The following is a 144,179-nucleotide window of genomic DNA, read 5'->3' as shown; positions in this document are numbered from 1 at the left end:
TTCTATCCCTTTCTTTCTATTCAACAATAATACTACACTTAGTGGTTGCTTGATTAGGTGCAGGAGATACCTAATAAAATAGTCAATAGTGTTTTATGTGTATTGCATGGAGCAATATATGAGGTTGTTGTTGGAAGATGGCGGTATTGTCAATGACCTCGATGACCTTTGTGAGCACATGAAACCACATGTCACACTGCATCCGCGTGCAGGCATTAACCTCAGTGTGCCTTCATCCCAATACTGCTTCAGTCTGAATCTATATTACTGATAGGCTCCAGGTTGGAATGAACTCTCTACTTCTCTCCACCACATTAAATAAAATGTCCAAAACACCTTCAGAAGAGTCAAGTTCAAGTTTATTGTCATCTGACTGCACATATATACAACCAAATGAAATAAAGTTCCTCCAGACCACGGTTCATTCACTCAACATATATCACACACAGCCCATAACCCAAAATATTATACTATGAATAAGTTAAAATGCATGCAGTAAAGCACAGCACAGGTAAACAGTATAGTAAACAGTTTCCTGTCCTCATAAGGAGACCTCGGTGCTGGCAGGGTCTTCATTAATTTTACAGCCTGAGAGAAGAAGCTGTTACCCAGTTTGGCAGACCTAGTCCTGATGCTCCCGTACCTCCTTCCTGATGGTAGATTGTCAAAGAGATTGTGGGACGGGCGGTAGGGATCCCCAGCAATGCTTTGCGCACTTTGTCTTCAATGTTCCTGGTAAATGTCACAAATAGGAAGGGAGGGAGACCCCAGTGATCCACTCAGTGGTTTTTACTGTCCTTTGTAGGCTTTTGAAGTCTGATGCCTTGCGGCTTCCATACCACACAATGATGTAGCCAGACAGGACACTCCCACAGAAAGTTGTTAGAATGGGCCATGGAGCCTTGCGCACTTCAACCTCTTCAGAAAGTGTAGATGATGCTGTGCCTTCTTGACTAGCGAGCAGATGCTGTTGGGCCAGGTTAGATCATCCATTAAGTGACACCAAGGAACTTTTCTCTTTACTCTCTCTTCAGCAGATCTATTGCCTTCCTGATGTCCACAATCAGCTCTTTTGTCTTGTCCCCATTGAGATTCCAGTTTTGTGCTCGCACATTTTGACAAGCCTCTCTACCTCCTCTCTATATGCCAACTGTTCATTGTTGCTGATGAGGCCAACTACTGTAGTACCATCAGCGAACTTGATGATGTGGTTTGATCTGAATCTGGCAGTCCATTCGCGAGTCAGCAACGCGAACAGCAGTGGACTGTGCACAGCCCTGGGGGGGGGGGGGCGCCAGTGCTCAGCATTTTGGAGCTTAAGATGTTGCTGCCAACTCAGACTGACTGGGGTTTTTCCATCAAGAAGTCCAAGACCAGTTACAGAGAGGAGTGTTGAGTCCCAGTGAGAGCAGTTTACCGACCAGCCTCTGAGAGGTGATCGTGTTAAATGCCGAGCTGAAGTCGACGAACAACATTTTGACATACGAGGCATTGTTTTCAAGGTGGGACAGAACAGAGTGGAGGGCCGAGGCTCTGGCGTCATCAGTGGATCGTCTGAGTGGTAGGCAAGCTGGAAAGAGTCCAGTCTAGCTGTAGGATCGGATTTTATACAAGCCGCTGAAGCACTTCATGATAGGTGAAGTCAGTGCCACTGTGGCCTGTTACCATTGCACTCCTGGGCACCAGAGTGATGGTGGATGCCTTGGAACCTGAAGGGACAGTGGACTGTTTCAAAGGGATATTACAGTTGTTCATTAAGACCTCTGTTAGCTGGGCTACGCAGTCCCTCAGCACCTGATCAGGTACGTTGTCCGGCTCTGTAGCTTTCTGTGAGGTTTACCTCGCCGCGGCCATGGCCTGACAGGGTGCCTGTTTCTCAGGAAGAGGGGGGGCTTTCCTCCAGGTCAGATCATTAATTGGTCAAATCATGCAGAGAAAGCACTCAGAGTATCAGGAAGGGAGGCATCACTGATGGTGGTGCGCAGGGCAGACTTGTAATCAGTTGTGGTTGGTCTACCTTGTAACACGTGCTATGTGTCCCTGGTATCACAAGGATGCGTATGGATTTTCTGCATGTATTCACGCTTTACCTTCTTGTTGGCATGGGAGAGTGAGGCTCTTGCTGACGTTGGAGTCACCCAGGCCCCGCCCCCCCCCCCCCGCCAATCTGAAGGCAGCTTCCCGATCCCTAAGTAGTGCACGGATCTCTGCAGACAGCCATGATTTCTGGTTTGTCCTGGCAGTGTAGTGCTTAATCATTTAACGTCCTCAATGATGCACTTTCCCATTAGCTAGTCACCAATCCCACATTTACATCTGGGTTGTCATAACGTTCGTTGGTAGCCACCTTCCTGAAAATGCTCCAGTCTCTGCTGTTGAAGCAGTCCTGCAGCACTAAGGTGGCACCTTCTGGTTAGGTCTTTACCTCCCTATGAACTGGTTTGACTCACTTAACCAGCGGTCTCTATGCAGGGATTAGCAAAATGGATATGTGTTTGAATAGCCGAGGGGATAGCCTTGTAAGACCCATGAATGTTGGTGTAAACCAGATCTAATATATTCTATCCTCTGGTTGTGAAGTTGACTTTCTGGTAAAACACTGGCAGGACTGTTTTTAAGTTGGCATGATTGGAGTCACCAGCAACAATGAAGACACCATTGGGGTGAGTGACTTCGAGACTGCAGATTGTGCTGTGGAGCTCCTGTAGCACTTCCCCAGCACTAGCGGGGTGGGAGGGGAGGATGTAAACCGCAATAATCACAATGGCAATGAACTCCCTCGGTAAGTAGAAGGGGCTGCACTTCACCATTAAAGAAAAAATTGGGTTACCTTCGCCTGCTGTGGTCTGCAATGGGGTCCAGCAAATATCCAAAACTTCCTATTTGTTCCACAAATGGTTAATTGCAAAAATAGAAGACACCGCCTGCTTTGGATGTGCAACTATGCCTTAGTCAGTACCAACTTGTCTCAACTGGCACAACCTGATCATGCTGTTGGCTGCGTGCACTGGTACTGTGGAAGCAGAAATCATGATTATAAAGTCACAGCAGGATATCAGTAATGCACACCAGTTCAAATGCACATAGATTAATAGAGTGCACTTTCGAATGCTATCCCATTTTTTGAAGCCAATGTCTTTCTTTTAACATTTTGTCTGTAAATCTGAACAAAATCATTAAAAAGCAATTCATCTGTGAGGTGCTGCAAGGAAATAGCTTTGGTTGCATATTATTTTTCACTGCTTTATGACACTACAATTGCTTGGCACTATTGATACTCATAGGAGGTACCTTTAGGACAGCTTGTTCGATGTCAAACCTCAAGAATGTTGTCTATGGAACTAGTGGAACAGAAAAATTACTTTTTACTTAGGACATAACATATGCCTTCACAGTGTCTCATTCACTGGGTTATTTTTCTGAACAACATTAAGAAGAGGCAGGAGACAGTAAGTTCCACCATAATTTCTATGCATTGTCACTTCAGTAATAAGCTTTATAGCTGCTGTTCCTTTCAAAAGATCTTGGGTTCATAACCTTTTTTTTTTGCCAGCTTTCCCATTTCCCTGTGCTTTTGTGTGCTGATGCATCGTGCCGGGCTTGCCTAGCCTTTCTGAACAGACATCTCACTCGGCAACACTGATCAAACCGTCCACAGTGGGAAGAAGAACTCGGAGCATCTATCAACGGGAAACAAATTACCCTGCGATGCAAAGCTATCAGACCAGTGTGATTTCCATTATCCAGAAATGGCTGTGAATAAAAAGAAAAAAACGGGCTTCAGCAGTGCCATTCAACAGGGATGTTTTGTATTGTTTCAGACTGCTAACATCACCAGAGTTTACTTTATTGGATTATAGCGTTTCCACATAGATTCAGTAAACGCTGTAAAAGAGCTGAATTTTAGAAATCATTGTTTGACATTCTTTACGATATATTTTACTTTATTAAATAATTTCTTCAACTATTCAATATATTTTATGGTCAGTACTCACCTGCACTTCTTTAAGAGACAGAGAGAAAAAATGTAAGACCAGTAATGAACTATCATATTTCACTCAGGTCTGTCAGTGACTTTTGAGTAAGTCTGACTAGACACACTCCAGCAGTTTGATTAGTTGGAATTAGGAGAACAATTTCTGACAAGGACCCAATGTGTATTACTTCAGCTGGCAGCTTTGCACCATATTAAGAACAGTATTTCACATTTATAATAGATTTCTTTTGCATATTGTCACACCAAGAGGCTTGTCAAATGTAATAAGTGTCACAGGATTTATCGTTAAATTGAGTCCTTGCCTGCTCGTTCAAGTAGACACAAAAGATACTATGGCATTAATTTTAAAAAGAACAAGGGAGAAACTGATTTTATTTCTACCATTTACACCAATAATGCTGCCTTTCAGGTGCTTTGGGATGCATCAGAGATGCCAATCTTGTTGCCTTTCAAGTGCCTTGGACGGATCCATGCCTCAGAACCATTAAGGGCAGTGATAGTCCAATAATCTGTGGACTTTATGCCAAATGTGAGACGTTGAACTTCAAATACTCTTTCTTTTTTATCAAAGATTGTGAAGGCACATTGAAGGCAGTGGAGAATTCCATCATAGGTGTCTGCCTTCATCGAGAGATGTGGGTAGTTGCTCACAGTTTCCGAGATTTTGCTATGAATCGTAATTAGTTGACAGCAGTGCTGTGCAACGAGGCAGGTGGGTAGAACATCTTTGCCTTGCAGATATTGAATGCAAATTTCATACTCAAAGAATGACTTAGAGCTTAGCTTCAGAATTCATGCAAACACAGGCATTATTTCTATACTGTGGCTTGACCACTGAGGTCCAGTAACCTTAGTTCCAGGGTGTAATCATGGCAGGTTGTACAGTTCTAAAGATTAAAACCACTCCCACGGGAAATCTGAAGAAGGTCAGAGACAATATTTTGACGAGAAAGATTGACAAATGGGTTGGGATTATGATGCAATCTTGTTAGATATTGGTTTTCACTAAGCTTGCTGCTGTTGAAGGTCTATCTAGTAGCTTGCATGGTGCACTCATTCAACAGACGTAAAATAGAGAGGAATATCTGTGAGCTGACAAATTCGAAGAGGGTGTCCCATAGTCATTCCTGACTGATGGAGTCAAAAGTTTAGTAAGTTTGGAAAAACACCACTTACTGGTGCTGCTTACTGCATTATTTCTCAATTTGTTGTGCAGCGAAAATCATGCCCTCCCTGTCCCTAGATGGACAGAGCCACACTGCAATTCACGAAGCAGCTCTCAGGCCACTGAGAGGAGATGGTTGAGGACCAGTAACCTTCTCTGTGGCCTACAGTAGGGAAATCACTCTGTAGATCCCACAGATCATTGTCTACCTCCTTGATAATCATTGCAATTATATCTAGGCGGTATCCTGATTTAGGTCTACAGCGGATGCAATCTCACTGTCTCACCACTCAGCCTTGGATACCTACATCAGGCTGGTGTTTATGAACTGCAGCCCTGAGTTCAATACAATCATACTCTCAGTTCAAAACCTGGGCCTCTGTACCTCCCTCTGCAACTGGATCTTTGACTTCCTTACCGAGAGACTATGAGGATAGACTATGAGAAATAACATCTCATCTCATCATAACATCTCCTGACTGACAATCAACACTGGCACACCTCAAGGAGGTGGTGCTTAACCCATGGCCCTACTCTTTCTACACCCACAATTGTGTGGCTAGACACAGCTGAAATGCTGTGTGTATAAATTTGCCAATGGCACAACCATTGTTGGCAGAATTTCAGATGGTGACAAGGAAGCATACAGGAGCGAGAAAGGTCAGCTAGTTGAGTAGTGTTCTCAGCCATAGCTTTGCACTCAACACCATTAAGACCAAGGAATTGATTGTGAACTTCAGGAAGGGGCGGTTGAGGGATCTAAATCTTATTGAGGGATCAGAAGTGGAAAGTGTAGGCAGTTTCAAATTCTTGGGTGTCAGCAATTCTGAGGATCTATCATGGGCCCAACATATTGATGAAATTTCAGAAAATGCACAACAGCAGCAATATATTATTAGGAGTTTGAGGAGAACTGGTATGTCACCAATGACACTCACAAATTTCTACAGATGTTCCATAGACAGCATTCTAACTGATTAGATCACCATCTGGTGTGGAGGGGCCACTGCACAGGATTGGAAAAAGCTGCAGAAAGTTGCGAACGCAGCCAGCTTCATTATGGGCACCAGCCTCCCCAGCATCGCGGACACTTTCAGAAGGTAACGCCTCAAAAAGGTGGCACCCAGCATTAACGACACTCCTCACCTAGGACATGTCCTCTTCTCATTGCTACCATCAAGGAGGAAGCAGAGGAGACTGGAGACACACACGCAATCTTTCAGGAACAGCCTTTTCCCACCTCCATCAGATTTCTGAATGGACAATGAACCCATTAAATACACACAAAATGATGGAGGAACTCAGCAAGTCAGGCAGCATCTATGGAAAAGAGTAAACAGTTGACTTTAGCCAAAACCCTTCTTCAGGACTCATGCACACTACCTCAGTATTTTTCCCTCCCCTTTTGCTTTACTGATTTAACAATATACCTATCGTATTTTATGGTTTTTGTTATTATGTATTGCAATGTACGGCTGCTGCAAAGCAACAAATTTCATGACATATGCTGTGACTTTAAACCTGATTCTGATTTTGACGTAGGGCCAGATTAAAGACTGGAAAGAGTTGTATTCTTTCCTCCCTTTTATTTTTATATGCTTGTTTGTTCTCCTCATGGCCACATGGGTTTCCTCCGGGTGCTCTGGTTTCCAAACAGTCCAAAGAATAACGGGCTGTTAAGTAGGTCATGTGACGTAATTGGCTGGCCCAGGTTCTTTGGGGTGGAAAGGGCTGTTATCACTCTTTATCTCTAAATAAATTTTAGAAATAAACTAGCTTATTCTTGATGCTCATAGTCATAGTCATACTTTATTAATCACGGGGGAAATTGGTTTTCGTTACAGTTGCTCCATAAATAATAAATAGTAATAGAACCATAAATAGTTAAATAGTAATATGTAAATTATGCCAGTAAATTATGAAATAAGTCCAGGACCAGCCTATTGGCTCAGGGTGTCTGACCCTCTAAGGGAGGAGTTGTAAAGTTTGATGGCCACAGGCAGGAATGACTTCCTATGACGCTCTGTGCTGCATCTCAGTGGAATGAGTCTCTGGCTGAATGTACTCCTGTGAAACTCACTACATGAAGATGGTATACCTAGTCTGGTTTTCCCCTTCAGAAGGAGGACCAACCACCTCGTCACTGAACATAACTGCAAAAACTGCGTCTGCTGAAAGAGAAACAGTTAACAATTCAGGTCTGATACCCTTCATCTGAATGCTTTGTCACATCATGTGCCTTGATCAGGGCAATTCTGATGACAAGACTCAGACCTGAAACAGTAACTGTTCCTCTTTCCGCAGATGTTGCTGAGTGTTTCCATTACCTTGTGTTTTTATTTCGGATTTGGAGCGGCTGCTATTTTGCTTATCTCATGTTGTTTAAATTGATCATCTCTTATCCAATGCTTTTCACTCAGTGCAGCAAAGCTGATGTCAAAGCTTCAGAATTCTACACCACTGATAGCAAATGTCTGTTGCTTTTCCAATTGTCCATGATATTTCAGGTCCCGAATTTCATTTTATGAAGTGGAATTTACCTGTGCATGGATTAATGTGAGGTAGTCATTAGACACCATCTACCACTGGTATTTCATAGATGCTTTAATGCAGAGACAAAGGGAACCAATTTTTTAAATATCAAAATAAACTTTATTCATGATAAAAATTACTTACAATAATATACTGTGGAATACCTTTTCATTCTTACATTCATAGCCAATGCTTTAGGTAGTGTTCTACTGCAGGGGCCCCCAACCTTTTTTGCACCACGGACCAGTTTAATATTGACAATATTCTTGCGGACCGGCCGACCGGGGGGCGGGGGGGGTGTTCAAGTAGGGTTAAACTCACCTCAACATTAGGGTTGCCAATTTTCTAACTCCCAAATAAGGGACAAAAGTAACAGTCAAATCCTGGGACACTTTACCCCAGGAAAGACTACCATGACCATGAAGCCTTGCGCAGGTGCCTGTGTGCACATGTGACGTGCCCATGCGCGTGCGTGCCGATTTTTTTCCCCACAAATCGGTTTTGCCTTCATCTTCCCAACTATACTGTACATACATTATTTCTACTTTATATAGGCTGTGTATTTATCATATCATTCCTGCTTTTACTATATGTTAGTGTTATTTATTTTTGGTTTTATGTGTTATTTGGTATGATTTGTTAGGTTATTTTTTGGGTCTGGGAACACTCAAAACTTATTCTCATATAAATTAACGGTAATTGCTTCTTTGCTTTACGCCATTTCAGCACGAAAGGTTTCATAGGAACGCTTTACCTTAGCGAGGGAAATACGGGACAAGGGCAGTCCCGTATGGGACAAACCAATTTAGCCCAATATACGGGATGTCCCGGCAAATACGGGACAGTTGGCAACCCTATGTTCAAGTTCAACAGTGCGTGACGGAATGAGGAAAGGTGCAGCTGACTCATATCGTTTCCTCACGGCCCGGCAGCACATGCTTTGTGGCCCGGTACCAGTCCGCGGCCCGGTGGTTGGGGACCGCTGTTCTACTGGATATCCGTAGTAGCAGAACTCTCAATGGATATGATTAAATATTCTCGATTCAGCCTGACACAGCTAAAAAGCACAACTGCTTCCAAGGTCAGTACAGTTAACAAAGTTGTCTTAATGCGTTTAAACGAACTATCGCTGCTTAAAACTGATGGAAACAATATTGAGTATGGACGGATGTATCTGCATAGGATTCCATGCAGGAAGCATGGCTGCAGATCAGGAATACAAGTGAGTTTAAGGAAACGGGGTTTTAAACTCCCTATACCGACTATCTTGCTGGCGAACATGCAGTCTCTGGTGAATAAAATCAATAAAATCAAGGGACAGCCAGTGGATGTAGTGTACCTGGACTTCCAGAAAGCCTTTGATAAAGTCCCACATAGGAGATTAGTGGGCAAAATTAGGGCACATGGTGTTGGGGGCAGAGTACTGACATGGATTGAAAATTGGCGGCTGACAGAAAACAAAGAGTAGTGATTAACAGGTCCCTTTCGGAGTGGCAGGCGGTGACCAGTGGGGTACAACAGGGTACAGTGCTGGGACCTCAGCTGTTCACAATATATATTAATGATTTAGATGAGGAAATTAAAAGTAACATTAACAAATTTGCGGATGACACAAAGCTGGGTGGCAGTGTGAAATGTGAGGAGGATGTTATGAGAATGCAAGGTGACTTGGACAGGCTGGGTGAGTGGGCAGATGTATGGCAGATGCAGTTTAATGTGGATAAATGTGAGGTTATCCACTTTGGTGGTAAGAACAGGAAGGCAGATTATTGTCTAAATGGAGTCAAGTTAGGAAAAGGGGAAGTACAACGAGATCTAGGTGTTCTTCTACATCAGTCATTGAAAGCAAGCATGCAAGTACAGCAGGCAGTGAAGAAAGCTAATGGCATGCTGGTCATCATAACAAGGGAATTGAATATAAGAGCAAGGAGGTCCTTCTGCAGCTGTACAGGGCCCTAGTGAGACCACACCTGGAGTACTGTGTGCAGTTTTGGTCTCCAAATTTGAGGAAGAACATTTTTGCTATTGAGGGAGTGCAGTATAGGTTCACAAGGTTAATTCCTGGGATGGCAGGACTGTCATATGTCGAAAGATTGGAGCGACTGGGCTTGTATACTCTGGAATTTAGAAGGCTGAGAGGGGATCTTATTGAAACATATAAGATTATTAAGGGATTGGACACGCTGGAGGCAGGAAGCATGTTCCCGCTGATGGGTGAGTCCAGAACCAGAGGCCACAGTTTAAGAATAAGGGGTAGGCCATTTAGAACGGAGTTGAGGAAAAACTTTTTCACCTAGAGAGTGGTGGATATATGGAATGCTCTGCCCAGTAGGCTGTGGAGGCCAGGTCTCTGGATGCTTTCAAGAAAGAGATGGATAGAGCTCTTAAAGATAGTGGAATCAAAGGTTATGGGGATAAGGCAGGGAATGGATACTGATTGTGGATGATCAGCCATGATCACAGTGAATGGTGGTGCTGGCTTGAAGGGCCGAATGGCCTACTCCTGTACCTATTGTCTATTGTCTATCTCAGAGCCAAGGTGCTGAATCAGAGGGACATTAGGACCGCATGTGTCCTTTGCGTCACGGAATCCTGGTTAACCCCTTCCGTACTGGATGCAGTGATTCAGATCAACTATACACTATCAGGATAGATCTATAGAGTCTCTCAAAAGCAGAGGTGGGGGAGTATGCCTCATGATCAACTCTTCTATGTGCACAAATATATCAGTGCTGTCCCAATTCTGCTCACCAGACCTGGAATATCTAGCAGTTAAGTGCTGTCCTTTTTACCTACCGCAAGAGGTCTCTGGGATCATTTTGGTAGCAGTATACAGTCTACCTCAGGCCAATGTCAATCAGGCTTTAGATGATCTGAGCAATGGGATCAACATGCATGAAACAGCGCACCCTAACGCCTTCACCATCGTCTTGGAGGATTTTAACCAGGCCAGTCTGAAAAAAAATCACTAAGCGATTACCATCAACAGATCACTTGCAATACCAGAGGAAACAACACACTAGACCATTGTTACACCACCATCAAGAATACCTACTGTGTTATTCCACACCCTCAATTTGGGAAGTCTGATCACCTGGCTGTTCTTCTACTCCCCGAGTATAGACAGAGACTGAAGACTGCATCATCAGTAGTGAAGACCAAGAAGGTATGGACAAGGGAAGCACAGAGGCACCTACAGGACTGCTTTGAATCGGTGGACTGGACTGTATTCAGACCTGGATGAGTATGCTGTAGTTGTTACCAACTTCATTAAGACCTGCGTGGATGAGTGTATGCCCACAAAGACTTACTGTACATTCCCAAACCAAAACCCATGGATAAACCAGGAAGAACGTCATCTGATGAAGGCTAGATCTGTGGCATTCAAGTCTGGCGACCCAGGCCTGTACCACAAAACCAGGTATGATTTGTGGAGGCTATTTCAAGGGCGAAGAGACTATTTCGAATGAGGCTGGAGGCAACATCGGATGTACAACAACTCTGGCAGGGTTTGCAAGACATTACTTCCTACAAAGCGAAACCCAATAGCATGAATGGTAACGATGCTTCAGTACCAGATGAACTCAACGCCTTCTATGCCCGCTTTGAAAAGGAGAATATAACTTCAGCTGTGAAGATCCCTGCTGCACCCGATGACCCTGTGATTCTGTCTCAGAGGCCGATGTTAGGCCGTCTTAAAAGACCGTGATTCCTCGCAAGGCGGAAGGTCCCGATGGAGTACCTCCAGGCTCTGAAAATCTGTGCCACCCAACCTGCGGGAATATTCAAGGACATTTTCAACCTCCTCCTGCTGTAGGCGGAAGTTCACACTTGCTTCAAAATGGAAACAATTATGCCAGTGCCTAAGAAAGGTAATGTGAGCTGCCTTAATGACTATCGCCCGGTAGCACTCACATCTACAGTGACAAAATGCCTTGAGAGGTTAGTCATGACTAGACTGAACTCCTACCTCAGCAAGGACCTGGATCCATTGCAATTTGCCTCTCACCACAGTAGGTCAACGGCAGATGCAATATCAATGGCTCTTCACATGGCTTTAGACCACCTGGACGACACAAACACCTATGTCAGGATAACAGGATAGCCCACTGCTCTATTCTCTATATACGCATGGCTGTGTGGCTAGGCACAGCTCAAATACCATCTATAAATTTGCTAACAATACCACCATTGTTGATAGAACCTCAGGTGGTGACAAGAGGGCGTACAGCAATGAGATATACCAACTAGTGGAGTGGTGCTGCAGCAACAACCTGGCACTCAACATCAGTCAGACGAAAGAGCTGATTGTGGTCTGCCAGAAGGGTAAGACAAAGGATCACATACCAATCCTCGTAGAGGGATCAGAAGTGGAGCGAGTGAGCAGCTTCAAGTTCCTGGGTGTCAAGATCTTTGAGGATCTAACCTGGTCCCAACATATCGATGTAGTTATAAACAAGGCAAGACAGTGGCTATACTTTATTAGGAGTTTGAAGAGACTTGGCAAGTGGCTATAGAAGTTTTGAACACTCAAAAACTTCTATAGTTGTACTGTGGAGAGCATTCTGACAGGCTGTATCACTGTCTGGTATGGAGGGGCTACTGCACAGGACCGGAAGAAGCTGCAGAGGGTTGTAAATCTAATCAGCTCCAACTTGGACACTAGCCTACAAAGTACCTAGGACATCTTCAGGGAGTGGTGTCTCAGAAAGGCAACGTCTAGTATTAAGGACCTCCAGCACCCAGGGCATGCCTTTTTCTCACTGTTGCCATCAGGTAGGAGGTACAGAAGCCTGAAGGCACACACTCAGCGATTCAGGAACAGGTTCTTCCCCTCTGCCATCTGATTCCTAAATGGACATTGAACCCTTAGACTCTACCTCACTTTTTAAATATATATTATTTGTTTTCTGCACGATTTTTAATCTATTCAATATGCATATACTGTAATTGAATAACTAATTTATTTATTATTTTATTTTTTCTTCTATATTATGTATTGCATTGAACTCTGCTGCTCAGTTAATAAATTTCACTACACATGCCGGTGATAATAAACCTGATTCCGATTCTGATATTACATTCCGTAACACCAATTGCACTCTTGCCACTCGCGTGGCCCCTGGGGTGGTACACCACCGTAATAATCGAGAGGCATCCTCACCCAACGCATTCCCACCCTGTCTGGTAGCAGAAGGACCCAAGACTGCGGCCCTTCCACACCACGCCCTTGCAGTGACTGCACCAAGTTTCAGTGCGTCCCTCGGCACGTACTCCTGCAGCCTGGAGTGCGCCTTTCGGCAGCGTTCCTCCAGCTGGCAGACTAACAAGTTTCGGGCGGACCAACGGGCACCTTTCACTGAGCTGATGATCTTCCAGCAGGACTTGATGTCTGCCTCTGTGTGTGTGTCCCTGGGAGCTGTCATGTGGGGGTGTGGCTGATGTGTCAGTCGAAAGTTGCTTCCGCCATGTAGGCCGTAGATTGGTCCACTTGATTTTTTTTTGGCGTGTGCGTGCGTGCGTGTGCGATGTTGGCGGGACAATGTCTTTTTCATGCCTTCACAAGGTGCGGAGTGAGAGGGAGACTGTGTGGCACGCCACTCCCCACACAGACATTTCGCAGTATTTTTCCTTTTATTTTACAAGGTCGAGTTGCGATCTCGACACTCCACCCGGCACGGATGGAAAGCGTACTCGGGAGCAGCCCCGACTGGGTTCGAACCCGGGAACCTCCGTTCCGGAGTCCGATGCTGATGTCACTGCGCCACCAGCCGGCCTGGATTGGTCCATTTGAAATCTGTAGCTGCTGTTTCCCATTGGCTGGCATGTGCACCACAGCAAGTGTTTCCGCTCTGTGTGCCTTGGGGAGTGTAAGTAATACGTGCAAGAGGTTTGCTCGCTCTCTTTCCCTTTGTCTCCAGGCCACGGTACAGAGAACCATTGGGAAGGTACTCGCTGTGCACAATTTTAGCTAAGTACCTGTTCATTGAATATTTAGTTCTGTAGTTTGTGTAATTTGGGGGGCCTTACTGTAAGTGTTTGGCTGAATTTGTAAATAAATGACTAATATGTTTGTTCATAGTCAGTGTTTTCTGTCTGACTTACCAAACCTGTGAATCTGCTTCCACAATACAGGAACAAACTGGTATGGTTGGAGAGCAGGCCTTGCAGCATGGGTATCAATGCCAATGTATAGGTGGGTAGAGATGCCAGTGTCCAGTACCCTTTTCTCTTGCACACTCACATCCGTGTGTGGCAGAGCTCTAATGACCACAGCCAATTGATTCCACTCATACCGTCTTTGTACTCGGGTGGATCCAAATTACATGGCCACTTACAAAGGCTATCTAAAAAATGAATGCAGAGGATTGACTGTCATTTTGATACAAATGCTATCTTCTCTGAAATTAATTGCATTAATAGTGAGGCTTATTCAAAGTCAATACAGCAGATTGATTTAAGATTTATTACCGTTTCCATTCTTTGAAAGGGAGTTGGGTGTGACCCTTACATGACAACTGGAGAACCTCTTTGCTTATGAACTGATGGAAAGATGAATAATACTTTTCTTCAGGCTCAATAATATTATGCCATTGTACAGGAACTCTCAAAATGGCTCAAAGCATTTTAGACCATAGTTGTCTTTTGTAACAGTGCAATGTACGTGCTCTGGTCTCTGTTAATTAAAACTTATCCATTATTTAATTTCCCCTATATCTTTTTTCTTATCACCTTGCTTTTATTTTTATGCCATTTTGCATTTTACACTTTCAAGATTCTGAGCTAAGAAATTAGAATAATGATGTGCCTGTTATTTGGCTCTAGTAACATTCATTATACTGTTGCGGGAGTTCTGTTTGATGTTCTGGCATACTATTGTGAGCGAGAAATAATGGCTTTGTCTGGGAGTTTAATTTCCTTTCTGAAGCCATTGATGTAGGTCTCCTAGCAGTGAGTGCTTCCTGCCCTCCGTTGCTGCTCTTTGATGGGAGGAACAGTTGCCAACCTAATTATTAATAGTCTTCCTTGCTGCTTGGATGGTAAGGAGATGGATTTAGAATGTGCCCCACTTCAATAGTCCAATGGTTCCAGTTAATATCAGAGAAGGTATACAATATACAACCTGGAATTCTTACTCTCCATAGGCGTCCACAAAACAGGAGAAAACCCCCAAAAGAATGAATGACAGGTAAACACGAGAACCCCAAAGACGCCTGTCCCCCTTCCCCCACACAAGCAGCAGCAAAGCATCAACCCTTACCCCCACCTGCCTCAGCAAAAACATCAGACCCCTCCCACTTGGCATGTAAGCAATAGCAAAGACCCCAAAGCTACCATGATTTAGAGTCCATCAAAAACTATTGTTCACCGTCCAAAAGTTATTCACTCCGATGTGTGTCACTCAAAACTCAGGTGTATGCACTATCTCTCAGTCAATCTTCTATCTCCTCCGCCTGAACTAATATGATTCCGTATTAATGCAGTATCATGCTGATGCATTATAATTTCACCAAATGTTTATGTTGCGTGAATACTAACAGGGATTGTATTGCAACTCACAATCAATACAGGTTCGCCTCAAAGTTGTGTGTTTAGTCCATTGCTCTATTTTCTCTGCACTTGTGACTGTGTGGCTAGGCATAGTTAAAATGTTGCCTATAAATTTACTGATGATGCGACTATTGATAAATTCACTAATGCTGCAAGAGTTGTTGGCAGAAACTTGTATGGTGACAAGGAGGTGTACAGGAATGAGGTAGATCTGCTGGTTGATCTATCTCACTCCTGTACACCCGGTCGAGTGTGTCACAACAACGTCCTCACACTCAGCATCAATAAGACCAAAGAATTGACTTTGAATTGCAGAAAGGAGAAGTTAGTCAGTTCTCATTAAGGGTGTTAGAGAGCATTCTGAAATTATGTGGATATAGCAAAATGAATTCAAACAAGAATCAGTCTTCAGTTCTTATTGTAAATGTAAATAAGTTCAGGACGTCTGTAATTAGCCTTCAGTTTTTATAAAATATAGGCAGTAAATTGAAGTTAAACTGGCCCACAGACTAAGAGATTGCATTTGCAACAGCCAAACATTAAGACAATGGAGGTGTGTTTATTGGCTTGCATTATATCAGGCAATATGGCTAAGTTATCTGTACCACGACGACTTGAGTTCAAGCTGGCAGACCAGATGGATGTTGTCACTTAGCATATCAAACATGGTCACAGGTGTAGGCAATCAATATTTTTTGTGTATTTAACATATTTGTGTACTCAGAGACAGCCATGACAGCATTAATTTTGGTGTCTGTCTCTCTCCATCAAAAGATTTTACATTTGTGTTAATTATTTTCTCCCAAAGGCATATGGACCTTCAGAGGTGTCATATCAATTACAATGTGTTTCCACTATGTACCTCAAAGGGAACATAGTATTCAAGTAATTAATGTCATTGTAACTATTGAAATGGTACTGAAACACCTACTGTTAGATTTGATCTTAAGGATATAAAAGTGTGATGTACCTTTGGGTTTGTGAGCCTCTGTGCAGAGTGTCTCCAGAATGATGCCTGCTTGTTGTGATGAATAAAGTCTTCTACATCACCAGCTTCCATGTCTCTCCGGTGACTTCGATCACAGTCAGAACAGAGAGGTCAGCAGTGGAAAGAGTGAGCAGCTTTAATTTCCTGGCCTCTATAGGTGCCATTCCAACAGACAGTTCTGAGTGACTTCAATCCCAGTCACAACATTTGGGGGCTTATCTGGGATATATTTGTGACCCATGGTGTGGTCGGTGACTTCAGCTGTCTAAGGTGGTGAGTTTTTTTTTAAGAGTAGCACCCATACTTACAGTGAATCTGTTTAGGATCACAGGATCACGAAGTATCAAAGGACACAGCGCAGAGCTGAATTTGTAGATATAAAAGTGTGGTGCATGTGTATTTCTGTGTCTTGCATGAAGGACCAACTAGCAGACTGCACTGGGTAGTTTGCTGAGACAGGTCAACTCAAAGTGCAGAAATATTTAATTTTTCTACATAAATGGAATACAGCAACATTGTGGGTGCAATCATGAAGAGGGAAGAAGTCACAGAGTATATACTCCATAAACTGGAGAAGGTTAAACAGAGAATGGACAAGGCCAGGTGTGTTAAGACCTGGAAATCAGAGGAACATTGGCAGTGGTGGAAAAGCCAGTCAGAGAGGAAGGGAGATAAAGCAGCAGTCATTCTATGTCATGTATATTTGCAGGATAAAACAAAGTGCTGGGAATCACATAGTGTACAAATAGTAGAGTTACAGAGGGAAAAGGTTGAATACAGAGAACAGCAAGGCAGAGTACAAGTAGAGCTGGATTGATTGAAGGAACGGTCTGCATAGAGAGAGAGAGACATGGGTGAAAAACAGGCAGAAAAATGAGAACAATACAAGAATGAATTATTCTGGGATCTGGGCATAGGTAAACAGGATAAGGCCAAGCAGATAGGTGCTCACTGGGCAGCAGCCATGGGAATAACTACTGAGGAAGGTTTCTTCATTTGTTATGTGCTGAATCATATGACGTGGGTGACCATGGTCTTTCCATGGCCATGATTGTTCTTGGCAATCTTTCCTACAGAAATGGTTTGCCTTTGCCTTCTTCTGGGCAGTGTCTTTACAAAACGGGTGACCCCAGCCATTATCACTGTCAATACTCTTCAGTGATTGTGTACCTGGCGTCAGTGGTTGCATAACCAGGATTTGTGATGTGCACCACCTGCCCCCATGTCTTCATGTGATTGTGGGGCTAAGCAGGTGCTACACCTTTCCCAAGGGTGACCTGCAGGCTGGTGGAGGGAGGGAGAGGCTTACACCTCCTTTGGTACACCTGCGCTGAGGAAGGTGATGAGGTAAATTGGGAAGCACTGGACCAGTGTGTTGACAAATGGGAAAATACCCACATACAGGAGAGGTTATAACTAGTATTGCCTGTCAGAATGGCACTTATAGAGACCAGGCAATGACAGGCTCATAACTCAGCTACTCACACTCAACTCTACCATCCACAAGCCCTCACCCCAAGGGAAAGGCAGAGCATTCCTTTCGAACTGCCCTCACTTAGAGTTGCATGTGGCAGTGCAGAATTTTGGCATAAATTCAAAGACATGATCAAAATCCAACAAGTCCATTCCAAAGACAGACATATATTGGTATAGGCTAAATCCCTAAGAAATATGTTGGACAGAATGAAAGCAGCATGCAGGATGGAACATGAGGAAAGATATCAGAACTTTAAGGAAGAAGTGTGGCAGCAATTTGGAGGAAGTGAGAGTAACAGGGGAATGATAATGTCAGGTTATGATGGACCATGCAGAGCAAAAATATTGGGCAAATGATGATTCAGTCTTTCTGAAAATGTTCACAGAAGGGCTGTCAGCACACCAGGAGGTTTTAGACTTGTGCATAACTGTGGGATCCACCTACTACACAATAGTTTCATGGGTATGGGAAATAGACAGAAAGGTCAGGAAGAGGGGTCAAAACACGGCTGTTGTGGACACAGAGGACTTGCTTTGTGCATCAGTCACTGAAACAAAGCTATTTGCTGTGGCCCTGCCCCCATAGTACCTACTGACAGCACCTACTGATGGCTTTACCTGTCAGAGACTGAAGGGGCCAAGAGGATGTGATCAAATTTCTGGAAGGTTTTGTTGCCACCTCTGTGCAGTGTCATAGAGAGCCAATTAGGAATGTTCGATAGTGTAGACACAGGTACACATAGGACCACTTAGCAAAGCACTGCCAGAACAGACATAGAAGGGTAAAGGTGATGGTTTGCTACACCTGTAGTCTCTTATGCAATGTTGCAAGAAGAAAAGAAGGTGTGACAGTCACCCACTAGGACAGGGCAGAATCCACAGTAGAATCTTCTCTACCCATATTGACTGCTGACCAGATTGTAGAGCTAGTAAAGACAGCATCCAAGGCAGACAAGCAGCTATTGGCAGCCCCATCGTCAGCACTGATGACCCATGGATATACATAACAGCATTGTTAGGGGGCTGGCAATGTGATATGTTAGTGGACACTGGGGCATCAATATTGATAACTTACTTATCCTTATTAACAACTGGAAAGTGTTATTTATATTACAGGTGTGGGAGGGAGGGGCGGAAACATGATGAGCAGAAAAGAATGAGCTTCATCTGCTTCAAATTGGGGAAGTGCATGTCCCAGTTTGTGAGCCTGTAGTAATGGTGGGGCAGCTCATATTAGACTCCACACAGCATTGCAGAGTTTATGAGGACAGGGAGGTTCAGAGCAGTCACAGACAGTCAGAGGGCAGCTCGGGAGGTGGTTCTCATCCCCCAAGACAAGTCAGTAACAATAGTGAGGACACTGGAGTGAACCCCACAAGTGCCATCCTAACAGAGGATGAGACACATGAATGTCAACTAGAAATAGAGCAGGAGGAAGATACTGGTGTAAAGTATCTGGAAGGGGAAGTAAAGGAGACTTTTATAGATGGGTCCCGGAGCTACACAAATGGGAAGCCACAGACAGATTGGACCATGATGACAGTGAAAGGAGAAGAATCAACTGCAGGAGCCCTATAGGCAGAACGCTCAGGTCACGTGGCAGATCTAGTGATGTTAATAGAAGCACTATGCTACAGCAGGGGAGGAGAGAGAACATATGCACAGACAGAACGTACACTTTTTGGGTGGTGCATGATGACCTGAGGCCATGGACATGGACGGGGTTTGTAACCTCAGCAAGTGCAGGTTTTCAGCTTGGGCACCTAATACAAGAACTGCTAGAAGCAGTGAAGTTGTCTGCAGAGGTAGCAGTGATTACAGTAAAGGCTCACCAGCGAGGGGAAAGTAAAGAGCAGAAAGGGAATGGGTGGGCAGACCACGGGGCAAAATGAGCAGCAGAAGAGCACAAGCTAACAGAAATTGCCTGTGTAGAAGGAAAAGCTGCTGAAGTTAATCTAGTCAAACGATATGGGGATGTGGAGACAGAGCAGAAGAAATGGAGAAGGAAAGGAGAAACCAGACTATCATCAAGTAGCATTCACATCTACAGTGATGAAATGCTTTGAGAGCTTGGTCATGGTTAGAATGAACTCCTGCCTCAGCAAGGACCTGGACCCACTGCAATTTTCCTATTGCCACCATCTTTCTACCGCAGATACAATTTGAATGGCTCTTCACGCAGCTTTAGATCATCTAGAAAATGCTAACACTTATGTCAGGACAACAATGCTGTTCATTGACTATAGTTCAGTGGTTAACTCCATCGTTCTCACAGTTCTGATTGAAAAGCTACAGAACCTGAGCCGCTATCTCCCTCTGCAACTGGATCCTTGACTTCCTAACTGGGAGACTATGACCTGTGTTGATTAGTAATAGCATCTCCTCCTCATTGATGATCAACTCAAGGACACCTACTGCTCTACTCTCTCTGCACCAACGACTGTGTGGCTAGGCATAGTTCAAATTCCATCTATAAATTTGCTGATGATACAACCATTGTTGGCAGAATCTGAGATGGAGATGAGAGGGCGTACAGGAGTGAGATATGCCAGCTAGTTGAGTGATGTTGTAGCAACAACCTTGCACTCGATGTCTGCAAGACCAAAAAGCTGATAGTGGACTTCAGAAAAGGTACGATGAAGGATCACAAACCTATCCTCATAGGGGGCTCAGAAGTGGAGTGAGTGAGCAATTTCAAGTTATTGGATGTCAATATCTCTGAGGACCTAACCTGGATCCAACATATCAATGCCGCTATAAAGAAGGCAAGACAGCAGCTATACTTCATTTAGAGTTTGAAGAGATTTGATTTGTCACCTAAAACACTCGAAAAACTTCTAAGATGTACCAAGGAGAACATTTTGACAGGCTGCATCACTGTCTGCTATGGGCGGGGGTGGTGCTGCTGCACAGGATTGAAAGAGCGATACAAAGTTGTAAAATCAGTCAGATCCATAATGGGTAGTAGCCTTTGTATTATCCAAGACATCTTCAAGCAGCAGTGCCTCAGAAAGGAGCAGCGTCCGCTGCTAAGGAACCTCAACACCTAGGACTTGCCCTCTTCTCATTGTTACCATCAAGGAGAGGTACAGAAGCCTGAAGGCGCAACTCAATGCTTCAGGAACAGCTTTTTCCCCTCCACCATCCGATTCCTAAATGGACATTGAACCTGTGTACACAACCTCACTTTTTTAAATTATTTCCGCTTTTGCACTATTTTTAATTTAACTATTATATATATATATAGTAATTCATTTACTTATTTTTTCTATATTTGTCATGTGTCAAGTGCTGATCTATATTTATCAAGAGCTGATTGTGGACTTCAGGAAGGGTAAGATGAAGGAACACATACCAATCCTCATAGAGGGATCGGAAGTGGAGAGAGTGAGCAGCTTCAAGTTCCTGGGTGTCAAGGTCTCTGAGGATCTAACCTGATCCCAACATATCGATGTAGTTATAAAGAAGTCAAGACAGCAGCTAAACTTATTAGGAATTTGAAGAGATTTGGTATGTCAACAAATACACTCAAATGCTTCTATAGTTGTACTGTGGAGAGCATTCTGACAGGCTGCATCACTGTCTGGTATGGAGGGACTACTGCACAGGACCAAAAGAAGCTGTAGAAGGTTGTAAATCTAGTCAGCTCCATGTTGGGCACTAGCCTACAAAATACCCAGGATATCTTTAGGGAGCCGTGTCTCAGAAAGGCAGCGTCCATTATTAAGGACCTCCAGCACCCAGGGCATGCCCTTTTCTCACTGTTACCATCAGGTAGGAGGTACAGAAGCCTGAAGGCACACACTCAGCAATTCAGGAACAGCTTCTTCCCCTCTGCCATCCGATTCCTAAATAGACATTGAAGCTTTGGACACTACCTCACTTTTTTTAAAAATATACAGTATTTCTGTTTTTGTACCTTTTTTAAAATCTGTTCAATATACGTAATTGATTTACTTGTTCAGTTATTATCATTATGTTTTATTTTATTTATTATTTATTTCTCTCTCTGTTAGATTATGTATTGCATTGAACTGCTGCTGCTACGTTAACAAATTTCACGTCACATGCCGGTGATATTAAACCTGATTCTGATTCTGGTTGTGGTTCAGATGGTAGCTGGATGCATGAAGAAGGAGTAGTTGCAACCCCAGCAGGTATCAGGAAGCTACTGCTGAAAGTTATATCGTGAGGTGAAGCGTCAGGGAAGGCACAATATGTTCACGATCACCCATCAGTCTTGCTGGTGACCAGGATGGGCAGGGATGTTGAGAAATTTTGTCAGACATATATCATTTATGCCCAATATAACCCCACTGGGGAATAAATGTGCAGTGAGCAAACCAGCCACAGCTGAGTGGGCCTGGGAAAACAACATGATAGACTTTATGGGGGCCTCTGCCAAAAAACAGGGGGGAAAGTTATTGCCTGATAGCTATGGTTCACATCTCCTGGTGGGTGGATGCTTTCGCAATGAGAGATTGTACTGCCAATCTCATATTCTTGATATTTATTGTTTATTTATTTATTATTATTGCTGTATTTTTATGTTTTTTTCATCTCAAGCTGGCAAAACCTGAGTCACAGACATTGCCAAACACACTCATTTCTCAATTGTTAGGAATTTTCTGACTATTCTAGCGGTGTTTAGTGTTGAGGCTTTCTGGAGATTTACAAAATATTGCTGTGTAGGCCTAATTGTTTAATAGTATGGTGTAGTGATTTTGGGATGGTACCAGTTGAAGATATTATTATGGGACAATGTATATCCTGTTTGTGTTCCATAGTCTTTCAATTTCTGCTTATAATTCAACATATATCTGGTGTTTTTCATTTCTGTATCTTCTGTACGTTTGGAATGGCTATATCTATTAAATAAATTATTCTTGTTTATTTATCCTGTAATGTTATTCCTGGACAATTATTATGGATTGTTCTATCTGTAATAATGGATCAGTTGTAATATGATTTGTAGGACTCTAACTCTAAAACTGTATCAACTTGTATTTATAGTACGGTATGATGTCTTTTATGAGTTTGCATTTTAAGGCAAGATGTTGGTGAATGATGTTTGCCGCTTGATTCTGCCTGTGTAAGTAATCAGATCAAGTTAAACTGTGGCAGGATTTTGCAATGTGTTGGATTGTTTCTTGTTTCTCATGGCATTTTCTGTACTTATCAACTGGAATTTGTTTGTCTTTTTTTATGAATTTTTGATCATTTTTTTGTGTTAATCACCTGGTCTTGTATTGTCACAATTAACCCTTCTGTTTCTGGGAAGAGGTCTCCAACTGTGAGACCGGTGTTCGATGCTTCCTTGTCAACAGCTAGTCTGCTCAGATCATGGGGAAGTCTTCCATGGAGGGTCATGCTTTTCCGTAGGTTAACTTTTTCTTCTGTAGTGATAATTTCTTCATTTTTCAGGCTTGTGCTTTCATTTAAGTTTAGTGGTGTATACTTCTTATCAGAATTGAATACACTCATGTGGAGTACTGAATCCTGTTTTCATTAATAAAAATATATCCTTAGAAATTTTACCTGACTGCTGTGTAATTATTTTTGTGTCTGTTGTTCCTCCTCCTCCTTCTGTCCTGGGTAGTGTTAATCTGAGTGTATTCACGTGTACAGAGTGTTTTTAAAAATTTATCAATTCAGTTCTTATTTTTCTTTGTAAGTTTTCCTGTTTGGTTTCAGACCAAGATATTATCCCAAAAGAATATGCTAATATGGGTATAGTGAACGCATTTATTGTCTCCGTTATATTTTTATTTTTGAGCTCTGTTTGGCAGATTTTCTTAAACCTTGAAGTAAATTCTGTCAAAAGTTTCCCTTTATCACAGTATAATCTATTTTCTTTGCTTGATGATATCTCAGATACTTAAATGTTTCATTTTCATCCATCAGTTGTATTGTATCCTGCAGCTCTGTTTTATATTCTGCTAGCTCTATTACACCTTTCTTTATGCTTAATGTTCTGCACTTATATAGTCCAAAGTTCATGTTTATATCTTTAGAAAAATAGTTCTACTATTTAAATTAATTGCTTTAGCGTTATTGATCACAAATCAATATAAAGGGGTATGACTTAGTGGCCATTACAGAAACATGGCTGCAGGGTGAAGCGGATTGGGAATTAAATATCCAAGAATATCAGGTAATATTGAGGGATAGGCAGGGAAGTAAGGGAGGTGGGGTAATGCTCTTAATTAAGAATGAGATCAGGGCAATAGTGAGAGATGATATAAAATCTAAGGAGCAGAATGGTGAATCCATCTGGGTAGAGATTAAAGGGAAAAAATCATCGGTGTTAGTTGTCTAAAGGCCATTGAATAATAACATTACAGTGGCACAGGCAATAAACTGAGAAATATCTGAGGCATGTAAGAAGGGAACAGCAGTTATCATGGGACTCTCTAACTTGCACATAGATTGGATGAATCAAGTCGGTCGAGGCAATCTTGAGGAGGACTTCATAATGCAGATGTGATAGCTTTCTTGAACGCCGTGATACTGAACCTACAGGGAACATGTTATCGTGGATCTGGTCCTGTGCAATGAGACCGTTCAAATTAGCAATCTTGTAGTTAGGGATACTCTTGGAAAGAGCGGTCACAGTATGATTGAGTTTCTCATACAAATGGAGGGGGAACAGTTTGCTCTAACACCAGTGTATTACGCCTAAGCAAGGGAGACTACAGTGGGATGAGGGAGGAGTTGGGTAAGGTAGACTGCGAACACACGCTATATGGTGGGACAGTTGAGGAACAGTGGAAGACTTTCAAAGAGTGTTTTGCACGGTGTTCAACAAGGTATATTCCAGCTAAAAGCAGGGACAGTAAGGGTGGGGAGATCCAGCCTTGGATAACTAAGGGAATAAAGGAAGGCATCAAGCTAAAAGTTTGTGCATACAAAGTCGCTAAGAGTAAGAAACGGGAAGATTGGGAAAACTGTAAAAAAACAACAAAGGACCACTAAGCGAGCAATAAAGAAAGAGAAGATAGATTATGAAAATAAACTAGTACAAGATATGAAAACGGATAGTAACAGGTTTTATAATTATATAGCAGAAAAAGCTGGCCAAAGTGAACGTAGGTCCCTTGGAGCATGAAAAGTGGGAATTGATATTGGTAATGAGGAAATGGACAAGGCTTTGAATGACTATTTTGTGTTGATCTTCACAGTGGAGGACATGTTTATCACGCCGAAAAAAGATGATATGGATGCGATGGAAGATGAGAACCTCGATACAATAGCTATTACTAAAGAGGTGGTGCTGAGCAAACTTGTGGGCCTAAAGATAGACAAGACCCCGATCCTGATGGAATACATCCCAGGGTACTGAGAGAAATGGCAAAGGTTATAGTAAAAGCTTTGGTGATAATTTACCAAAGTTCTCTGGACTCCTGGCAGGTCCCAGTGAATTGGAAAAAGATGAATGTCACACCACTGTTCAAAAAAGGATGTAGGCAAAAGACAGGTAACCATAGGTCAGTCAGTTTAACACCTGTAGTTGGGAAAATACTCGAAGTTATCATTAAAGAAGAAATATTGAGGCATCTGGAAAGAAATGAATGCAGCATGGGTTCTGCAAAGGCAGGTCTTGTTTGACCAACTTACTGGAGTTATTCGAGGATATAATGAGTGCAGTGGATAAAGGGGAACTGATGGACGTTATTTACTTGGATTTTCAGAAGGCGTTCAATATGGGTGACACATAAAAGACTTATCCATAAGATAAGGAAGCTCAGAGTTGTAGGTGGTGCATTAGCATGGACAGAGGGTTAGTTAATCAATAGACAGCAGAGAGTTGGGATTCATGGGTATTTCTCCGTTTGGCCATCAGTGGTGAATGGTGTGCTGAAGGGGTCAGTGCTGGGCCTGCAACTCTTCACGATTTACACTAATGATCTGGAAGGGAGGACAGTATATAGTGTATCTAAGTTTACTAATGGTACTAAATTGAGTGGAAAAGCAAATTGTGCAGAAGATACCGAGAGTCAGCAGAGAGATATAGATAGGTTAAGTGAGTGGGCAAGGATCAGGCAGATGAAGTAAAATGTTGGTAAATTCGAGGTCATCTGCTTTGGAAGGAAAAATGGGAGATAAGATTATTAATTAGATGGTAATAGATTGCAGCTTGCTGCTGTACAGAGGAACTTGGGAGTGCTTGTGCATGAATCGCAAAAGGTTGGTTTGCAGGTGCAGCAGGCTATCAAGAAGGCAAATGGAATGTTGGACTTCATTGTTAGAAGGATTAAATTTCAGAGCAGGGAGGTTATGCTGCAACTGTACAGGGTACTTGTGAGGGCACACCTGGAGTACTGCATGCAGTTCTGGTCTCCTTAGTTGAGGAAGGATAAACTGGCTTCAGAGGCGGTGCAGAGGAGGTTCACCAGGTTGATTCCAGAGATGAGGGGATTAGATTTTGAGGAGATATTGAGTCGCCTGGGACGTACTCACTGGAATTCAGAAAGAAGAGAGGAGATCTTATAGGAACATATAAAATTATGAAAGGGATAGATCAGATAGAGGAAGGAAAGCTGCTTCCACTGGTAAGTCAAACTAGAACTAGAGTATATAGCCTCAAGATTCTGGGGAGTAAGTTTAGGATGGAGATGCAGAGGAACTGCTTTTCCCAAAGAGTGGTGAATCTGTGGAATCCTCTGCCCAATGAAGCAGTGGAGGCTACATCAGTAAATATACTTAAGGCAAGGTCAGATAGATTTTTGCATAGTAGGGGAATTAAGGGTTATGGGGAAAAGGCAGGTAGGTGGAGATGAGTCCATGGTCAGATCAGCCATGATCTTATTGAATGGCAGAGCAGGCTTGATGGGCCAGATGGGCTACTCCTGCTTCTATTTCTTATGTTCTTATGGAACGTATAATTTCAAATCGTCCGTGTATAGACGGTTTGTCAAGGTATAATTGATCTGGTTTTCTTTGACTTGATGCCCTATTTTTGTTCAATTCAGTAAGTTAGAGAGCAGGTTTACAGCTACACAAAACCATGGTGGGCTTAAGAAGTTTCCTTGGAAAATGCCTTGGTTTACTTTGATAACGGTGATTGTTCTTTTTTGGTTGTTAATAAATAAGGTGATTATAGTATGCCAATCCTTCACCAGACGTTGTAGGATTAACTGTGAGTGTGTAACAGAATCAAATGCTTTTTGGTAGTCAAAATAACAACATGAAAGATTTCTGCTTTTCTGCTGGGCTTGTTGTAGAATTACAGTATGTATTATTAGTTGCTCTTTACATCATTTCATACCCTAAGGCATCCTTTCTGCTCTTCTGTAAATACAATGTGGCCATCTAAGTGAGTGATGGTTAGTTGTGAGATACATGACATTACAGTTTCGTATACAGTTTGTAGACATGTAATAGGACAATATTTTGATAGGAAATGATTATTATTAATATTATTTTTTTTTCTTTTTGTATTTGCAGTTTGTTGTCATTTGCACATTGATTGTGTTTCCATCCTGTTGGGGTGGGATTTTTCATTGATTCTATTGTGTTTCATACATTTACTGTGAGTGCTTGCAGGAATCTGAAACTCGGGTGACAATATATGTACTTTGATAATAAATTTGCTTCGAACTTTGGACTGAATTGGGGAAAGGATCTGAGGTGAAGAGCATTTTTGCTGCCCTGGTTAATCAGATCCTCCTTAAAGTTTGGCTTTTCTGGGTCAGATTTCTGTCCTGAAGCCAAGGTGAAGGTATGTTATGGATTATTTTGGAGTTATGTAGATATAGTAGATATTAATTCAAACAAGAACAAGACTTCATTTTAAATAAGTAAATAAGTTCAGGATGCTTATAATTATCTTCAGTTCTTATAAATTGCAAGCAGTAAATTGAAGTTAAACTGGCCCACAGACTAAAGCCTGATTTATACTTCTGCGTTAACTCGACGACGTAACCTACGCAAGTGACCTAAGCACGTTGTGAGCATTTATACTTGTGCATTGGTGTGTCTGCGTCACTCCGCAATTCGCACACATCACGCATGCGCACACACCTGCCCGTGCAAGGCTTCATGGTCATGGTAGTCTTTCTTGGGGTAAGCAAGAAGCGAGCGTCTTTTTTTGTAAAAGCGAAATGTGTCCTCCATAATTTTGGAGGTCTGTAAAACTATGGAAAGCATTGCAGCCAGAGTTCCTTCCCTGCCCTTCAGTCACCCAGTGGGAAGCTATTGCAGCGTAGGATGAAATGCGATGCTACCAAGTGGACCAATCACAGTTCTTACGGTTTGCGTTGCTGCGATGTGCGGTTACATTTTGGGAGAGGTGCGGGTTGCAGCAACGCAGACTCTGGCATAGGGTTCCGCATCAGCTTTGCGTAGGGTTTGCAGTGACGCAGTGCTTATGGCATCGCGTTGACGCAGAAGTATAAATCAGGCTTAAGAGACTGCATATGCAACAGCGAAACATTAAGGCAATGGAGGTGTGGTAATTGGCTTGCATCAAACCAGGCAACTTGGCTAAGTTATTTGCATCATGGTGACTTGAGTTGTCAGATGTTGTCACTTAGCATATCCAATATGGCCACAGGTGTAAGCAATCAATACTTTTTGTGTAATTACCATATTTGTGTACTCAGAGAGAGCCATGACAACATTGATTTTGGTGTCTGTCTCTCTGTCATCAGAAGATTTCAGAATATTTGTGTTAATTAGTGTCTGCCAAAAGAGTCTTGACCTTCGGAGGTGTCTTATCAATTACAATGTGCTTCCGCTATGTAACTCAAAGGAACCATTTGACAACCCAAAGTATTCAAGTAATTAATGTCATTGTATCTATTGAAATGGTAGATCTCCCAGTGGCCACACATTTTAATTCCACATCCCATTCCCATTCTGACATGTCTATCCACGGCCTCCTCTACTGTAAAGATGAAGCCACACTCAGGTTGGAGGAACAACACCTTATATTCTGTCTGGGTAGCCTCCAACCTGATGGCGTGAACATTGACTTCTCTAACTTCCACTAATGTCACACCTCCCCCTCGCACCCCATCCGTTATTTATTTTTATACACACATTCTTTCTCTCACTCTCCTTTTTCTCCCTCTGTCCCTCTGACTATACCCCTTGTTCATCCTCTGAGTTCCTCCCCCCCTTGTCTTTCTCCCCAGACCTCCTGTCCCATGATCCTCTCATATCGCCTTTGCCAATCACCTGTCCAGCTCTTGGCTCCATCCCTCCCTCTCCTGTCTTCTCCTATCATTTTGGATCTCCCCCTCCCCCTCCCACTTCCAAATCTCTTACTAACTTTTCCTTCAGTTAGTCCTGATGAAGGGTCTTGGCCCGAAACGTCGACTGTAACTCTTCCTAGAGATGCTGCCTGGCCTGCTGCGTTCACCAACAACTTTGATGTGTGTTGCTTGAATCACCTATTGTTACCTTTGATCCTAAGGGTATAAAAATGTGATATACCTTTGGTTTTATGAGCCTCTTCGGAGAGTGTCTCCAGAATGATGCTTGCTTGCTGTGATGAATAAAGACTTCTATATCACCAGCTTCAGTGCCTCTCCAGTGTCTTCGATCACAATCAGAAAACAAAGGTCAGCGGTGGAAAAGGTGAGCAGGTTCAAGTTTCTGGGTGCCGATATCTCTGAACATCCATCCTGGACCCAACAAATTGAAGCAATTACGAAGAAGGCATGCCAGTAGTTATATTTTGTTAGCTGCTCGAGGAGCTTTGATATCTCGCCAAAGACTCCAGCAAATTTCTATAGGAGTAACATGGAGAATATTCCAACCTAAGCATCTGGTATGGAAGTGCCAATGCACAGGAACAAAAAAATCTGCAGAGGATTGTAGATACAACCAGCTCCATCATGGGCACTAGCCTCCCCACCATCAAGGATCTGTTCAAAAGGCAAGGCCTCAAAATGGTAGTATCCATTGTGCAGAACTCTCACCATGCAAGACATGCCCTCTTCTGATTTCTACAATTAGAGAGGAGATACAGGATTCTGAAGACTTGTACTGTACTGTTGCTGCAGAGTGGCAGATTCCTCCACATATGTTAATGATAATAAACCAGATTCCAATTTAGTGATAGTGTAGTTCTCCCACTGAAACATAGAGTTTATAGCTCCCAGCACAATTACACTGAGCTCCGACATAACATTCCCTCTCCTGACACATACATCCATCTCTTCTACTGCAATGAGGAGCATTCCACCAAAAAGCAAATGACTACAGATGCTCTATTTGTGAGATAAAATCAGAAAAGGCTGAAAATAGTCAATAGGGTCAGGCAGCATCTACAGTGAGAGAAACAAAATTCAAGTTCAAGTTTATTGTCATGGCCACACATATCCCTGGTATAAGTAGCTCTTTGCAGCAGAAGTGCAGAGCATTAAGATATTCAAACAGAAATTTTATAAACAGATTAACATAAATTATACATAAATTACAAGTTATATTTTAGATTAGATTAGATTACAAGAACACTCAGTCCTCTTTTACTGTCATTTAGAAATGCATACATGCACTAAGAAATGATACAATGTTTCTCCGGAGTGATATCACAGAAAACAGGACAGACCAAAGACTAACATTGACAGAACCACATAATTATAACATATAGTTACAGCAGTGCAAAGCAATACCATAATTTGATAAAGAACAAACCATGGGCACAGTAAAAAAAAGTCTCAAGGTCCCCGAGTCGATCGACTCCCGAGTCCCTGATAGCAGGCGGCAAAAGGGAGAAACTCCCTGCCATAAACCTCCAGGCACCATCAACTTGCCGATGCCTTGGAAGCAGCCGACCACAGCCGACACCGAGTCTGTCCGTCCAAAAAATTCGAGCCTCCGATACAGCCTTTCGAGCGCCATCCTGTGCCGAGAGCCTTCAACCTAGCCCTGGCTGCTGAAACAAGCAAAGCCGAGGATTCGGGGCCTTCTGCTCCGGAGATTCCGGTTACCACACAGTAGCAGCAGCAGCGAAGCGGGCATTTCAGAAGTTTCTCCAGATGTTCCTCCGCACTCTCACGTCCGTCTCCATCAAATCAGAATTGTGCACGGTCCCCTACTTGACAGATTACAGACATCAATCACCGGAGAGGCCGCACGCGCTGCCGTCGCACCATCATCTTCTCCTCAGAGATTTTATCGATGGCCTCTCACAAATTTGTTGAGTGTCAGTGAAAGGCTGCTGCTGAGTGTGAGGGCAGGTCTTCATGAACTGTCAGAGTTGTTCTGTCATCACACAGGGAGGACCTGAACCATGCCAAGGAGTTAGGAGATGATCTTCCAGCAGGAGACTGCCTCTTGACCACTGTGGAAAAAGTTGTATAAGACCATATGATCTCAAGACATAAGAATTGAATTAGGCCATTCGGCCCATCGAGTCTTCTCAGTCATTCCATCATGACTGATTTATTATCCCTGGCAACCCCATATTCCTCCCTTCTCTCTGTAACCTTTGACACTCTTCCTAATCAAGAGCCCATCAACCCCTGCTTTAAATATACACAATGACTCGGCCTCTACAGCCATTTGTGGCAATGAATTCCACAGATTCACCACCGTCTGACTACAGAAATTCCTCCTCATCTCTGTTCTAATGGGACATCCTTGTATTCTGAAGTTGTGCCCTTTGTTCCTCAACACCCCATCTATAGGAAAAATCCTCTCCACGTCCATTCACTGTTTAGGCCATCGAGGGATTGTGTACAGCTCTAACATAATTTACTCCACTCCCAATGTCAGTAAGTGAGAGTGAAGCTCAAGTTTGTGTTTGATGAACAAGTGGGCATTTTAATAAGAGAGGGGATATTTTTAAGTTTAGAGGGGATAAGTTCAAAGAAGAAATGCAGACAAGATTTTTATATGGAGAGCGCAGGGTGCTTGGAATATACTACCGCCAGGCTGGTAGTGGAAGAAAATATGATAGAGCTGTTTAAGAGGCTCTTAGAAAGGCACATAAATATGCAGAGAATGAGGAATATGGACATTATGTGGGCAGAAGGGATTAATTTAGTTAGGTGTTTAATTACTACTTCTGGGTTGGACAATTTGTTTTCTTCCAGGCAATGCATTTTCAAATATACATATTAAACTGGAAATATATATTAGGAAGACATAGTTGAAGGGTGTGATGTTTGTCCCGAACATGCTTAGTATGAAAAGAAGCACTGTCCCACTAGACATCACAAATTCCAAGAACAGGAAAAAGCAGAAGGCCAAGGAAAAAGTAAAAGGTGAAATGTTTTAGAAGTAATTTGCATACAATGGAAAAATGCACTGACATTTGCCTAATACATTTCAATATAGTGCTCTCTGTGGATCTGTAGTGGAACTTCAGATTCGCACCACATAGAATAGCAATCTACGTGAAGGAAAAGACGTCTTGAGATCTACTCCCCCAGCCCCCATCAGTAACATTAATCTCACCGTACAGTAATGATAGTAAGTCGTACTCAGCTGCTGAGATTCATTCCATTGAAACTCATTCTCAGAGGCAGAGTAAAACGTACCTTTACCACAATATACCTTGATTAACACTGCCAATGGGGAAGATTTCATGATAGCTAGTGAGAAAAATCTTGTAGGTTGGAACACGCAGCTACAAAGGGGTACAAGCTGAAAAGCTGGTAGGCAATCTACATGGAGCATAGAACAGCACAGCTCAGTACAGGCTCTTCGGCCCGCAATATTGTACTGATCTTTTTTCCTGCTCCAAGATCAATCTAACTCTTTCCTCCCACTCAGCTCTCCATTTTTCTTTTGTCAATTTAAGCAACACTTCGAGAGGTCTCTTAAATGATCCTAATGTATCTGTCTCTACCAACACGCACCTACCACTCTCAGCATAAACAACCCTGGCTCTGAAATACCCCTGCCCTGTCCCGCACACTTTCCTCTCAACACCTTAAAGTTACGTCTCCTTGTATTAGCCATTTCCACCCTGGGAAAAGGTCTATGGCTGTCCACTCTGTCTTTGCTTCTTATCATTTTTCTGCCTCCATCAAGCCACTTCTCATCCTTCTTCTCTCCAAAGAGAAAAGCCCCACCTCACTCAATCTAACCTCATAAGGAATGCTTTCTAATCCAGGCAACATCCGAGTAAATCTCTTCTGCACCCTCTCTAAAGCTTTCACACCCGTCCTATAATGAGCCATCCAGAACTGAGCACAATATTCCGAAGTTTTATAGAGCTGCAACATTACCCTGTGGCTCTTGAACTCAATCCCCGGACTAACTGTTGCTTGCTGTTGCTTACGCGTGGGAGGGAGGGAAGTTGGGGGGTACTTTGGGGTTCTTATGTTTATCTGCCGTTCATTCTTTGGGGCACTTCTCTGTTTTCGTGGATGTTTGCAAAGAAAAAGCGTTTCAGGATGTATATTGTATATATTTCTCTGCCATTAAATTGTACCTTTGAACCTTTGAAGGCCAATACAACATATACTCTTTTAACCACATTATCAACTTGCTCTGCAACGTTGAGGGATTTATGGATTTGAACACCAAGATCCCACTATTCCTCCATGCTGCTAAGAATCTTGTCATTATCCCTTATTCTGCCTTCAAGTTCAACCTTCCAAAGTGAACCACTTCACACTTTTCTGGATTGATCTCCATCTGTCAGTCCTCAACTCTGCACCCTGTCAATATCCCGTTGTATACTGTGATCACCTTCTGCACTATCTACAGCACCACGAACCTTAGCGCCATCTGCAAATTTGCTAACACACCCTTCCACTTCCTCATTAACGTCATTTATAAAAAATCACAAAGAGCAGGGGTCTCAGAACATATCCCCCCCCCGCCGCCCCCCTCCACACCAAACACTACTGATCACCAAACTCCAGGCCAAATAACTATGTCATGTTGATGACTTTCAACACGGGGAAGTACACAATGGTTCAGTAAATTTGAGAGAGAAAATTCACTGTATTCGTTACAAGTCTGGGATCTGAGCTGGGACAGTGCAATTTGGAAGTGTTATGTATGCACGGACCAAGGATGACAATGGAGTAGTAAGATTAAACATTTTTTACCGAGTTGTGTTAATTGCGATACGTGCTGGGTAATTTATAGCACGGGAGTGATGGACAGGGCCCTCCGAAATGAAAAACGTGTGCTTTCGAAAGCCCACATCAAAAGAGAGAGCCCTCCGAGCGTAGGAGCCCAGTCAATTCACTGTACTATTAAAGAGCTGCATGCACAATTGCCACAGTCTCGCCATGAGTCTGATATGTTACATCCATTCTGTGTGCACAGCAGACAGAGAGTGCAGACGTGCCACAAAGTAATCAGAAAAAGTGTCAGAAGGGATCTCATGTCTAAGCAAGCCTTGGAATATAAATGTGTCTACTGCAGTTCTACACGGAATTGGTCAGATACCTTCTCTAGTATTTTATTCAAAGCTGAGCGCTGCGGAGGCTTGGTGGTCTGAGTTGATAATCAAATCTCAGAAAGTCTTCTGTAACATTTGAATTGGCTTAATTGATATAAATTAGTATTGGCGACCCTGAAATATTTGTATTATTAGAAAAATCCGGCTGGTTCCTCAATGTTCTTTAAGGAAAGAAATTTGCCTTCCTTGTTTTAACTGGCTCAGAGATTCTGGAATTCTTGGACACTGCACAGAAAAATGATAGAAGTACTCAGCAAGTCAGGCAGCAGCTATGGATGGAATGAAGCAGTCAACGTTTTTGGTCGACTCCCTCAGCCAGATTCAGGAAGGGTCTCAGCCCCGAAACGTCGACTATTTATTCCCCTCCAAAGATGCTGCACGTCTTGCCGAGATCTCCTAGCATTTTGTATGTGTGTGTGTAGCTCCACCGGTCACACATGTGATTTCAGGGTGTCTCAAAACTATGAATGGTTGAATGAGCTGCCTGGTATTTTCAATGGCTAAGGTGTTACACTGCACCTGTACCCAAAGGATTACTAGGGCCGGTTATGCCTGTAGTGTACTCAACTAACAGAAGAAAGTGAGTTCTGGGTACCAGCCTTCCAGAATGAAGTATTGGACCTGGAAAGAATACAATACTGGGTTAGAAGATTACACTGTCAGAGACCACTACACAAACCAGGTGGTTTTCCTTAGAATTTATAAATTGAACAAGACAAACAAAATAAATCAATAGAGAGAGAAAAAATATTTCTTCTCAAAAGGGAATTCATGGATCTTCATCTTAAAATTGGAACCAAACTGTAAAGAAAGTTATTCAAGAGGGAATTTCTCACATAAAAGAAGGGAAAATCTTTTCTGAAATAAGAGAAAATCTGCAGATGCTGGAAATCCAAGCAACACACACAAAATGTTGGAGGAACTCAACGGGCTGGGCAGCATCTATAGAAAAGAGTACAGTCGACGTTGTGGCTTGAAACGTCGACTGTACTTTTTTCCTTATATGCTGCCTGGCCTGCTGAGTTCTTCCAACGTTTTGTATGTGTTGCTTGAAAATCTTTTCTGTATTTTTTTACACCAAAGAGTCTGGGATACTGGAAGAATTAAAAAATGTCAAGACTTTGATCAATAGTTTTTTGTTTGAGGGTACAAGGCATATGCAATGCCACAAGTAAACAGAATTAAGGGAAGATCAACCAATGGTCAACAAGTGGGGTATCCCACCATCATTTGCTCTACATTACCATTTTCATTTTCTACTAATGAAAAACCGGAACATTTTGTTCCTGGATGTTTGATTATATAGTCATAGTCATAGTCATACTTTATTGATTCCGGGGGAAATTGGTTTTCGTTACAGTCGCCCATAAATAATAAATAGTAATAGAACCATAAATAGTTAAATAGTAATATGTAAATTATGCCAGTAAATTATGAAATAAGTCCAGGACCAGCCTATTGGCTCAGGGTGTCTGACCCTCCAAGGGAGGAGTTGTAAAGTTTGATGGCCACAGGCAGGAATGACTTCCTATGACGCTCTGTGCTGCATCTCGGTGGAATGAGTCTCTGGCTGAATGTACTCCTGTGCCCACCCAGTACGTTATGTAGTGGATGGGAGACATTGACCAAGATGGCATGCAACTTAGACAGCATCCTCTTTTCAGACACCACTGTCAGAGAGTCCAGTTCCATCCCCACAACATCACTGGCCTTCCGAATGAGTTTGTTGATTCTGTTGGTATCTGCTACCCTCAGTCTGCTGCCCCAGCACACAACAGCAAACATGACTGGCCACCACAGACTCATAGAACATCCTCAGCGTCGTCTGGCAGATGTTAAAGGACCTCAGTCTCCTCAAGAAATAGGGATGCAAAATATGATTGCAAAATTGTACCGAGTTCCGTCTAAGAAACACTGAAGACAGAGAAAGTGATTGAGTTGTTTATAAATTTAAGCACAATCACAAAAGGGACAAAATATTTCATGAAATGTCAACAGTTTTGTTCCCCCATAGGATGCTGCTCCACATGCCGAGTTCCTCTGTTACAGGGGTCCCAATGTTTTTCACGCTATGGACCCCTACCATTAACTGAGGGGCCGGTGGACCCCAGATTGAGAGCCCCCGCACTAGTAGGTTGTTTGTCGCTCTGGGCAGTTGCATTTGCAGTCACTTGTATTTCTTTCAGCAAATTATTTATGTTTTTCTTGCTAGAAGGCTGTTGCCGCCTTCGGCATGATAACTAGCCTATTCTAGGTGGATACATTTCCTGGAACGTTGACTACCTGCATCACGATCTCCTTTTTAAACACGATGGATAATTGAAGCTGGTGCTAGACGGAATCCGCAAATAACAGCATTCACATCTGATGGTAGTAGAGCGGCTGAGGTCGAAGAATGCAAGCAGGATATAGAGAACAAAATAAATCATTTTCAACTTTGTGTTCAAAGAAAAGATTTCTTTAATTTATTGAGATACAGCACGGAGTGGGCCTGTCCGGCCCTTCGAGCCGTGTTGCCCGGCAACCTCTGATTTAACCCTAGCCTAATTACGGGGCAATTTACAATGACCAATTACCCCACCAACAGGTATGGTATTATCAGTGATTAATAAAAGAATGGTCCAAAGAGGCAAGGCCTTGTGAGCGCTCTGGATAGTGGCAAACGGTGGCATCAGGAAGACTGCAGGGGAACAACAAAAATCTCTTTACTTGCACTGCTTCTATAAAGATAAATAAGCTTATTTATTCTCACAAGATATGGAATTACCAGGTAGCTGGAAAAATTGTGATGAAATAGTAACATAATCAAAGTGTTTCTAGGAGAGAATGCCTTGAACAAGGTTTTCATGTTATCCGAGCACAAGCTATCCTGTTACAGCCAGTACTTTCCTCACATCTATGTGATTTGAACACAATACAAATGTATTATTTTCCTATGTCTTTTGTAATTTTACTCATGCTTGTGTCTGTCCAGTGATTTGAGTGAGAGGAAGTCGAAATGATCTTCTAAACTCAATGTGGCTAGAAATAATAATTCAGTTAGAAGTATAACCTTCTTTGCCTTATCACATTATTAAACAGCTACCTGCCAGTACAGCAGTTGAAATTGTGTCTCTCTGCATGAGTGTGTCTATTGTTGCCTTTTTGGATATCTTTCCGGAGGATGATATTTTCGCACACCAACAGTAGAAACACAATTAAGTATGAACAAAGCTCGTTTACAATGTCAGTTGCTGAGACTGAGGAATAGGCAAATGTAGGAAAGGTATTTGCTCACTCACCTATTCCTTATGCATTCACATTTTTAAAAATCTAATAATGCATTCGTTATCATTCCTAGTTGCCCTGAGAAGATGGTGACAGTATCATCGAGGCACAGGGCGCAGAAACAGGCCCTTCGGCCTGAATGGTACATGCTGACCAACATTCTCAGCTAAGCTAGTCCCACTTGCCCACATTTGGCCCATATCCCACTTGCTATCCATGTACCTGCCTGAGTGCCTTTAAATGCTGCTCATGTACCTGCCACATCCTCGGGCAGCTCACTCCATAGGCTCTGGGTTAGAAATTTGCCCCTTCTGGCTCCTATTCTACCGTCGTCATTGTCATGGCTATCCCGCGAGGTCGAGGATGATGGTCTTCGCTCTGTTGATCTATTTATGGGCTCTCAAGTGGCTTATGAGTCCAATCTTGCCTTTGAAAGTTCTTCCGTATTCAGGGCAGGTATTTTCAGATGGCAGATTGGACTTTGGTTGTTGCTGCCTCTCTTTCCATTTTCTTCTCTTTTCTTCTAATTCTGCACATCTGTTGGCTTCGAAAGTTGCCGTTCCTTCTCCGATGATAGCTTGCCAGAGTTTCCTGTCCTCACCACTCCTCTTACCACCAATTCTCGAGTCCCCAACCCTGGGAAAAGACAGTCTGTGCCAATTCACCCTATCTATGCCCTTTCACTATTTTATACACCTCTGTGAGGTCAGCCAACAGTCTCCTAAGACCCAGTAAATGAAGTCCCAACCTGCTCGCAACTCAGTCCCTCGAGTTACACAAGGCAACGTCTTTGTAAATCTCCTCCGCACTCTCTCCATTTTAATGGCATCTTTCCGATAGCAGGGCGACTAGAACTGAACACAATGTTCCACGTGTGCAGCCTCACTAACGTCTTATATAACTCCAACATAACTTCTGTACTTAGTGACTTGACTGATGAAGGCCAAATTGCTGAAAGCACTCCTCGCCACCCTGTCTACCTGTGATGCCATCTGTGATGTGATATGCCATCTGCTGACATCTTTTCAGTGCAGGTATCCCACAGTGCGGCCAGGTAAGCTGCTCTAGCATTTAGTCTGAGTGATAATGAAGTAATGGCCAAAGAAACAGAGGGAGACGTGCATGCAGTGGTGATGGAGGGTTTTAGGAGCGTGGATAGGGCGGCAATTAAACAGGTTGCTTTGTGCTGGTTCTATGATTGTTGAGAAAGCTGTGTGGAGAAGATTTCATTGCATTCCTGATTTGTGCCTTGTGTCATTAAAGTCAGTATAATCTTGCATCTGCTTTCTGGAGCATGTCACTTCACACCCCGACCTCTGGTACTCCTTGTGTGGAGTCTGCATGTTCTCCCTGCAACCATGTGGATTTTCACCAGGTGCTCTGTTCCTGCCCACATGCCAATGGTTAAACAAATAACGTAAAATGTACAGCACTCAACAGCCTATGCGGCCCACAATGCTGTGCCAACCCTGACACCAATTTGCAGCAAATATCCTCTTCCCTTATCGTCCATATTCCTTCCACATTCACGACCCTTAAACTCTGACTGCCTGCTTCCATTAATATGCCCAGTAACCTTTTCCAGAAACCTGCCACTGACAGTGTGAAAAGCTTGCCCTTCACATTGCCCATAAAATTCTCCCCTCTAACATTAAAAACATGCCCTCTAGTGCTTGACATTTCCACTCTGGGAAAAGATTCTGACTGTCTACCCTACCTATAACCCTAGTTTGTCCAACCTTCCTTCAAAGCTCATACCCTCTAAAGGCTGATTTATACTCCTGCGTACTAGCTTACGCTGTAGCCTACGCAAGTGGGCTATGCCGTTGTGAGTATTTATACCTGTGCGTTGGTGTGTCTGCGTCTCTCTGCAATTCACCGCCAAAACGCTAGTTGGCGGTGGGGTTTCTATGCCACTGAGTTTCTTCGTGTCGGCAGGTAGATTTGATGATTTGGTTCATCGTCTCCAACCATTTATTTCGCATCAGTGTACGCACAGTATACTCAGAGACTGGCAATCACCATTCGAATTTTAGCTTCAGGTGGAAGTCGACAGGCTGTAGCAGCTAGCTACAGACGGAGGTCTGTAAAGCTTTATGGAAAGCATTGCAGCCAGAGTTCCTTCCCTGCCCTTCAGTCGCCCAATGGGAAGCTATTACAGCACAGGAGGAAATGTTATGCTACCAAGCTGACCAATCACAGTTGTTTGGTCTGCGTCGCCGTGACACGTAGTTACATTTTGGAAGAGGTGCGCGTTAGGCTACGGCGTAGGGTTCGGCGTAGAGTACAGCGTAGGGTACACGGCTACGCCGTACTTACAGCGTAAATTTGAAGCACAAGTATAAATCAGCCTTAATCCGGGCAGCATCCTGGTAAATCTCATCTGCACCCTCTCTACAATCTCCATTCCCTTCCTGTGTCGGGGAGACCAAAACTGCACGCAATTATCCAAGTGCGGTCAACGTTTTATACAGCTGCACCATGACATCCTTACTCTTAAACTCAACACCCTCACCAATGAAGGCAAGCATGCCATATGCTTTCTTTACCACCTTACCCACTCGCACAGCCACTTTCACTGAACTGTGGACCTTCTGAAGTTAAGGTTGAAAGAAGTGCTGAATCCAGTAGCTCTTCCAGTCAGAAGCCACACTTGTTAATCAAGCCAGCTACTGAACAGTGGGCCTATTGGTAAATAAATATGCACTTTTGAGTTGATGGGACGAAACGTAAGGCCAAGGATCTCCCCTCTCCCTCCTCCCCTACCCTGCAACCATTAAGGCCTAAAATTTGGTTTGGTTCTCTTTTGGTGTGGAAAGCATTGCACCGTTGGTTGTGTGATAATGTTGGCAGTCTGCCAGTAAGAATATGAGACATGACGGATCATGTGATGAAACCTCCAAGAACAAGAACTCAGATCTTATTTCTTCCTACTGAGAACACGCGGGGACTTTTGGAAATTCTATCAGTTCTGACCACACCCTCTGTTGATCTAGAAAAGTCTTTCTTCCATTGTTTCCCACAACCCAGCAAGCCATTTGCAACTAGCAACTACTTCATTTGATTGTCATTCCTAGGTAAATAACACTCAAAACCCGTTAATGGCAGTGTTTACAAGTAACGTAATTACTTACATAATGTGTTTAGCAATTAATTGTACTCCTCCGGGTGCAAACCACTGCCAAAATAAGATTGCAGCAGGTACTTGGACTTAAGATACCCTGATTAAATTTCATTTCATCAGGGTGAGAGGAACAAAGGAGAGGAGAGTGGAAGGGTCCATTTAGCACAGCCAAAAATGGCTGTACCTTTCTCTAAATGCTACTTCAAACAAGAGAAAATCTGCAGACGCTGGAAATCCAAGCATCACACACAAAATGCTGGAGGAACTCAATAGGCCAGGCAGAGTTCGGCCTGAAATGTCGACTGTTTACTCTTTTCCATAGGTGCCGCCTGGCCTGCTGAGTTCCTCCAGCATTTTGTGTTTCCAGCTGCTATTTGCTGCTTAATTTTATGCAACTTTCATTTCTAAAACAAGCTTAGCCTGAACTCCTTGCAAGGCCAGCCCAAACAACTGCAATGCTGGCCAAACTAAAACCAGTCTGGAGAGACACTAACATCGCTGAAGCTCCTGTACATACTTGTGCCATCCATCTTCTTGTATGCACGTTAATCATGGACTTTGACAGCAGAACTGCAAAAGAAGACCCGGGCAGTAGAAATGAGATGCTTCAGAAGGCTCCTTGGCATCTCCTATACAGACCATGTCTCAAACAGCGAAGTACAAAGGACCATCACTCAGCTCGTGAGACACTATGAAGATCTACTGTCCATGGTAAAGAAGGGGAAACTGAGGTGGGATGGCCGCATTACAAGATCAAGTGGACTCTCAAAGGCCATTCTTCAGGGAACAGTGCAGGGGAAAAGAAAACGAGGCAGGCAGAGGAAGAAATGGGCAGACAACATGGCAGAGCACTCGCCTATAACCATGAGCAATAGAGGCCACTGGTACAGCACTCATCCTTACAGTGCTCCTACGACCCAAGTGGGTTGTGGGATCCATATCTGTAACTGTAAACATAAGAACTTTGCCTCAGCGTTCCTGAGCAAGGCGGGGACACAAACCACAAAAGGCATTCACCTCAGGGAGGAGCTCAGGGAAAATTATGGAACAGTTTTTTAGGTTATGAAGACACGTAGTCCTCTTTTATTGTCATTTAGTAATGCATGCATTAAGAAATGATACAATATTTCCTCTGGTGTGATATCACAAAACAACAGGACAGACCAAGACTGAAAAAAGTGACAAAACCACATAATTATAACATATAGTTACAACAGTGCAACAATACCATAACTTGATGAAGAAGTCCATGAGCACGGTAAAGGTTCAAAGTCTCTCAAATGTCCCACATCTCACGCAGATGGGAGAAGGAAGAACTCTCCCTGCCATGCCGACCACAGTCCGACTCTGAGTCATACGAAAACTTCTTCCGACACCGAGTACTGAGCGCCATCTCTGTCCGAATGATTCGACCTCAACCTCAGTTGCCAACAGCAGGCAAAGCCGGGGATTTTGAGGCCTACCCTCCGAAAGATTCCCGATCATACAGCAACGATAGCAGCGAATGCGTGTTTCAGAAATTTCTCCAGATGTTCCTCTGTGCTTTCACGTCCCTCTCCATCAAATCAGAATTGTCCATGGGCCCTATTTAACAGATACAATATCATTTTTCACCGGAGGGCTGTGCACACACATGCACGGTGCGCTGCTCTCTCTCTCTCTCCTCCCGCCTGTACAGTCTTGCGTCTTGTTCAACTAGTATAGCGAACTGGAGATCCCTGGTCACTGTGACCCTGCCAAATGGCAGTCCTCTGTGACGTTCACTATGGCTCTGAGGAGCAGATATAAACAATGATGATATACTTGGGCTGCACATGCACATCTTTCAGAGCTGCAGTCTCATAGTTCCATCAGCCAGGTTCAAGACTGGCCTCTGATCCTGCCTATGTGGAGATTAAATGTTCTCTTTGTGTCTATCAACCGGCGTAACTTTCAGATGAGGGATGAAACCTCATCCCTCATCTGAAAGATACGCTGGTTGATAGATTAATTGACAACTGCAATTTCCCTCCAGGCCGGTGAGTCCCGAGGTCACAGATTCTCACGAGTGCAGAGTTCCAAGTCCTGGAGTTCAAAGCCCCATGACGAGCAAATCATGGGGTCCATTCTGAAGGTCAAAGTCTAAAGGTCACAGATCAAAGCTGGTGGGTCTGAAAGTCGAGGTCTAATGATTGAAGCCCCTGGATTAGTGTCACTGTATGGTTTGATAAACATGTGATAAACAAATGAACCGGAATCTGTACCTGGATGTAACCCTTACTGTGCAGGTGACAAGTAGAATCTGAGGGAGTTGATGTCAATGTGGGGGAAGCAAATGGGATTGATGAACATGGGTGCTTGGCGTAGGCTCATTGGGCGGAAGTTGTTCCCAGGCTGCACAACTCGAAAGCAGCCTCTGCGGATGAGGAGCAGGTCCACCAGGAAAAGCAAGCAGGGTAGAGGAGCGGGGCAGGTTGAAACCTAGGATGTCAGGATGCCTTAATCACTGTGCGGTACAGTTAGCTACTAGGAATCTAGGCATCTGCCAACTTTGTCAACACAACCCAGCCCTAAACCTGTCCATTTATGTTTCAAACACTCAGTAAAACAAACATTCCTCATAAATGGAATCATGTTTATTATCACTGACGTATGTTGTGAAATTTGTTGTTTTATGGCGGTAGCACAATGCAAGACTTTTAAAAAAAAATTTCCATCAGATACAAAGGTAAGTAAAAATAGAGGGGAAAAGAGGAATGGGTTCATGAATCATTCATAAATCTAATGACACAGGGGAAAAAGCTGTTCCTAAAGTGGGGAATGAGAGTCCTTAGCCTTCTATACCTCCTCCCTGAGGATAGTAACGAGAAGTCGGGCATGTACTGGATGGTGAGGGTCTTTAATGATCAATGCCGCCTTTTTGAGGCATCACCTCTTGAAGAGGTCCTCAGTGCCGGGTGGGTTGTGCCTGTGATGGAGCTGGTCATATTCACAACCTCTGAAGCCTCATTTGATACTGCACATTGGAGCTTCTATACTAGACAGCGATGATGCAACCAGTCAGAATGTTTTTCATGGTACATCTGTAGAAACTTTCAAGTGTCCTTGGTAACATACCAAATCTCTAACTCCTGATGAAGTATAGGCACTGGTGTGCCTTCTTTGTGATTGAATCAATGTATTGGGCCCAACATTGATACTCTGAGATGTTGATATCCAGGAACTGCCACACTTTCCAATAATGACCCCTCAATCTGGACTGCTGTGTGTTCTCACAATTCGTCCTTCAAGAAGTTCACAATCAATTCCTTGGTCTTGTTGCCGATGAGTGTCAGGTTACTGTTGCGACATCACTCAACCAGCCAACCTATCTCACGCCTGTATACCTTCTTGCCGACATCCGAGCCTTTCCCAATAATGTTCTTTTGGATAGTGTGCATTCCATTTCCATTTCACAATCTTGGGTCTTACATTAGAAGCTCAGGCAGTGAACGAAGTGAAGAGACTGGTACACACACCATCTGGTGGACTAACCATGCAACTACACTGCTGCTGGGCAGAACCTGATGAGGATGCATCACCAGACTAATAAATTAGTTGCACTGTGTCGCAGACAAATGTGGTCCAAAGTAGTGGCCTCAGGCACAGGTTTTGAAATTCAGCAGATTATTCATCAACGCTGGCAAATTAGAAAGCTGAAAACTCCACTGTTTTTTTTTTAGGTACAACCCTCCACACCATCGAGGATACCCGCAAGCGGTGATGTCTTAGGAATGCAACATCATTATTAAGGACCACCACCACCCAAGCTATGCCCTCTTCTCGATTCTGCAATCGAACAGGAGGTACAGGAGCCTCAAGACTCACGAGGTTCAACAACAGCTTTTTCCCGCTGCTATCACTTCTTGAACTGAGCTGTTAAATCCCTAACTCTGCCTTGGACTTTGTTTCTTTATTCCCTGTCTTAACATTCACTAATGTGGTTATGTTTATTTTTCTTTATTTTGTTATATAAGTTATGTATGATTTTATGCTTGTCCTGTTTGTAATGTACCGTGCTGCTTCATAAAGCTAATTTTCATGGCATTTATACTCTGGGTGTGTATTTGCATGACAATAAATGGAAACACTAGGATTATTGGAGTTTTATTTCCTCTAATATCATTCCTTCTTCTTCTTAATCTCATCACCCCAACTGTGGCATAGGCCACCAACAGCAGCTCACCAGAGTCTTCTGTCCCAAGCCAGCCTCTCAAGCCATACCCAGATGTAGACCATCTTCGTGGTGTTGAAGATCCTTCCTCTCCCAGGGATGAGGTCTTTGGAGCTTCTGCCGGAATTTCTGTGGCACTCGGTTTCTACAAGATGAGGTTGCTAGCCCCATGCCCAATCCTCCTTTCGCAGTTGGACCATCCATGGTGGAGTTCTGATATCATTTGCCCATATACTCTTTCCTTGGGTTGTGTGTGGTACAGGGGCATGCGTGAGAAAATTGGAAAAGGCCTGGCCAACGAAGCCATGCCCTCAGTCCCTCTAATCATCATTAAACACATCAAGGGCATGTCTGCATATGTTTAAGATCCATCTGTTTATGGCACACAGACCAAAAACAAATTAAAATTCCTGTTTTGCTTGAAGATCCAGATTACCAGCTGTTTTGATCAATGCCAGGTCTATGATTTTTTCCCCCTATTTTCCTTAGCTTTCTATCAAAGGGCAATAAATCCAAAATACAAGTTCTGGCAATTTAAGATTATATTTTAAAAGGGTAAATTTTGTTGCTCTGATTTATTGCCTCCAGCTTCTTTCTTTAGACAAGTTTAAAACTTTAAAAGCTGATCATTAAAGACAAGTTTAAAAGCTGATCATTAAAGACAAGTAAAAGCAAAGATCTTGCAGTGTAAAGTTCTCCTTTGTCATCTTCATTACAGAAAAATAGACCAGCCCAGTCATGGGAGAAACTCCAGTATGTCCCTGAAGATGTGGTGCCTATTCATCCTTTATACAGTATTATTGTGTAAAGAGAGAAGAAATGCTTCCATTTATAGGTCTCTTTCAGGATGCCCCAATGCACTCTACAGCAGTGAAGTATTTCAAAGTGCACTCTTTGTTGGAATGTAGGAAATGCAACAGGCAACTTGTGTATAACAAGCTCCCATAAACAGCAAAGTGGTAAGAACTGGGTCATTTCTTTCAAATATAGCACAGTATGGGCCCTTTGGCCCACAGTGTTGTGCAGCCCCTTAACCAAGATCAATCTAACACTCCCCTCCCACACAGCCCAGAATTTCATAATGCCCCTAATGTATCTGGCTCTACTATACCCCTGGGCAGGACATTCTACACACTCAACACTCCCTGTGTAAAAAAAACCTAACTCTTGCCATATCATCTGTACTTTCCTCCAATCACCTTAAAATTCTGCCTCCTTGTATTAGTCACTTCCATCCTGGGAAAAAGTCTCTGACTGTCCATTTGATCTATGACTCTTATCATCTTGTACACCTCTGCCATGTCATGTCACTTCTCATCCTATTTTTCTCCAAAAGAGTAAAGCCCTGATGCACTCAACCTTTCCTCATAGATCATGCCATCTAATCCTGGTAAATCTCCTCTGCACCCTCTCTAGAGCTTTCACATCCTTCCTATAAGGTGACCAGAATGGCACATAATATTCCAAATGTTCATCCAGCCAAGGTTTTATAGAGTTGCAACATTAATTTGAGGATGTTGAACTCACTCCCCTACTAATAGAGGTCAACACAACATAGGCCTTATCAGCAAGACAAGGCACGGTAACAAGAATAATGGATTGGACAGTAATGCCTGCGTCAGGCTGTACATCAATGCATCATTCCACAGTGAAAAAGTAATGGTTAAATTATCAGACCAGCAGTCAGAGCTCTGGCCCACTTGTCCTGAGAAAAGATTTTAAATCCCAGCTAACAAGTTTAAAGTCAAGTAATTTTAAATCAGTCCGGATTTTATTTGAACAAAAAGGGGAGCCTCAGTAAAAATCACTGTTTTGTAAAAGCCCATCTGGGTCAATTATGCTTTTTAGGAAGAAAAATCTGTCATCTTTTCTGATTGGCACAGCCTGAACTTAAGGTATTTAGACCACAAATGGAGTGAGATGCATCACTGAGTTTATCAGGTGAAAACCTTTAGCATAACAATTACTAATGTCCTCTCCTTAATTTATTTGTCACAGAATGTGGATGGCATTGGCAATTCGAACATTTATCTTCCATCTCTAATTGCCCCAATTGAGGAGGCAGGTTAGAGTTAGCCACATTAATGTCTGGGGCCTAATTAGAGGCTGAAAGTCACCTTTAGGCCAGACAGGGTTAGGAGGTCACATATCTTCCACTGAAGGGCTTTAATGGCTCAGATGGGTTGTTACAATGATCCAGTAGTTTTATGGCCATCATTACTGGAATGTACCCAATTTATTTAATTGTGTGAACTTAATTTCCCCAGCTGTTATAGTAGGAACTCACATCTCTTGATAAGTAGGCCAAAGCTCTGGTTGGTAGTCCAGTAACATACTAATTATACTAAGGAAAAAGTTATTGAATTGATAAGCATTTTGAGATTATACTTCTTCTTCTTCATGTGCCTTGCATGTTACACGCTTGGGCGATCATGACACTCCACATCGAACGATCCCTTGCAGTGTCAATCATACCTCGCACACTTAGATCTGTTAGTTCTTTCCCAGTGTCCATATACAGTGGCATGCAAAAGTTTGGGCACCGCTGGTCAAAATTTCTGTTACTGTGAATAGCTAAGCGGGTAAAAGATGAACTGATTTCCAAAAGACAAAGTTAAAGATGACACATTTCTTTAATATTTTAAGCAAGAATACTTTTTTATTTCCATCTTTTACAGTTTCAAAATAACAAAAAGGAAAGGGGCCCGAAGCAAAAGTTTGGGCACCCTGCATGGTCAGTACTTAGTAACACCCCCTTTGGCTAGTATCACAGCTTGTAAACGCTTTTTGTAGCCAGCTAAAAGTCTTTCACTTCTCGTTTGGGGGATTTTCGCCCATTCTTCCTTGCAATAGGCTTCTAGTTCTGTGAGATTCTTGGGCCGTCTTGCATGCACTGCTCTTTTGAGGTCTATCCACAGATTTTCGATGATGTTTAGGTCAGGGGACTGTGAGGGCCATGGCAAAACCTTCAGCTTCCGCCTCTTGAGGTAGTCCATTGTGGATTTTGAGGTGTGTTTAGGATCATTATCATGCTGTAGAAGCCATCCTCTTTTCATCTTCGGCTTTTTTACAGACAGTGTGATGTTTGCTTCCAGATTTTGCTGGTATTTAATTGAATTCATTCTTCCCTCTACCAGTAAGTATTCCCCATACCACTGGCTGCAACACAAGCCCAAAGCATGATCGATCCACCCCCATGCTTAACAGTTGGAGAGGGGTTCTTTTCATGAAATTTTGTACCCTTTTTTCTCCAAACATACCTTTGCTCATTGCAGCCAAAAAGTTCTATTCAAAAGGTTCAAAGGAACATCTAAACAAGCCTGATGCATTTTGGAAACAAGTCCTGTGGACTGATGAATTTAAATTGATCCACCTCTTTCTACTGCCCATTGTATTTTCCCCTATTCCTTCTTCACCTTTCCTGCCTATCACCTCCCTGCTTCCTCTCCCCCACCCCTTTATCTTTCCCCTTACTGGTTTTTCACTTGGAACCTACTAGCCTTCTCCTTCCCACCCTCCCCCCACCTTCTTTATAGGGCCTCTGCCCCTTCCCTCTTCAGTCCTGACGAAGAGTTCCGGCCCGAAACATTGACTGATCGTTTCCACGGATGCTGTCCGACCTGCTGAGTTCCTCCAACGTGTTGTGAGTGTTGCTTTGACCCCAGCATCTGCAGAGTATTTTGTGATTATAATTAAAGCTGGTCTTTTGTTCAATCTCTTGGTTACCAATGTACAATTGGCAGTTGGGAGTATCCTGCTGTTTTGATATTACCATACATTTGGTTTTTTTTACAGTTGACGATTAGATCAAAATCTGCACTTGTTTGTACTACTTTGTCTAGGAGGATTCGCAGGTCTTCTGCAGCACCTGCTATTAGGGTGGTATTGTCTGCATATCTTATATTATTGATGTTAACACTTCCAATTTTTATCCCATCTAGGTCTTCTATTTCTCTGAGAATTATTTCACTATAGACATTAAATAATTTTGGTGAGGCAACGCATCTCTGTCTAACTCCTCTTTGAATTTTAGTCCAACTGCTTATACAGGTCCACAATCCCTTATCTGAAATCCTTGGGGCCAGTTGCATTTCGGAATTCAGAATTTTTCAGATTTCAGACCCCCCCCCCCCCCCGCTGCCGATACCAAAAAACACGTATGCTCAAGTCCCTTATTTAACTTGTCTCAGTGTGGTTGAGTTTAGGACTCAGCGACGCACCAAACCTATGCACATCCTCTCATATACTTTAAATCATCTCTAGATTACTTATAATACCTAATACAATGTAAATGCTATGTAAATAATTGTTATACCGTATTGTTTAGGGAATAATGACAGGAAGAAATTTTATTTCCAACAAAAACATTCAATAAAACATAAAAATATACAGCTTCAAACGAACCAAATCAAACACGTGGTAAATGACCTATTGGAATAAAAGTAGAACGTCACTGTCACTATAAAACTTCGGTAACTTGTCTTTCTGTTTATTTAAATCATATACAGTGGTAGTTCCGACACTATTTTCTTCACTAAGACGCCGCACAGACACACCACGATCAAGCTTCTGCAATAACTCCACTTTCTGGGTCATTGATAAGAGAAGATTCCTTCTCTTTTTCTCATTGTTACCCATAGGGGTATCTGCATCTCTTTTTGACATTTTCACAGTGAAATTAAACACAAATTCAACAGTGAACACAAAATATCAGTGAACAGCAAATGCACGTGTAACCAGTACGAGCGCTGACCCACAACTGACGTCTGGCGGCCTCTGCTAGTGCTGCCACGTCACACCTGAGTGACGTCAGCTGTTGGCGAAAAAAACTTCAGTTTTCAGAGCTTTTTGAATTTCAGAATTTCGGATAAAGGAATGTGCACCTGTATTGTTATCAATTTTTACCACCGCCGTTTGATTCCAATATAAATTTTGAAATTATACAGCATATCTAATTCAATCTGCCTTCTACAGTAAAATTGGCTTTAATTGCAACAATGTATAGTTTCCTCTTGTTCAAAGGCTCTGCTGAGGGATTTCTGCTACCCTTGCAATCAGAATTCCAGTGACAGAGCTATCGCTACTTCAGTGGTTGTGTCGGTCTGCGTCATCCTAAAGATCTTCTCCAGATCTTTCCAGACTGTGAAGAATGGCATCTATTTCGAATTAATTGATGGTGCATGGGATATTGTCCTGGAGCCATGTTTGTGCAAGAGCAAGCACACAGCAGTTCCTCATCTCACACCGAGTCCGCTGCAGATGAAGGCAATCTAGCTTGTCTTTCAGGGAGCGAACACTGGAGAGCAGCACTGACCGGAGAGCCAGCTCAGATTCCAGTTTGCTTACTGCACCTCTCCCATACCGCCTCTGGCCCCTCTCCTCCTCCCCCCAGTAGCTACAATAGTGACATCGCAGAATGAGGGCCAAGGGCTGGGTCCTGGGGAACAGGCTAAGCCCACAAAGCTCCTCTGCTGTCAGTCTTGCCAATGAACTAGTGAACCAGACATACAATATTTTGTATTACTAATGTCCAACAGGGAATTGCAATCACAAGAAAAATTTTAAAGACAAACATTTGCACCATTTGTTGCAAGTGGTTTGCACAGTCAATTTACCAGCTGGTTGGTCAAATCTTATCTTATCCATACCACACCTACCGCCGCCGCTGGGCTATAAACGTGCAGGAGCAATGTGTGGTTAAGTGCCTTGCTCAAGGACACCACACGCTGCCTCAGCTGAGGCTCGAACTCGCAACCTTCAGATCACCAGTCCAATGCCTTAACCACTTGCCCACGTGCCAACACTTGGTCTGAAGAATGCAATCCAAAGGGGCAACAGTAGAACATTATAAAGGTCATAATTTCCCTGATATCATTTGAAGAAGGCACCTAAACGATAATTTTGCTTAGCAAATTCACGTAACTACCACGATATTGTTCCAACTGTTTGATGCTAAATATTTTACATGTAAAATATCCCAGTTAAAATTGCAGGACTAGGTGTTTTCTCAGTTGTATCAGCCTTGAGCATAGCTTGTCTGACAAAAAGGTTGATGTCAGTTGCGCAATGATGTATTTTACAAAAACACTTTGCAGTAATGCTAGTTCCATACACCAGTAATCTCAGTCACTCATGCAAGCAAGCATCACTGGTATACTTGGGCCACAGTCCTGATTGTTTTAGAGGATGAAAAGTTAGTAATTCAGTCAACCATATGACTGTTTATGTCACGTCTTTTGCCACAATATTTAGTGCTAAGAAATGTGGCAAACAGGAGCCCTTCAATTTTGAAGATTGCCAATATAGTTTCTCAATCTTCTGCAGAACAAATCAGGATCCCTGTCTGAAAGTGTGGTTTCCTTTTGGAGGCAAGGTTGAACGGAAAGCCCAGGTTTCATTTTAATAAGCTAATGCCCTCTGATCACCATGAAAATTAAAGGGATTAGAAGCTTCACTTTGTTGGTGGTGCTGTGGCATAGCAGTTAGCGTAATGGTATAAATAGCAACAGCAAACCAGGTCCATATCCGCCATTGTCTGTAAGGAGTTTGTGTATTTTCCCCGTGAATGCATGGGCTTCCTCTCAGTGTTTCAGTTTCCACCCTCATTCCTACGAAATATGGCTTAGTAGATTAATCAGTCACGTGCTTGTAATAGGGTGGCATGGGTTCTTTGTGCTGGAAGGGTATGTTACAGTGCTCTGTCCCTAAATACAAAATAAAACAATATTTTGCTATTTCTTGTCACTGACCCATTAGGTTCAGTAAATGTCAATAGACATCAGTCCAGAAACAGCAATACAATGCCTTGTTTCTATTGATCCACTGAATGCAGTCAATCTGTTTTACATGATTGTTTGTTTCAAGATGATTGCATGTTATTAAGCTCTTACGTGCTTCTGCTCACTTTTTAAGCATTGGACATCACTGATAACCCCACGATGAATTTATCCCGACATAAACCTGCAAGGACTTCGAATTCAACGTCACCCTGAAAGTCAGTAAATGTATCAGATCATCAGGCATTCTTTTTTGACAGTGTAGGCCAACAGAATTTGGTGTTGTCAGAGACTTGGTAAATGGCTAGTTAAGAATTTTTATATTCTTTTTGAAATATGGGAGTCAATGACAAACCCAGCATCTATTGTAGTTGAATGCTACTCCAATAAGCTACTCGGTGGGGTGTCCTAGGGATGAGACTCAGTGTCAGTGAAGAAGGAGGAAGAAGGAGGAGGCAATAGCAGTGCGCAGCTCTCTGGTGAAAATGATATCATATCTGTTAATAGGAGCCGTGGACAATTCTTATTTGATGGAGACAGACGTGAAAGCACAGAGGAACATCTGGAGAAATTTCCGAAAGGCCGGTTCCCTGCTGCTGTTACTGCGCGATCGAGAATCTTCTGGAGGGAAGGCCTCAAAATCCCCGGCTTTGCCTGCTGCTGGTGACCGAGATTGAGGTCGAATCGTTTAGATAGAGATGGTGCTCGGAACTCGGTGTCGGAGGGCTGATCGGAGGCTCGAAGTTTTCGGACGGCTCAGAGTCGGACTGTGGTCGGGTACGACAGGGAGAGTTTTCTTCCTTCTCCTGTCTGTGTGAGATGTGGGACTTCTAAGTAACTTTGAACTTTTTTACTGTGCCATGGCCTGTTCTTCATCAAGTTATGGTATTGTTGCACTGTTGTAACTATATGTTATAATTATGTGGTTTTGTTAGTTTTTTCAGTCTTGGTCTGTGTGTTTTGTGATATCACACCGGAGGAATATTGTATCATTTCTTAATGCATGCATTACTAAATGACAATAATAGAGGACAGCGTGTACTCATAATCTAATCTGATATGTCCATGCTGGAACGTGCTGGTGGTGGTTGCTCCCGTGTGTCCGCGCCTCTTGCTCTTCTTGGCAGTAGAGTTTGCAGGTTTAAGAGATGTTGCCGGAGTAGCCCTGAAGTGAGTACCATAGCATTACCAACATAAAATTCAGCAAACATTGATCAGGGTAGGCAGCATCTCTGGAAAGAGAAACAGAATTTATGTTTCTGCTCTGAATGTTCCCAAAATTTACCATTTTTACCTTGGGTACCAGTTTCCATAATTTTTTGATTAACATACCAAACTTAGTTTTAGTCTTAAGGTTATGAGTTGCATGGAATGGAATCAAATGCTTCAGCCCAACTCTTCCAATCTGACTAATATGTAACCTGTGTAGAAGAAATTGCCTTTAAACTCACGAGAGAGCACAGGCTTTTTGCTGTTGATATTTCTGTAGCAGGCAATTTCTTTTTTACAAGGTCGAGTTGCTAGCTCGACACTCAACCCAGCACGGATGGAAAGCGTGCCAGGGGAGCCGGTTGGATTCAAACTTGGGACCTTCTGCCCCAAAGTCCAGCGCTGATGCCACTACCCAACGAGCCGGCCATGTAACCTGTGTGCTTACCATTGATTTGCATATGTCCATATTTCTTTAAACCTTTGCTATCCACGCACTTCTCCAAATAGTTTTTTTAAACATTGTAATTGTTCCACCTCAGCCACTTTCTTTGGCAACTTACTCCATATAGTCACCACCCTCTGTGTGAAAAATTTTTTTCCCTCAGATCTCTTTTAAATTCTCCCCCTCTCAGTTTAAGCCAAAGCCTTTGCCATCTAGTTTTACACTTCCCTATACTGGAATAAAGTCTGGTGAGGCCCGGTGTAGATTGAGGACTGTTTCTTAGAGAACCTTAGCTCCGTCATCCACAACAGACGGGTTTCTTGTGGCAACCCATTTTAATTCTGCTTCTCATTTCCATTCTGACACGTTGGTCCATGGCCTCCTCTACTGCCATGATGAGGTCACAGGCTGGAGGAGCAACATCTCATATCAGTCTGTGTAGTCTCTAACCTGACAGCATGAACAAGGATTTCATTAACTTCCAGTAATTTCTCCCCCAGCTCTTTTTTTTTTCTATTCCCTATTCTGGTTCCCCTCTTACCCCTTCTCTTCTCCTCAGCTGCCTATCACCTCCCTCTGGTGCCCCCCCTCCTTCCCATTCTCCCGATATCCACTCACCCCTCCAATCCAATTCCTTCTTCTTCAGCCCTTTACTTGAGCCACCTATCACCTTCTAGCTTCTCACATCATCCTTCCCCCACCCACCATCCATCTTCCCCCTCATTTGCTTTCACTCAGTGCCTGCCCCTTTTCTTTCCAGTCCTGATGTGGGGTCTCAGCCCAAAACATCGACTGTTTATTCTCTTCCATAGATGTGGCCTGACTCCAGCATTTTGTCTGTGATACTATGCCAATTCAATTTATTAATGGCCCCTCATGAAACCTCTGTAAGGACATCTCTCAGCCTCCAACACACCAGGGAAAACAACTCTATCCTATCAAGTCTCTCCGGAAAACTCAAGTCCTCCTGTCCCAGCAACATCCTTGTGAATATTTAATGTTTTAACCTCAAGCTAATTTTAAGCATTTACCTACTCATTCCTTCTGATGGGCACAGCCTTGAACTTAAGGTACTGCGATCACTTGTAGAGTGAGATGCATTACTGAACATATCAGCTCAAGTCCTTACCATAACAATTACCAATGTGCTCTCATTAAATTATTTTAATTTCTTTGTCACAGAATATGGATGGCTTTGGCAAAACGAACATTTATTTTCCATCTCTAATTGCCCTGATTGAGGAGGCACATTAGGGTCAGCCACATTGACGCCTAGGGCCTAATTGAAGGCTGTAAACTACCTTTGGGCCAGACAGGGTTAGAAGGTCACATATCGTCTGCTGAAGGTCATCAGTGGCTCAGTTGGGTTGTTACAATGATCCAGAAGTGCCCAATTTATTTAATTGTGTGAATTTAATTTCCCCAGCTGCTATAGTAGGAACTCACATCTCTGGATAAGTAGGCCACATCTCTGACTGGTCGTCCAGTAACATAATAATTATACTAAGGAACATGTTATTTAATTGGTGCTCAAATTGAGATTATATAGAATGTCAAATCCACTCTTCCACATACAGTGTAAATTGGTATATATTGCACCAATGTATAATTTGCCCTTGTTCAAGGGCACTACTGAAGGACTTCTGACATCTGTACATCTTTGGAATGTGGGATGAACTGGAGCACCTGTTGGAAACATAAGGGGAGAAGCTAGCAGGAGGAAATGAACCCCGATCGCTCGCGTTGGAAAGCATTATGCTAACCTCGACACTACCGTGCCGCCCTGACAGCGGTTCACAAGCAATGCCACAAGGGCTCTCTCCAGTAGAAGTCGGTGATCACTGTGAGGTATATGTGTGCTGTGATCTGGAACAAGATTGTTGCGGCAGACAGGGGGCACTCCCTGGGGACATTCACTGTGCTGTGCGCAAATAGCAACACACACAAAATGCTGGAGGAGCTCAGCAGGTGAGGCAGCACCTTTCGAAAGAGATAAACGGTCAACATTCTAGGCAGAGACCCTTCTTCAGGACTGAGAGGTAAGAAGCCTGAAATGAAAGATGGGGGAGAGGAAAGAGGCTAGCTGGAAGGTGATAAGTGAGGCCTGGTGGGGGGAAAAGGTCAAAGGCTGGAGAAGGAAAACAATAAGACCATAAGATATAGGAGCAAAATTAGGCCTTTTGGCACATCAAGTCTGCTTCGCTATTCATCATGTCTGACCCAGTTTTTCTCTCAGCCCCAATCTCCTGCCTTCTCCCCATATCCCTTCATGTCCTGACCAATCAAGAATCTACCACTTCAGCCTTAAATATACATAAAGACCTGGCCTCCACTGCTGCCTATGGCAACGAATTCCACAGATTCACCACTCCCTGGCTAAAGAAATTCCTCCTCATCTCTGTTCGAAAAGTACACCTTTCTATTCTGAGGCTGTGTCCTTTGGTCTTAGAATCTCCCACCATTGGAAACATCCTCTCCATATCCACTCTACCAAGGCCTTTCACCATTCAGTAGTTTTCAATTAAGTCAACCCTCATTATTCTGAAGTCAGTGAATAAAGGCCCAGAGCTACCAACCACTCTTCATCCTGGAATCATTTTCGAGAGCCTCCTTTGAACCCCCTCCAGTTTCAGCACACTCTTTCTAAGATAAGAGGCCCAAATCTGCTCAGAATACTTCAAGAGAGGCCTCAGCAGTGCTTTATAAAGTCTCAAGATTACATCCTTACTTTTATATTCTAGTCCTCTTGAAATCATTGCTAGAATCGTATTTGCCTTCCTCAACACAGACTCAACCTGCGAATTAACCTTTAGGAAATCCTGCACAAGTACTCCCAAGTCCCTTTGCATCTCAGGTTTTTTGTATTTCCTCTCCATTAAGAAAATAGTCAACCCTTTCATTTCCTCTACCAAAGTGCATGACCACACACTTCCTGACATTGTATTCCATCTGCTATTTCTTTGCCCATTCTCCTAATCTGTCTAAGTCCTTTTGTAGCCTCTCTACTTCTTAAAAATTACCTGCCCCTCCAACTATCTTCATATCATCTGCAAACTTTGCAACAAAGCCATCTATTTCATCATCCAAATCATTGACATATAATGTAAAAAGAATCGGTTCCAACACAGACCCCTATTGAACACCACTAGTCACCAGCAGTCAACCAGAAGAAGCTACCTTTATTCCCACTCTTTGTCTCCTGCCAACCAGCTACTGCTTTAGCTATGCTAGAATCTTTCCTGTAATACCATAAACTCATAGCTTATTAAGTAGCCTCACGTGTCAACTTGTCAAAGGGCTTTCGAAAATCCAAGGACACAACATCAACAGATTATCCTTTGTCTATACTGTTTGTTACTTCTTCAAAGAATTCCAACAGATTTGTTAGGCAAGATATTGCCTTGAGGAAACCATGCTGAATGCAGCCTATTTTATCATGTACCTCCAAGTACCCTGAGACCTCATCCTTAATAATTGACTAACATCTTCCCAACCACTGAGGTCAGACTAACTGGCCTATAGTTTCCTTTCTTCTGCCTCTCTCCCTTCTTGAAGAGTGGAGTGACATTTGCAATTTTCCAGCCTTCCCAGAACCATTGCAGAATCTAGTGACTCTTGAAGGATCATTATTAATGCCTCCACAAACTTTTCAGCTACCTCTTTCAGAACTCCGGGGTGTACACCATCTGGTCCAGGTGATTAATCTACCTGTTAGGAGAGGAGAGCAGACAACAGGGGGAAGGGGGAAAGAAATAGGCAGGTGAGAAGAAGTAAAATGTCAGAGTGGGGAATAGAGGGAGGAGGACTTTGGTTCACCAGCAGGAGAAATCGATATTCATACCATCAGGTTGGAGGCTACCCAGACGGAATACAAGGTGTTGCTCCTCCACCCTGAGGGTGGCCTCATCTTGGCACAAGAGGAAGCCATGGACTGACACGCTGAAAAGGGGAATGAGAATTAAAACTTCTGGCTTGCGGCGGATGATGCAGAAGTGTTTGATGAAGCGGTCCTACAGGTCTCAACAATGTAGAGGAGGCTGCACTGGGAGAATTGGACACAATAGATGGCCCCTGCAGACTCACAGGTGCACAAATAGCTGTTGTTTTGTGCTCATTGCTATATTTATTGTATTTATTATTGCCACGTATACCGTTTACCTTGTAACTTCACACGAACAAGGAATTTTATTGCACTCTGGTGCATATGGCAATAAACTAACCTAAGAGATTGCAACTCAACATTTTAATCTCTCAGAAAGGAGTGTGGACAAAACTCCTGTGCAATCACCATTGGCCTGTGTATAGAGCACCCTTTTGCTGCACACTTTTATATGTTTCCAATTTAAATAAGTTTGTCTTAATGGGTGCTGAACTTGATCTTTGTCTTTACTTATTTCTCTATATAAGTTTTCTCTTTAAATCACTGTTGTAAATCTGGACTTGAATATAACGTGAAGGCTTTTTATTAAGCACCATTTCCTCTGTCCATTGAATGGTTTGTCATCAGAAAGTTATCTAATTAGAGTTTGCAGTAAACTTTAAAATCATGATGGGACATAATCATAGAACTGGAGCCACACTTAAATAAAATGCATGAGTATTTTCAAAATATTCTTGTCAGGGTACATATTTTCTGAGACATCTTGATAACTCATTTATATAGTTAATGGCCACTTGCATTATGAATGGTGGAAAGCAATTGACATTTAAGAGCAGATTTGAAAGTCATGGCATTAATTTACATCAGATCCAAGTGATTATCTTGAACAAAACATGTAGTCTGGATAAAGCACGTAAAATATTGTTCCCTGTTAACAACCACTGTGGTATCACACACTGAGTGCATCATCAATTGGTTCTGTATAATCCTTTTGCTTTGAGCAAGAATTGTGACATTGGGAAAACACTTTGTCCTGACCATAATATTGGCAAATGTTATGGGATATCCCAGCCTTAACTATCTGCCATATCCAGCCTTGTATTTCAATGTAACAGTGAATAGAAAGAAAATGTGTTGAGTGTGATAAAGTGCCATAAAATGAATAATAATATTTAAATATCCCTTATTTTATATTCATTTGTTTTTGCAGTTTTATAGGAAAGATGAGAGTTAATAACTTCCAGTTTCCAGTGCAAACTCCATTCCCCAGCGACTGACTGCAGTCCTTTGCATAACAACAAGCTGACTCTCATGTAACATTTGACTCTCAGGTCAGTGGCCAGTCATATATTTGTGCCATTATTGAGATTGTTTACGTACACTCTCTAGCAGTACCAGCCTCAGCTCATTTGCTGTTGAACAGTACCATCCACATCTTTGTTGCCTCTGAATTTTACTAAGTCTCCAATTGTTCTCACCTTTGGAAATTTAAGACCATCCACATCTCTACTGTCTTATCTCATGCAATTCCAATCATGCAACATGTCTGTACTTGTTCGTCTGTGTTGTTCCCAGTTAAACAAAGCCTTGATTTTAATATTCACATTTTGTCTTCAAGTGACTCCATAACTTTATCCTTCCAACCCAACAAAACCTCTGTAACATCATTACTCCTCTAGTTCTTCAATGTTGATCACTCCTGAGTTCAATGCCTCCACTATGGACAGACCCGTCCTTGGCCACTTAGAGATCAAGCTTCAGAATTCCTCTGGAAACCCATCACTTATCTTTCCTCCTTTGAGCAGTTCCTTCAAACCCACCCCCTTTCGTCAAGCTTTTGGTCAACTCTCCTAATGACATGACACATTGACAGCGCCTTCCGATGAGAAAAAATGGCAGAATAAGTCCTATTCACAAAACAGCTAAAAAAAAATTTACAGCCATCTAAGCCATACTTCTCATTTACTATCAGAAATATTTTAAAACTGTTAGCATTTATTAAGACCACCCACCTGAGACATTCTCTCTCCTCCCCTTTCCATTGGCCAGAAAGTACAAAAGCTTGAAAACACGTAACATCAGACTCAAGAACAGCTTCTGTAATAAAACTATTAAATGGTTCCCTAGTACAATAAGATGGACGTATAAAAAATTCAATAACAAAACCAATAAACTTTAAATTTAAAATTAAAAATACTTGAAAATCTTAAAATATTTTAACTAGGATATATCCCTTTGCCAGATCTTTCTGAGAGAGGGTGGTTCAAGCAGATTTCCAAGCAACTGAAAGCAGTTGTTAGAATCACACAAAGAGCAGTCAAGAAACTTGGGAGCTTGGCACTCTTTTAGAAATCATGAGGGTGCAGGCAGCTCTTGCAGGGAGAAAAACTACAAATATATGGAACCTGCCAAAATAACCCTGCAAAATCTGGCCCATTATTTCAAAATGGCTCCCTATTCACATTATTTAACAAGCTATTGTTTCCTTTGCTGAAGAGATGGTGTTTCATAAAAATGAAGAATAGCATGAACTAATTTATATGCTGTTTCTTCTACCAAGTGCCTCTGACATGGTATTCAGTGCTGACAGTAACTCTGCTTGGAAAAATGCATTTACATTCAAAATTTCATTCAAAATTTTTCTCTGCTCTTAAAGTTAAACCTTTGAGTTCAAAGTAAATATATTATCAAAGTATATGCAAACGTTTGTATATGTCATCGGCTAGTAGCGTAGTGACATCAGTGCCGGACTTCGGAGCAAAGGTTCCCAAGTTCGAATCCAGCCGGCCCCCTTGCACACTTTCCATCCATGCTGGGTTGAGCATCGAGCTAGCAACTTGGCCTCGTAAAAATAAGAAAGCCTGCTAAAAAAAACACCGTCATGACAGCGTCCCAATGACTCCACTCGGAGTTAAGAGCTTTCTTCTTCTTCATATATACGTCACCATATACAACCCTGAGATTCATTTTCTTGCGGGCATACTCAATAAATCCAACAACCATAATAAAATCAATGAAAGTCCATACGAATGGGATGGACAACCAGTGTGCAGAAGACAGCACACTGTGGAAATATTAAAGAAAGAAAGAAAGAAAATAAATAAATATTATTATTAATAAAGAGGAATAACAGACATAAAAAATTAATACAACTTCTAAGGATATAATTTTGATAACAAGAACAGGATTCAGCACTTCATGCCAGCATATGCAATTCTGATAAGGAGTGCACATCAATAAACTTAAAAAAAGAAAAATGGAAATATTATTACTATAGAAGAAAGAGTTAACTAATGACGCTGTATGGAAAACAATCTGAGCAGATTAGATGTTGACTATGAATTGTCGAACACTTAGCTCAGGGTTGGAAAACTCTTCCCAGAAACAGAGGGGTTCCTTGTGGCAATACAGGGCCAAGTGGTTTACACAAAACTATAGAAATACATAATAAAATACCAACAAATTCAAGGAAATAAATGCAGAAAATGCCAAGGGAAACCAGAAACAATCCAACACATTATAGGATCCTGCAGCGGTTTACCTTAATCTGATTACTTGCACAGGCACAATCAAGTGGCAAACATCATTCATCAAAATCTCATTTTAAAACACAAACTCATAAAATAAACCATACCTTAATATAAATATAAGCTGACACCATTTTAGAGCCAGAGTCCTACAAATTATATTACGACTGATCCATTGTTACAGATAAGACAATCCATAACAACCATCTGGATATAATATTACAAGATAAACAAGCAAGAACAACTTACTTCATAGATAGAGTCTTACACAACATATAGAAATCAATAAGTGAAAAACGCCAGAGATATGCTGAATTTAAAGAGGAAATTGAAGGACTATGGAACATGAACAAGGTATACATTGTCCTGATAATTATACCTACAACTGGTATCATCCCAAATACACAATCAAGCCTACATGACAATATTTATGTAAATCAGGGGTGGCCAACCTTTTACATTCCATGCGTCAATTTTTTACGCTTGAGTTCAGATGTGCCATACAACTCTTGTACCCCCATTCAATTCTTGTAAAAATATGTTAATATAGACATATTTGGCATTTTTACATGATACATTGATTTAATATAAAAACAAGATAAACATTACTTACCTTAATGAGACGTTTGATTCTGTTTTGATTTCGCCAAGCTTTTAATGTTTGGATTTAAATTAGTTACTGAGAGCAGCAGAGAATTCTTCAAATTTGAATCAGTCAATCGCGACCTCGTTTTGTTTTTAAGCAATTTCATGGCTGAAAATGTTTTCGCAAACAATGCACAATGGTTTTCCTGACGGACCCACTATAAATAAGAACTAATTTTCCCACTGTTCATTGAATTCACACTTACTATCACTTTCTGCTTTTCTTTTGCTCATTTTCTTTTGCACTGTGATGGATAACCGAGTGTAAAAACAAGGCTTAATTTTCCAAAAAGTACAAAACTGCAAATGTTTCACAAAGGACGAACAAAGCACAACTCTGTAGCGCACGAGTGTCCATTGTAAACTGACTGGCAAAAACCTGCGATACACCGCTGGTTCAGACAGCTTGCGCCTCAGGATCAAACAAGTATCAGCGTGTATTGAACAGTTATGGAACGACTACAGAACAAAAGTCCTTCTTTCCTTGTTTGACTCATTGAACATTCTTAAAAATTAAAAACAGATTAATGTGAAAGAAGATAACATTCGCCAAAAGATGTGCAAGAAATAATAAAATTACCAAAAATAATTGCTAAATTTTAGATTTATTCTCAGTAAAACCCATTTCTAGCTCTAAGCTACTTGAATTCCTGTTACAGATTTTTTTTTCTACAAGTCGGTTTTTGGTTAATACTTTTTGCGTGAGTAGGCTTACTTTTTTCTTTTTATCACTGGGGTGCAATGTGCCACTTTTGGCACGTGCGCCATAGGTTGGCCATCCCTGATGTAAATCTTCAAAAAGCCACAATACTAGACACCACTAGAATAGTCTGAAAGTTCCTAGCAATTGAGAAATGAATGTGCTTGGCTATGCCTGTACCTCAGGTATTACCAGCTTGAACCGAGAAAACAGAAAAATATAATGATATTAGTAACAAATAAATAAATAAGCAATAAATATTGAAACATAAGATAAAGGTGTCCATAGGTTGTGGGAACAGTTCAGTGATGGGCAAGTGAAGTTGATTGAAGTTATTCCCTATGGTTCAAAAGGCTGTTGGTTGGGGGGTGGGGGTGGATAACTGTTCCTGAACTGCTGGTGTGAGTCCTGAGACTCCTGTACCTTCTTCCTGATGAGAGCATGGCCTGCAAGTGGCCAGCCCTTATGATGGATACTGCTTTCCTGTTCCATGAGGGGAGGGCCTTTACTGCAACCACTATTTTTTGTGGGATTTTCTGTTCAAGGGCATTGGTGTTTCTATACCAGACTGTGATGCAGCCAGTCAACATGCTCCTCACCATTCATCTACAGAAGGTTGCCAAAGTTTTAGATGTCATGCCAAGTCATCGCAAACTCCTAAGGAAGTAGAGGTGCTGTCGTGCTCTCTTTGCAATTTCACTTACATTCTGGGCCCAGGACTGAGGAGTATGAAGTTGCTGACCCTCTCCACCACTGATCCCCTGACGAGGATTGGCTCATGAACTTCTGGTTTCCTCCTCCTGAACTCAATAATCAGCTCCTTGCTCTTGCTGCCGCTGAGTAAGAGGTCATCGTTGTGGCACCACTCAGCCAGATTTTCAATCTCCCTCCTCTATGCTGATCTATACCTTTGGTTTGACCTATGACAGTGGTGATGTCAGCAAACTTAAAAAGGGCATTGGAGCTGCGTTTGATCTTTAAGTCTTTCACTCTAGCAATTGCCACTCTTGTTACTTGTTTTAAATAAGCAACTTTGTACACGTAATAATTTGTATTATTCTCCATCGAAAATTCATTAATTGTTGTTTGATAATAAACTGACATGACTTTCTCTAACTATGACCCTTCCAGAGGGTTTTTCCTTTATCCTCTTTCTGTGATAGATGGTGTCGGGTCAGGATGTTGGGCTTATCAATAGCTTTATGAATGGTCAGATTTCCTCCTTTTCATATTACATTACATGATCATCGTCATTGTGGTTGGAGTTTTGCTGTGTCTTTTCAGCGATAACAGCAGAAAGCATAAAGCTCTAGGCTTCATAATGAAATAAGAATGGTGAAAGAAATCATGGTTAGAGGCACTATAAAACACAATGCACAGCTGAAAGCTTTCAACTGTCAAAAATGTGGTCAATGTATTGGATGAAGGACATTTCTTTATGCATGCACACAGTAAGGTTAAGGGTCATCAAGAAACAAATGCATAAAGGGTGAAGGGGACACAGTTCTAATGGAAGGATTTGTATTTGAATTTGCAAGATCTCTCCAGAGATCATGAAATATTTTGTCATTGACTCTTGTATACCAATAGGTAGCTGAGGGATTATATTATCTCCCAAAATATCAAATATAAGTATAAGTCACTGCACATTGAATGTAAGGCATTATTTTACCTTTATCTATTTGTTTGGAGGAATAAGTACTTGAAGCTTACAATTAACCTAATTTGAACTTTTTCCAGATGTCTTCGCAACAGTAATCATTTTACCAAATTGACCTTCTCCCTGAACTTGAATAATGTCAAAATTTATCCAGACATTGCTGGGTTTGATTTGAACAAAGCTCTTATGTTGTGTTTTCAGCATTAATATAAATAAAAGATGCATAGCTGGTGGGAACATTCAGAGAACAACATAAAAAGTAAAAGACCCTCTCAGTTTTATTTCTATCTGTGTTCAGCTACCTAGCTCTGCTTATTGATTGCACTTACAGAAGGTCAACTAGCGTATATCTCTTTCCTTGCAAAGTTACTTCAGGAAAAGTTGAAAGGTTTGTCCTTTACCTTGTTCTGGTGCTCAATACAAAAGAATAGAAGAAGTTCTGGCTGCTTTCAATCTGCTCTTAAAACCAACAGCGTCTGTAAGGATTTCTGTTCTTGATAGTTGCTGTAGTCCACAAAGCAGACCATACAGGGCTGAATATGCTGTGATATAACATAACTTCAAGATTTTGTGAGTTGCTATTTTGTAGGATCCCTTCTGAAGCATTTAAACACAGGCCACTAATAGGAAATATTCAATTTATTCACAGGAAATGCCACTTTGGATATAATTTTAATTCTCATGCCTCAGAAAGACGACATCCAATACTAAGGATCCCCACCACCCAGGACATGGCCTCCTTCTCATTACTACCATCAGGGAGGAGGTACAGGAGCTTGAAGGCACACACACAACGTGTTAGGAACAGCTTCTTCCTCTCCAACATCATATTTCTGAATGGACCATGAATCCATGAATGCTATCCCATTGTCCCACTGTTTGGATCCCTTTTGCATGACATTTTCTTACAATTTCTTATTGTAATTTATAGTATATTTTATGTATTGCACTCTACCACTGCCAAAGAACAACAAATTTCATGGCATATGCCCGTAATATTAATTCTGAATCCAAGTCTAGCCTACTATGTGGGACCCTGTCAAAGTTTTGATGAAGTTCAGGTCAATGTTGTTTACATTCCTGCCCTTGTCAATCCTCCTCGTCACCTCTTCAAAAAACTCAGGTTGGAAGAACAACACCTTATATTCTGTCTGGGTAGCCTCCAACCTGATGACATTAACATTGATTTCTCTAACTTCCAGTAATTTCTCCATCCCTTCCCTTTTCTCTTTTTCAATTCCCTATGTCAGGAAAGACAAGCAGGTGATGGGGCAAATGTGTAGCCATTGGGATGAGTTGCAGTGCAATAAAGTTGCACTGAAATCAAAGCAAAAAGTATCAAATACTGGTCTTAAGGTGTTATACTTAAATGCGCGCAGCATAAGGAATAAGGTGGATGATCTTGTCGTACAGCTGCAGATTGGCAGGTATGATATTGTGGCCATCACTGAGACCTGGCTAAAGGATGCATGTCTCTGGGAGCTGAACGTCCAGGGATACACGGTGTATCGGAAGGATAGGAAGGTAGGCAGAGGGGGAGGCATGGCTTTATTGGTAAGAAATGATATTAAATCATTAGAAAGAGGTGATATAGGATCGGAAGGTGCAGAATCTTTATGGGTTGAGCTAAGGAATAGCAGGGGTAAAAGGACCCTGATGGCAGTTATTTATAGGCCTCCAAACAGCTGCAGGGATGTGGACTACAAATTACAACTGGAAATAGAAAAGGCTTGTCAGAAGGGCAGTGTTATGATAATTGTGGGGGATTTTAACATGCGAGTAGATTGGAAAAATCAGGTCGGCACTGGATCTGAAGAGAGAGAATTTGTAGAATGTCTGCGAGATGGCTTTTTAGAACAGCTTGTTGTTGAGCCCACTAGGGGATCGGCTGTACTGGATTGGGTATTGTGTAATGAACCGGAGGTGATTGGAGAGATTGAGGTGAAGGAATCCTTAGGAGGCAGTGATCATAACATGACTGAGTTCACTGTGAAATTAGAAAAAGAGAAGCCGAAATCTGACGTGTCGGTGTTTCAGTGGAGTAAAGGAAACTACAGTGGCATGAGAGAGGAACTGGCCAAAGTTGACTGGAAAGAGACACTGGCAGGAAAGATGGCAGAGCAGCAGTGGCTAGAGTTTATGCGAGAAATGAGGAATGTGCAAGACAGGTATATTCCAAAAAAGAAGAAATTTTCGAGTGGTGAAAGGATGCAACCGTGGTTGACAAGAGAAGTCAAAGCCAAAGTTAAAGCTAAGGAGAGGGCATACAAGGAAGCAAAAATTAGTGGGAAGGCAGAGGATTGGGAAGTCTTTAAAACCTTACAAAAGGAAACCAAGAAGGTCATTAAGAGAGAAAAGATTAACTATGAAAGGAAACTAGCAAATAATATCAAAGAGGATACTAAAAGCTTTTTCAAGTATATAAAGAGTAAAAGACAGGTGAGAGTAGATATAGGACCGATAGAAAATGATACTGGAGAAATTGTAATGGGAGATGAGGAGATGGCAGAGGAACTGAATGAGTATTTTGCATCAGTCTTCACTGAGGAAGACAGCAGGATACCGGACACTCAAGGGTGGCAGGGAAGAAAAGTGTGCGCAGTCACAATTACGACAGAGAAAGTACTCAGGAAGCTGAATAGGCTAAAGGTCGATAAATCTCCTGGACCAGATGGAATGCACCCTTGTGTTCTGAAGGAAGTAGCTGTGGAGATTGCGGAGGCATTAGTGATGATCTTTCAAAAGTCGATAGATTCTGGCATGGTTCCGGAAGACTGGAAGATTGCAAATGTCACTCTGCTATTTAAAAAGGGGGCAAGGAAGCAAAAAGGAAATTATAGATCTGTTAGCTTGACGTCGGTAGTTGGGAAGTTGTTGGAGTCGATTGTCAAGGATGAGGTTACAGAGTACCTGGAGGCATATGACAAGATAGGCAGAACTCAGCATGGATTCCTTAAAGGAAAATCCTGCCTGACAAACCTATTACAATTTTTTGAGGAAATTACCAGTAGGCTAGACAAGGGAGATGTAGTGGATGTTTTATATTTGAATTTTCAGAAGGCCTTTGACAAGGTGCCACACATGAGGCTACTTAACAAGATAAGAGCCCATGGAATTACAGGAAAGTTACATACGTGGATAGAGCGTTGGCTGATCGACAGGAAACAGAGAGTGGGAATAAAGGGATCCTATTCTGGTTGGCTGCCGGTTACCAGTGGTGTTCCACAGGGATCAGTGTTGGGGCCGCTTCTTTTTACATTGTACATCAACGATCCGGATTATGGAATAGATGGCTTTGTGGCTAAGTTTGCTGACGATACGAAGATAGGTGGAGGGGCCGGTAGTGCTGAGGAAATGGAGAGTCTGCAGAGAGACTTGGATAGATTGGAAGAATGGGCAGAGAAGTGGCAAATGAAGTACAATGTTGGAAAGTGTATGATTATGCACTTTGGCAGAAAAAATAAACCGGCAGGCTATTATTTAAATGGGGAAAGAATTCAAAGTTCTGAGATGCAACGGGACTTGGGAGTCCTCGTATAGGATTCTCTTAAAGTTAACCTCCAGGTTGAGTCAGCAGTGAAGAAGGCGAATGCAATGTTGGCATTCATTTCCAGAGGAATAGAGTATAGGAGCAGGGATGTGATGTTGAGGCTCTATAAGGCGCTGGTGAGACCTCACTTCGAGTACTGTGGGCAGCTTTGGTCTCCTTATTTAAGAAAGGATGTGCTGACGTTGGAGAGGGTACAGAGAAGATTCACGAGAATGATTCCGGGAATGAGAGGGTTAACATATGAGGAACGTTTGTCCGCTCTTGGACTGTATTCCTTGGAGTTTAGAAGAATGAGGGGAGACCTCACAGAAACATTTCGAATGTTAAAAGGCATGGACAGAGTGGATGTGGCAAAGTTGTTTCCCATGATGGGGGAGTCTAGTACGAGAGGGCATAACTTCAGGATTGAAGGGCGCCCTTTCAGAACAGAAATGCAAAAAAATTTTTTTAGTCAGAGGGTGGTGAATCTATGGAATTCGTTGCCACGGGCAGCAGTGGAGGCCAAGTCATTGGGTGTATTTAAGGCAGAGATTGATAGGTATCTGATCAGCCAGGGCATCAAAGGTTATGGTGAGAAGGCGGGGCAGTGGGACTAAATAGGATAAAATGGATCAGCTCATGATAAAATGGCGGAGCAGACTCGATGGGCCGAATGGCCTACTTCTGCTCCTTTGTCTTATGGTCTTATGGTCTTATGGTCTATTCTGGCTCCCTCTTACCACATCCCTGCACCTCACTTGCCCATCACCTACCTCAGATGCCCCTCCTCCTCCTTCCCTTTCTTCCATGGTCCACTCTGGTCTCCTATCAGATTCCTTCTTCTTCAGCCCTTTACCTTTTCCACCTATCACCTGTCAGCTTTTCACTTCATTCCTCTCTCCCCCACCACACACCCCCCCCCCACTCACTTGGCTTCACCTCTCACTCGCCAACCTGTTCTCCTTCCCTTTCCCCCACCTTCTTGCCTTCTTGTTCTGGCTTCTTCCCCCTTCCTTTCCAATCCTGATGAAGGACCTTAACCCAAAACATCAACTGTTTATTCCCCTCCATCGATACTGCCTGACCTGCTGAGTTCATCCAGCATTCTGTATGGCTGCCCTGCATTAAATTTGTGAGACATGAATTTCCACACAGAAAGCCACGTTGACCATTACTTCAGCAGTTTACTATTTTTGAAATACTGGTAGATCCTATCCCTCAGAATCCCTTCCCGTAACTTTCACCCCACTGATGTTAGGATCACTGGCTGGTAGTTCCCTGGCTTGATGCATGCAGCCTTTCTTAAATAAAAGCACTATGTTAAACATCCTCCTGTTTATTGGTACCTCTCTCATGGCTAAAGATGTCCAACTCCTTGTTGTATGCGTCAGGGTGAATGTGACATGAGACAATGACCTGGAATGGTTAACTTCGGAGGCTCTCACTGTAAAGTTCCAATGATACTCATTTCATTTTTGAATTGTTGTTTCCTGTTTGTATATGGTGAACTGGAAAGAAATATACTGTGATGTTCTCAAGAGGTTGGTACTAAGCTCACAGCTCCTCTCGCCCTAAACCTATGCATTGAGTATACAAGTCAGAATGTTATTTTACAGTTAACCAGCATCAAGGAGCACAGGAGGTGTATCTGTTTGGGTCACCCAGAGAAATCGGCGATAGCAGAACACTGCACTTGCAATGGCCATAAGATTGATTTCAACAGCGCAAAACTATTGTGCTGTGCCAATGGCTTTTGGGACTGCCTAGGGAAGGAAGGCATTGAAATAGACAATAGGTTCAGGAGTAGGCCATTCGGCCCCTTGAGCCAGCACTGCCATTCACTGTGATCATGGCTGATCATCCACAATCAGTGCCCTGTTCCTGCCTTCTCCCCATATCCCTTCACTCCGCTATCTTTAAGAGCTCTATCTAACTCTTTCTTGAAAGAATCCAGAGAATTGGCCTCCACTGTCTTCTGAGGCAGAGCATTCCACAGATCCGCAACCCTCTGTGTGAAAATAAAACAAGAGGAAAAGAATTTTAACAAAGATGAAGGTCTTGCTTCAAATAAGAACTGGAATTCGATTGTAAAAAAGGTGGAAGAGCAGAAACCTGATTGGATGAGGACTAACCAATCTGGAGAGACCAGCTATGGGGCTATAAATATCACAGGGCTAGGCATCATCCCTGATGAAGATGGTAGAGTTTGTCAATGAAATGTTGGTCATAACCAATACCAGTACCCGGCTGGAAACTCGAGAAGAATTTCTTTGATTATTTTACAGTTGTACAAGGAAAGATGTCATTGAGCTGGAAAAAAATACAGAGAAGATTTTGATGAGGCTGTTGCTGGGTCTCAAGGGACTGGGTTATGGAGGAAGGTTGAGCTGCTTGGTACTTTATTCATTGAAGCAAATGAGAATGAAAGGTGATCTTATTGAGGTACGTAAAATCGTCAGGGGCATTGTTAGGTTAAATGCATACAGTCTCTTTTTCCCATAGTTGGAGAGAATCAAGAACTAGAGGACATAGGCTTAGGGTGAGAGTGGAGAGATTTATTAGGAACTTAAGGGTAACTTCTTCATTCAGAGAGTGATCAGTCTATGGTATGACCTGTCAGGAGAAATAGTTGTGGCAGGTGCGTGGGAAAGGTCAAGGGGTGGAGAAGAAGGAATCTGATAGGAGAGGAAAGTGGACCATAGGAGAAAGGGGAGGAAGAAGGGACCCTGGGGGAAAAAATAGGTAGGCAAGAAGAAGTAAAAGGTCAGTGTGGGGAATGGGGGGGGGGAGGGAGTAGGGGAATTAGTTTACCAGGAGGAGAAATCAATTTCATGCCATCAGATTGGATGCTAATCAGGCGGAATATAAGATGTTGCTCCTCCACCCTGAGGGTGGCCTTATCTTGGCAGAAGAGGAGGCCTTGGGTTGGCATGTCGGAATGGGAATGGGAATGGGAATTAAAATGTTTGGCCACTGAGAAGTCAAACTTGTGGCGGATGGTACAGAGGTGCTCGACAAAATGCTCCCCAATTTATGATGGTTCTCACCAATGTAGAAGAGGTTGCGTCGGGAGCGCTGGAGACAACAGATGATCCCAGTAGATTTGCAGGTGAACTGTTCCTTCAGATATGGAAGGACTGTTTGAGGCTCTGAATGGAAGTGAAGGAGGAGGTGTATAGGCAGGCGTAACTGTTAGGCCGCTTGCAGGATTAAGCACTGGGATGGAGATTAGTGGGGAGGGGTGAATGAACAACGGAATCATGGCAGTAGTGATCTCTGCAGAAAGTGGAGTGGGGGAGGGAAAAATATATTTAATGGTAGGGTCCCTTTGGAGATGGTGGAAGCTGTGGAGGATAATGTGTGGAATGGAGAGGCCGATGGGGTGGTAGGTAAGGACAAAAGGAACTCTATTACTATTAAGGTGTTGGGAAGATGGGGTGAGCGTGGGTGTATGGGAAGTGGAGGAGATGTGGGTGAGGGAAGCAGATAACTGTGGGAATCAGTAGGTTTATAAACCCTACTGATTTGCATGGCTTGGTGGAGTCTTTTTTTGTATTCAGGCTTATCGTTTATATATAATATTAATGTTCTTTTGCAAGTCCAAGGGAATGTTGTGTGCTATTTGGTAATGGGGAGCAACCATTAAAATTGATTTATGAGGGTAGCTGTGTTTATGAACATGTATTGCTTGAATGAAAGCAAGCAGGCTGAGTTAATAGCATGAGAACAAAAGATCAAAAAGCTTCTCTGTCTCTGTGTGCCTCTCTGTACTTGTGAAACTCGCATTTACTGGGCTGCCTTTCTCTGGTTTCGTTGGACTTCAGCCGAGGGCTGGAAATTCCCTGGGCCCAGGGGTGGTTTCACAAGTGAGTTGGAATTTGGAATTTCCTGACAACAGCAACAATCAAGTGGTGTCTAAGAACAGGGAGCTCTGAAATCTTTGTAACTTGCTGCGTAGTATCTTGTGAAGTTTCTTTGTGCATTCTATTTTATGATAATAAATTAGGCTTAAGTTACTTCGCTGTGCTTGTATACTGACTACCACATCTCCTGGACACTCTGAATATTGGGTCTGATCAACCCAGCCCATTACACAGGTACCTCTTCCTTTTGGCATTCCATTTCACAAACCTTACTATTAGTATCACATAAATCACTCGAGAGTTTACTTACGTAAGATTCTGATATGAGACTCAGTTTGTCTAATTATATTTTTAACCATAGAACCATAGAACCATAGAAACTACAGCACAGAAACAGGCCCTTTGGCCCTTCTTGGCTGTGCCGAACCATTTTCTGCCTAGTCCCACTGACCTGCACACGGACCATATCCCTCCATACATCTCCCATCCATGTATCTGTCCAATTTATTCTTAAATGTTAAAAAAGAACCCGCATTTACCACCTCGTCTGGCAGCTCATTCCATACTCCCACCACTCTCTGTGTGAAGAAGCCCCCCCCCTAATGTTCCCTTTAAACTTTTCCCCCCTCACCCTTAACCCATGTCCTCTGTTTTTTTTCTCCCCTTGCCTCAGTGGAAAAAGCCTGCTTGCATTCACTCTATCTATACCCATCATAATTTTATATACCTCTATCAAATCTCCCCTCATTCTTCTACGCTCCAGAGAATAAAGTCCTAACCTATTCAACCTTACTCTGTAACTGAGTTTCTCAAGTCCCGGCAACATCCTTGTAAACCTTCTCTGCACTCTTTCAACCTTATTTATATCCTTCCTGTAATTTGGTGACCAAAACTGAACACAATACTCCAGATTCGGCCTCACCAATGCCTTATACAACCTCTATACAACATTTAATACATTTCTATGCATCTCATTGGCATTATATGTCATCCATGTTATAAGATGCATCCAACCACCCTGGCTCTCGGGGTTTAGACACTCTAACTTTCCGGAGTATGGGTTGCTGGTGTGGCTTCTCTAAGGGTTCAAGACCATCCCACTAATTGGCAAGCAAGTTTTTGCACCAAGTATTCAGTATTTAAAGAACAGCTGAATGGAACCTCAGTGCTCACTCGTAAGCCCAACTAAAGATATCGTCTAGCATTTCTTTTGTTCCAGTTTAATACCGTGCCTCAATCCTTGCTTTAGGTCCTAACCACTCTAGTCAAGGACTCTTGTCACAATCCGATTAAAAATAACTTGGGTTATGAAGTAAAATTACTTGATACTTGCAATTTATTGAAAGCTATATTGAGACTTCACAATGATTGACATTGACGACTAAAAGAAATCAAATGGCAGTTAATTAATTTCACTGAAACCTTTCAAAACTATCTGGATCAAAGAGGTGACAAGATTAGTTATACAATTCAAATAGGAATGCACAATGAAATGTTACATGTTGGTGACCAACCAATGGTATTTCTGCAACTAACATTAACCTTCTAAAAGCTGTTTGTGATACTAATGCGCATTTGCTGAGTATTGATTGGGTAGCAAGTCAAAGTTTGATTTATCACAGACCAGTTGAGTCTCCAAACAGCCTGGTATGGAAGCACCAGTGCCAAAGAATGGAAAAGCCTACAAGAATTGGTACAGACAGCTGAGTTCATCAGAGGAAAATCTCTCCCCACCAGTGAGCACATCTACAAGGAGTGCTGCCACAAGAAAGCAGCATCCACCATCCAGACCTCCATCATCCAGGTCATGCTCTCTTCTTGCTGCTAAAGATCAGGAAAGAGGTACAGGAGCTTAGGTTTCACACCACCTGACTCAGGAATAGTTATTATCCTTCGACCAGCAGGCTCCTGAATCAACGTGGGCAACTTCAATCAGCACAAAGCTGAACTGATCACTGAACACAGCCTACAGACTCATGTTCAAGATGCTACAACTCACACTATCAGTGTTATTAATTAATTTATGCATTTATTAATATCATTATTATTTTCTTATTGAATATGCACCTATTGTCCTTTTTGCACATTGGTTATTTGTCAGTCTTTCTTTGTGTGCAGGTTTTCATTGATCCTACTGTATTTCTTTGTTCCAATGTGAATCGCTGCAAAAAAATGAATCTCAGGGTATAATTTGGTAACATCTGTTGCTGAGTTCCTCCAGCACTTTGTGTGTGGTGCTTGGATTTCCAGCATCTGCAGATTTTCTCTTGTTTGGGATTGGATCAGAATGCGTGCGTTCACTACGTGAAGTCACTCTCTTTTGAGGCCGAATGAATGGATACAATGGGAGAGAAATGACAAATTAAATATCTGTGGTTCCTTGCTGAATTTTGGCACATCTCCATGCTACCAAGTTCTGGATTCACGTGGAGGCATCCAAACTTTTTTCCCTCTATGCGCTCAGCAGCATGAGGCACTGACAGTTCTGCCAAGGAAATGTACTAGTCTCTGCACATGAGCAGCCATTGTTGACCCCTGTTTCCTGATACTATGGAAAAATACAAGCAGAAAGACCTGGATTTGGGGCATGAAGATGCAAGTTATGATTCATTAAACATAGCAGCAGAAGCATCAATAGCCATAATAACTCGAGCAGTAATTGCAATTTCATCTCTAATTTCTCACAAAACCAAAAAATACAACTAATTATAGAATTATTTATGCTAATGGCTGTGTCACATTACTGTATCTGAACCAGCATCAAATGAGAAGTTAGAAGTAAAAACCATCATGGTCCCTGCTTATCTTGCCAAACCTCTGCAGAAATATTTGGAGAAAATCAAGTCAAATAGTGTAGGAACAGGCCGTTCGGCCCTGTTGGTCTATGTCAGCCAAGATACCCATCCAAGCCAGTCCCATTTGTGCGTATCTGGTCAATAACATTCTAAACCTTTCTTATCCAGGTACCAGTACAACTTGTTATTGTACCTGCCTCAGCCACTTCCTCTGGCAGCTCATTCCACATACACACTATCCTCTATGTGAAAAAGGTTGCCCCTCAAGTTCCTATTAAATCTCTCCTCTCTCACCTTAAATCTGTGCCCTCAATAGCCCAAGCCTGCAAAGAAGACTGAGTGGATTTATCCTGATCTGAGTGCATTCTGAATGATTGCATCACTGCCTGAGATGGAGGCTTGACATGCAGGGTTGAAAGAGGCTGTAGATGGTTGTAGACTCACCCTCCCCCACCATCGATGACATCATCATGAGGTGGTGCATCCATTATTAATGACCCTCTCTGTCCAAGATATGCTCTCTTCCCATTACTACTCTCATTGAGGAGGCATAGGAGCCCAACATTCAATGTTTTAGAAACAATTTCTTTCCCGTTGCCATCAGATTTCTGAAATGTCAACGATCCTGCGTACAGTACCTCACTATTTTGGAGGCCGGTGACTAGTGGCATGCCTCAGGGATCTGTACTGGGTCCAATATTGTTTGTCATATACATTAATGATCTGGATGATGGGGTGGTAAATTGGATGAGTAAGTATGCAGATGATACTAAGACAGGTGGAGTTGTGGATAATGAAGTGGGTTTCCAAAGCTTGCAGAGAGATTTAGGCCATTTAGAAGAGCGGGCTGAAAGATGGCAGATGGAGTTTAATGCTGATAAATGTGAGGTGCTACATTTCGGTAGGACTAATCAAAATAGGATATACACAGTAAATGGTAGGGCATTGAAGAATGCAGTAGAACAGAGGGATCTGGGAATAATGGTGCATAGTTCCCTGAAGGTAGAATCTCACGTGGATAGGGTGGTGAAGAAAGCTTTTGGTATGCTGGCCTTTATAAATCAGAGCACTGAGTATAGGAGTTAGGATGTAATGTTGAAATTGTACAAGGCATTAGTGAGGCCAAATTTGGAGTATTGTGTACAGTTTTGGTCACCGAATTATAGGAAAGATGCCAACAAAATAGAGAGAGTACAGAGAAGATTTACTAGAATGTTACCTGGGCTACTTCATCTAAGTTACACAGAAAGGTTGAACAAGTTGGGTCTTTATTCTTTGGAGCGTAGAAGGTTGAGGGGGGACTTGATAGAGGTATTTAAGATTATGAGAGCGATAGATAGAGTTGACGTGGATAGGCTTTTTCCATTGAGAGTAGGGGAGATTCAAACAAGAGGACATGAGTTGAGAGTTAAAGGGCAAAAGTTTAGGGGTAACATGAGGGGGAACTTCTTTACTCAGAGAGTGGTAGCTGTGTGGAACGAGCTTCCAGCAGAAGTGGTTGAGGCAGGTTCGATGTTGTCATTTAAAGTTAAACTGGACAGCTATATGGACAAGAAAGGAATGGAGGGTTGTGGGCTGAGTGCTGGTCGGTGGGACTAGGTGAGAGTAAGAGTTTGGCATGGACTAGAAGGGCCAAGATGGCATGTTTCCATGCTGTAATTGTTATATGGTTCTATAGTTATATGATTATTCCTCTTTTACTCTATTTATTTATTTATTTATTTATTTGTAACTTATAGTTATTTTTATGTTTTGCCTAGTGATGCTTCCGCAAAAATAACAAATGTCAGTGATAATAAATTTGATTCTGATTCTGATTGTAACTTCACAAAAATAATTTCCTGCTCAACAAACAACTGCTCTATGATAAACTTTCAGCACCATTCCTGATACCAGCTTTACAGTTCAATGTTATTTTGTCCAGCCAGCTAATCTGGACGTCTAATCCCTACTAAATTCCTTTTCACTTTTCAGGTCGACTCCATCAGTCACTTGGATGAAATTTTAAGATTTCCTTCATGTCTGGCCCATGGCTTTAATTTGATTCTTACAAGAAAGGTATCCCAAACAAAACTGACAGCTTGACTACAACTATGAAAAGACTTTGCTTCTCAAAACACTTTTCAAAATATTCCATAACAATTACATAACAGGGAATGGTACCAGAGGATTAGAGGGAGGCGAATGTTGTCCCCTTGTTCAAAAAAGCTAGTAGGGATAGTCTGGGTAATTATAGACCAGTGAACCTTACATCTGTGGTGGGAAAGCTGTTGGAAAAGATTCTTAGAGATAGGATCTATGGGCATTTAGAGAATCATAGTCTGATCAGGGACAGTCAGCATGGCTTTGTGAAAGGCAGATTGTGTTTAACAAGCCTGATAGAGTTCTTTGAGGAGGTGACCAGGCATGTAGATGAGGGTAGTGCAGTGGATGTGATCTACATGGATTTTAGTAAGGCATTTGACAAGGTTCCACACAGTAGGCTTATTCAGAAAGTCAGAAGGCATGGGATCCAGGGAAGTTTGGCCAGGTGGATTCAGAATTGGCTTGCCTGCAGAAGGCAAAGGGTCGTGGTGGAGGGAGCACATTCAGATTGGAGAACTGTGACTAGTGGTGTCCCACAAGGATCTGTTCTGGGACCACTACTTTTCGTGATTTTTATTAACCACCTGGATGTGGGGGTAGAAGGGTGGGTTGGCAAGCTTGCAGACGACACAAAGGTTGGTGGTGTTGTAGATAGTGTAGAGGATTGTCAAAGATTGCAGAGAGACATTGATAGGATGCAGAAGTGGGCTGAGAAGGGTAGATGGAGTTCAACCTGGAGAAGTGTGAGGTGGTACACTTTGGAAGGACAAACTCCAAGGCAGAGTACAAAGTAAATGGCAGGATACTTGGTAGTGTGGAGGAGCAGAGGGATCTGGGGGTACATGTCCACAGATCTCTGAAAGTTGCCTCACAGGTGGATAGGGTAGTTAAGAAAGCTTATGGGGTGTTAGCTTTCATAAGTCGAGGGAAAGAGTTTAAGAGTCGTGATGTAATGATGCAGCTCTATAAAACTCTGGTTAGGCCACACTTGGAGTACTGTGTCCAGTTCTGGTCGCCTCACTATAGGAAGGATGTGGAAGCATTGGAAAGGGTACAGAGGAGACTTACCAGGATGCTGCCTGGTTTAGAGAGTATGCATTACGATCAGAGATTAAGGGAGCTAGGGCTTTACTCTTTGGAGAGAAGGAGGATGAGAGGAGACATGATAGAGGTGTACAAGATAATAAGAGCAATAGATAGAGTGGATAGCCAGCGCCTCTTCCCCAGGGCAGCACTGCTCAATACAAGAGGACATGGCTTTAAGGTAAGGGGTGGGAAGTTCAAGAGGGATATTAGAGGAAGGTTTTTTACTCAGAGAGTGGTTGATGCATGAATGCACTGCCTGAGATAGTGGTGGAGGCAGATACACTTGTGAAGTTTAAGAGACTACTAGACAGGTATATGGAGGAATTTAAGTTGGGGGTTATATGGGAGGCAGGGTTTGAGGGTCGGCACAACATTGTGGGCTGAAGGGCCTGTACTGTGCTGTACTATTCTATGTTCTATGTTCTATGTTCTTAACAACAAAGAAAGCACGTCTGGTGTGTAGTCACTGTTATAATGTAGGAAATAAAACAGAAGATTTTGCACTTGTGTAAATAGGGATGAGATATTTAGCAAATAATCTGCTGTAGTAATGTTGAATGAGAAATAAAAATTGGACAGGACAAGAGGGAAGTCTTCTTCATTCAACTGTGCCTTTGAATCTTTTACATCCACCTGAGGGAGCAGGCACTGTTTAGTATTTTGTCAATATACTGTCGTACAGTTGTCGACAGAGGAGAAAAAGCTAAACTATAGACCAGTGAGCTGAATATCAGTGGTGAGAAAATCATTGAAAAAAAATTCTGAGGGACGATGTTCTTTAGAGAGAGATATAGGCTGACAATGGGCTTTGAAAGGAACATAGTCAACCAATGGTTATATGTGACTAACTTGATTGAATATTTTAAGAAGATAAGAAGGACAACACTTTTGATCCAGAAATATGCCCAGTAATATTCTACTTATGAAAGCAGTGAATCCCAGAAATCTAAGGAGCTAATATTGAATACTGGCTGTAAGTAAGATATGATTTCAACAACAAGGTAAAGATGGAGATCTTGTAAAAGTATTCAACCCCAACCATTTGTCCATCTTATAATCAGGCATTTTGGTCAATTTAACTGAGAATTTTTACATGTGAATCACAGGCTCCTTTTTTCTCACAATTGAGCCAAAAATAGGGAACATTGTAAAAAACATAAAAAAACTAAAAAATCCAAAAGTGAAATGTCAGCAGTTCAAAGGTATTCATCTCCCTTTGATTGAACCACCACAGCTATAACAGCCAGGAGTCTTTTTGGGTAAGTCTTTATTAACTTTACACAATATGATGGAGCAAGGTTTGCCCATTCCTTCTTGCAAAATTGCTCAAGCTGTGCCAAGTTAGTTGGGGAGTTGCACAGCAATCTTCGAGGCCTTGCCAGAGATGTTTGATTGGGTAAAGGTCAGGACTCTGTCTGGACCACTCGAGGACATCAACTTTCTTCATTTGAAGCTACTCCATGATCGCTCTGACAGTGTGCTTTGGGTCATCCTGCCGAAAGATGAAACCCCTCCTCAGTTTAAACTTTCTGATTTTTATTCAATATCTCTCCACATTTAGCAGCATTCATTTTCCCTCCGACCCTGACCAGATTTCCAGTCCCTGCTGCTGAAAAGCATCCCCATAGCATGATGCTCTCTTCACCATACTTTACAGTAGGGATGGTTTTACCTGGTTGATGCACAGTATTAGATTTATGCCACACATACCACTTAGTGTTGAGGCCAAAAAATCCATTTTAGTTTCATCTGACCACAAGACCTTCTTCCACATCTTTACTATATCTTCTGAGTGTGGCTTTGCGAAACCTTTACGGGCAAGGATTTGCTTTTTATTTAGTCAGGGCTTCTTCCTTGCCACTCTTCTATAAACACCCTTTCTGTGCAAGGCTCTAGAGATTATGGAGCCATGAACTTCTGTTCTCGGACTTCCGCAGCTCATTCAGGGTGACTGCTGGCATCACAGTAGCCTCTCTTACAAGTACCATTCTTCTCTAGCAACAAAGTTCAGAGGGGTGGCCCGACCTATGGTGTGTTGCTGTGGTTTTATATTTTCCCACTTTTTCATGATGGGCTGCCCTGAGCTCCAAAGTATTTCACTGCCTTTAAGATGGTCTTGTACCCTTCTCCAGATTTGTGCTTCTCTATTATCATGGCCCTGACTTGTTTTGAATGCTCTTTTGTCTTCATTTTGGTTTGATTTGTTGAAAATCTACCACACGGTTGGATCTTACAGAGAGAGGGGGTATTTATTCTTATGAATTCATTGAAAACAAGTGATTGTTCAATTTTCTAAGTCAACAAATTCGGTGAATTGGTAAGGTAATGTATAATATTGTACCCAAGGAAAGTTAGCACAGTAATTATGAAAGGGGTGAATACTTCTTCAGCCTCACAATTTTGGTTTTTGATTTTTGATAAATTGTTGACAGGCTTTGGAATTTTTTCTTTTGATTTGATATGATGTGCAATGTTTCGTAGATGAACTTAAAAGCTCCTACTTCAATTTATTTTAAATTTAGAAAATGAGACAGTAAAATGTGAAAATAGTTGTGGGGGCTGAATAATTATTCAAGGCACTGTATCCAAGACATCGCTTGGAAGGGCAATCTGTAAGTGGAGGCGTTCTGAAGCATCAGCTGTACTCTTCCTGGTTGGCAGTGGTGGTGGGTTTGAGATGTTCTGTAGAGGAAGTTGTAGCCAGTTGCATACACACATTCTCTTGATGATACATAGAGCACCATGGCATCACCTCTGACAAAGTAGCTCTACTACAGCACTGTACTGGAGTGTCAGGCAGGACAATTGAACTCAGATTGCTGGAAAGGAACTGGAATTTTTTTCTGACTCAGAAACAAAATTGCTATAATTATTCCATAGTTGATATAAGACAGATTTAAGCAGTTTACCACTTCAAACTATGCGATTCATAGCCTGTCTAAGCTTCACTTTCACAAATAACGTGTGAAAAAATACATATTCATCGACATGGAAACACTTAAAATATATCAGTGCTTCTACGACACAGAATCACTGGTGGTCCAAATGCCTTTATTTATAAAACCAAGGTCCAATATGCTTCTCTTAATAAAAAGTCTTATCTTGTTTTGTTTCATTTATTCACTCCTGTATCAAGATAAGTTAATAGACATGCCACTATTTCTTTTTAAATGCATGTCTAACCTCTGAATCCCAAATTAAATGTGAATAAAGTGAGTGCAGATGAGTTCTGCATCTAATACACTGAAAATTCTGACTCAGTGAAGCACGTAATTGCTAAGACACACTTCAAGAGCACCAGACCTTCCTGTTATTTTTAAGTAAATTCTAATCTTTAAAATTTCCAGGCGTTTGGCAAGAGCAGCCCATTCATTTGCATTTTCGTCTGCACTGAGCAATGATAAGGTGAGAACCATGCAAAACTTTAACCAACATGGCACCTTTATACCATTACTGCAAAGGACCATTAGAAACCACAGCAAAGAGGATATTACAGATGGAATCACTACTTAGTAAGGTTAATGACTGTTTTTGTTACATAAGCTATTGTATGTTAGTTTGCATTAAAATTTAATACTGTTAGGGTTTGGGTTCCCCTATAACCTTAATGACCTTTGAGGGAGTGGAAATTCTGTCATAATGAATCTCACTCCACAGTTATATGACACGTATACTTCATTCCCTGTTATTTATCTGCACTGACAGATTTCAATATTATGGGACACTTCCCTCGTGCTGACAAGCTTACATAATAAGGTCAATATCCACAATTTGTGCTGTAATCAGTATCGACAGGCTTGCTTAAAAGCTTCCCTTTTTCCATTGGCAGTTGAGCAACAAATGGAAAAATAAGTTCATCATGGTTCGCACATTAGTGCCTAAATCAATTACTAAACAATGCGGGATCTGAATTTTACATTTAGCCCTCCGCTTCCACACCTTCAATAAATAAGAGAACACAGAAATGTGTTCATGTGGTGCTACTTATTTTCTGTGCTGTGCAGCTGAGGCAGACCCTGAGTCATTGAGTGTGTGCCTTCACACTTCCAAACCTCCTTCCTGATGGTAGCAATGAGAACGAGGCATGACCTGGGTGATGAGGGTCCTTACTGATGGATGCCACCTTTATGAGGAATTGCTCCTTGAAGATGTCCTAGATACTGAAGAGGCTGGTGCTCATGATGGAGCTGCCTTAGTTTACAGCTCTCTGCAGCTTTTTTCGATCCTGTGCGGTAGCACACCCACCCCCATACCAGATGGTGATGCAGCCAGTTAGAATGCTCTCGACAGTACACCTGTAGAAATTTTCCAGTGTTCCAAATCTTCTCAAATTCCTCATGAAATATAGCCACTGCCATGCCTTCTTTGTAGCTGCACCGATATATTGGATCGAGGTTAGATTCTCCACCATAAACCTATTGTGGTGAGAGACAGTTTGCAGTGGGTCCAGGTCCTTGATGAGACAGGAGTTAATTTTAGCCATAACCAACCTCTCAAAACACTTCATCACCATAGATGTGAGTGCTTCTGGATGACAGTCATTAAGGCAGCTCACCCTGCTCTTCTTGGGCACTGGTATAATTGTTGCCCTTTTGAAGCAGGTGGGAACTTCTGACTGTATCAAGGAGAGATTGAAAATATCTTTGAACACTGCCCAGCAGTTGGTTGGCACAGGTTTTGGAAGCCCTGCTAAGTACTCCACCGGGGCCTGTCACCTTGTGAGAGTTCACCCTCTTGAAAGACTGAGATCACAGGGCTGTGAATATCCTCCAGATCCCTCACATACTCTCAGTGGGTTGACAGTAAGCTGGCTGGTCGATGACGTAGGTTGAATAAGTTAGGACTTCAATCGCTGGAGCATATGAGAATGAGGAGAGATTTGATAGAGGTATACAAAATTATGAGGGGTAAATGCAAGCAGGCTTTTTCCACTGCGGTTGGGTGAGACTAGGTCATGGGTTAAGGGTAAAAGGTAATTATGAGAGGGAGCTTTGTCACTCAGAGGCTAATGAGAGTGAGGATGTACTGGGTGTTTATATATATATATTTATTTAGTTATTATTAGTATTATTTCTTCTTGGGGTGGTGGTGGTGGTAGGTATTAGAACCACTCTGCTGATTCCTCCTCACACTCCAGTTCAGGAGGTGGCATTAATGCACCTTTTTAGCTGGTCTGCCAGCGGCCAATAAAAAGCAATAGAAGACAAAGAGTATGGAACAAGCTGCCTGCTGATGTGGCGTATGTGGGTTTGAGTTCTGTATTTAAAAGAAATTTGGATAGGAACATGGATGGAGGGCTATGGTTCAGGTGCAGGTCAATGAGTCTAGGCAGATTAATAGATTGGCATGGGCTAGATGGGCCAAAGGGCCTGTTCGTGTGACTCTATGTAGCTCTATTGCATGTTTCTGCCTTAGCATAAACACTAGCAATTCTGCAGATGCTAGAAATCCAGAGTAACACACAAAAAATGCCGGAGGAACTCAGTAGGTCAAACAGCTTCTTTGGAGAGGAATGAACAATCGACGTCTCAGGCCGAGACTCTTCATCAGGGCCGAGTTCCTCCACCATTTTGTATGTGCTGCTGCCCTATCCCTCCATTGGCAACATCAACATTAATTTCAGGTTCTCAATTATTTGTGTAAAATGCTGCTTGGGAAAGACTGGTTCTTGTGCAGCTTGTGGTGAATCCTAATGTGGTCTTATTGTGCAATGAATGATAGAAAAGGACATGTACAATTAGAGCCTTCAGCGTGCCTAATGATAAAGCACAGCGCTCAACTTACTAGTAGTTCATACCCTTTTCTTATGGTAAATGTGTAATAAGCGACTTAACAATTTCACCTTATCTCTTTCTTCATTACGTGATTACATTTTTAATTCAGAAAACATAACTTTCAAAATATTCCCATTATGTTTTAAATTCTTTGTATGTAGTTGTATCTCACACATACCTCCTGAGTTCAGTGCCCATTCATCTGGGGTAAAATAAAACAGAAACCTCTTAAGACTCAGTAAGCACCACAAACAAAACAACATAAATATAACCACTACAAATCATATGCCATAAGATGTTAGATGAAACCGCCAAAGAGCATACAATGTGAATTGCTATATATTTTGTACACTAGTATGTCCACTGTACTTTAAATAGCTTTAAGCCTTAATATCTGCTCACAGGTGTTAGGGCATATTCTGGAGTCATGATAATTTTAACAGCAGTCAGTGTTCAAACCTGAATGTAGATTGTAGATTGAATTTAAAAAGCAGCTCTGAACAATAATACTCCTGGAGCTGCAGACTGTAAGGTGATTGGAAACCAGATAATGCTGATTAACATTCATTTTGGGTGTCCTGGAGTGTGGGTGTGAAGAAGGAGGTGTTTGAAAACTATATGTAATTCAAAGGAAGCACTGTAGATGCATTGTAACTATGGAATTGTCTGCTGTTATCTTTCATCTTTAGCATATAAAATGTCACGTAAAATTGGGCTAAGCAGGCCTCTTCTTCCAAGACTGTCTTGCATATGATGCGTGTATTCTTATTTTGCTAGAATAAACACTTCCATATCCATTAGCTTCAGTGTCTCTCTTTTAACTTCATTCACAGTTACAACAACAGGTACTTCTTTCTATCATTAGCTGGAATGCAATTCAGTCCAGCAATCACTCAAAGAAGCCCATTCCTATTTGAACAGGTAACCCTCTTTGTCCTTACAAGCTATCACTTAATATTAAGTATTTCTTGCTCTAACCTTTGATGATTTTGCGCATAACCCTGCAATCGCTTATAGGACTGCTCCTAGATGTGCAGGAGCTGCTCATTGTTATGTGCACATTGCCAAAATGTGCACCAAACATATTTTTACAAAATAAACACACAACACATGACAATTTGTACCATCTCCACCCTGCTTGTCTGCTGCAAGTCCATGAGCTGTTAGACACAGCAATGTTTGTTGTTTGATATTAGTTTAACACGATGCTTTGTTGGGATAAAGTCCAATTTTATCAGCATTCAGAAAAACCTGTGACTGCATTTTACTCCAGTGACAACTCTGACATTTATCACTTTCAAAAGCTTTTGGGGACAGAACCATATATATTAGCACCACCTTTCTTGTGTGTCGACTTGTAAATCATTGTTGACAATGGCACAAGAAAGCTCGTTTGTTTTGTATAAACACGTTCTTCAGCATTTCAGAACAAAAACAGAAAAACTACAGCCATGTATTCACTTCACATTCCTTTGTCCACACTCTCACTCTTGAAATGCCCTTGATTCAGAAACAGAATCAGAATCAGGTTTAATATCACCGGCGAATGCAATGAAATTTGTTGTTATGCGGCAGCAGTATATTGTAATACATAATGATAAAAATTGTGAATTACAGTCAGAAGTATATATATCCCCGCAGCAACAGTGGTTGTGCCTGATCAGAGATGTTTCCTTAGTCCCATTCATCTCTCCTCACCTTCTCTGCAATTTAAAATGAACTTGTTTTCTCCCTTTCGCAGTTCTCACAAAGGGTCTTTAACCCAAAGCATTAAATTTCTCTTTCCACAGATGTTGTCTGACCTGCTGAATGTTTCCAATATTTCCTGATTATTATTTTTTTAAATTTTAAGCTGGCGTAACAAATCCGCTATTCTGCTTCCGTGTATTTTAGGATGCACATGTGACAAATAAAGCTAACCCATCAATCTACCAATCTTCTGCCAGGCAATCAAAGGTCAATAATCAAGGTTATTGTCATATGCACAGGTCCATGTATGCGTAGGTGCAATAAACTTACCTGCAGGTCAATTAGATACCACACTCATAAGAAAAACATAAATTAAACATAGTTAGTTTAGTTAAGCCCATCACCCCTGCTGGGGCATAGGCCATCAACAGAAGCTCAGTTTCCTCTGTGCTGGGCCGGAGTTTCAAGCCATTCCCAGGTGTAGCCCCCCATGGTCTATCCATCTACTCCAGGGATGAGGTCTTTGGAGCTTCTGTTGGCATTTCTGCAGCTCTGGGTTTTTACGGGATGGGGTTGCTGGCTCCATGCCCAATCCTCCCCATTTCACAGCCAAGCTTGGGAACCGTCCATAGTGAGGTTAAATTAAACAAGAAAGAACACAATTACAAAAAAAAAACAAAGTCCTTTATAGTGCAAAGTGGTCAAACTGTTGCTATAATGAGTTAGTGATTAGAGTTGGTTCCTAAGGTTGTCATAGCTGGGGGTGGTAGTGGGGATAAGCTCCCGCTACCTATAAAGTATTCCAAATGCATCTCTAACAGCCTCTGACAACCAAGTACAAGTCTTGGCCTTCACATGTGGCTTAGCTACTAGGCCCGGCTGAACTGTTTCTACTGACAAGAGAAGGGGCAAAGGTGGACTACTAGCGCCTCAAAACCAGTTGCTTCGGGCAGGTGGGGCTCGTCAGCCTTGAACGGTAGCTGCCTAGGAGAAGGAAAACTCTGATTTTAAACCTCCGCTGCCTTGTGACTATACCCACTCACGGGACAGGCTTCGGGAGTAAACCCCTGGGAAGAAATCCAGAGCCGGGGGTCCCTAAAGCAGTTTGATGTTGTTTACGACTTCACTCTGGCAACCTCTGGGATGACACTGGTGCCAAGTTGATGAGGTTTGTTCAAGGACTGAATGGTTGAAGGTGAAATTCACTCAGGTGTGACATTACCTTCCAGATTTTACTAATTGTCTTTTAATTGTGAGCATTTATTGAGCTGAACCATTATGGTTTTCTACAGCATCTGAGCCCTTTATATTTCTACACATTTCCCAGTAACCTTAATTTATTTGAAAAGACTCCTCAGCAGCCTTAATAAAGAACAAATTGGATTGAGTTGGGGATTCTCATTATGAATCTAATGGTAGCAATAATTTTTCTTTGGATTCAGGAGGAAGTAAATTTCAGAGGAATTTTCTGGTGTACAGAAGGAGGAAGCTCATGCTGCCAGCGACCTCCCCATAAGGAGAATCCTTTTTTTCCTTTTAAGATGAGCTTTTAAAAGAGATGAGCAACACACATCAAAGTTGCTGGTGAACGCAGCAGGCCAGGCAGCATCTCTAGGAAGAGGTACAGTCGACGTTTCAGGCCGAGACCCTTCGTCAGGACTAACTGAAGGAAGAGTGAGTAAGAGATTTGAAAGTGGGAGGGGGAGGGGGAGATCCAAAATGATAGGAGAAGACAGGAGGGGGAGGGATGGAGCCAAGAGCTGGACAGGTGATAGGCAAAAGGGATACGAGAGGATCATGGGACAGGAGGTCTGGGAAGAAAGACAAGGGGGTGGGGGAACCCAGAGGATGGGCAAGGGGTATAGTCAGAGGGACAGAGGGAGAAAAAGGAGAGTGAGAAAAAGAATGTGTGTATCAAAATAAATAACGGATGGGGTACGAGGGGGAGGTGGGGCATTAGCGGAAGTCAGAGAAGTCGATGTTCATGCCATCAGGTTGGAGGCTACCCAGACGGAATATAAGGTGTTGTTCCTCCGACCTGAGTGTGGCTTCATCTTTACAGTAGAGGAGGCCGTGGATAGACATATCAGAATGGGAATGGGATGTGGAATTAAAATGTGTGGCCACTGGGAGATCCTGCTTTCTCTGGCGGACAGAGCGTAGGTATTCAGCAAAGCGGTCTCCCAGTCTGTGTCGGGTCTCGCCAATATATAGAAGGCCACATCGGAAGCACTGGACGCAGTATATCACCCCAGTCGACTCACAGGTGAAGTGTTGCCTCACCTGGAAGGACTGTTTGGGGCCCTGAATGGTGGTAAGAGAGGAAGTGTAAGGGCATGTGTAGCACTTGTTCCGCTTACAAGGATAAGTGCCAGGAGGGAGATCAGTGGGGAGGGATGGGGGGGACGAATGGACAAGGGAGTCGCGTAGGGAGCGATCCCTGCGGAAAGCAGACGTGGGGGGAGGAGTGGTGGGATCCCGTTGGAGGTGGCGGAAGTTACGGAGAATAATATGTTGGACCCGGAGGCTGGTGGGATGAGCTGGCTTGGCCTGGAGGCAGGTGAAGGGCTCCCTCGTTTTCCCTCCTGTCTTCACATGCAGTACTCATGAAGGCTTTGAGCTACTCGCCAGCCTCTTTGGCTTGAATTCCTCCTGTTAATCACATTCTGCCTTCACGTATGATCAAGAGGGTCCTCTCCAACAAGTCAGTCTGTTGAATCCATTTGCAGATCCCTCAGTGAGTTGTTTAATTTCTGCTCGAGAGATACTAAACCTTGAACAATACAGTTAGGAAAGGTACATCTATCTTCTATAAATGGGTTAAAAATTTGCCCCCCCACCAATGTTTCCTTCGCTTTACAACCCCGGACTAAACTCCCTAATATTTCATTGAGAACAGAAGCAACTGAACAAATTATAGGATAATGACTATTAATTATTTCTAATGCATTATAAGCATAGCAAAAGCCTGGCATTTTTTATAATAATTATTGTAAGTATTTGAGCTATGAAGGAAAGTCTATTTTGTAATCAACCTAATCGACAAATGTAAATTAGATATACTTAGCAAACTTCATTAATGTGTTCGCTCATTAAGTCTAGCAATTAAATCTTTTTATTACACACATATCAAGCATTTCCAAAGTGAAATATAAAATTCAGATTGCTACTAATAGCAAGTGTGTAACTAACCTCCAACTCGTGCAGCAGATGGTTCCAAAATGATATTTTATCATTGCTTCATTAAAACTGCAGAGGAGCTGGGTCAGAACATTGCACACAAAAGTAGGATGTAGTTAATATGAGATACTTAAGCCAGAGCAATCCAAACTGCTGCAAAGTCCAATCTCCAAACCTTCTGATGACTCAAGCAGCCATTCATAGACACTACAACAGCCATTCAACACCCCCCACCGCCCATTTTCAAACTCTGCCACTTTAATCCTCTCCTCTTCCTTAAGAGATTTCTAAAACCTGCTCTTTTTCAATTGCTTGACATCTATGCCTTGAGCACTTTGCTCACCAAAGGTGCCATGTTAATGAAAGGTGTACTGCTGTTATGTATACCCAGTTATCTCACAGAGTGGCCATCAAGTGTATGCTTGTGGCCTTCTGAGGATATAGCCTATCTGCTTCAAGGTTTGCGATGCTCTTCTGCACACCATTGTTATAATGCGTGGTTATTTGAGTTGCTGACAGCTTGAACCAGTCTGGCTGGTCTCCTCTGACCTCTCTCACTAACAAAACACTTCTGCCTACAGAGCTGCCATTTACTGGATGCTTTTTTATTGTTTGTTTTTCACTCTCGCTGACCCCTTGCTTAGTGGTATTGGTCCATGGCATAAAAAAGGTTGAGTGCCCTTCCTCTTGGGGCTGTTGTTCATGACAATCCCAGGAAGTCAGTAGTTTCTGAGATACTCAAACCACCGCAACAATCTGGCACCAACAATCATTCCACGATCAAAGCCACTTAGAAGATATTTCTTTCCCATTCTGTTGCTTGGTCTTAGCAAATCTCTTGACCATGTCTGCATGTGTTGCTGCCACATGACTGGCTGATTAGATATTTGCGTTAACAAACAGGTATAGAGGTGTACCCAGGAAAGTAGTCACTGAGTATATACAGTACAGATATAACCAGCTCAGCTAGTACAGAATTTTCTTAACAAAAACAGGTGATAGTTGGTGGGATTTCCTTACACCTAATGGAGTCCCTAATAGTCTGGAAAATACCTGATATTTCCTGGTATCTTCAAAATAAAAATGACCCAATCTTTGCACCAACATAGAGGATTAAGATTACTGAAATACTCGAGTCAAATGATTGTATTGACTTAAGTTAATGTATCTTTGGAAAATTATTTAGCTCAATGAGCTGCGGGCCACTGATGATGTCATTACTGATCATCACTGACGCAACTGCTATCATAAAAGAATATCCAAAAATAGATTCTAAAATCAGAGGTTTGGATTTCTTCATTAATACATTTTCAGAAAAGAAGAGGATGTGAAATATATTTATAATTTAGAACTTGTTTTTAAAGTTGGGCTTTCTTCCATTTATGAAAGAAATGGTATGTTAGTGTGATCATAAAACTAGGGAGGCCCCTGACTGGAAGACTTACCACTTATCAAGGGTGTTTATAGGCTTGTGTGACCTCCTGAGGCACTTTCAGCTGTGCTCTGATTCCAGGAGAGCTATTCTGTTAGGATATGATCTTGATACAAAAGCAGTGGGGAATTTATTGAGCCAGGAGAAAAAAAAGTCTGGTCAAAGATTGACACACATACATAACAGGCACCACTGTGCTGGTATTTAAAATGTTATTAAAACCGGCTGTGAAACAAGCCTTTTGAGCTGAGATCAATAGAGGAGCCAATGATACAAACCCTGATTTTAGTTTGAGTGGGTATGTTGGGTGATTGTGGGATCAGAGGTCATTTGACCAGAACTTAGAGGAAGTATTTATGGTGGGATGTTAGTGGGAAGCGGTGGATAGTTTTCCAAGGTTACACAAGTGTTTTCTGAGGGCAGAAGGTAGATGCGGGAGTGGAGAAGGACATATGTATTGTGAAGGTAGGATTCATTCTTCACATTGAATGTGCTCTACCTGCAGTATATGGTGAAAGATTGCTTTTGCAATGGTTAGATTGGTAAGGACATGGTGAAACAGCTTGATTTCTTAGAATCATAGGGCCTTAGAGCACTACAGCACAGGAACAAGCCCTTTGCTCCATCTAGTCTGTACCAAACTATAATTCTGACTATTCCCACCTATTATAGCCCTCCATACCCCTCCCATCCATTACTTACCCAACTTTCTCTAAAATCTTAAAATTGAACCCACATCCACCACTATGAGCTGACACTCTGAGTGAAGAAATTCCCCCCCCATGTCCTCCTTAAAAAATTTTCACCTTTCACCTTTAGTCCATGACCTCTAGTTCTCGTTGCAGTTTCAGTGGAAAATGTCTGCTTGCATTTACCCTTATACCCTACTTGCACTTGTTGAGTCACCATCTGTTACGGGTTATTCTGGCTGCTATCTTCTCCAGGACCTGCCCATTAAATTAGTGTCTTTGAACCAGTTGTGATGATTATTAAATTCTCTCACCCAGACTATCTTTGCATTCCATTGAGTGATAAAGTAGCAGTTTTTTTTCTAATAAAATTATCTGCAGAGCACATATTTTTAATTCCTAACCTATGGTTAATAAAGTGGGAAGTTACAGAAGTCTGTTAGGCATGAATTTAGATAGGATATAATATTTCTTTTTGTTAAAATTAGAATTAATTGTTTTCTCATCTTGGGAAGTTTGAAGGTTTAAATTGATACACTCAGTTTTTACCAAATTGCAGTGCAAAAGATCTGAGAAGCGCAAAATTTTACCCAATGTAGTAATTGAGATTCGGTTGAGTCTTAAAGTATCAAATTAACGTGGTTGAAACCTGAAAATGTAGATAGTCAGTCTCAAAATGTGCATCTAAATAATTCAGCACTGAGCCTTAGTAATTTATGAGCAGGAGTGACAGCTTTAATTTCACTTTTCATCTGCTTTCTTACAGCCTGACATGGAGCCGAGCTTTGCCGAGGTTTTTCATGACACTCATAGTCACAAATCCAGCAGATCAGGCAACATCTGTGGGCTGAGAAAAAAAGTTAATACTCCAGCCGGATGACCTTTCATTGGGACTAGGAGAAGTTAAAAATCAAACACGCTTAAAGCTGCAGAGAAAGAAGAGGGCATTGGGAACAGAGGCAGAATGGGAGACCATTAGATGTTCATTAACTCAGTCAGAAAATGCTGGAAGCACTCAGCAGGTCAGACAGATCACTGGGGAGAGAAGCTGAGTCAATTTTTTGAGTCAAGGGCCTTTCAAGAGAGAAAACAAAAATGCAGGAAGGGAAAGGGGTGGGTGAGCAGATGGAATATCTGATTCAGACCCTCCCTCAACTCTTCCTTATTTACGTTGAACACTATTGACAATTGCTTCCTACACTCACATAGAATTCAATAGTGTCATAACATTTGCTGCCAGTTTTTACCCCTGCCTCTCATGCTCACATGATCCACTCCTGACTCTTCCCATCCCTTCTTTAACACGTCTATCTCTATCTAAGGTCATAGGTTAGCAAACAATATCCATTAGTAGCCCACTGATTTCCACCTCCGCTACACTTTCTCCTGCAAGGAATTAATTCCTGTGTCCCAGCTTCCCTAATGCATCTGCCCGGAAGATGAGATAGTAAAGCCCCTGTACTATCTCCACAAAACAAAGATCAAGGATCTTTTGGCTGAGCTCTCTTCAAGTAAAACTGGTATCTCTCTGATAAGGTTGGAAGTTACCTAGTTATGTCTGGTCCCCAGTACTGTGTAAATCCAATTTAACAGAATTGGAATCAGAAGCAGAATCGGATATAACATCACCGGCGTACGTTATGAGATTTGTTGACTTTACAGCAACAGTACAATGCAATACATAATAATAGAGAAAGAATTGTGAATTACAGCAAGTACATATATAATAGTTAAATTAAGTAAGTAGTGCGAAAAATAAAATTTTAAAAAATAGTGAGGCAGTTCTCAATGGCCATTCAGAAATCAGATGGCAGAGGGGAGGAACGGGTTACAATTCAAGACAATTTAACAAGTAATTTAACATAATTTAACAAGGTACATACCAAAGTCACTTCTAATGTGTGTCGGGAATTGTCCATTTCAGCAAAAGCTGCAGACGTAGCAGATGATCAGGAAGAGCCTATTGTTTGTCGTCATCATTCAAATTGAGTGCAGAAGCTGCTGGAAGCTGTGGATAGGCCTGGTGGACATCAAAGTAATGACAGGATATGAGTCATTGATGGAGACAGTCAAGAACAGCGTCAAGGACGGCTATCCAGCTGTGCATAGAACAGCTCTGGTTATCATAGAAAGGTAAGCATTATAAATGGAGTCTCACGTTCAAAGTATCTCAGTGGTAAAGAAGATTCTGGTGCACTTTCAACACTGCAAGAGATAAACAGCCTTTGAGCTGAGTTTCTCTGTCAACTACTGATCTGTTTTAGCCTGTCATTGACTTCTGGGATGTGTACCATCACCCCACGCTTTGCTTTGGTAAATAGAGGAAGGTGATAGAATAGAGTGAGTGTCCCAAGTCTCACTGCATACCAAGGATCAGAGACAACTTTGTTCACCATATAAATTTAAATGTAGTAGGAATTTGCAGTGAAGAATAAATTACATGAAAAATAATGTTAGGGGTTAAAGTATGGGTATGGAATAAAATATACATAAATATATAAATACCAGCATGTATCTACAATGTAAACAGCATTATAAAAAGTATTTTAAAGTGCTTAAAGTATAGTGCAGTGATGGAAGTATGTTTATATATATATAAATCATTATAGCATTTTCCAGAAGGAAATGTTATGAGCCTGTAATCAATTCATAAACAGGAGAAAACTTACAGATGCTGGAAATCCAAGCAACACACACAAAATGCTGAAGGAACTCAAAAGGACTGGCAGTATGTATGGAAAAAAGTACAGTCGACATCCTGCCAAAGAGTTTCAACCCGTAACGTTGACTGTACTTTTTTTCCCCTCGATGCTGCCTGGTCTGCTGAGTTCCTCCAGCATTTTGTGTGTGTGTTATAAGCCTGTACCTTTGTTTCAATTTTTTTTCATATTTCTTTGAGATCTTCTGCTGCTTTTTTTAAAGAATTGTTACCTCATTGGTTTTAGTTCTGTACCCAACCAACACATCCTCACCCCCCCTCCACTCTTCATATTTTCTGCAATCTAAAGAATGCATCCTCTCACTTTTCCCATGTCCCATTCCTGACGCTAACAACTGTTCTGCTTCCTTCTCCATGGATTCTTCCTGACTTGCCGATTATTTCCATTCACTTTTCTTGCAGTGGGATTTCTATTTCAACACTGGGAAAGACTCCTCTTCATAACTCCTGTTTATAGAAACTGTTGAAGAATTATAAAAATTGATTTTTCAAAAGCAATGATACAAGTTATTTATACTTTATGCTAAATTTGAAAGTTCTGGCATAACGCTGGAATTAATTGAGCACTTCCCACTGACTGAAAAAATATCTTTTTCCGATATTTTTATTTCAAATTTCCAGCACCTTCATTACTTGTTTTCCAGATATGGCAAGGGTTCAGAGACAACTGTGAGGTATAAAGGGTAACTGGAAATTCACCAGCAGCATAATGATGGGAAAAGATATTTTCTTTTTAGTGAAAGGCAAGTGCTCAATTACTTCCAGCCCAGTGGTTTCAATTTTAGTGCAAACGTAAATAACTTGCAAAAGATTGGTGTTGCTGTGGATATGGTGCAGAAGGTTGCCAAAGGATATAGATCAGATGCAGATACATGGACACTAACTTCCCCACAATTGAGGCCTTACCAAAAGGTGGTACCTCAAGAAGGCAACATCCATCATTAAGGATCCTCACCATCCAGGACATACACTTTTCTTGCTGCTAGTATCAGGAGGGAGAACATTTTAGGAACAGCTTCTACCCCTTCTACTCCTCCGCCATCAGATTCACCGTGAACCCATGAAAACTACCCCACTACTTTTCCTGGGGTTTTTTTTTGCACTCTTTATTTACTTTTTGATATTTCTTATTGTAAATTTAGTCATTTTTGATGTATCTTTACTGCTTCTGCAAGGTAACAGTTTTAACAATATACACATACCAGTGATAATAACCCTGATTCCGATTCCGATTTTAAAATGGCTGATGGAGTTTAATCAAATGAAATATGAGGTGTTGCATTTTGTGAGCTCTAATGTAAAGGCACTGTACATATTGCACCCTTAACAGTATTGATGTGTAGAGGGGTAAACATAGAAACATAGAAAACCTACAGCACATTACAGGCCCTTCGGCCTACAAAGCTTTGCCGAACTTGTCCTTACCTTAGAACTACCTAGGGTTACCCATAGCCCTCTATTTTTCTCAGCTCCATGTATCCATCCAGGAGTCTCTTAAAAAACCCTATAGCTTCTGCCTCCACCACTGCCACCAGCAGCCCATTCCACGTGCTCACCACTCTCTGCGTAAAAAACTTACCCCTGACATCTCCTCTGTACCTACTTACAAGCACCTTAAAACTATGCCCTCTCATGCTCGCCATTTCAGCCCTGTGGAAAAGCCTCTGACTATCCACATGATCAATGCCTCTCATTACACCTCTATTCAGGTCCAAGTCCAGGTCTCCCTGAAAAGTGACTTCGTAGGTTGAAATTTGGTAAAGAAGATGCATAATGTGCTTGCTATTTTTAGTTGAGGCATTGAGTTCAAGAGTTAGGAAGTTGTGTTGCAGTTTTATAAATTTATAGGAACACACACAAAATGCTGGAGGAACTCAGCAGGCCGGACAGCCTCTATGGAAAAGAGAAAACAGTCAATGTTTTGGACCAAAACCCTTCATCAGGACTGGAAAAGAAGATGGGAACTCCGGGTAGGAAGGTGGGGGAGAGGTGGGAGAAGTCCAAGGTCGTAGGTGATAGGGGAAATCGGGAGGGGGAGGGGTGAAGTAAAGAGTTGGGAAGTTGATTAGTTACAGAGATAAAGGGCTGGGGAAGTGGGTATCTGATAGAAGAAGGTGGAAGACCATGGAAGAAAGGGAAAGGGCAGGAGCACCAGAGGGAGGTGATCGCTGGTAAGAAAATAAGGTGAGAGAGGGAAACTGGAATGGGGTGCAGTTACTGGAAGTTTGGGAAATTGATGTTCATGCCATCAGGTTGGACGCTACCCAGACGGAATATAACGTCTTGCTCTTCCTATCTACGTGTGGCCTCATCGTAGACTGCCATAGATGTTGCCCGGCCTGCTGAGTTCCTGCAGCATTTTATGTGTGCAGCTTGGATCTCCAGCATCTGCAGATTTTCTTGCATTCGTTTATAGAACTATAGTTTGGCTGCACTTGGAGTACTGCATTCATTTTGGATCGCCTCACTATAGGAAGGTTGTGGAGGATACCCAAGGGGTTTTCCTGATTTAGTGAGGAGACACTGGGCAAAGTTACCTTGTTTTCTCTAGAGCTGTGGAGGCAGAGGGGAGATCTGATTGAGGTTTATGAGATCAGGAGAGGCATAGATAAACAGCTAGCAAATTTTATCCTGGGGTCAAAGCATCTAATACCAGATGGCATGCATGTAAGGTGAGAGGAGTAAGTTCAAACTAGCTGACCAGGTAATTTTTTTTCCACTGAGAGTGATGGGTGCTGGGGATGCACGGCCACTATTGGTAGTTCAGGCAAATACAGCAGAGGAGCTCAAGATGCTCTTTAATAGGCTCTCGAATGTGCAGAGAATAGTTGGATACGATTATTTTTAGTTAGAAGGTACTAATTTATTTATGCATTTAATTACTAGTTTAATTTGATTGGAACAACACTGTGGGCCTAGGGGCCTGTTTCTGTGCTGTTCTTTATATTGTAATATTGACATCTAAGAATTCTTTTTAGGAAGCTTTCAACACTTTTTCTAAGCTAGGGATTTCCAACTTGGGGTCCATGGATCCCTTGCTTAAAGTCCATGGCATAAAAAAGGTTAGGAACTCCTGCATAAGCAATGATTGATGAAGAGAATTGAAAGTTGAAATATTAAAGCATGCATCATATCTAAATGTCCCAGGTCTAATGAAAGGTTGTCAACCTGAGAAGTTTTTTTTCTCTCTCTCTCTCAGAGGATAATAAAGATGTAATTAAGGCTTGTTTGAGATAATAAACCCCTTGCTTGCATTGTTGTGACAATTAGAACAATTGGTTAATCAATTACTGAATCAGTATTTAATGTACTTGGCCTAGATATTGCTTTGCTTGAGTAAATATTCACTAAGGTGTCTCTGTTTTTGTGTCATTAGTGTGTGACTTCTTTGTGTTATCTTAAGCAGCAATTGAAGTCTTTATGTGGTACTGATTGCATCACTTTACCCATTAGTGCATGTGAAGCATGAATAATTTAATAGAATCCCTTACACCTGCTGAAAGTGTCCAGTGTCCACTGATGTCGTGTCTACATCTCTCAATAGGAGGGTGATGACTGAATCCAATCAGTGTTGGAAGCTATTGAGGAGTATCAACACTAACGATGGTGACAACGATTATACAGCTGGGAGATGAGCTGCCTTACAGCTCCAGTCACCCAGGTAAATTCTCAAAGATTCAAGATTCAAAGTACATTTATTATCAAAGTGTGTATACAATATACAACTCTAAGATTTATTTTCCCTCAGGCAGCCACAAAATAAAGAAACCATGGAACACGTTCATATAAAAAACATTGATCCCCCCCAATGAGCAAAGAAAAAAACAAATCACACAAACAGCAAAAAAACAATTGACAAAACACAGAATGTAAAACACCAAACCACAAAGGTCATCAAGACAGCCCAGGAATGCTCAGTACATCTCAATTCAGTTCTGACCACTAGTGCAGTCTGCATGGAGTTTGCATGCTTGCCAGTGTGTGAGATTCCCATGGGGCCTCAGTTCCCACCTACATCCCCATGATGTGGTAAGTTAATTTCTTTCTGTAAATTATCCCAGTAAAGAGGTAAAGCATAGAGCAATTTGATGAAAGTGAAGGGAAGTCAAATTAGAGAAAAGGTGTTCATATTGAAGTCTTAGTAGGAAACAAAACACATAACAGGACAAGCCTAAAAAGCTTCCAAAGTTGCAGATGACTTTAAGATAATGGACAGTCAGGAAGGCTATTAAAGCTTGCAGTGTGATCTTGACTAGTTAGGAAAATGGGCTGAAAGTGATATATGGAAATTAATGCAGAGAAGAGTGTGGTGTTACATTTTGGGAGGACAAATCAGGGTAGACTCACACAATGAATGCAACACACATCAAAGTTGCTGGTGAACGCAGCAGGCCAAGCAGCATCTATAGGAAGAGGCGCAGTCGACGTTTCAGGCCGAGACCCTTCGTCAGGACTAACTGAAGGAGGAGTGAGTAAGGGATTTGAAAGCTGGAGGGGGAGGGGGAGATGCAAAATGATAGGAGAAGACAGGAGGGGGAGGGATAGAGTCGAGAGCGGGACAGGTGATTGGCAAAAGGGGATACGAGAGGATCATGGGACAGGAGGTCCGGGAAGAAAGACGGGGGGGGGGTGACCCAGAGGATGGGCAAGAGGTATATTCAGAGGGACAGAGGGAGAAAAAGGAGAGTGAGAGAAAGAATGTGTGCATAAAAAAGAGTAACAGATGGGGTACGAGGGGGAGGTGGGGCCTAGCGGAAGTTAGAGAAGTCAATGTTCATGCCATCAGGTTGGAGGCTACCCATACGGAATATAAGGTGTTGTTCCTCCAACCTGAGTGTGGCTTCATCTTTACAGTAGAGGAGGCCGTGGATAGACATGTCAGAATGGGAATGGGATGTGGAATTAAAATGTGTGGCCACTGGGAGATCCTGCTTTCTCTGGCGGACAGAGCGTAGATGTTCAGCAAAGCGGTCTCCCAGTCTGCGTCGGGTCTCACCAGTATATAAAAGGCCACATCGGGAGCACCGGACGCAGTATATCACCCCAGTCGACTCACAGGTGAAGTGATGCCTCACCTGGAAGGACTGTTTGGGGCCCTGAATGGTGGTAAGGGAGGAAGTGTAAGGGCATGTGTAGCACTTGTTCCGATTACACGGATAAGTGCCAGGAGGGAGATCAGTGGGGAGGGATGGGGGGGACGAATGGACAAGGGAGTTGTGTAGGGAGCGATCCCTGCGGAATGCAGAGAGAGTGGGGGAGGGAAAGATGTGCTTAGTGGTGGGATCCCGTTGGAGGTGGCGGAAGTTACGGAGAATAATATGTTGGACCCGGAGGCTGGTGGGGTGGTAGGTGAGGACCAGGGGAACCCTATTCCTAGTGGGGTGGTGGGAGGATGGAGTGAGAGCAGATGTACGTGAAATGGGGGAGATGCGTTTAAGAGCAGAGTTGATAGTGGAGGAAGGGAAGCCCCTTTCTTTAAAAAATGAAGACATCTCCCTCGTCCTAGAATGAAAAGCCTCATCCTGAGAGCAGATGCGGCGGAGACGGAGGAATTGCGAGAAGGGGATGGCGTTTTTGCAAGAGACAGGGTGAGAAGAGGAATAGTCCAGATAGCTGTGAGAGTCAGTAGGCTTATAGTAGACATCAGTGGATAAGCTGTCTCCAGAGACAGAGACAGAAAGATCTAGAAAGGGGAGGGAGGTGTCGGAAATGGACCAGGTAAACTTGAGGGCAGGGTGAAAGTTGGAGGCAAAGTTAATAAAGTCAACGAGTTCTGCATGCGTGCAGGAAGCAGCGCCAATGCAGTCGTCAATGTAGCGAAGGAAAAGTGGGGGACAGATACCAGAATAGGCACGGAACATAGATTGTTCCACAAACCCTTTCAGAATGAGGCAAACCTGGATCTGGACAAGAGGGTTGATTCCCTTGTTGAAAGTGTGTGTATGATATGAGGAGAGTGTCTGAGTGATGGAGGTAGGCTCAGTGGATGAGTACAGGAGTGGATTGCTGACCTCTGGGATTTGAACTGTTTGTATTGACTTTGATCAGAAATGTTAGGATATTAAACTTCGTACTATAGATATTAATGTTGTCTTGAGACACCATCAATACCTATACTAAGAAGAAGTTTAATTACAAAAATGGTTCACTAACCATATACAGAGTTTCTAAGTTCTTGGTGCAAGTTTAATGGCTGTGAATTACTTCATCTGTTTTCTGTCTTCTGGGATCAACATACAACCATAGACAGAGACAGAATGAAGAGCACGAGCAAGGCATTTTATACGTTCCCAGAGCAATGTCAGGGACAACATGGCGGAATTCAGCATGTGTGTGGTAGTAGCATTCTAACGTCAAGAGGGAAAAGCAATTTGACATCTGTAATTATCAAGGATCAAGGATCAACTTTATTCACCATATACTTTTATTTGTATTAGGAATTTGCCGTGGTGTGTTGGTCAGGGTGCAACATGCAACAAAAAACAACATTTAACAATGATAACGAATAAAGAATTATATAAAAATAAAGTTTGAAGTTAGGGGTGTATAAATAAATAAACGTCAACGTATAGGTATTTACAATGTAAGCAGCATTACAAGTGGTTTAAAATGTCTACAGTGTTGGTGCGTGGCCAAGTGGTTAAGGTGTTCGTCTAGTGATTTGAAGGTCGCTAGTTCAAGCCTTGCCACACATTGCTCTGCGACGACACTGGTGCCAAGCTGTATGGGTCCTAATGCCCTTCCCTTGGACAACATCGGTGGTGTGGAGAGTGGAGACTTGCAACATGGGCAACTGCTGGTCTTCCATACAACCTTGCCCAGGCCTGTGCCCTGGAAACTTTCCAAGGCGCAAATCCATGGTCTCATGAGACTAACGGATACCTATAAAAAAAATTGTCTATGGTGCAATGCAATCCCAGAGGTAATAGATAGAGGGGGTTCGGCTAACTGAAATGGTTGATCAGACTAATTGCTTGGGGAAGAAATATTTAAGACAGCATGAAGGTTTTGTTATAATAGCCCTATAGCACTTTCCAGAAGGGAGCTTTTGGAAAAGAGCGTTTCCTGGGTGGGTAGCGTCTGCAATGTTTTTTTTTCTACTCTTTCTTTGTCATGGACACGTACAAGTCCTGCAGTGATGGTAGACCTCAGCCAATCACCTTTTCTGCTGACTGACAGTTCACTGTAGTTTTTGCGTATTGCGAGAGGATGCTGCACTGAACCAAACCGTAATGGCTGGTGTGTGGATGCTTTCTATAATAGCAGTGTAGAATTGCACCAGTATGTTCTGGGGAAGATGGGATTTTACCAACAACAGCAAGAAGTACATTCTCTGCTGAGGATGTAACTAGCTCTGTACACCGAGTAGCGGTTAAGTCATAAGTACCAAGGTGGCTTATCATCAGTTGCTCACACATATTCAACAGTCACAAACCTGCACAAGTCAGAGTAAAGTATGACTGAAAGGTATCCACCAGGTTCGAAAAGCACAGAGAACTCCATCACTCAAATGAGACAGCACCTTCAAAAGCAAACTGCTGACTTTACAAGATAACGCAAGTAGTCACGTCAGTGATTGAGCTCCTGTTGAAAGTGCAGGTTGAAAGTAACAGCCAGGATACTGGCCTTGGAGAGTCCTCCTTACAATCTATCATCTCAATAACATTCATACTTTTGCAGACTGTCCTGTAGAAGAACTAATTAAAGAGTTCATGAAGGGAGCAAAGGAGGAAATGAAATGAGTTGCAAATGCTGCGCGGAAAACCCAAAATAAGAATCTTGTTACCTCTTAATGCCATCCAGCTCAGAATTTGCCATGGGAAAGACGCACAATAAAAATAGTGGCAGTTGGCTTTCATGATAATAAGATTTGGAGAAAAGAAAAAAAATTAAAACAAAGAAAGCCTGGTGCTAACCAAGACCTCTAAATAAGGCTTCAAAGTTACAAACTAACGGGAATATAACTTCCATAAAGTGCTAAGCAAAGACTAGTGATACCACATTAGGAATTCACAAGTAATATTTAGGGCTTTTGCCCACATGAAAAATCACTTCTGGATCAACATGGACAACAATTACCACTCAGCAAGGATTTACAAACGTCTACAATCCAAATTAATAGCCACACTGAAATTGATTGTGAGTTTCTTTGAAAAAGTGGCCAGAAGGTTTGGCAAATGCAGGGAAGTAGATGTTGTCTGCATGGATTACAGCAAGGCTTTTCTTTCATGGAAGTTTGGATCAGAAAGTGGGCAGAGGAGTGGCTGTTGGAATTGAACTTAGACAAGGGCCAAGTGGTGTATTTTGTTAGGTAACAGGACATACGCTGCATTGATGGGTCCAGAGTCACATGTAAGCCACACCATGTAAGGGTGGAAGATTACTTTCCCTGGGGCACATTAATGAATCAAGACAACACACACAAAATGCTGGAGGACATCGATAGGTCAGGCAGCATCTATGGAGAGAAATGGACAGTCAACATTTCGGTCTGAGATCTTTCTTCAGGAGTGATGAAGGACCTAGGCCCGAAACATTAACCTCTCCATACATGCTGCCTGACATGCTGAGTTTCTCCAGCATTTTGTATGTGTTTCTCTGGACTTCCAACATCTTCAGAATCAATTGTGTCTTGATTAGTGAATCAAGGACATTCTTAAGTTAACCTTGTGTCACTATTACCAACACAAGCTTTATAGTCCAAGTGTTCCTTGAAATTAATCTTTCCAACCTCAACAGTTGGATTAAACCTCATGTCTCTTGATAGTTAGCCTTGTTCTGTGGACAGTCATCCAGCACCACACCTTCCCTGAGGGATGGATTATACACTCCATCTTGTTGAAGGGAAGGGACATGGCTCATAATGCGTTCTATATATGGCAGAGCCAAATGGCACTGAGACACCTTAGCACTGGCATTCCTAGTATACAATCTGCTTTCTGTAAAGCAGCTATAGACTAGGGTTAAAAACTAAGGCTACGCCCACACTAGACCGGATAATTTTGAAAACGCTGGTTTCGCGTAAAAACGATAGGCGTCCACACCAGGTGTTTTCAAAAACACCTCCGTCCACATTAAAAAGGGTATTTGGGTGAATCTCCTACTACTGGGCATGCACAGGACACATCTACGGAAAACAAGCCAAGAGGAAATAGTATACTTGGTGCGCGTTTGTCCAGTTACAGACTAGAAAAACTTAAAAAGAAATTCCCAAGTGACGGACAGCTGTTGGCTCTCGCGCAGGAGGACTTAAAACTAAAAAAACAAATAATGGAGTGTATGGAGGCAACCGACAGGGAGTTCACGGACAGTATGACCTGGCTGACGACGAACATTGAAAAACTGACTAACTCTGTTGCAGAGGGATTTGCAATGATGAGGAATATGATGGCTCCCCCCCCCCCCAAGTACTTTTCACCACCACAATACCAGCCTCACAGCTACTACAATAGCTACACATAAGGGCACACAGACCCCCGGGTGGCCCCACCAACATCTTCCCCACTCCCACAGAGGGGTCGCCCTGGAAACTTTTCCTACAGCCATAGTCTCTTCACCAATGAAAGGGACGGCAGCTACAACTAAATGCAATAAGGCTTGTTACTGGGCAAAAGTGAAATTTGCTGTTACCTCATTTGTTTGCCTTTACTTTTGCCATGTCTTTCTGTATTATTTTGCTGTATTTAACATGTGCAATAAAATGAGTTACTGGGCAAAAGTGATTTTATTTTCACCAGAGTAAAAGTGAAACTTACAATTTTCTTTTTCTGGCCTTAACATTTTCACGCCTATGCCAAACATAAGCTACTACTTAAAAATGAAACAACAGGAATTCTGCAGATGCTGGAAATTCAAGTAACACACATCAAAGTTGCTGGTGAACGCAGCAGGCCAGACAGCATCTCTAGGAAGAGGTACAGTCGACGTTTCAGGCTGAGACGAAGGGTCTCGGCCTGAAACGTCGACTGTACCTCTTCCTAGAGATGCTGCCTGGCCTGCTGCGTTCACCAGCAACTTTGATGTGTGTTACTTAAAAATGACATTTTGGAAGTAGTGACAATTGCATCTACTGAACGTTCGCACAAGCAATACATTAATAAAGCACCTTGTTAAATGTATAAACCATGTCTGCATCAGTGTTATCTTGTATTTCCATACAATGTTACATTAGACTGTTACACATCTATTGTCAGATATTGTTGTTGTGGTGTTTGGAGGTTGCATTCAAGAAAACAATGAAATGCCGCCCTGCCACCACCATCTGTTCCAGCACGTCATGACGGTGTTTTCAAAAAGCTCCAGTTACCCCGTACACACTACACCGCCCAACTGGCGTTTTCAGATTTAAACACTCTGGAGAGCGTTTTAGAAAAGCTCCGTTTTCAGGGGAGGAAAACGCCATTTCAGGGTCAAAACGAAGAGAAAAAGCTTCAGTTACGGATTTATCTGGTCTAGCGTGGACGTACACTTGGTGTGCTGAACAACTTATAAATGTGAAATATAAACCTGCCACTTCACAGTGTGATTTTGATGAGATTACATTCAAGGTTGTAGACAATATGCATAACCATTACACTAAACCCCTGGAGAACAGACCAGACAACCAAGAATCTTTAGCACTTCACTCTTGTTTGCCTTAGCACCTTTATCTTCAATGAAGAACATTGCCTCTGGCAGTCCATGCTGCTCATTGTATTAATTTACGCTGGCACCCGGAGTGTTGACAGGAGGAGTGATCCACAGTTAAGACAAATTGCAGAGGAATGCAATTTAGCTGACAGAAATGGGTAAAGGTGCTGAAAGGTCATTTTCATGGATCGTCACTATTCATGTTTGCTTAGCAATCAAGCAAACAGGAAGGTATTTCCACTGAGATCTGCTGAACAGAATAAGCTTTAAAATTAATTTTGCGATATAAGGTTACTAGGAAAATTAATCTGGACGATATTAAACAGGCGTAACGTTTCAGGAAATGAAATATTTCCATGTTAGAGACAAGATATGGTAAGCATGTATTGTGGGGTTTTAGAAAAGCGCCAACACAACCTCGGACAGTCTGTCCCCATAGCCTTAAATTTTTTTCAGAGGAGTAAACAAGTTGAATGCTCTCTGATATCTATTAACCACCGATTAAAATTAGTATGTAAATTTACCTTACCTGCTCTCTAGCTGCTTCCGGACGATGAGTGCTTGGTGTAGGAATGCAAGATAATTAAAGGACTCATTAAAAGTTACCTGACAACCTACAGAACAACTCAGCCAATGGAGTAACTTGGGGGTATCCACTTATTTGCAAGATATGCCTTATTGTCCGTGTTTTGTAAGGATGTTTTTAAGCAGTACTAGGGAAATGTGATGCTACTGGAGAGTGACCATCATGGTTCCATTACTGTTCAAGGTGATGAGTTCATTAGATTATGAGGATACTCAGTCCTCGTTTATTGTCATTTAGAATGGCTGCATTAAAAATGATACAATGTTCCTCCAGAATGATATCACAAGAAACACAAGACAAACCAAGACTAAAACTGACAAAACCACATAATTATAACATATAATTACAACAGTGCAAAGCAATACCATAATTTGATAAAGAGCAGACCATGGGCACTGTAAAAAAAAGTCTCTAAGTTCCGATAGCCTCATCATCTCACGCAAACAATAGAAGGGAGAAATTCTCCCTGCCATGAACCTCCAAGTTCTGCAAACTTGCCGATGCAGCATCCTGGAAGCACCCGACCGCAGCAGACTCAAGTCCATCTGAAAACTTCTAGCCTCCGACCAGCCCTCTGACACCGAGCACCGAGCACCATCTCTGCTGAGCGCTTGGACCCCGCCCCGGCTGCCGAGCAACAAGCAAAGCCGAGGACTCGGGGCCTTCCCCTCCGGAGATTCTGGATCACACAGTAGCAGCGGCAGCGAAACAGGCATTTCAGAAGTTTCACCAGATGTTCCTCCGTGCTCTCACATCTGTCTCCATCAAATCAGGATTGTGCACGGCACCCTAATTGACAGAAAACAGACATCACCACCGGAGTGGCTGCTGCGAGCTGCATCACACCGCCATCTTCTCCTCCCGCCCTTTTTGCAGATTCATGGACAGATTCTATCTGTCCATGAATTTCTACTGAAAACTGAAACTCAGGGGATGATTTCAGACTTCTGCAAAAAAAAAATGCAAAGTTGATGCAGTGGGTCTAGGTACAAAGCAGGCTCCAAGTTTCAAGTTGCTAAAGTGTAGAAGATCAAATGGTTCCATCACTGTTCTAGTCAGCAACCAGCACAACATCTCAATGGTCCTATTCAACTGCTTTCTGCCCATCCATTTGGCTGGACTAGATGGACATGGACGTTAATGGAATGGCTGAGGGATGTCATCAACTTCCACCTTCGCCTCGTCTGTCTGGTATGCAGTGTGAGGTGTGCATCTAGTCTCTGGAAATTGCTAACTCCTTGTATCAGCCTGTAGGCACTGATCTGCTCCAGTATGAACTATTGCAAACCACAAATCGAATCTCAATAATTCTTTTGGGATGGAATCAATGATGCATGGAATCTGATCATTAGTGTGGTCTTTGATTTTACACTTTGATTCAAGGATAAAAATGAGGAGAACGTAAAAGAGTCATAAAGTCATGTAACAAAGAAACAGCACTGGGGCCCATCAGGTCTATTCTGCTATACCTACCGGCACTATTCCCATTTACCTCTGTTAGATCCATAGCCTTCTATTCATTGGCGATTCAAGCGCTTTTATTTTATTTAGAGATGCCCCCAAAGAACTCACGTCCCTGGGCACGCAGCCAGCAGCCAGCTCACTACTTACGATCTTCCGTCTCCCACGACGCATCAGGCGACAGCACCGGCCTTGAATCCACTGGCCTCCAGAGCCATGAAAATCCAGAATCCTGAAGGCGTGCTAGTCTTCCAGGCTGCATCCTTGGAATATCGAAAAGCGGCCGGTCGTGAGGCCCCAAGAGCGGGTACCATTTCCGCAACGAACCGAAGTCAGCGTGTAACTCCAGGTCAGGGTCTTCAAAAGTACCTTGAAAAGGAAAAAAAGATGCATCAAAGATAAAAATAGGGCTGTTTCAGGCCGGCTGGTGGCGCAACGACATCGGCGCCAGACCCGGGAGCGGAGGTTCCTGGGTTCGAAACCAGTCGGGTCCACTCCCAAGTAGGCTTTCCATCCGTGCTGGGTTGAGTGTCGAGATCACAACTCGACCTCGTAAAAATAAAGGGAAAATACTGCGAAAATGTCTGCGTGAAGAGTGGCCCGCCACACAGACTCTCTCTCACTTCGCGCCTTGTAAAAGCCATGGCACACCACACAGTCTCTCTCTCACTTCGCACCTTGTAAAAGCCATGACAAGGACATCATCACGGACGCACGCACGGTCATGCAGACGCAGACGCACAGACTCGCACGCGTGCAGGCACACGCCAAAAAAAAAGAACTACAGCTGTTTCTGAAGATGCAAGCAAAGGAATCACCGTTAGGTGCCTTCGTCCTCCTGAGCTCCGCCCTTAGGTGTTTAGGTCATCGATTAAGCAGCAGAATTTGGTTAGGCCTAGGACACTGCCCTGAGAATCACCTGCAGTGATGTCTTCACACTGGGATAATTGACATCCAATCACCTTCCAATATGCAAGGTACAACTCCAACCTGTTGTTACGTCCATTGACCACTGTTTTATTAGGGCTCCTTGCTGCTACACTTACATCAAGTTCTGCTTTGATGTTAGTGATGGTCATTCTCACCTCGCCTCTGAAATTCAGTTCTTTGGGACTCGATGATGAGGTCTTGAATAGAATGGTGCCAGTGAGACCCAAATCAGACAAGTGGGAAAATTATCATGTGTAAGTGCTATCTGAGACCATTGTCAGTGACAACTCCTGTCACTTTCCTGAGAGATAAAAGTAGATTTATAGGGTAGTAATTAGCCAGTTTGGATTTATCCTGCTTTTTTCAAACAGGGCATACCTGAGCAATTTTTCACATTGTTGGGTAGATAACAGTGCTGTAACTGTACTGGAACTTGGCTGGAAGTGCAGCTAACTCTATGATACAGCTCTTTGGTGCCTGTTTACCTTAATAGCACACTGTAACAAAGTAATGCAGTTATATTTGGCTGGTACTTCAGAAGTTTTAGGTATGACTGCTGCTCCCCCTGACATGTCCTTGTTGAACCTGTGTTGATATTTTTATACTTTATACTTTATTGTCACCAAACAATTGATACTAGAACGTACAATGATCACATCGATATTTGATTCTTGCTTCCCGCTCCCTGGATTACAAATATTAAATATTAAAAATAAGTAAATAAAAAATATTTAAATATCTTGAATTGATAGCAGTGGTAGAGTGGGGGATATGATTCATCATATGATTATGGATTATTGTAGTTGGATACTTCTGTGGCCACGATTCCCCATATCACCAAATGGACACCTTCAGAGTCTGTAGAAACATAGTACACCTGGTGCATTTATGAACACTTGGTCATTGTACCCCCCAGTTTGTCTTCTATTCGATTTCTGTCATGCAGAAATGACCGATAAGGTTAGAGTTCATTCCCCATCCTTAAAAGCTCTTTAGAAGATGATGGGAAGCCACCTTCTTGAACCGCTGCAGTTCTTCCAGAGAAGGAATTTTCACAATTCTTTTGGGTTTTGACCTCCACATCTTAAACCCAGCAAAGATTAAACAATAGCAATGTACTTCAAAGTGCAGAGCAGCTGGTCTACTTGAGTTGTACGTTCTCTGTAGTTGCTACACTATATTCTGCATTCTGCTTCTCTCTTTGCCTCATCAATATATTGACGTAAGGAATGATCTTTCTGAAAGGCATGCAAACAAAAGCTTTTTACTGTATTTTGGTACAAGTGATAATAATAAACCAATTTTAATAATAAGTCAGGAGTAAAATCTGTGAACAGTGGTGTTCCCATATGCCTGTTATCCTTGTCCTTTTTGTTGATAAATGCAGCGGTTTCAATGATGCTGTGGAAATTGCCTAGGTGTACAAGGCAGCTCACTTTCTAACTGGTACACACGACAACCACCGTGCACTACTGGGGAGGAGGGAGTGATAGATTAAGTAGTGAATTTGATATCGAACAAAAGTGCCTGTTGAAGAGTCTTGGTCCAAAACATTGATTGTTTATTTATTTCTATAGATGCTGTCTGACCTACCGAGTTCCTCCAGCATTTTGTGTGTGTTGCTTTGGATTTCCAGCATCTGCTAAGTCTCTCCTGTTTCTGAGTGGCGTTAAGTGTGTAGAATGCTGGAGCGTTCTCAGTGGAGGATACGGAGAGCCTGTGTGGCTAGGTAGCTCAAATGCCATCTATAAATTTGCTGATGATACAACCATTGTTGGCAGAATCTCAGATGGAGATGAGAGGGCGTACAGGAGTGAGATATACCAGCTAGTTGAGTGATGTTGTAGCAACAACCTTGCCCTTATATCAGTGAGATGAAAGAACCGATTGGGGACTTCAGGAAGGGTAAGACAAGGGAACATGAACCAATCCTCATAAAGTGGAGCAAGTGCGCAATTTCAAGTTCCTGGGTGTGAAGATCTCTGAGGATCTAACCTTGTTTCAACATATCAATGCCACTATAAAGAAAGCAAGACAGCAGCTGTATTTGATTAGGAGCTTGAAGAGATTTGGTCTGTCACCCGAAACTTCCACAGACGTACTGTGGACAGCATTCTGACCGGCTGCATCACAGTCTGGTATGGGGGGGGGGGGTGGTATCTTCGGGTCACCACCAATATAGAACACAGAAGAGTACAGCACACATACAAGCCCTTCAGCCCATGATGATCTGGCAAACTAATTAAATCAGTAATTAAACTAAACTAGACCTTTTGCCTACACAAGGTCCATACCCCTCCATTCTCTGCATTCGTGTGCTTATCTAAAAGCCAAGCATTTTGGCATCAATTGTTCTTATCACCTGGTATCTTATTCCTGGACATTATCACCTCCTTGCTTTATGCAGGTACGCAGATCCTTGACATATTAAGGAATTTTGTAGATACATTAGGTAGTTACATCTCCTTTATCCATTGTCATAGAGTTATGCAGCAATTTAGCATGGATACTGTCCATTGGACCAACCAGTCCATGCCAACCATTGTGCACACTCTGGTAGTCCCAATTTTCTGCATGTGGCCAAAATCACTCAAAGCACAGCCCTTCCTAATATCTACCAAGTGCTTCTTAAATGAAACTATCTGTTTCTGCCTCAGCCACTTCCTCTGGCAACTCATTCCATTGACCTAATCAGCTCTCCCTGAATTCCACGGGATCTGGCCTTCCAGACTGACCTACCATGCAGGATCTAGTGAAAGGCATTGCAGAAGTCCAAATAGACAACAACCACTGCCCTGCCCTTGTCTACCATTTTGGTTATGTCTTCAAAGAGCTCTAGAATTCTTGTCAAGTACAATTTTGTACATATGAAGCCATATTGACTGCTCCTAATCAGACTCTATCTACCCAGACGCCAGTAGATCCTGTCCGTAGTCAATTCTACTTTTTAACAGAGTCATTGAGCACTACAGCACAGAAGTAGGCCCTTTGACCTATCTAATCCGTGCCAGCCTCTTCTGCCTAGTCCCATAAACCTGCACCTGGGCCATAGGGCTCCATACCTCTCTCACCCATGTACCTATCCAAACTTATCTTAAATGGGACAAGTAAGCTCATGATTACCATGTCCGCTGGTGGTTTGTATCACACTCACACCACTTTCTCAGAGCACAAGTTGATCAATGAAAGATTATTGATAAATCCATTAATCGACAAGCAAATTATTGAATAGTAAAAGCAAAATAGAAAACTCTGGAAGTATCTCCTCAGATGGGGCAGGTGAGAAGAGAAAGAGAATTAATGTTTCAGGTCTCATGATATTTTACCCTAGCAATGAAAAAAATGTAATGAACTATTTCAGTAGAAACGCTTTTATCCATAGAGCAAGTACATTTCCAATATAAGTCATAACTTCCTTGCCCTAATGACCTGCTGTGAGATATATTTGATTTAATTGCAGCTAATTGCAAACTGAACATGCAGCATTGGAAAAAAATGTACCGTCTAATGCCGTTTTGAATATTTAAAGCAATGGCAGCTGTTTGCTGATTGATATTCTAAAAAAATAATGAATCTAGTAAAGTCCCTGCAGGCTACCAAACCTGGTTTATAGGTGCTGTAACAGGAGCAGTTGCAAGGTGATAATAGGTACCCCACAGTGCATATTTATGGTTTGGAATTTAGCTGACTTGAACTATTTGTAAGGCAGCTGTTTTGCATCTGTAACTTTGCCTGCTCAGTCAATACAAAAAGCAAATTGGAATGCAATGGCACTGTTCCATTATACAGTCAATTGCAATTAAGGAAAAGGAAATATTTTCAGTTATTTGATTTATAGATCTGTTAACCATACCATAATTTCTTAACTAAACACAGTAGATGGTGCAACTTCTAGCCAGTCTCCAGTTAGGCATTAATAAAATATTTGTGCAAATTTTGCCAGTGTGTTTTCCAAATGAAGAACAGTGCTCAGCAGGACTACCTGCTGGTAATGTTACACATGGGAAGTAATATAACAGGCTAAAGTTACTCGCAAGCAGGATGATTCAACAAGCAATCTGCTGGAGAAACTCAGCAAGTCAGGCAGCATCTGTGGTGGGTGGGGAGTGCCGGGGATAGGAACTGCTGAAGTTTCGGGTGTTGGCCTAAAGAAATTAAAAATCAGCAAACCAGCCAGAACAAGTCAATGACAGTAGATAAGTGGACAAAGCAAATATCTATCCCTTTCTTATCAAAAGTCCCACTTCGACCTGATGTTAGTTAATACTTTTACTTCCACTGCCTGTTGAGGAAGAGCATTGCAATGAAAAGCTTTTATTTCATTTGTCTCAGATGGGCAACCCTTTATTTTCTGGAGTCCTGGAGAAGCCCAGAACATTGACTGTTTATTCCCCTTGGTGGATGCTGCCTGACTTGCTGAGCTCCTCCAGCATTTTGTGTGTGTTGCTCAACAGTCCAGCTGAAGAGTCTCGGCCTGAAACATCAACTGTATATTCCCCTCCATGGATGCTGCCTGACTTGCTAGAATTTGTGCATGTTAAGCTCACGTTTATGCTCTTACCACGTGGTGGAAGAAGTGGCAGCTGTTGTTTTGTGAGGTTGTCCTTCTGACCACCAGTTTGTAAACTGACTTTCTAAACTAACTCTCGCTGAATTAACTTAATCAAAAGTGAACATAACGTCGGACCTACCAATTATGAGACGTAATTTCCAAATAAGAAGTTATTTTTGAGGACTTCTTTGATAGGTCAGAGAATCAATGTAGACTTATAAGAAGAACAGTTGTCCTTGAAGTGAAATAGCCTGAGTCTGGTTTCTGATTTGACCTTTCTGTAACTGATTTGAAATGGCCTGACTCATGGAAAAGAAGAGAAATGACATCTGAGGTAAACGTCAACTGTACCTCTTCTTATAGAGGCTGCCTGACCTGCTGCGTTCACCAGCAACTTTTATGTGTGTTGCTTGAAATACCAGCATCTGCAGATTTCCTCGTAGCTGAGGCAGATCCTTATTTGGGAGAAGAACAATGAGGTAATGCTACATCACACACTCGATGTTTTGGGAACAGCTTCTTCCCCTGAATCGTCAGATTTCTGAATGGACCATGAACCGATCCATGAACACTACCTCCCTATTTTTGCTCTCTTTTAGGACTACTTATTTAATATAATTTTACAGATGTATTTATTATTGTCATTTATAGTTTTATGTATCATAGTGTACTGCTGCCACAAAGCAACGAATTTCACACCATATGTCAGTGATATTAAACTTGATTCTGATTCTGATTTTACCTGCAGCCTTGGTTGGGCCAGAGCTAATGAAAAGTGGAGATGGACTAGCTTGATAAGTCAGAACCAACTGAATCGAACTATAACTGTTCAGAACTGATAAGGATAATAGTGAAGGATTTTAGATATATAGTGAGTGAAAACTCCAGAGGCTATCTATCGTGAGGAGGTCCCCCATACCATGGGCAGGAAGAAGAAGAGAAAACCTGCAGATGCCGGAAATCCAAGCAACACACACAAAATGCTGGAGGAACTCAGCAGGCCTGACAGCATCTATGGAAAAGAGTACAGCGACGCTTCAGGCCGCGAAACCTTTCAGCAGGACTGGGCTGTTGAGTTCCACCAGCATTTTGTGTGTGTTGCAGGAAGAAGAAGATTTGTTTGGTCAACAGGAAGTCCCCTGTTTTGGTGATACAAATCAGAGAAGCTGGAGCAAGGAGCTTGGTGAATATTGGTTCAAAAGAAACAATAGCATTCAGGAAATTAAGTGCTGTGGTCAGCATAATTTAGGTGGATTTTGGTCTTGATATGATAAAGTTGCAAATTTGAATTAATCAGGATTTATTCAGCGGCCACTTTATTAGGTACACCCGTAAACCAGGTCATCAATGTAAATATCTAATCAACCAATAATGTGGCAGCAACTAAATGCATAAAAGCATGCAGATGTGGTCAAGAGGTTCAGTTGTTTTTCAGACCAGACATCAGAATAAGGAAGAAATATGATCTAACTTTGACCGTGGAATGATTGTTGGTGGCTGACGGGGTCGTTTGAGTATCTCAGAAACTGCTGATCTCCGTGGATTTTCATGCACAGCAGTCTCTGGAGTTTGCAGTGAATGATGCAAAAAACAAAAAATAAAATCCAGTGTGTGCAGCAGTTCTGTGAGTGAAAATGCCTTGTTAATGAGAGAGGATAGAGGAGAATGGCCAGACTGGTTCAAACTGACAGAAAGGCAACAGTAACTTAAATAACCACACATTACAACAGCGGTGTGCAGAAAAGCATCTCTGAACGTATAACACATTGATCCTTGAAGTGATTGGGCTACAGCAACAGAAGACCATGAACAGGTCTTATGGGCTTATGGTCACACACTTAAAAGCCACTTTTTCAGGTACAGGAGGGAATTTACTGATTTGTTAGACCCACTTTGTTGACCAAGGAAAGAGTCAACATGGGTTGAAGACCTGTATCAGGACAGAGAGTGAAGAGGAGAGATAGCCACATAAAGAGGAGAGGTAGAGAAATGATACAGGAGCTCGAGGTGATTTGGTTGACTGAGGAGGGGGTGAAAGATGATTCCCCAGGTAATGACACTTAGTTGATCAGCTGGACTAAATGAATGGGGCTTACTTCAGAATTTAGTGGAAGCTTGATAGAGGTTTGTAAAATAACAAAAATGCAGAACTGCGTGCCTAGCACAGAATGGACAAAATCACTGATTAATCATAAATCCCAGACTGCTATATGTGCACAACCAAAAAAAAAGTTTAGGATTTATTGACAGATTTAGAAGTCTAATGTGTTAATTGGCTCTTTCGAAATGTTAGTCTGCCATCATCCCCCATTGATTTCATTGGGTAGCACGGTAACATAGTGGTTGGCATAATGCTATTCCTGCACCAGCAACCCGGGTTCAATTCTTCCACTGCCTGTAAGGAGTTTTTATGTCCTTCTCGTGACCGCCTGGGTTTCCTTTGGGTGCTCTGGTTTCCTCCCACACTCTAAGGACATACAGGTTAGTAAGTTAATTGGTCACATGCGAGTAATTGAGCAGTGTGGGGTCATTGGACCAGTAGAGTTTATTACTGTATGGTATTTCTAAAAAATAACAGCAAATGGCTATGAACCGATGGCTGAAAGTGAGTTACATTTTTTATATAATTATTTAATTCAATCAGATCAAATTGGCTACAATGCTGGATATTTTTCTAATATCCATCTGATTTTGATTCAGTTTTTAATTTTTTGACATCTAAAATTATGTATATCTATTTTATGCATTTCTCAAGATTTCTGAATGTCTGCGATGTACAAAATCTATTGTAGATCACTACAGGATTCACAGCCACCAAAACTGGGGAAGCATGGCCTCAGATTCCAGTGTTGGAGGCCCTAGCAGCACCCAGAACAAAGAGCCAGTGCAAGTGTCACTCCAAATCCCAACCAGGTAAAAGTATAGCACAGGACAGGAGTGAAAGGAGGAGGTTAATATACAGTATTTCTGGAGTAGGGGCATATTTCTGCCCGATCTAATGCACTGTTCAGATTTTAACAGATCAAGATGCTAGGACCAATGGGTTTTTTTCCACACACAAGGCTGATTATTCGGCTGTTCTTATCTTTCCTAGAGTGTGGTTTGTATTTGGAATGCACCACAGGCTTCAGTGGTATAAATCTTCAATAAGGAGCTATGTGGTTCTTGGCAGAGATAGAGTTCCTGCTGTACAGAAGTCAAGTATGTTGTTAGCTCCACCTAACACTCTGAACTAACTTAATATTGCCTGAGGGTTGACTCTGGGTTCGGGCAATTCTCTTGTTTTTTCTTTCATATTTCATTCTCACAGGAGAGGGGATGTTTGGTCAGATGCACGTGAGGGAGGGGGTTATTACTTGATTTAAGGTAGCTTTCTATGAAGGGTCTAGTCACAATTCACTTGCCATCAGTATCTGACAGCCTTGAGGTCTTGCCTTACAAAGGTCCAAGTTCAAATAAATTTATTATCAAAGTACATATATGTCACCATATACAACCATAAGATTCATTTTCTTGCGGGCATACTCAATAAATCCATAATAGAATAACAGCCATAATAGAATCAATGAAAAACTGTACCAACTAGGGCATTCAACCAGTATGCAAAAAAAAAACAAACTTTGCAAATATAAAAAGGAAAAAGTAATAATTTTAAGTAAATACTCAATAAATATTGAGAACATGAGATGAAGAGTCCTTGAAAGTGAGTTCACAGATTGTGGGAATATTTCAATGATGGGGCAAATGAAGTTGAGTGAAGTTACTCCCTTTGGGTTCAAGAGCCTGATAGTTGAGGGGTAATAACTCTTCCTAAACCTAGTGGTTTGTGTCCTGAGGCTCCTGTACCACCTTCCTGATGGCAGCAGAGAGAAGAGAGCGTGTGGTCGTGATCCATGATGATGGATGCTGCTTTCTTGTGACAACTCTTTGAGTTGTCGTGCTCAATGGTGGGAAGGACTTGACCTGCGACGTCCATTGTTTTGATGTGTTTGTGACTCAAAGGATCAAGCCAATCTGCAACTTGCAGTAATCTTCAATGTTTTACTTCAAAATTCCTAAATAATAAAAATTACTTCCATACGCTTCATGGAAAATCTGCACTATTTAAAGTTGCTGCATATTCTGTGACTGCCATGTAATTCGACAGATCCTCACCAAACATCCTGGTGTTCATGAAGGATTTATCTACAACCGTGTACAGTGGTACAGTAGCATAGTGGTTAGCACAATGCTTTACAGTACAGATGACCCAGGTTCAATCCCCGCCACTCCCTGTAAAGAGTTTGTACATTCTTCCTGTGACCGCGCGGGTTTCCTCCCACAGTCTAAAGACATACCAGTTGGTAGGCTAATTGATCATTGTCAATTGGCCCGTGATTAGGCTAGGATTAAATCAGAGGATTACTGAGCGCCATGGCCTGGCCATGCTGTATCTCTGTAAATAAATAAATCAATAAAAGGGTCCAGCGTATTTTCTACCCTCCTTCGTTCATCATTGCACAAATGTAATTACTCTGCCAATTGCGGTTTCAGCTGATTTAGAATTCCATTCTTAAATTTCTAAATTTTTATCTTCCTCCTTTAAAATGGTTCTTAAAACCAAACTTCCTTACCAAGCATTTGGTCTCTTGTCCTGATACGTCCTTAAGTAATCCAGTGCTTAATGTTTTCTGAGATTAGCTTTGCTGAAGTGCCTTGCAACATATTCTTGGGCTAAAAGAATAAGATTAAATGTAATCATCACAGGCTATGTACTTATTACAAACTAATTTATTTGAAAAATTGCTGTTAGGAAGAAAATGTGGATCTGAGCACTGTGAAATTGTAGACATTTTTAAGCCATTTATATTGTTGATATCCATAATAACCAGGACAAATCAGCCTGCTCCACTAATTACAAAGGCACTTGGTGCTATTTTTTGCTAATGGTAGTGCTCGATTTTATTGCTGTTTTATTTTTTTAGTTTATTTAGAGATACAGCACAGGTACAGAGCCTTCTAACTCAACGATCCTGTGCTGCACATTTCCACCCAGGTGACTAATTAACCTACTAACCTGTATGTTCTCGGAATGTGGGAGGAAACCAGAGCACCCGGCAGAAACCTATGCGGTCATCGGGAGAACCTTCAGACAGTGTTGGAATTGAATTAAGGTGCTGTAATAGTGTTATGCTACGATGCTGCTGCTGTACAGGCTAACGACCTTTGGCCTGAAGTGGTAAATCTGTTTCTCTTTCCACAGATGCTGCCTGACCAGCTGTGTGTTTCCGGCAAATGGGTGTGTCAGTCACTACTGTTAATGGATCTGCTGATCAATTTGTAGGGAGTGCATTATGGAATCATAACAACTCCTGATTCCTTGATACTGTGTGTTATCATCGACGTCGATGGGGACCTCGACAGCATTTGATGGTGTCGAGAGTAGCACGTGATTTGGATTTAAATGAGGGAGAGTTGCGCAGTGTCAGCCTCACTCTCTCTTCCCAATTCTCATCTGGATCCAGTGGCAAGACAGAGTCGAGACGGCTGGAGATGGGACTAGGCGAGTGGATGACCAGGACATCTTCTGTGGCTTGTCCTGCTCTACACGTTCCACGACGCTTGCAGAGACCGCCTTCTTGACTGTTGGACCTTCCATTGGTCTCGTCCGCTCAATCCGCCAGAGTCTGTCTTCACATACTGGGGTAGACAACTCCCTATCTCACAGAGGGTTTGAGACCCGTCGGCTGCCCTCACCTGGTTTAGCTGGCTTGTCGAAGCCGTTGCCCGTGGTGTGGCCGCTGTCGCATGCAAACAGCTACGGGGAGCCACAGGTGAGAGCTGAGTCCAGGTGGGGACCAAAGGTGGACTAACCGCCTTGAAAAGGACGCGACATGTTCCCCCACCAGAGGTGCTACCCCTCCCTGACACCCCATATACCCCATGTTGGATGACAAGGTCCAGTTGGATGGTAGAATTCATAATTCAGCCAAAACCAAGTCCTGTGAACATGCACAATGAGGTCCCTATGAGCACCTCCCACATTCCAAAGGCAAACAGGTTAGTAGGTTAATTGGTCACATCATGTAACTGGGTGGCGTGGTCTCACTGGGCCAGAAGGACCTGTTGCCATGCTGTATCTCTAAATATAATAAATACTAATAACACAGCAATAAAATTGAACACTAATATTAGCAACCTAATAATCTTTATAAACTTAGCATCTCAGGAGGCAGCCATTAGCCAGTTCACTTCACCAGGGCACCGGATGCAGCAAGACTATTGGAGCCTGACAATATCCCAGATGGAGTCCTGAAAATCAGAACTATCTGGCTGAGTACTCTTCCAGTACAAATCTGGCATCTCTCCAGTAAGGTGGAAAATTACCTAGTTACATCCTGTCCTCAATAATGTGCAAATCCAACCTAACAAGTTACCATTCAATCGTCAATGCTAAAAAAAAAAGCTGGTTTGGGGGGCATTTTTGGAGGTTTAGAAACTGCAGGAGATAAGCAACTTTTGAACTTAGTTTCTGTGACAACTACTGATCTGCTTCGGCCAGTTATTGACTTCTGGGATGTGCTTTGGTAAATCGAGGAAGAGGAAAGAAAACAATAAGTGTCTCAAACCTCATTGCATATCAAGGATCAATTTTATTCACCATAAACTATATTTACATGTATTAGACATTTGCTGTGTGTTGCTGTGATATGCAATAAAAACAAAATTCAACAATTATAAAGAATAGAATTATACAAGAATAAAGTTTTAAGTACAGGTATGAAAGATATACAGATATGTGCATAAATACATACATACCAGCATGTCTTTACGATATAAACAACATCACAATCAGTGTTTTAAAGTGTCTACAGTGCAATGACTGAGGTAATTAGATGAGGAGGACTAAGTAGAATGGTTGTATGAATGCCTGGCAGAAGAAACTTTGAAGATGGCATGATGTTATTTTGTTTTAATACCTCAAAAGTGCTTTCCAGAAGAGAGCTTTTGGAAAAAGCCTGCTTACCCATATATCCATGTCAGATATGGGAAAGTGCAAACATTTCTAAAGTTGTTAAACTATAATGATAATTATCTCTCAGTACTAATAAGCTTTGTTAAGTTTTAGCTTAATGTTATCTTAGCATTAATATTAATTACATTAGCATTACAATCATTTTCTCAGATTTTGGGAAAATGTGAATTTATTAATATTTCAAAAGGTTTTTGTTCTCCAAACCTCTCAAACTCTTTCCTCCACAAACCCTTTTTTCTCCTCTTCTTTTTCCGAAGCAGTCCCGACAATATTGAGGATGACTTTCGTCACCATTTCTGAGCTTCATTCATGCATATGCAGACATCTCAGGCCAGCAGCATATTTCTTGGTCAATGGCATATTTCCTGATTCACAATTGGCTCCAGTCTGCAACTCAAGGATGACCATTGTTCTGAGCTGCATTGTAGACTCAATCTACAATCTACATTCAGATATGAAGATTGGTTGCTGTTGAAATTAATATTTGCTGTATTCCATAACTCCTGAATACGCCCTTACAGAGTAGCCTTGCCAAATGCTAAACCTAGCTCCTTATGATCTTGCACCTTACTGTATACATACCCACACTGCACCTTCTCTGTTAGTGTTACACTTTATTCTGCATTCTGTTATTGCTTTACCTCGTACTACCTCAATGCACCATGCAATAGTTTATGCAAGAGAAGCTTTTCAATGTTTCTTAGTATATATGACAATAATAAACCAATCCCAATTCAATTCCATTAATTCTGAGGGTTAACTCCATTTAGAGAAAAGTCTTGCACTTTTTGCAGGTGTATTTAATGTGCCCAGTGTGAGTGCCCCTGTTATCTTCTTCTGCATATACCCCTGGCTGGAACTTATTCTCTGGTGGGTCAGATCATACATGGTCTAACCTGTTGCCTGCGTTGTCCACTCTGCTGGTTGTAGGACTGGGCTAATCTTCTGGAAGGGCACAGCACTCAACTGCCTGAAAGCCTTGGTTGCACACCCAGAGGCCTTGCCTACAGTACTGTCCTGACAACCCTGGTCAACTTATGCCCCCAAATGCCTGTTTTGCCGATAATCAGGGATATCTTAAAGTAGATGAAAGTAATTTAACATATTCAAAATGTTAAAAATATAAAAGTAAATTTGAATAACACTCTAAGCTACAGTTAATCAATAAAAAGCATAAATAGACAGAGAAAAGGGGTCTTGAAGTTAGGATGGAAAAGCAATCCCCCGACCGTCCATCATAACTTTCGTGGAAGATCTGTGGAAAATGTAGATAAAAACTTGAAGTATCCATTCCTTTTGATTATCATGAATTTTCTGCTGTCATTGTGATTGATGAACAGGAAAACGTGTCGAATTTCAACTCTGACACTTTATTTAGCCGTTAATGGTGATATACTTGTCTGTTCTACCTAAAGGGATAATGCTTTAGGTTTCTGAGAATACGCAAGAGTATCCACAATAGTTAATTACAAGTTTTCTCTTGTTACCCTGAAGGACTCTGCATTGGAGCTGTGTTTAGACTATTATCTGCCTTATGGAAAATACATCTTAAACAAATATAATTAAATCATTCATCCTTTCAGATATTCAAGAAGCCTTGACAGCTATTCCATTGTTGATATTCTAAGATATAATAGCTTGCAATTCAACTTTCAGAATCCATTAAAACAGCGGCTTTCTAGTCACCAATATTCCCACTAACACCAGAAAAATTGCTCTGTTTCTAATCAGCACATTTGTCCCAAACATGCAGAACCATTTGTTAAAGCAACCCTAATCGAAAGGTAGAGTTATTTGTGCGCATTTGATTGAAATTTTACTGACAAAAAAATTATATTAATGAACAGTGAGCCTACTTTAATTCAATTCATTAGTTAGAGCCTTTGACTTTGAGAGAAAATTATGGAGGGGAATACATTTTGTACAGGGGGAAAAGGGAAAAAAGGACTTATTTTTCTGATAACATTGCATTTAATCCCTGTTTATTGAGGTATCAATCTCGCCAATCAATGTGAGATTACCATTTATATAAATCTTAAATTATTCATTTTTCTGTTGGTTCAATTCAGAGTGCTCTTTTGCTCTTATCATTTGTTTGATAAAGTCAAGCATTTTCAGTTACTGGAAAGAAAACTTCAAGCCAGTGCATTAAGTGGTGATTGCAATAAGGAATAGTTGCATTTTCAAAGCCACCTTGGTGTTTACTCAACTGGCATTTTACCCCTAGAGTTACAAGTCACATGACTGACTAGAACATTCTATTACGTGTCCACAAAGAAATGATTGGACTGTAATCATGGCCAAGTATCCACATTTTAGAAGCCTAATTCATAAGCAATTTTCATGGTTGCTATGATAAAAAAATGTCGGCAGCATTGATTTTAAGTAAGCCTTTGAGAGTAAATATCCATTTATCACGACATATATAGTTCAAGTTTGAGTTTATGAGTGTTCTTCTGGGGTCAAAGTGCAAAACATAAAACCAGCAGTCACGCACATACGGCACATATAAACATACAGTTACAAAAAATATCAAAAAAATATAGTCCTAGTCTCTGACTGTCATGACCTGTAGATTGATGGTGTATGGATGTTGTCCTGAAGCCACTTTTCTGCAAAAACAGTCTGCAGCAATTCCTTATATCATGCAGTCGCAGACGAACGTAATCCAGTTTGTCTTCCACCAATTGCACACCAATAGTAGGAGCCAGCCTCCAACCCAGCACAGAATCCTGCATCGGTGACCTCAACAGGTGACCCCAAAGCATGAATGAGGGCCCGGTCCGTGCCGCAACCAAGGCCATGCTGCTCCCTTGCTGTCGGTCTCACCAATGAACCAGTGAACTGGACTCGCAACATTCTACATTACCAGTGCCCAATGCGATCACAGCAAAGGCATCCAAGACAAGCAGCCGCACCATCCGTTGGGTTGCGCGCCGACTTCCTGTCCGAAGGAGGCTGCCACGTGGCGCGTGACAACTCCGACTCCACCGCTATCCAGCAACGCGCTAATGGGGTAGACCTACAGCAGCTGATAACCAGCACTGTTTTGTGATTGTGAAAAAGGATGAAGAATTTCGCTTTTGGTTGGACCCAGAGAATATCCCATAAATAAAACAACACAAAAATCCAAAATTTTGCATGTAATTTAGACTTGGCATCAGGATGTTCACTAAACCATAGCTTCAATAAACTGCACCCCCACCCCTACCAAAGGAGGCCTAACATGCTGTACCTCAACAGGAGTCTAATATTAGATTTCCCCATTGAAAATTTCAGATCTATTTTTAAGGTACTAAATGTCTAGGTGGACTATTTTTCCTCTACCTTAACCTTAAACAGGAAGTAAGAACTTGTGTACCAGGTTTCAGTGGGAGACCAGTGGAATGAATCCTAGACAAAGAACCAAGTTTAGTTAGATACCTAATAAATGCCTTGGATGTAATTACAGAGGTTGTTTACCATGATCAAGGCTTCAGGTTCAGATGCACCTACTGATCACGTGTACATCAAAGCATCCTGTGAAATGTGTTATTTGCGTTAACAACTAACACAACCTAATGAAGTGCTGGGGGCAGAATATAAGAGTCATCACACATTCTGTGCTAATTTAGCATTGCCACAATATCCAGCAGAACAATGCAAGCAACAACAACAGCAAAACTAGCCCCTTGTTTTCCCCTCCTATCCACCCAGCAAGTCAAACACGTAGACAGTCATCCAACCCGGTACAGGCCATCTCCAGGCGTTCAGCCTCCAGTGAACATCAGGCCTCTGACTTCCCCCAGTTGACTTGCAGACTGACAGAAATTGGAACTTTGACTTTCAGACATGCTGACCCAGGGGCTTCAAACACTGGGCCTCATTTTCCGGACGCACTGAATTTGGTCTTCGACTTTCGGGCTTTGATCTTTGGTATCAAACACAGGACTCACCAATCAAGGAACCCTAAACTCCAGGCCTTAAATTCGACATTCATATGGACTTCCAATGCTGGGATCCGCCAACCTTGGGGGATAACCACCTCTTGTCCACTGGGCCTGCCAGTCTCAATCTTGGATGCACGGGTATCACAGGTTTACGTTCTTCTGCGTATCTGACATCTCTCCACGGGGATCGCTGATCTTTGACTACAGTGCTCTCTGACCCGGACTGCAACCGACCGCTGTTTCTGAATGAATCATTGTTTTTTTTTTGGATGCTTCCGGCAGGACAGGAAAAATTTCCCTTACTAATCTACTTTTGGCCAAAGTTCAAAGATTGTTCTGGGTGGGGCATCATTGATGTTGCTTTAACAATTTGGTTCAAAGGTTTATTTATTAAGAAAGCATTCATCTTCTCCAGATAGCCACAAAATAAAGAAAACCATGGAAGTCAGTCAAAGAAAAATATCAGCTCCCCTCCCCACCCTGTGCTAAAGGTAACAAATCATGCAACACCATTGTCAAGATGACAGGGGAAGCACTGAATACTGCACTTGAACTCCCTTTAAGTTTGACTAATGTGGAGACTCTAACATGTAACATTGATCAAGGAACTCCAAAGGAAACAAATTCCAAAAGGAAAGTTTTGGATGAATGATTGTTTGGGATGAATGTACAATAGTCCACAAAGCAGCCACTGAAGCATTAGATTGAACAATGCAAGATCTTTGACACAATCATAAATTAATGGGACCGTAACTTCAGTGCTAGCTGGAGATTTTCATCAAACACTACTAGTAATTCCACAAGTTACTAAAGTAGAAGATTTAAAAGCCATTATTAAAACATCACGCTTTTGGAAAAAAAATTGCACTTGAAGACCAATATGTTTACACATTTGACATGCGATCTATCTGTTAGAGACGCAAACACGAGGAAATCTGCAGATGCTGGAAATTCAAGCAACACACACAAAATGCTGGTGGAACGCGGCAGGCCAGGCAGCATCTGTAGGAAGAAGTACAGTCGACGTTTCGGGCCGAGACCCTTCGTCAGGACTAACTGAAAGAAAAGATAGTAAGAGGTTTGAAAGTGGGAGGGGGAGGGGGAGATCTGAAATGATAGGGGAAGACAGGAGGGGGAGGGATGGAGCTAAGAGCTGGTAAGTTGTTTGGCAAAAGGGATACAGAGCTGGAGAAGGGAGAGGATCATGGGACAGGAGGCCTAGAGAGAAAGAAAGGGGGAAGGGAGCACCAGAGGAAGATGGAGAGCAGGCAAGGAGTTATTGTGAGAGGGGCAGAGAGAAAAAAGGGAGAGAGAAAGGGGAGAGAGAAAAAAAAGGATAGATAGATAGATAAATAAATAAATAAATAAGGGATGGGGTAAGAAGGGGAGGAGGGGCATTAATGGAAGTTAGAGAAATCAATGTTCATGCCATCAAGTTGGAGGCTGCCCAGACGGAATATAAGGTGTTGTTCCTCCAACCTGAGTGTGGTTTCATCTTTACAGTAGAGGAGGCCGTGGATAGACATATCAGAATGGGAATGGGATGTGGAATTAAAATGTGTGGCCACTGGGAGATCCTGCTTTCTCTGGCGGACAGAGCATAAGAGAGTTTGTTTTGAACTTATTCAAATTTGGAAAGATGCAATAGGAATAATTATAATGGAAAACTTGGCCAAATTACTATGTTACTTCACAATCTGCTGCAAGCTGTTTCCCCAAATGTCACTCAATGCCACTTGAATCACCAATGGCTGCATGAAAGAGCCACTTCAGTATCAAAAAGTTAGCTCAGACCATGAGTGAAGAACCTCTTTTGATGCTTTCTAGATAATCTGAACATTTAAAATCTATTGACACACATCAATTTTCCTTTTTCCTTTTGCACTTTTAAATTCTCTGTCACCACCTGGTGTGTCACCATATCATCTTAAACTCACAGAAGGAGCTCCAATCATGCACTTGGATCCACCAATACTATGCAGGGGCTCTGGACTATCAGTTCAAGAATTACTACCCCATACATCTCAGGTTGCATTAATAGTATTAAGATAAAATACTGTTTAGATTAGCTTTATTTGTCACATGTACATTGAAACAACAAAACATAGAGTTATATGCACCATTTGTGTCAACGTTTGCAATGTGCTGGGGGCAGCTTGTGATTGACGCCACGCTTCCTGTGCCAAGGTAGCATGCCTACGCCTCACTAAACGTAAGCCTACATCTTGGGAATGTGGGAAGGAACTGGAGCACCTGGAGGAAACCCATACGGCCACTGAGAGAAGGTACAAACCTTACACTGAGTGATGGGTACTGAACCCCGATCAGTAATTGCTGGCACTGTAAGGTGACTGTACTAACTGCTATACTATCATGCCGCCCCATACACCTAGAAAAGCTATTGGGGAAAATGCCTTCATATCTAGGACATCAATTATCCCATCTGATTTACCTTTTCAATTCAAGTCAATTCAGTTCCCTGTTCAGCTTAGTTTCGCTGTGAGGATTAACAAGGCACAACTACAATCATTGAAAGATGTTGGCCTTAATCTCGAAATTCAATGCTTTTCCCAAGGTCAGTTCTATGTCATTGCTCCAGAGCTAGAGATAAAAATGAGCTGAATATTTTTATACCAGGTTCAAAAGAAAGAAACAACGTGCAGACTGTGGAAAGCAACACTGAAATCAAGAAAATTATGCATCGGTAAGTAGCTATGTAAAGAGAAATATACTAAATATAATGTTTGTATAATATCTATTTTCAATATGTAGGTTTTTATTGGTAACTTTAATTAAACTACATAATTTTACCCCCCCCCAACTATAATATTCATGGACTAATTATGCATTTAATTTAGATTTTATTTCATTTACAAGCAGTATTTTAAAAACCTATTGCATGGAAATTAATGCAAACAACACATAAAACCCTAGTAATGACCAATATCGCAGCTAGATACCAAAGATGGTCTAGTTCTTGGGTTCAGATTCTAAATTGAAGAAAGGCCAAAGTTGAAAGTAAGTTTATTATCAAAGTACATTTATATCACCATATACAAGCATGAGATTTATTTTCTTGTGGACATACACGGTAAATCCAAGAAACACGGTAGAACACAGATCACACACAACCAATGTGCAAATAACAGCAAACTGTGCAAGTACAAAATAAAAAGATAATAACAATAATACAATGAATAAGCAATTAATATTGAGAACATGAGATGAAGAGTCCTTGAAAGTGAGTCTCTAGGTTGTGGAATCATTTCAATGATGGGGCGAGTGAGGTTGAGGTTGAAGTTGAAATTATCCCCTTTGGTTCAAAGGCCTGATGGTTGAGGGGTAATAATTGTACCTGAACCTGGTGGTGTGAGTCCTAAGGCTCCTGTACCTTCCTTCTGATGGCGGCAGCAAGAAGAAAGCTTGACCTGCGTGCGTGGTGGGGGTCCCTGATGATGGATGCTGCTTTCCTGCAACAGCACTCCATGTAGATGTGCTCACTAGTAGGGAGGGTCTTACCTGTAATGGACTAGGGCATATCCATTACTTTTTGTTGGAGTTTCCACTCAAGGGCATTGATGTTTCCATACCAGGCTGTGATGCAACCAATCTATATTTTCTCCACCACACATTGATAGAATTTTCTCAGAGTTTTAGATGTCATGCTAAATTTTCGCAAACTTCTAAGGAAGTAGAGCTGCTGCCATGCCTTCTTCTGAATTGTACTGGCATGCTTTGCCTCTGAAGTGGTAAGACTGAGGAATTTTTAATTGCCGACCCTCTTCACCTTTGATCCCTTGATGAAGATTGGCCCATGGACCCCTGGTTTCCTACTCCTGAAGTCAACAATCAGTTCCTTTGTCTTGCTGACATTGAGTGAGAGGTTCTTGTGGCATCACTCAGCCTGATTTTAGGATCTGGCAAATGTGGATTAGGACTGGTTGTTTTCTGGCAAATGTGTTCTTGATATATGGGAGGCCTTCAAAGGTGAAATTTTGAGAGAAAAAGCTTGAATTTTCCTGTCAGAGTGAAAGGCAAGGATAACAGGTTTTGTGAACTTTGGTTTTCAAGAGATATTGAGGCCCTGGTACAGAAGAAGAAGAAGGAAGTCCATGGCAGATAGAGGCAGGAAGGAACAAATGAGGCACTTGAGGAGTACAAGAAATGCAAGATAATAGCAAAGGACAAAATTGGTCCTTTTGAAGATGAGAGTGGTCATCTATGCATGGGAGACATTATACTGATATTTTGCATCTGTATTTACCTGGGAGACAGACACAGAGTCTATCGAAGTGAAGCAAAACAGCAGTGGGTTCATGGAGTCTATACAGATTACAGAGGGAGAGGTATTTGCTGTCTTGAGGCAATTTAGGGTGGACAAAGGCCTGACAAGTAGGCTATTGCAAAAATTGCAGGGGTCCTAACAGAGATATTTAAAACATCTTTAGCAACAGGTTAGGTACCTGAGGATTGGAGGATGGTTAATGGTGGTCCACTGTTTAAGAAAGGCTGTAAACATAAACCAGGAAATTTAAAGGCCATGAGCCTGACATCAGTAGTGGGAAAATTATTGGAAGGTATTCCAAGGGACCAGATATATGAGTATTTGTATAACCAATTTTACTAAGTTTTTTGAGCAAGTTACCAGAAAGTTCTCAGAAGAGCCCAAGCAGTTCAATCACTCATACCAACAATAAGAGAAAGACAACTCAGATTCCTAGGACACATCATGCGGAAAGATGAACTAGAAAAACTCATACTCTCTGGAAAGATTGAGGGGAGCAAACCTAGAGGAAGACCTTGGCTTACGTACATCAAAAGCATAGCCAGGTGGCTACACATCGAGGAAATGGAAGTCATCCAAAAAACGAAGGATAGATCTAGATGGAAAACCATGGTCACCAAAGTCCACATCGGATATGGTACCTAGACAGACAGACCAGGAAAGCTGATGAAGGCAAGACAGTGAATGTTGTCTACATGGACTTTTGCAAGCCCTTTGACAAGGTCCCACATGGGAGGTTGGTCAACAAGGTTCAGTCATTTGACATACAGGATGAGGTAGAAAATCGGATTAGACATTATCTTCACAGGAGAAGCCAAAGAGTGGTAGTAGATGGTTGCCTCGCTCACTGGAGGCCTGCGACCAGTGGTGAGCTACAGGGATAGATGCTGGGTCTATCGATGTTCGTCATCTGTTTCAATGATCCGGATGATAATGTATGAAAATGGATCAGCAAAATAGTGAATGACACTAAGATTGAGGGTGTAGTGGACAGTGAGGAAGACTATCGAATCTTGCAGTGAGATCTGGACCAACTGGAAAAACTGGGCTGAAGAACGACTGGTGGAATTTAATGCGGGTAAGCATAAGGTGTTGCACTTTCTGAGGACAAACCTGGGTAGAACTTACATGATGAGTCTGGTAGAACAAAGGGATCTGGGAGCAGGGATCCATAATTTCTTGAAAGTGGGGTGACAGGTATTTAGGGTCATAAAAAAGCTTTTGGCACATTGGCCTTCATAAATCAAAGTACTGAGTACAGGCGATGGGATGTTCTGTTGAAAGTGTATAACATCGTGAGGCCTGATTTGGAGTATTGTGTGCAGTTCTGATCACCAAAGTACAGGAGATAATATCAATAATATTCAAAGAGAGCAGAGAAAGTTTACAAGGTTGTTGTTAGAACTTGAGGACCTAAGCTATAGGGAATGGTTGAATAGGTTAAGACTTTTTCCCCTAGAATGTCAGAAAATGAGGTGAAATTTGTTAGGGGTGTACAAAATTATGGGTAAATGCAAACAAGCTTTTTCCAGAGGTTGGGTGAGAATAGATCTAGAAGTCATGGGATAAGACTGAAAGAGGAGCTAAGGATGGCGCCAGGGGGTGACCTCTTCAAGCCATTTGTGAAATAATTTAAATTCTTCTTTGCTTTTGACGGTGGTTGGAGTCCTGCGATCAAGAGCTGCACTTAAACTGCAGCTCTTCACGACCGTGGGTTCCCACTTTCGGAGCTCACCGAGTGGCCATTATCAATATCTCCAGGAGCATGCTGGCAGATGAGTGGCCCTGTGGACGACCCAATTCCTCGCCAGTGTCGCCAACTGAAGCATCGTGGGAGACTGGATCATTAAGAGGCTGTTGGGGGGTTGGGGGGCCTCTGCACTCGAGGGATCACACTCTCTCCCTCGATAGTAACAGAGAGTATGCTGCCGATTCTCGAATTGGGGGAACTCGAAATAAAAACGACTGGGCAGACTGTAACATCAGAACAGTGAGTTGTTGTTCTGCCCTCTCGCTGTTGCAGGAGTGATACCTTTCTCTCCCTTGTTAGTGAGAGAGAGAGCTGTGGTATGTCAGATGAACAGCAGGTTTTTTTTCATGAACTCAAGATCATGGTCTCTTTGGGGGTTTTACTGTTGCTTGCATGGCAGACAGTGAGGGTCTGATGCTTTTACTGAGGCAGGAGGAGGGAGGGTTGATGCTTTAGCTGCTGTTTGTGGGTGGGGGGGAGGAAAGGGAGGCTTTGGGAATCCGACATTTTCCCATCATTCATCCTTTGGGGGTTTTTCTTTTGTTTTGTGGATGTCTGCAGAGAGTAAGAATTTCAGGTTGTATACTGTATACATTCTCTGATATTAAATGGAAACACTAAACCATTGAAGGGGAGGGAGGAAACGTCGAGGGAGGGAACGTCGACTCAGACCACGAGAGGCCTGCGTCGGGCATTTTCATGCCTTACAAGGCGCAGATTGGAAGTCTGTGTGGGGCGCCACTCCCCACACAGACTAGAGCAATGTGTGATTAAGTGCCTTGCTCAAGGGCACAAACACGCTGCCACAGCTGAGGCTCAAACTAGCCACCTTGAGATAACTAGACGAACGCCTTAACCACTTGGCCACGTGCCCAACACAAACCATTGAAGATGAAATGTTAAATGGGAACATGAGGGTTAACTTCAACAGAGGGTGGTGAGAGTGTGCAACAAGTGGTGAATGCGGGTTCAATTTCATCATTTAAGATAAACTTGGATAGGTACATAGTAGTGAGGAGTATGGAGGGCCATGGTCTGGGTGCAGGTCGATAGGACAACCAATTTCCCCCGGGATCAATAAAGTATGACTATGACTATGACTAGGTTAATAGTTCGGCACTGACTAGAAGGGGCTGTTTCTGCGCTGCAGTGATCTGTGACACTACAGCTTTGATATTTGTATGTTGATGCCAAGGTTCCATATTTCTAGTATTGGCATTACAACCTATCCATTGAATAAATGGCACCAAAGGAGCTCGGTGATTGTTACTCATCGGAATTACTTTGCCTGTTTATTGCAGAACATGAACATCAAATATGATGAAAATGAATATTCATTGTCATTTTTATTGCTTGCACCAAAGGTACTATAATTTCCACAAGATTCGATGAAGTTAGCACTGGTTCTGTCTCATTATTGTTAGTTTGTTCAGTGCTAGCCGTAATGCAGCTCAGCCCTTAGCATGTGCCAGGGAGAAAATTTGAGGATTCCTGTGTGTGTGCTATGAAAAGCAAGAAAATTAACTTATACTGGAGACAAAATCAATGAACTAAGAACAAATTAAACAACGTTGTGCCATGTGAAAAGGAGTTAAAATGGGTTACACAAGCTAAGTATATTGACTAAGGGATGGGAAATGGATCTTGAAATGGTATGTGAATAAATGGACATTGATTCCGAAATTGTGGATGTATTTACAATAGGTCCATGTCTTTTGATAAAGGTGGAAATGTGAAATGAACAGAACGTGATCATCTAATCAATGTGAAACTACAATTAACACTGAGCCAAACTGGAAATGCGATGAATTCCCCGGCCTTCAAACAAACACATTTAATTGCAGATTGATTTGCTCCCTTTAAAAAGGAGATGGGCTTGCATTCAGGATTGAAGAAAGAAAACAAACGTACAAATAATCAGGTATGCAGCATGAAACTGAAATTCTGGGGAGATTAGTTCAATGAATAATATTGACCTGAATTTAGTGCTTACAATGGAGTTAGCACATGAACAATTAAATGTGAAAGACCAGAAGTGCTGTTCCTGCTCTTTCACACCATATGTAGCTTTGCAGCTGTTCAAGATGTTTCCTAATGAATCTTGATGTAAAATATCTCAAACTTTTTACACTTCATTGCATAGGTTAAGGTGAGATTTTAATGGTATATTAATCCACAATTACTGCTTAGAAGCCTTTCTAGTTATTATAAAAATCGTAAGTATGTTTAGAAATATCTGCTGCTACCCAGAAGAGTTCCTCTTGCCAAGAGTCATTTTGTCACTTCATAATTTTCTATCAGTCACTTTACGTACAGATATTCCTGCACCGAGGGGTCACTTTATGTAAATACGATCAGCCTATGTATGTAAGCTAATCTTATGTACTTGCATACAGTTACACTCAAATAGTTACTAGTATATTGTGTTTCAGAGAACTGATTTTATATTTATTGTATTCTTTATGCTTATTGTGTTTTTTTATGCTTCACCAGATCCGGAGAAGCAATCATTTTGTTCCCCTTTACCCTTGTGTACTGAAGAACAACCGCAAACAGTCATGAATCTTGAATCTTGAAATCCCTTTAATAACTATTGAAGGAATTTTAACACAAACTTCAATTATTATTTGGAAATGATCTTAAATTCATTATTTTTAAAGATTAGTATGTTTCAGCTTTTACTTTAAACTTGTGCGTTTGAATCACGTGCCGGGAAAAACGAATGTCAAAGTTTGCATGTTAGGGGAGTGCAGTGATTAGCACAACACTTTACAGTGTCAACGACCTGCCGCTGCCTGTAAGGAGTTTGTACGTTCTCCCCGCGACCGCGTGAGTTTCCTCCGGGTGCTCTGGTTTCCTCCCACAGTTCAAAGGCATACCGAGTGGTAGGTTAATTGGGCATTGTAAATTGTCCCATAATTAGGCCAGGAATAAATTGGGGGATTACCGTGCCATGTGGCTTGAAGGACCAGGAGGGCATATTCTGCACTGTCTCAATAAATAAATAAATAAATTTCCTTTTCTGATCCCTTTTTTAATCTTTTTTATTTTAGAGATGTAGCATGGTAAAAGGCACTCCTGACCCAACAAGCCCATGCCACCCAATTATAAACATTAACCTACCAACCTGTACACCTTTGGGATGTGGGAGGAAACCTGAGCACCACAAGGAAACCCACATGGTCACGGGGAGATCGTACAAGCTCCTTACAAACAATGGTCGGAATTGAACGCCGAACGCTGGTGCCATAAAGTGTTACGCTACCGTACCAGTCCCCAAAATCTTCCTGTTTGTGAAAATTATTCAATCAGACTGGCTCCTGAGCCACTTAGATGACTATTATACCACTGGACGTTTGGGATCCAGTTGAAGGAAAAGCAGAAGGCAATCAACGTCAGGAGTTGAGAAGAACGCAGAGACAGAAAGATGTCAGATGCTGTACTGTGGAGGAGTGACACAAACTGCTGGGGGAAGCTTGGGTCAGGGGGCTCCTGTGGAGGCGTAAGGGCAGTTGACCTTTCAGACCCTAGGGCAGAGTCCTGTCTGGAGATGTTCATGTTCAAGCTAATTGTGCTCCTCTTGTGATTATCGTGTTTCTGATGTCCTGTGTCAGTGATACTGCTGCTAGTAAATTTTTCATTTCACCTGTGCAGTCATGTACCTGCGCATACGTCAAACTTGACTTTGTTGTCATAGACTACCCTACACAGGGCATAAACGCCATGAAAGTGTGTTTATGCTGTGACAGCACCGTACATTACAAGATGAGGGCAAACATAGTTAACATAAGCTTAAATTAGCATAAATTATACACAATTTGCTTGTATCACCATCCCTCTGCTTCCAGCAGTTTTTCTTTCCCCCTTGTGGAAAAGCACGCCTTAAAGGCTATTAGACTTCTATAACAGGTTAGCTACAAACATCATTACTCTGCTACTGACAGTGGACTCAGAGGAGACTGATAGCCTGGTGCTGTCACATCATTATCTCTAACTATTGGTGAGAGTTCACAGAATACTAAGCTTCTGAAAGCTTTCATTGTGATTATCCTTCTGTGAATTAAAGCAGTTAAAATAGATAGCAGGTTGAACACTGCACCAAGATTGCACTCCAACCTCAGCAGTAAGATTTCGGCATCCATGCTGGGCAGATAGCCATGAAGTTCTATATCATGAACAAGTAGCATCAGAGGTCCCCATGAGTGACTGAAGAGACTTGCACCTCCTACAGGAATAACATACACAAAATGCTGAAGAAATTTAGCAGGCAGCATCTTCAGAGGGGAATAAAGAGTCGACATTTTGGGCCGAGACCCTTCATCAGGACTGGAAAGGAAATGGGGGAGGCACTTCTCCTCCTAAAGAAGAAGTGCCTGTAATTGGTGACGGAAGTCAAAACAATAGTTTTTAACAATCCAGTAGGTAGTGAGAAGGTTTTGGGAGATTTAGAAGTTAAGTCACTCAAAGCAGTTCCCTACATCTGATCTGCAAATAGAACCATATGTCTGATCCAGTCACATTACATGTTAATGGGGACTTCCAGGAACTTCCAGGAAGTTGATGATGGAAGTAGTAAGGGATAGTGAAATGGCTTGGGTGTAGAGAACAGGGAGTTGCCCTTGTAGCAGAGAGGTACTGGAGTCTTTGTAGGACTGGTATCAGAGAAAACCTAGAACTGGTGTAAACCAACCAAAACCACAAACTGGAGGCTAAAGGGGACTGTAGAAAACTCATCCCTGGTAACCAACCTAACTACAATCCCATAAAAATACATGACAGAAATTTACCATTATTGTTTTACAATATTGAACCACAGTGGATTTAATTTGGCCTTTTTGACACTGATTAACAGAAAAAGACTCTTTTTGTGTCAAAGTGAAAACAGATGTCTACAAGGTGATCTAAGTTATTTTTCAAGTATAAAACACAAGATAATTGATTGCATAAGTATTCATTCCCCCCCTTTAATATGACACACCAAATCATCACTGGTGCAGCCATTTGGTTTCAGAAGTCACATAATTAGTTAAATGGAGATCTGCTTTTGGAGACCTGTGTGCAGTCAAGGTGTTTCAATTGATTGTAGTAAAAATACACCTGAATCTGGAAGGTCCAACTGCTGGTGAGTCAGTATCCTGACAAAAACTACACCATGCAGACAAAAGAACACTCCAAGCAACTGCGAAAAGGTTATTGAAAAGCATGAGTCAGAAGATAGATGCAAGAAAATCTCTAACTCACTGAATATCCCTTGGAGTACAATTAAGTCAATCATCAAGAAATGGACAGAATATGGCACAGTGTGAATCTGCCTAGAGCAGGCTGTCCTCAAAAACTGAGTGACCATGCAAGAAGGGGATTAGTGAGGGAGGCCACCAAGAGTCCTATGAGAACTCTGGGGAAGTTATAAGCTTCAGTGGCTGAGATGGCAGAGACTGCACCTACAACTGTTGCCTGGGTGCTTCACCAGTCGCAGCTTTATGGGAGAGTAGTAAAGAGAAAGACACTGTTGAAACAAACTCACATGAAATTTCAGCTAGTTTGCCAGAAGGCATGTTGGAGTCTCTGAAGTAATCTAGAAGGTGGTTCTATGGACTGATGAAACCAAAATCAAGTTTTTTTGGCCAGTAAACTTAATGCTATGTTTGGTGTAAGCCAAACACCGCACATAATCAAAAACACACCATTCCTACTGTGAATGATGGTGGGGGCTGCATCATGATGTGGGGATGTTTCACTGCAGCAGACCCTGGAAGGCTTGTGAAGGTAGAGGGTAAAATAAATGCAGCAAAATACAGGGAGAACCTGAAGAAAACCTGATCCAGTCTGCAAGAGAACTGCAACTTGGGAGAAGATTTGTTTTCCAGCAAGAAAATGACCCCAAGCATAAAGCCAAAAAGCTACACAGGAATGGCTTAAAAACATCAAAGTTTATGTCCTGGAGTGGCCAAGTCAGAGTCCAGATCTCAATCCAATTGAGAAATGTGTGCCTAGACTTGAAAAGGGCTGTTCGCTCATAATCCCCATACAATCTGACAGAACTTGAGCAGTTTTAAGAAGAATGGGGAAAAATTGCAGTGTTCGGATATGCAAAGCTGATAGAAACCTATCCACAGAGACTCAAGGCTGCAATTGCTGCCAAATGGGCTTCTACTAAATACTGACTTGAAGGAGTGAATACTTATTTATGCAATTAATTATTTTGTGTTTTATATTTGTAATCAATTTAGATCACTTTTGCACTTTGACACAAAAGAATATTTTTCTGTTGCTCAGTGTAAAAAAGAAGCCAAATTAAATCCACTGTGACTCAATGTTGTAAAACAATAAAACATGAAAACTTCCTGGGCAGGGGGATTGGAGGTGAATACTTTTATAGGCACTGTAGGTGCCAAAAGACTTACCACGCTCAATGTATACACTGTACATGTTGGGGAAAGATAAAGGAAGAGAAAAGTAAATATGAACAGTATAAGAATCACAGAAACTTTGGATCTGGGAGCATTCGTTCCAGAGTGAGTGACTCCTGAATTGACTTGTATTGGTTTATTATTATTGTCACATGTACAAAGATACGGTGAAAAAGTTTGTCTTGCATTCTGTTTACACCATAAGACCATAAGACAAAGGAGCAGAAGTTGGCCATTCGGCCCATCGAGTCTGCTCCACCATTTCATCATGAGCTGATCCATTCTCCCATTTAGTCCCACTCCCCTGCCTTCTCATCATAACCTTTGATGCCTGGGCTACTCAGATACCTATCAATCTCTGCCTTAAATACACCCAATGACTTGGCCTCCACTGCTGCCCGTGGCAACAAATTCCATAGATTCACCACCCTCTGACTAAAAAAATTTCTTCGCATTTCTGTTCTGAATGGGCACCCTTCAATCCTTAAGTCATGCCCTCTCGTACTAGATTCCCCCATCATGGGAAACAACTTTGCCATATCCACTCTGTCCATGCCTTTCAACATTCGAAATGTTTCTATGAGGTCTCCCCTCATTCTTCTAAACTCCAAGGAATACAGTCCAAGAGCGGACAAACGTACCTCATATGTTAACCTTCTCATTCCCAGAATCATTCTAGTGAATCTTCTCTGTACCGTATCCAACGTCAGCACATCCTTTCTTAAATAAGGAGACCAAAACTGCCCACAGTACTCTAATTGAGAGTCTCACCAGCACCTTATAGAGCCTCAACATCACATCCCTGCTCCTATACTCTATTCCTCTAGATATGAATGCCAACATTGCATTTGCCTTCTTCACCACCGACTCAACCTGGAGGTTAACCTTAAGGGTAGTCTGTACGAGGACTCCCAAGTCCCATTGCATCTCAGAACTTTGAATTCTTTCCTCATTTAAATAATAGTCTGCCCGTCTATTTCATCTGCCAAAGTGCGTAACCATACACTTTCCACCATTGTATTTCATTTGCCACTTCCTTGCCCATTCTTCCAATCTATCTAAGTCTCTCTGCAGACTCTCCATTTCCTCAGCACTACCGGCCCTTCCATCTATCTTCGTATCATCAGCAAACTTAGCCACAAAGCCACATATTCCATAATCCAAATCATTGATGTACAATGTAAAAAGAAGCGGCCCCAACACGGACCCCTGTGGAATACCACTGGTAACTGGCAGCCAACCAGAATAAGATCCCTTTATTCCCACTCTCTGTTTCCTGCCAATCAGCCAACGCTCTATTCACGTATGTAACTTCCCCGTAATTCCATGGGCTCTTATCTTGTTAAGTAGCCTCATGTATGGCACCTTGTCAAAGGCCTTCTGAAAATCCAAATATACAACATCCACTACAACTCCCTTGTCTAGCCTACTGGTAATTTCTTCAAAAAATTATAATAGATTTGTCAGGCAGGATTTTCCTTTAAGGAATCCATGCTGAGTTCGGCCTATCTTGTCATATGCCTCCAGGTACTCTGTAACCTCATCCTTGACAATCAACTCCAACAACTTCCCAACCACCAATGTCAAGCTAACAGGTCTATAATTTCCTTTTTGCTCCCTTGCCCCCTTCTTAAATAGTGGAGTGACATTTGCGATCTTCCAGTCCTTCGGAACCTAAGGATCATCTCTAATACCTCCGCAATGTCCACAGCTACTTTCTTCAGAACACGAGGGTGCATTCCATCTGGTCCGGGAGGTTTATCTACCTTTAGACTATTCAGCTTCCTGAGTACTTTCTCTGTCGTAATTGTGACTGCGCACACTTCTCTTCGCTGCCACCCTTGAGTGTCCGGTATACTGCTGATGTCTTCCTCAGTGAAGACTGATGCAAACTACTCATTCAGTTCCTCTACCATCTCCTTATCTCCCATTACAATTTCTCCAGCATCATTTGATACAGATCAAAACATTACACTGTGCATTGAACAATAAGGTAAAACAATAACAAGACAGAATCAAGTGTAAAAGCTACTGAAAACTGAAGAACAGGTAAGTGATAAAGTGCAAGATCATAATGAGGCAGATTGTGAGGCCAAGGGTCTATCTTATCGTATAAGAGATCCATTCAAGAGTCTGATAACAGTGGGATAGAAGCTGTCCTTGAGCCTCGTGGGATGTGCTTTCAGGTTTTTGTGTCTACTGCCTGATGGGAGAGGGGAGAAAAGAACATGTCCAGGGTATGTGGGATCTTTGAGTACTGAACATTTTAGAAATAGCTTTTTCCCTTCTACCAACAGATTTCCGAATGGACAATGAACCCATGTACATACACTACTTCGCTATTTTTACTCTTTTTGCACTACTTATTTAAGTTATTTTATAAATATTTCTTACAATTATTTATAGTTTATTGTTATTATTATGTATTGCAATGTACTGCTGCCTCAAAACAACAGATTTCACAACATATGCTAGTGATATTCCACCTGAATCTGATTCTAATGTTGGCTGCTTCATTGCGGCAGTGAGAAGTATAGATTGAGACTGTAGAGAGGGTCTGGTTCCTGTGATGTGCAGAGCTGTGGCAGCTGTCTGCATTTTCTTACGGTCATATGCAGGAATGGCATACCAAGCGGGTGTGCATCCAAACAGAATGTTTTCCATGGTATATCAATAAAAATTGGCAAGAGTCAATGGGGGAAACGCTGAACTTACTTATTTAATATTGAGATACAACACAAAGTAGGCCCTTCTGACCTTTTGAGCTATGACTGTTATGTCTTTGGACTGTGTGAGGAAACCGGAGCACCCAGATGAAACCCATGCCATCACAGGAAGAACCTACGAACTCCTTCCATTCTACGTGATTTTTTTTTGCCTCCTGAGGAAGTTAGAGGCGTGGCGAACTTCCTTGGCTGTGACGTCGAAGTGACTGAACCAGGACAAGTTATTGGTCATTGAAGGTAAATTCTGGGCTTTGTGTAAATTCTTTCCTTCTACACTGGATGACGTTCTAGTATTCAGTGGTGATGGTATTACCAAAGAATATCTTTTTTTCTCTTGCAATATATTGGTACATGTCTGAATGTTAACACAGGTCCTGCTATAGAGATCGACTGCTTCATTTTCCAAAATAAGTGTGATGGGATTGACCTGTTTCTCCAATGGGTGTGCAGTACCATCTATCTTCATCTGAGTGGCTAGCCTCGACTTTGTATCATCTCCTGCTCCTCTTCTGCTGCTGCAAGGACACGACCTTGATGACTGGACCATGGAGGGTGAAGCAATGATTAAACTGAAGGCTTCCCTTTGCCTGTACCTTTGTTTGTTCTCATGACGGTAACAGGCTCACCTCAGAACATACAAAGGATGGTTAAGGAAAGTCCAACTACCTGTTCAGCTTTTCCCAAACACTTATGATGTCACAATTGTCATGGTCCCTTTCAGCAGCAAGCAGACATACTCCTGTGAGTGGCAGAAAAAGAAACTAAGTCAAAAAATCTGGTAAATTACTTTCCATTATCAATGACGAGCAAATCTCATGATATCAATCACTATGAAATAATAAGATGACAAGATATAGGAGCTGAATTAAGCCATTTGGTCCATTAAGTCTCTATCAAGAGATACTTAGATGTATCTTGTAGTCAATGTGTAGCTTCTCAGCAGAATGGAGAAAAAAAAGTCTCTACACTATATTTTATGCCTCAATATATGCCTACACGGCATATTTTATGGTGCATTAGCTGTGGACTTTATCTGAGTATTGTCAGACCTCATCAGTACTTCTCGGCATTTATTAAAACCTCTTAATGAAAGTTCACACTCTTGTCAGACTTGTCCAGCCTGAGATGTTCTTGTACATTTTTAGCAGCTTATGTACGAGGTGTGATTGATAAGTTTGTGGCCTAAGTTAGAAGGAGCCAATTTTAGAAAACCTAGCACATTTATTTTTCAATGTAGTCCCCTCCTACATTTACACACTTAGTCCAGCGGTCGTGGTGCATACAGATCCCTTCTTTGTAGAAGTGGTTCACAGCGGGGGTGATTGATAAGTTCATGGCCTAAGGTAGAAGGAGATGAGTTATTAAATTCAAATTTTCTGCGTTATCACTCGAAGAGTTGAACTGCACGTGCATGTAACAAGAGCGTCTTGGACCTCCAGATGGTGCACAGCAGGGGTGATTGTTAAGTTTGTGGCCTTAGGTGGAAGGAGATGAGTTATACAGCTCTTGTTACATACACATACAGTTCAACTCTTTGAGTGAAAATGCAGAAAGTTTGAAGTTAATAACTCATCTCCTTCTACCTTAGGCCACGAACTTATCAATCACCTTGCTGTGGACCACCTCTGGAGGTCCAAGACGCCGACCTCTACAAAGAAGGGATCCGTATGCTCCACGACTGCTGGACTAAGTGTGTAAATGTAGGAAAAATAAATGTGTTAGGGTTTCTAAAATTGACTCCTTGTACCTTAGGCCATGACCTTGTCAATCACCCCTCGTAATTGGGTTAAGCGGAAGAGCCCGATAAAATCCCAAAACTGGTTTTAGAAAGAAAAAATAGGGGAAACATCCCTCTCTTTCCCGTTGATGAGACCGCTCGGTTCTAGTTAATGTTGTTCTGAACCTACCTGTGTTGAAAAATGATTCCTGCTCAACCCGGCAACCAGACACATGTTCTCTTGAAGACCATCAATAAATCAAAATGCATCTCATGATAATATAGCAACTCTTTTGGTAAAAATGAACAAGAGGTTCTTGGAGATAAATCTCTGCAGGAACATTACGGACAAACATTCAATATGGATACTTCTCACCACAGACTTTAATTCAGGGACAATCCTAATGCAAATATCCTCTCCGAATCATCAGCGCAAGATGAGTATGTAAATCCCAGGTGAAACCAATCTATATACATAATAATTAACATATTTTTAAATATTGCTGTAAGATTATTTTGAGTAGTAATTTGCCTAATGCTTATTCGAGCTTCTGGATATTTTCTGATTCTTGTGCCCATGATGATAATGAATAAACATTAAGCGGTATTTCTTCCCCACTGATCAGGGTTTGTAGTTTTCTTAAAAAAAGAGATGAAGTACTGTCAGATTGACAGCAAATTTGAGATGAAAATGAGCTGAAAATCAAAACTGCAAAGCCAGCATAAAAATTGAAAATGCTGAGAACATTTAGCTAATCAGGTAGTATCTGGAAAGTGAAATAGTTAATGTTTTGGGCTGAAGTTCTGATGAAGGGATTTCAACCGAAAGCATTAACTCCTATTTGCATGTTACATAGTGAACGCTTGTTTCTTAATAGGGGGAAACTATTTTGGGGAAATTAATTGTGTAAATGAATTTCCCCAAAATAGATTATATCTTGTTTGGGCTGTCCCAGCAAGGCTGGAGTTATCACTTACCCTGGTGGTCTCGATATAGTCCATCGTCAGAGTCCTTCCACTATTCAGCCTACAGGAGCCACGAAGGGTCACAGCTTATGCTACACTGCAATCTGTCATGCACGTCACCTGGGAATAACTTCTGGCTTCTCTATCAAGAGGATGAGGACAGGTTTGTCGAGAAAGACCAGGAGATCAATGAGCTATGCAACGATAAATGGAATGCAACCCTGGACTGGAAGCTCGTCCATTCCTCAAAGGGAAAGAAGCTCTGAAGACACCAGAAGTCCAACTGGGCAAGATCATGAAAACTAGTGCTTCAAGCAGAGATCCATATGAGGTTTGAACTCCACCCCTATCTATCAAACCTTGTGTCCTGGAGAGTACATCAGTGGAATGTGCCGTGATTTAAGCCTCATGATAAATTTGATGCAGTTGGGACATTCTGTAGAACATTGACATGTTCTATTTTGATAATCCTTCATTACTTCATCAAAATATTTAAACCACATCCAAATCTTTACTTGGGGCTATTTTTTTTTCAGTTCTGGACAGATTCTTCAATTGGATTTTTGTCAGATGGAAAATGTCAGTGGAAATTAGATTTGGCCAGTCTTCTGTTAATCTGAACTTTCCACTCTAAGTGAATTTGCATTGAATATGTTTTTATGTCATGGTTTTAAATCGTTAATATTAGCTGCAGATTAGAACTACGTCCAACCGAGTGCAAGAGATATCCATGTGTGGAACTAGAATTGTGAAACCTAGTTACTTTTGAAAAAACATGTACAGCCTATAAATCAGAACAAAAGAACTTGTTCCTTAAAATGTAACATTACCTTCATAATTCAGTGTCTAACTACATTATTTTCCCATTCAGGATGATTACAGCAGTAAACCAAGGACACTTCCTCTTTCACGTATGGCGAAGTACAACATTTCAGAATGCAAATCTTGTCGGCATAATTCACTCCTGGCATTTCTATCAATGGCCATCTATAATAAATGTGCATATGGAATATATATTTATGAGGCTGCTCTCCAAGTCACCTGCTACTTGTTATGTTAATTAATGGAGAACGAAAGAAGAGGGCAATGGTTTCTGGGCGAAACAAATCCCTGCACTATAATTAAAACAATACCTGTATAACTTTAGAATGGCTTTGGTTTCATTATAAATTTTGCATCTCGCAGAGTCCCATAAATTTGGATCTCAACTCACACCTGGAGATGCTCTGGTGTTCCAGCTTACATCTGTACTCCTGATTGGGAAATGTTTTTTGTTTTGATATTTGCAAGATCCCCTGCCTTACATACTTAAATCCAAACACCTGCTTGAACTCCTCTTGCACATCTGGAGTTGTTTTGTGAGTCTGGTCGCAATGGTTTGGAACATATTGAATAAACTTGCAATTGCTCTGAGCCGTAACATTTCACAATTTGCTCATTCTTCTTTTCTACTTGCTTGTTGGCTCACTCGGCAGCCCCTGGTTGTAATAAAAATAGAAAATGTTGGAAATAGTCCCGACTGTACCCATGGAAAGCAAAAAAACAATGTTAACATTTCAGTTTGAAAACTTTCCATTCTGATTCACTTCTTATTTCAGATTTCCTGCAATGGGCAGTGTTGCCTTTTCCTTTCAAGGATCAACTTAAGATCATAGGTCTAGGACTAGAATAAGGCCATTTGTCCCATTAAGTCTATTCTGCCATTCCATCATGGTTGATTTATTTTCCCTCTCAACCTCATTCTCCTTCCTGTAACCTTTGACATCTCTTCTAATCAAGAACCTTTTAACCTCCACTTTAAATATACACAATGACTTGGCCTCCATGTCTGACTTGTGGCAAATGAATTCCATAGATCCACCATCCTTTAATTGTCTCTATTTGCCATAGACATTTACACATATTAGAAATATGCTGTGGTGTGCTGGCGCAACAAAAAGCAGCAATCAACAATTATAAAGAGTAAAGAATTATACATATGAAAACAAAGTTAGAAGACAGTTTAGGAATCAACTCTGTGTGTGTGTGTGTGTGTGTGTATATGTATATATAATTTATTTATATATATATGTACACACACACACACACACACACAAGCATGTGCATTTACAATGTAAACAGCATTATTTTAAAAATGTTTTAAAGTGTTTACAGTGCAGTGAAATGGCTGAGGAATTAGATAGATGGTGGTGTGGTCAAAGGTTACTGGGAAAAGGCAGATGGATGGGGTTGAAAGGGATAATAAATCAGCAATAAGAGAATGGCAGCATAGACTCGATGGCCCTAATGAATTAATTCTGCTCCCATGTGTTATATTTCTCCTCCCCTATTGTAGGATTTGTTGGAAAAAGATACTTCATGTTTTCCATCAGCTACCAATCACCTCTGGGCTTGCTGACCTGGTTTTGCAATGTTTCCATTCTGAAGTTCTTACTTTGCACCCTAAATTTTCTCCATAACTCCTCTGCATTTCAGCTTAGCTTCCTTTGTTTAATATCCCCCTTCAAAACCCGTATGCTTTACTATACCTTTGGCCAGCCTTTGAATCTACAAACGTTTTTATATTTTGTGTGACTGAGTTCCTGAAAATCACCATGGACTGTTCTACCACACTGCACACACCACAAATGGGGGTAGATGTTTGTATCAGAACTTAGGTTCACTTAGTTTGCTTTGATATTATTGAGATCATGGGAAACCAAAGGCCAACTAAATGGGATATCATTGTATTGTAGTGGCTAAAGTGAAAAGCAGCTAGTTTGCAGAGTATTTGCAGGACAAATATTAAAAGGAAATTACTGCTTTGCTTTTTCCATCATGGCAATCTTTAAAGCCCAGCAGATAGTGAGCAGCCCCATCATTGCCTTCAGTCATCCCTGCAACACTAGCCTTCCGTACCACACAGACATACAGGGGCCTTAGGTCCCACACCAGCAGGTTCATCAACAGTCATTACCCTTCAATCATCAGGCCCCTGAACCAGTGTAGATAATGTCACTCACCACCACTCTGAACTGATTCCACAATCTACGGACTCACTTTCAAAGATACTAAGACTCATATTCTCAATATTATTTGTTTACTTATTATTTTTAATTTGCACTTTGTCTTTTGTGTGTTGGCTGTTTGTCAGTCTTTGCTTTTTTGTAGTTTTTCATTGATTCTATAGTATTCCTTTGTTTTCCTGTGAATGCCTGCAAGAAGATGAATCTCAGGGTTGTATATGGTGACATATATGTACTTGGATAATAAATTTACCTTGAACTTTGAGGGAATATGAGCAATCATGATGCCCCCACTTCCTGTGAGGGGGTTTTATGAAGCTTTCTCTCTGCAGTGACAACTTACAACCGGGGAGGCTGCAGGAAAGATTGTTTCCCGGGCAGCAGAATCCTCCAGCCATACCACCAGTGCACGAAGTGGAAGTTAACCTTGTACATTTCAATTTCAAGTTTATTGACATCCGATTATACATATCTACAACCAAATGAGATAACGTTTCTTCAGACCACAGTGTACCCACAAAACACAAATATCACATACACCACATGAACCAAAATATCACCAGAAATAAGTTAATAACATATCATTCAAAATGCATGACGTGCCCAGCACAGGTAGACAGTAAACAGCTCTCTGTCCGAGTTACAGGACCATGGAGGTGCTCATTACGCTTACAGCCTGAGGGAAGAAGCTGTTACCCAGTCTGGCAGTGCGAGGCCTGATGCTTCTGTACCTCCTTCCTGATGTGGTGGGTCAAGGAGATTGTGGGATGGGTGCTAGGGATCCTCAACAAAGTTTCGGGTCCTTTGTCTGCAGTGCTCCTGGTAGATGTCACAGATAGGGGAGAGGGAGACCCTGGTGATCCTCTTGGTGGTATTTACTACTCTCTGTGCGGTTTTGCTGTCCAGTGCCTTGTAGTTTCCACAGCACACAATGATGCAGCCAGACGCTTAGCTCTCAATGACACTCCCGTAGAAAGTTGTTAGGATGGGCGCATGGAATCTTTCACACCTCACAGTAGACTGTTTCAAAGAGATATTAAAGATGTCCATTGAGACCTCTGTGAGCTGGTCCGCACAGTTCCTCAGCACCTGACCAGGTATGTTGTCAAAACACACAGCTTTGCATGGGTTTACCCTGGCTGGAATCCTCCTCTCCTTGACTATGGCCAGAGAAGGCGCCTGTTCCTCAGGGGGAGAAGGGGCTTTCCTCGATGTCTGGTAATTCAATGTATCAAATCGTGCATAGGAGTCATTCAGCCTATCCGAAAGGGAGGAGTTGCTGTCATTGGCGTGCAGTGTGGACTTGTAATCGGCTGTGGCTTCTATACCTTGCCATACAGCCACGTTTCCCTGGTATCACAAAGGTGTCTGTGGATTTTCTGTGTGTATTCAGGCTTTGCGTTCCTGATGGCATGGGAGAGTGCAGCTCTTGCTGACTTTAGAGTCATCCGGCCCTCTGATCTGAAGGCAGGGTTCTGAACTCTAAGCGGTGCACAAGCAGTGGTTTCTGGCAGTGTAGTGTTTAATCACAGTAATGTCCTCAATGTACTTTCCTACGTACTCAGTCACCAATCCTGCATATTCATCAATATTGATGTGATGACTGAAGTAGCCGTCCCCATAAATCTGCTCCAGTCTGTGCTTTCAAAGCAGTCCTGCAGCACTGAGGTGGCATCTTCTGGCCAGGTATTGATCACCCTGTAGACTGGGTTGACTCGTTTAACTAGTGGTCTGTACGCATGGTCTGGCAAAATGGTTATGTGGTCAGAGTATCTGAGGGGGCAGCCTTGTAGGCTCCACAAAGGTTAGTATAAGCCAGGTTTAATATATTATCTTCTCTGGTTGTGAAGTTGACATGCGGGTAG

At 42.0% G+C, this 144,179-nt stretch overlaps 2 long non-coding RNA genes across 2 annotated transcripts; one reads left to right on the top strand and one right to left on the bottom strand.

The window, feature by feature from the left end:
* Positions 1–90,352: 90,352 nt before the first annotated feature.
* LOC134355979 (uncharacterized) lies at positions 90,353–121,664 on the bottom strand. The gene is made up of 4 exons (XR_010020243.1): positions 121,462–121,664; positions 105,180–105,398; positions 91,518–91,654; positions 90,353–90,481 (listed from the first exon to the last, which is right to left on the bottom strand). It is a non-coding gene; the product is annotated as an uncharacterized LOC134355979 (long non-coding RNA).
* On the top strand, positions 91,698–117,162 carry LOC134355980 (uncharacterized). The gene is made up of 3 exons (XR_010020244.1): positions 91,698–91,767; positions 95,898–96,014; positions 115,754–117,162. It is a non-coding gene; the product is annotated as an uncharacterized LOC134355980 (long non-coding RNA).
* Positions 121,665–144,179: the final 22,515 nt, after the last annotated feature.

Source organism: Mobula hypostoma, chromosome 13, assembly GCF_963921235.1.
Source record: "Mobula hypostoma chromosome 13, sMobHyp1.1, whole genome shotgun sequence".
NCBI lineage: Eukaryota > Metazoa > Chordata > Chondrichthyes > Myliobatiformes > Myliobatidae > Mobula > Mobula hypostoma.
The sequence above is the reverse complement of the archived record's forward strand: the minus strand, read 5'-3'. Positions and strand labels throughout refer to the sequence as shown.